A 144,179-nucleotide genomic window follows, 5' to 3' on the forward strand; every position below is an offset into this window, starting at 1 on the left:
TAGGATTTTCGGGGGTCTTGGGGGATCGGGTTCACCACAGGGGTGGTGTTCACCACAGGGTGGGGGGTATGGGGCTGGGGGGCGCCACAGGATTTATCGCCTGGAGTGACAAAATGGCTAGAGACGCCCCTGGTCAACCCGCAAAGCAGTCTAATACTGCATCAGGCAAATATCTAAGGAGCTAAAGGCTTCTTGCAAATTAGTAAATGTCACCATGAAGAGAGCACAGGATAGCAATAATATTCAAAGACAGCCAGATACCACCGCTCAAAAAGAACATTTGGTGCCTGTCTACAGTTTACTAAAACCACATGAATAAGTCTGATTGGACAAAGCATTCTGTTGACAGATAAATATAAAAATAGAACTTTTCGGCCTGCATGAAAAGCGTTATATTTGGCCAAGACACAAATACTGCTTTCCAGCATAATAACCTTATGTCATCTGTAAAACATTATGTGGTCAAGCAAAGTATGGAGTTTATAAATACTTTTAGAACATTTTTATATGCAACCAGATTGCCCAGAGGTCTGGAGATAAAATGGATGCAGAATAAATCAGATATTAACATACTATTATTAGTACTGATTTATTTATTTTTTTTGGAAGGAAAAGGTTAAATATTACAAATACAGATTTGATAATTGTTTAGATCGCCATCTGCTGGTGTAAATGGCAAGCTATGCAAGAATGAGAACGGCCTTAGCTGCAGTGCAGAAAAGATTAAAGAGAAACACTGACCAAGAATTGAACTTTATCCCAATCAATAGCTCATACCCCTTTTGCATGAGAAATCTATTCCTTTTCACAAATAGACCATCAGGGGGTGCTGTATGACTGATATTGTGGTGAAACCCCTCCCACAAGAAACTCTTGAGTACGTACTCCTGGCAGTTTCCTGTCTGTGAACCTTGCTGCATTGTGGGAAATGGCTGTTTACAGCTGTTTCCAACTGTCAAAAAAACATGCAGCAGCTACATCACCTGCCAACAGTAAAAATGTTACCATGTAATAAATGTCAGAATGTAAATCAGGGATTTAAAAGATTTTACAATGGTCAAACACTGACTAAATCATTTATACATAATTATTGTAAAAATTAAGCCATTTTTTATTACATTATTTTTACTGGAGTTCCTCTTTAACCACTTAAGGACTGCAGTCATAAAACCCCTTAAGGACCAGACACTTTTTTCCATTCAGACCACTGCAGCTTTAACTGTTTATTGCTCGGTCATACAATCTACCACCTAAAGGAATTTTACCTCCTTTTCTTGTCACTAATACAGCTTTGTTTTGGTGCTATTTGATTGCTGCTGTGATTTTTAGTTTTTATTATATTCATCAAAAAAGACATGAATTTTGTCAAAAAAATGTTTTGTTTTGTTTTACTTTCTGTGCTGACATTTTCCAAATAAAGTAAAATTTCTATATACATATTTGTCTAAATTTATTGTGCTACATGTCTTTGATAAAAAAAAAAAACCAATAAGTGTATATTCATTGGTTTGGGTAAAAGTTATAGCGTTTACAAACTATGGTGCAAAAAGTGAATTTTCCCATTTTGAAGCATCTCTGACTTTTTTGAGCACCTGTCAGGTTTCATGAGGTGCTAGATAGTATAAATATAGCCCAAATTATCCCATTTGGGAAAGAAGACATCCCAAAGTATTCACTAAGAGGCATGGTGAGTTCATAGCAGATTTTATTTAGTTAGCGGAAAATGACACTTTGTGACAAAAAAAAATAAAATAAAATAAAAGTTTCCATTCTTGCTAACTTGTGACAAACAAAAAAGAAATCTGCCACGGACTCACCATGCCCCTCTCTGAATACTTTGGGATGTCTACTTTCCAAAATGGGGTCATTTGTGGGGTGTGTTTACTGTCCCAGCATTTTGGGGGGTGCTAAATTGTAAGCACCCCTGTAAAGCCTAAAGGTGCTCATAGGACTTTGGGCCCCTTAGCGCACCTAGGCTGCAAAAATGTGTCACATGTGGTATCGCCATACTCAGGAGAAATAGTATAATGTGTTTTGGGGTGTATTTTTACACATACCCATGCTGAATGGGAGAAATCTCTCTGTAAATGAGATTTTTTTACACACAATTATCCATTTACAGAGATATTTCTCCCACTCAGCATGGGTATGTGTAAAAATACACCCCAAAGCACATTATACTACTTCTCCTGAGTACGGCGATACCACGTGTGACACTTTTTTTGCAGCCTAGGGGCTCGATTCACAATGCGGTGCTAACCCAGTTAGAGACTTTAGGCGTGATAACCATTGCACCACGCTTGTGAAAAGCCAGTTTAGGCGTGATAAGTTTAGGTGTGAAAAGTTTAGGTGTGATAAGTTTAGGCATGCTAAGTTTAGATAAGTGTAGATAGCGTGCAAAGTCCCGCACGCAAAGCAGCGCCATTAAACTGTATGCGAAGTGCACCAGACTTTGCTAGCGCAAAACTTTTGATCAGCTGTGCACCAACGCAGTTGGTGCTTAAACTTATCATGCCTAAACTTATCACACCTAAACTTATCATGCCTAAACTTATCACACCAAAACTTATCGCACCTAAACTTATCATGCCTAAACTGAGTTTAGGCGTGATAAAGGGCTTTTCACCAGCGTGCTAACTGTTAGCACCGCTTTGTGAATCAGGCCCTAGGTGCGCTAAGGGGCCCAACGTTCTATGAGTACCTTTAGGATTTCACAGGTCATTTTGAGGTATTTGGTTTCTAGACTACTCCTCACGGTTTAGGCCCCCTAAAATGCCAGGGCAGTATAGGAACCCCACAAGTGACCCCATTTTAGAAAGAAGACACCCCAAGGTATTCCGTTAGTAGTATGGTGAGTTTATAGAAGATTTTATTTTTTGTCACAAGTTAGCGGAAATTGATTTTATTGTTTTTTTCACAAAGTGTCATTTTCCACCAACTTGTGACAAAAATAAAATCTATGAACTCACCATACACATGACGGAATACCTTTGGGTGTCTTCTTTCTAAAATGGGGTCACTTGTGGGGTTCCTATACTGCCCTGGCATTTTAGGGGTCCAAAACCATGAGGAGTAGTTTGGAAACCAAATGCCTCAAAATGACTGTTCAGGGGTATAAGCATCTGCAAATTTTGATGACAGGTGGTCTGTGAGGGGCCAAATTTTGTAAAAAACGGTCATAAGCAGGGTGGCCTCTTAGATGACAGGTTGTATTGACACTGAAGTGCAGGAAGCGCAGGAGGTTTTCAAATAGCAGCAGAGAACATGGGCATGTGATGTATTTGGTGCATAGACCAATAAGACCGCAATACATTTCTTTTGACTAGACCCATGTTAAGGAGAAGGCCCAAAAAAAAAAAGTTATGTTCGGAAACTTGGAGTGGCTTCCACCGAAAGGGCTGGGCATAGTAGCTTCTTGGATTGGCGGTTGTGTATTGTGTGGCATAACGGTTGGTCTCAGCCACAATTAAGTCGTACCAGCAGTGATCAGAAAAAACAATTCTGTCACTGCGGTGGGGCGGGAGAGGGTTTGGCCAGGTGATCAGAAGCCCGCAGGGGGCAGATTAGGGCCTGATCTGATGGATAGGAGTGCTAGGAGGAGACAGGTGGTGACAGGAGGTGATTAATGGGTGCCTCAGGGGGTGATTAGAGGGGAGAATAGATGCAATCAATGCACTGGGGAGGGGATCGGAAGGGGGTCTGAGGGTTTGGCCAAGTGATCAGGAGCTCACACGGGGCAAATTAGGGCCTGATCTGATGGGTAGGTGTGCTAGGGGGTGACAGGTGGTGATTGATGGGTGTCTCAGGGTGTGAATAGAGCGTGGAATAGATGCAAGCAATGCACTGGGGAGGTGATCGGAAGAGGGTCTGAGGGCGATCTGAGGGTGGGGGCGGGTCATTGGGTGCTTGCAAGGGGCAGATGAGGGTCTGATCTGATGGGTATTATGGGTAGCAGTGACAGGTGGTGACAGAGGATGATTGATGGGCGATCAGTGGGTGATTAGAGGGGAGAACAGATGTAAATAATGCACCGGGGAAGTAATCAGAGGGGGTCTGGGGGGCTGAGGCTGTGGGCAATCAGGGGGCGGGGGGGGGAAGGGAGATCAGTGTGCTTGGGTGCAGATCACTGGGACCACCAGGGCAAGAGGCAGCCTGTATAATACGCTTTGTATACATTACAAAGCGTATTATACGCTTCCATTGCGGCGATCGAGGGGTTAACAACCCGCTGGTGCTTCCGAACGGCCGGCGGTTTGATGTCGCAGGTGGGCGGAGCCTATTGCCGGCGGATCCCCGGCCAGCTGGAGTCCCAGGACCCGATGCCAATTGGCGTTACGTGGTCCTGGGCGTGCCACTTTGCTGCCGCACATTGGCTATGTGCGGTCGCCAAATGGTTAAACAACTCAGTAGAAGAATAGGGCCATAATAGTCATCAGATTTTTCAACATCTAAAGCGTTTGCTCTTTAAAGGTCCAAATCACTAAACTTTTTAGCGTGCATAAAGGCCCGTACCCACCTTTTCGAATTTGCGGATGATTTTCCCATAGACTGGCGATTTTTTGAGCGGTTGTTTCAGCCATCTCGTAAGGTGGGTGCAGGTGTGCAATCACCAAACATCATTTAGCATCAAACAACGATAATGACCATCAAGGTGGATTGGATCTTTAAGATACCCGATACCTCCTGTGCAAAGTACCGCGACCGCTTGACATCTCGTTTGCACCCGTCATGTGCCGTCATGTGGGGTTTCGTGTACCCGCCAGCCGGAAGATGGATCGGGGAGCGCTCGTCATCAGGGAGACGTGGCTGGATTTTTTTTCGGGAGGGGGGAGGGCTTTAGTTTTCTTCATTCTTAACTAGCAATAAAAGGGAAGGATAACAATCGTTAGCAGCAAATTACATGTGTAAATTAAATGTACAAAGTGATTAATGGAAGCTTTCTCACTGTTTAAGGACTATTGTAGCTGATCTGGGGACTACTGTAAGACCTGCACACAACATGAATTAAATAAAATAAAAAAAATCAGTAAAAATGGACATGGGGCTATGCTTTTGAGATGTAAAATCAACCTCCACACAGCTCAAAAGTAATACAAATAATAATAAAAACAGCATGACCCCTCTCTCTGAAAGTACCCCATGCCTTTCAGATAAACAGGCATGGCCATTAAAATCAAGAGTTCACATAGACCCACCTCCAGTTGAAAGGCTCCTGCTAAACCACTCTCAGTATAGAAGCACTTTTTTGTTTTTAATGATGAGAAAGGACAGAGTGTTTTTATATACCAAATATGTAAGCCCATACATTAACAAAATGCTAATTTTCTTCATTAAGACATATACTAGCTATACTGGGGCACACTGGGCACTATACTGGTGCACACTAGGCACTATACTAGCACTATACTAGCTATCCTGGGGCACACTGGGCACTATACTAGCTATCCTGGGACACACTGGGCACTATAATAGCTATCCTGGGGCACGATACTAGCTATCCTGGGGCACACTGGGCACTATACTAGCTATACTGGGGCACACTGGGCACTATACTGGTGCACACTAGGCACTATACTAGCTATCCTGGGGCACAATGGGCACTATACTAGATATCCTGGGGCACTATACTAGCTATCCTGGGGCACTATACTAGCTATCCTGGGGCACTATACTAGCTATCCTGGGGCACATGGGGCACTATACTAGCTATACTGGGGCACACTGGGCACTGTACTAGCTATACTGGGGCACACTGGGCACTATACTAGCTATCCTGGGGCACTATACTAGCTATCCTGGGGCACACTGGGCACTATACTAGCTATCCTGGGGCACATGGGGCACTATACTAGCTATACTGGGGCACACTACTAGCTATACTGGGGCACACTGGGCACTATACTAGCTATACTGGGGCACTATACCAGCTGCACCGGGGTACCTAGACTCCCTATACTGGGGCAACTGTGCTTGCTGTGCCGCCGCGAATACCAACCCCACCCCCCACCCCAGAGAAAATTTTGGACGGTTACCGGTCCCCGGGCCAAAAAAGGTTGGGGATCCCTGCTCTAATTGGTTGCCTACTCTAAACCCAACCGGTTTCACCTCCCGGCAATCTGGTCTGGTTGAAAGCAGGCAGACGATTTTCATTTCTCTTGTATTACATCTGAGTGGGAGGTGCATTTACCATATGGCTCCTAATTGGTTTGGGATCCTAGATGCGAGTAACACAACTGTTTTACTATTGTTGAAGATTTCTTAATACAATGAAATAATTTGTTGCTGTTCCACTGAGGTGTCCTCCCCTGTTACTTTAATCTTCACTCGATTGGTGTGTTCCACAGGATGTGAAGTGACAGTGGGGAAAAGTGGACACCATGCTTGCAGAAGAAGCTGTTTGTCCAAGAACTAAGGGCTCTTTCACATGAACAACTCTGCCAGCCAATGAGCACTCTCCAACCGCAAATCACTTCATGTCATGCTAAGTATGGCTGCGGCTATGCTCAGATCTTCCTCCAAACTGTCCATACTGAGCCCATCTAAAAGCCTGGCAAGTGCATTGGAGCACCTGACAGGCAATAGGTTAATCTCTTGCAGCTGCCCATATGAGATAGGTCTTTGGCTGGTCCTCAAATGGTCAACAAGACTTTATACTGCTATTCTCTCACAAGTAAGCAATAAAAATGTATAACAAATTCAGACATTTGGGCAGGAAGTTAGTTGAAGTAGTTCCAGAACGGAACAGACATTTCCGGGCAAAAACCACAGGATTACTATATGTTGGCTATATCTATAGCACGACATGAGATCTTCATTTAAACAATACTATTATCAAGGGACTTGTGGGACTTTTACTGATGGGCCCACTGCGATATGGCTGGAAGTCATTAAAATGCTGTTATTGTTCTCTTTAAAGCAATTGCAAACCATTTCTATACTCTCAGGGAAATAAAGAATGAAGTAATCTCAACAGGAATTGCAGACCTTCAAAACATATATTGTGTGGCTTTGTGGGAAGCAATCAAGACGGGAAACATCTAAGGCTGAACTCAAGGCAAAAGTACTTTACCTTTCAAATGTGACTGCTGTCTGAATTTTTAAAAGGAACAGCCATAGCCCCAGGATTGTTTTGTAAAAGTGAGTGTATAGAGCAGCTTTGCTTCTCAGCAATGGGGATTAGTTAAAAATTAAAAAACAAAGAAGAACCCCAGCTCGCATACATACCAACTTGGTAAAAATTGGCTGCTGCTGTCACTGGAGCTGTGAGTCTGGAGAAAGAGAAACGAGAGCTCCTATAGTTCATACAGCTTTCTATACTTCGAAACACATACATTATGCGCAGCAGCACATTCAGTACAGTGACCAGATTTTTGTAGGCTCAACCTGGGGGGGGGTGGAGGGGGTGGTGCGGCGCGCCGAAAAATGCGGTGGCTGCGCGCCGCGCCGAAAAATGGCCGTGGCCATGACATTCTATGGGCGGAGCTAACGTAATGATGTAACAGCTAGGCATAAGAAAGCAGTGTTTACGCCATGATGTGGTCAAAAGAGGATTCGCATCATGGGTGTGCAGAAACTGTGTGATGCTATTTAATAGTATACCGTAACCCCAAAACAGCAAACATAGCCAACTATGACCATTAAATAATAAATGCAGCAACAGTTACCCCAGATACCACAAAATAAACACAATGGGCAACATGTCAGCACAAAATAAATGTATTGCGGGCAACATATCAGCACAAAATAAACGCAATGGGGGCAAACATGTCAGTACAAAATAAACGCAATGGGGCAACATTTCAACACAAAATAAACGCAATGGGGGCAAACATGTCAGCACAAATTAAACGCAATATGGGGCAAACATGTCAGTACAAATTAAACGCAATATGGAGCAAACATGTCAGTACAAATTAAACGCAATATGGGGCAAACATGTCAGTACATATTAAACGCAATATGGGGCAAACACGTCAGCACAAATTAAACGCAACATGTGGGCAAACATGTCAGTACAAATTAAACGCAATATGGAGCAAACATGTCAGTACATATTAAACGCAATATGGGGCAAACACGTCAGCACAAATTAAACGCAATATGGGGCAAACACGTCAGCACAAATTAAACGCACTGCGGGCAAACACGTCAGCACAAATTAAACGCAATATGTGGGCAAACACGTCAGCACAAATTAAACGCAATATGTGGGCAAAGACGTCAGCACAAATTAAACGCAATATGTGGGCAAACACGTCAGCACAAATTAAACGCAATATGTGGGCAAACATGTCAGCACAAATGAAACGCAATGTGGGCACATTTTACCTGGAAAAAAAAAGCATTTACTCACCTGACATAAGACAGGTCCCCTCACGCAGCAGGCCTCTGTTGTGTGCAGCTCCTCCGGACGATCCTCCTTCAATCTCCCGCTCTCCTCTCACAGGCAGAGCAGGGCTACGGCAAGATGGCGTCCGGAGGCGGAGCCCTGTAATGGAGACACAAATAGTCTCCAATACAGGGCTCCGCCTCCGGACGCCATCTTCCCGTAGCCCTGCTCTGCCTGTGCCTGCCGGAGCACAATGCAGGCTGCTGGAGCGGGGCTGCGGGGAATGAACTAGCGCAGTGTCTATGAGACGCTGCGGCTAGTTCATGTACGGTGACCAGAGTCCCGAGGCCGGGACGTCCCGCTGCTGAAAGCGGGATGTTTCCCGGGACCTCATGCAGCCCGGGACAGCGCCCCCCGAAGGCGGGACGCGTCCCGGGTAAAGCGGGACGTATGGTCACTGTACATTCAGTGACTACCTGTGTGTGTGAGACACTTGTGTTGCTTAGACAGCATTTCTAATTCATACTGTGTGTCCCACTGCCAGCAGCACAGCAGCAGCAGCACATTCAGTGACTACCTGTGTGTGTGACAGGGAGCTGCACATTGTACTACCCAGTACTGCATTTACCTACTACTAGTACCTGTTGTGTTTAGTTAACCCACCTCATCACTGCATGCACCTACGTTTGTGTTGAGTGAATCCACCTCGCTGCACATAATACCTTTTGTGTTCAGTGAACTCACCTCTCTGCATATAACTACCTTTTGTGGCTGGGGGGAGGAAGAGGAGTTGCGTGACGTCACTGTGGAAGAGCAAGAGGAGATGGAGAGTACGTCTGGATCCGACTTTGTGCAGATGGCCTCTTTCATGTTGTCCAGCCCGTTGAGGGACCCCCGTATCAAAAAACTCAAGGGGAATGACCTGTACTGGGTGGCCACGCTACTAGACCCTCGGCACAGGCACAAAGTGGCAGACCTGTTACCAACTCAACACAAGGCGGAAAGGATGCAGCACTGGCAGAAGAAGCTGTCAATGATGCTTTACAATGCATTTAAGGGTGATGTGACAGTACAACGCAATAAAGGTACCACTGGCAGTAATCCTCCTCCTCCTCCCCAGTCCACGCAGGCAAGGACAGGACTCTCCAGCGATCTCGGGGTGATGTCGGACATGCGGACATTCTTTAGTCCAACGCCTCGCAGTAGCCCTTCGGGAACCACCAACGCCTGGACCGGCAGGTAGCCGACTACCTGGCCTTAAGTGTGGATGTACACACTGAGACTGCGAGCAGCGACGATGAACCCTTGCTCTACTGGTTGCACATGCCTGACCTGTGGCCAGAGCTGTCCCAATTTGCCATCCAACTTCTCTCTTGCCCTGCCGCAAGCGTCCTGTCAAAAAGGACCTTCAATGCAGCTGGAGGTATTGTCACTGAGAAGAGAAGTCATGACAGTGTTCAGTACCTGACCTTTATAAAAATGAAGGAGGCATGGATCCCTGAGGGCTACCACACACAGCATCTCTGCCTGCAGGCCGCCACCACCAACAGGGTCCATGATTCTAGGCAGATTCCTAAATTTTTAAGGCCGCTGCTAGCAGCGGCCGCTATACTAATTTTTCTGGGGCGTGCACATGCCTGCCTAATTTTTCTGGCTGCACTGCAGGCGGCTGCAACAAAAAAACAAAAAGGCATGTACATGTGCCCATCCCCCTTCGTGATCATTACCTTGCCGCGGTGAAGGGGCTTGCGTATCACAATGAAGCAATAACCGCCGGCTATATGAGTGTCTCGGGTGGGGGTGGCACATCAAAGATAATAAGGTCGTTGTTTCATTGTGGTCAGACCAAATTTGATCAGCTGGACAGTCACTGTTCTGTCATTCAGCTACATCAGCCGGGCGACCATATGGGCTGAAAAGCCACCATCACCTGCACTCTCGTCATGGTGCGCACCAGTCCAGCACGGCCGTCACTACACAAACGGCTGTTTGCAGTCACTGCATACCTTTCACTGCATCTGTGACTGCACATTGTATTATACCTGGCAGTCAGTGGATAACTTGCACTTGAATGGATGGCAGAGTTGCCCTCCATAACGGATTCCCGTTAAAGGATTTAAAGTTGATTCATTACAATTAGGGCCTCAAAAAGTCCTGAGTCCTGTATTGTTATTTTTGGTCACTACCTCGGGGCGGCCATGCCTGCCTCCTGCCCTCCTTGGATGTGTAGTGGTAGCTGACTTCTAAGATGGCGCCGGCTGCGGTCGCCACGGCCACAGGGCTCTGGTCTTTTTTTCTTTTTTTTCTTTTAATTTTTCCCACCTGCTCTCAGTAACATCCGCCGTCCGCCTGAGGGAGATGCAGAGGCTCCAGGCGTGCACCGCAGGCTGGCATCGTCTGCTCTGCCGCCGAGGAGCTGACCCCAGTGCATGCTCTCTGGCACATGGCCCGTTCCTCCGTCCGCCGGGACCTGGGAGTGAGGAGGACGCGCTTTGACTCCACCGGCCCGATTTCCGCATTCCGGCAGGCTGATGAGTCGGGCCAGCCACTGCACTAGTTGCCAGGAGACCAGGACGCCGCATGAGGGGTGCACCGGAGATCGAGAGGACAGCCGGATGTCGGTGCCCTCCATTGACCCATCCGCTCACTGTGAGCACATCTGCTGCTGCAACCCCGCAGCCATACCATCCGCATCTCACCAGCGCCGCACCTTCGTCGGGGAGCTGCTCCCTCTGGGCACAGTCAGAACACCACAGAGCCGATCGGCTGAGGCGGCCGCCACCACCCACGTGGAGCTACCAGGGGACCAGGCAGGCACTGAGTCCTTCACCACCGCTGCCTGGAAGCCACCTCGGGCACATTCAGGATGCCTCCCCATCTGACCACAACAATCCAGGAGGCACATAGCTGCTGCCATAGGTAGGCCTGATCAGCGGAGCTGAGCAGCTGCCGCAATCCACGTGGAACAACCACCACCACTGGGCCCCCTCTGCCCGCAACCACCAGCATAAGGACTCTGGACCACCTCGGATCAAGCACATGGTGACTGTTTATCGGACTGTACCAGGGGCTTTTAATCTGTTCAACCAAAAGGTCCCTGCCTCTGCCTCTCTCCTCTTGCTTTGGTTCGCTTTGGTTCTCTCTCTTTCCTCATTCTCTCTTTAGCTATCCCTTCTCTCTTTATCTCTGCTTTCCACCTCCATTTTTTTCCCCCTCAGTTTCCTCTCTACTTTTCGTGGACAATCGGAGTACCTGTCTCGTTGGAGCGTGTCGCTGTGTAGCGTCCAGTGCCGAAAATGGCAGCGCTCAGATCAGCTCTCAGGCTGCTCCTCCAGTCCCACTCTTTTCTGTTCCTGCTATCAGTGTATGTTTTGCTCTGTTTGTATTACGTTAACTGTACGTTTATGCTGTAATGCTCTCTGTCTTTGCTTTTATTTTGCTTTTACTGTTTATACGTATGTACCATGCTTAACTGTATACGACCTTGCTCTGCTTAATTGTACGCACAAGCTGTAATGCTGTCCTATGTGTGCTTGTCCCATGTCTATGTATGTACCATGCTTAACTTTTCTGTTTTTCATCAACGACCCTGTATGCGCCAAAACCAATTCCGGGTACAATCCACCGTTGTACTTGGCGAAATAAATTCTGATTCTGATTCTGATTCTGATTCTGATTCTCAGGCTCCACACCAGATTCAAACCCTCATTCCCCGGCCATTATCCGGGGTCACAATGGCAGACTTGCCCGCCTCCATATGATTCTCGTGAAATTAGATCTTTCGGAATGCCAACCATAAAATAATTGCCATAACTAGTTCTCGTTAAAGGATTTAAAGTTAATTCATTTCATATACACAGCAGGGCCTCGAATGTCCTCCTGTATTGTTATTTTTGGTCACTACCTCGGGGCGGGCGTGCATGCCTGCCTGCTGCCCTCCTTGGATGTGTAGTGGTAGCCGTTTCTCAGGCTCCACACCGGATTCAAACCCTCATTCCCCGGCCATTACTCCTAGTCACAATGGCAGACTTGCCCGCCTCCATAGGATTCTCATTGTAGCGGTACTGAACAAGTACACAGCAAGTAGAAAATGTAATTTAAAAACAAAACGTAAGCTTTTTAACAATGCCATGGAAAGTTGATAAGGCAGTCACACATTACCTGACATCACTGAGTGAGGAAGAGCAATCTCGCCATGTTGCGCACAATGCGCAGTAGTCCAGCATGGCCGTCACTACACAAACAGCTGGTAACTTGCGGTGCGTTACACAGTGAGTTTGGTGTGTCAGTGTGAAGCAGTACTCTAATTACCCTACCTGATTGATGTATACACATGCAAGATGTTTTAAAGCACGTTAGGCCTGCAATTCAGCATTCAATGTGATTTCTGCCCTTAAAACGCTGCTTTGCGTTCAATCCAGATTTTTCCCCAGGACTTTTGGCATGTATCCCACTCCGCCATGCCCCCCTCCAGGTGTTAGACCCCTTGAAACATCTTTTCCATCACTTTTGTGGCCAGCATAATTTTTTCTAGTTTTCAAAGTTCGCCTCCCCATTGAAGTCTATGGCGGTTTGCGAACTTTTTCGCGAACCGAACCTTCCGCGGAGGTTCGGCCCATCACTATTCAAGATTCAAGCACTTTATTGTCATTGTGTAACACAACAAAATTACTTGAAGCATATATTGAAAAAATGCACATGGAATATTTTATTATTAAAGTGTAAAATATCAGTATTGATTATCAATATTTTACTATGGCTAAACCTAACAGTTCTCTCATACAGAACCCCCCGTCCCACCTAACCCTAACCCCCCCCCCCCCCCCCGCACAACCTACCTACCTGATGCCTAACCCACCCTCCCCTCTGCACAAACTGCTTGTCTGACTCTGAACCCTAAAGCCCACCGCACAAACTACCTACCTGACGCCTAACCCCTTCCCGCACAAACTACATCCTTATCCCACCCTTGCACAAAATACCTACCTGAACCCTAACCCCCCCTGCACAAACTGCTTGCCTGACTCCGAACCCTAAACTCCTCCACACAAACTACTTACCTGACACCTAACCCCTTCCCACACAAACTACATACCCGATGCCACCCTAAACCCCCTGCACAAACTAGCTATTTGACCCCAACTAGAGATGGCCCGAACGGTTCGCCGGCGAACGGTGCCAGGCGAACTTCCGGTGGTTCGCCTTACGTGGCATAAGGCGAACTTTCCCGGAAGTTCGGTTTGCCCCCATAGTGTGCCATTAGGATCAACTTTGACCCTCTACATCACAGTCAGCAGGCACATTGTAGCCAATCAGGCTACACTCTCTCCTGGAGCCACTCCCCCACCCCTATATAAAGGCAGGCTCCACCGGCCATTACACTCACTCATGTGCCTGCATTAATTAGAGAAGGGACAGCTGCATCAGACTCTCTCATAGGGAAAGATTAGTTAGGCTGTTGTAGGCTTGTTAGCTTGCTCCTTGCTGATTCTTATTGCTAAAATAGCACCCCACAACAGGTCTTTTGAGAGCTAATCTTGTTCTTGTGATCCCACTGTCCCACTTGTGTTGCATAAACAGCCTTGCTAATTCATACTGTGTGTGCGCCACTGCCAGCCAGGCGACTACCTGTGTGTGTGACAGGCGCACATTGAAATATCCAGTACTGCATATACCTACCTGTTGTGTTCAGTAAACCCACCTCATCACTGCATATACCTACCTGTTGTGTTCAGTGAACCCACCTCATCACTGCATATACCTACCTGTTGTGTTCAGTGAACCCACCTCATCACTGCATATACCTACCTGGTGTGTTCAGTGAGCCCACCTCATCACTGCATATACCTACCTGTTTTCAGTGAACCCACCTCATCACTGCATATACCTACCTGTTTTCAGTGAACCCACCTCATCACTGCATATACCTACCTGTTGTGTTCAGTGAACCCACCTCATCACTGCATATACCTACCTGTTGTGTTTAGTGAACCCACTTCATCACTGCATATACCTACCTGTTGTGTTCAGTGAACCCACCTCATCACTGCATATACCTACCTGGTGTGTTTAGTGAGCCCACCTCATCATTGCATATACCTACCTGTTTTCAGTGAACCCACCTCATCACTGCATATACCTACCTGTTTTCAGTGAACCCACTTCATCACTGCATATACCTACCTGTTTTCAGTGAACCCACCTCATCACTGCATATACCTACCTGTTGTGTTCAGTGAACCCACCTCATCACTGCATATACCTACCTGTTGTGTTTAGTGAACCCACTTCATCACTGCATATACCTACCTGTTGTGTTCAGTGAACCCACCTCATTACTGCATATACCTACCTGGTGTGTTTAGTGAACCCACCTCATCACTGCATATACCTACCTGTTGTGTTCAGTGAACCCACCTCATCATTGCATATACCTACCTGTTGTGTTCAGTGAACCCACCTCATCACTGCATATACCTACCTGGTGTGTTTAGTGAACCCACCTCATCACTGCATATACCTACCTGTTGTGTTCAGTGACCCCACCTCATCACTGCATATACCTACCTGTTGTGTTCAGTGAACCCACCTCATCACTGCATATACCTACCTGTTGTGTTCAGTGAACCCACCTCATCACTGCATATACTTACCTGGTGTGTTTAGTGAACCCACCTCATCACTGCATATACCTACCTGGTGTTTCAGTGAACCCACCTCATCACTGCATATACCTACCTGGTGTGTTTAGTGAACCCACCTCATCACTGCATATACCTACCTGTTGTGTTCAGTGATCCCACCTCATCACTGCATATACCTACCTGTTGTGTTCAGTGAACCCACCTCATCACTGCATATACCTACCTGTTGTGTTCAGTGCACCCACCTACTTACATGAGTGCACGCAGTGTGAGATACCACTCCGTGCATACCTGTTAACTGCACCTGTGTGACTGCACATTGTATTAGTCAAGTCAGCGCATACCTTTTACTTCATCCTTCCCTGATATGGACAAAACAGGTAGAGGAAGAGGTAGAGGCAGACCCAGAGGACGGCCACCCAGCAGGTCTGTGCGAGGTCGTGTTGATGTGATTCCATGCGGCCCTGGCCCAATGTACAGTGCTCAGAAGAAGGCACGTGCCATCAACTCCCAAGATTGTCAGGACGTGGTTGACTATTTAACACAGAACACCTCATCTTCCGCAGCCACCAGCGCTACTACAAGCACCACATCCACTGCATTTGACACTTTTCAGGAGTTATTTGGTGGTCACCGATTTACAGCCACTACTGCAACAACAAGATGAAGGCGCTAAGCAAGTTACACCACCTCATATGTCTGAGTTAGGCGACACTATGGACGTAACGTGTGAGGAGGAGGAGGATGAAGTACCTGCTGTTGGTGCAGTTTTGGAGGTGTCTGAGGCAAGCGGAGCTGGGCAGGATGATGATGATGACGATTATACGAATGAATATGTTCCCAAAAGAGGAGATGACCAAGGGGACAGTTCAGAGGGGGAGTCAGAGAGGAGAAGGAGGAGACAAGTTCCTGAAAGAAGCAGGGGGAGCTCGTCGTCAGAAACAGCTGGTGGCAGTGTCCGGCGCCATGCATCACTACCTATGGACAGCCAGCCAACGTCAGCTGCTGAGGCCACCATAGTGCCATCACCCCAGGGGGGCTCAGCGGTTTGGAAATTTTAGTGCGTCTGCCTCAGATCATAGCAATGCCATCTGTTCTCTCTGCCTTCAAAAATTGAGCCGTGGAAAGGCCAACACTCACGTAGGGACAAGTGCCTTACGAAGGCACCTGGAGAAAAGGCACAAACTGCAATGGGAAGAGCACCTGAGCAAAAGCAGCACACAAAAGAAAAGCCACCCTCCTTCTCCTCCTCCTCCTTCAGGTGCAGCATCTTCAGCCGCTTTCTCCCTTGCACCTTCACAGCCACTCTCCTCCACTCCGCCTCTGACCTTAAGCGGTTCCTGCTCCTCTGCTCACAGCAGCCAGGTGTCCGTGAAGGAAATCTTTGAGCGGAAGAAGCCAATTTCTGCTAGTCACCCCCTTGCCCGGCGTCTGACAGCTGGCGTGTCGGAATGGTTAGCTCGCCAGCTGTTACCATACAAGCTGGTGGACTCTGAGGCCTTCCGTAAATTTGTGGCCATTGGGACACCGCAGTGGAAGATGCCAGGCCGCAATTATTTCTCTAAAAAGGCGATACCCAAACTGCACCATGAAGTGGAGAGGCAAGTGGTGTCCTCTCTGGCACACAGCGTTGGGTCAAGGGTCCAACTGACCATGGATGCCTGGTCTGCCAAGCACGGTCAGGGCTGCTACATTACTTACACAGCCCACTGGGTCAACCTGGTGACCGATGGCAAGCAGGAAGTACGTGGCTGTGCAGCGGACCAACTTGTGACACCTCCACTGCTTGCAGGTAGGCCTCCTGCCACCTCCTCTCCACCTGCTACATCCTCTTCACTGTCGTCATCCTCCTCCTCCTTGGCTGGTGCCGTGATCTCCTCGCCAGCTACACAGCCCATCTCCCCAGGGCCTATGCTTCATGCGAGGTACGACGGTATCACGCCATCTTAGACATGTTTTGCCTCAAAGCGGAGAGTCACACTGGAGCAGCTCTCCTGACTGCTCTTAAAGAGGTGGATCAGTGGCTGACCCCGCACCAGCTGGAGACCGGCAACGTGGTGTGTGACAACGGCAGCAATCTCCTTTCCGCGTTGAATTTGGGAAAGCTGACATATGTACCTTGCATGGCATATGTGCTGAATCTAGTCATTCAAAGATTTGTGTCAAAGTATTCAGGCTTAGAGGACGTCCTGAAGCAGGCCAGGAAGTTGTGTGGGAATTTCAGGCGGTCTTACACGGCCATGGCACGCTTTGCGGACATTCAGCGAAGAAACAACTTGCCGCTAAGACGCTTGATATGTGATAGCCCAACTTGCTGTAATTCGACCCTGGTCATGTTCTCTCGCCTGCTAGAACAGGAGGAAGCCGTCACCCAGTACCTGTACAATTACAGTAAAAGGACACAATCTGGGAAGATGGGGATGTCGTGGCCCAACAACTGGACACTGATGCGAAATGCATGCAGGCTTATGCGGCCGTTTGGGGAGGTGACCAACCTGGTGAGTCGCAGTGAAGGCACCATCAGCGGCTTGATCCCGTACGCTTACTTTCTGGAGGGTGCCGTGCGTATAATGGTGGATCAAGCTGTGGAGGAGCGTGAAGAGGAACAGTTACGGCAGGAACAGTTGTGGAAACAATTTACATCAGAACCAGATGTTTCCTCAACACTTGCGGCAGCACAGAGGGGGGAGGAGGAGGAAGAGTCGTGTGGGGGAAGAAAAGTCAGACTCGGATAATAAGGAAGGTGTTTCTGTGGAGGAGGAGGAGGCAGCGGCAGAAGAACAACTGCTGCAGGCATCGCAGGGGGCTTGTGCTGCTCAACGTTCCCATGGTATTGTTCGTGGCTGGGGGGAGGAGGACGACTTACCTGACATCACTGAGGAAGAGCAAAAGGAGATGGAGAGTATATCTGGATCCAACTTTGTGCAGATGGCGTCTTTCATGCTGTCCAGCCTGTTGAGGGAGCCCCGTATAAAAAAAAAACCTCAAGGGGAATGAGCTGTACTGGGTGGCCACGCTACTAGACCCTCGGTATAGGCACAAAGTGGCGGACATGTTACCAACTCACCAGAAGGCAGAAAGGATGCAGCACATGCAGAACAAGCTGGCAACTATGCTTTACAATGCGTTTAAGGGTGATGTCACAGCACAACGCAATAAAAGTACCACTGCCAGTAATCCTTCTCCCATGTCCACGCAGGCAAGGACAGGACGCTCCAGCGATCTCATGGTGATGTCGGACATGCGGACATTCTTTAGTCAAACGCCTCGCCTTAGCCCTTCCGGATCCACCCTCCACCAACGCCTGGACCGACTACCTGGCCTTAAGTGTGGATGTTGACACTGTGAGCAGCGATGAACCCTTGGACTACTGGGTGTGCAGGCTTGACCTGTGGCCAGAGCTGTCCCAATTTGCCATCCAACTTCTGTCTTGCCCTGCCTCAAGCGTCCTGTCAGAAAGGACCTTCAGCGCAGCTGGAGGCATTGTCATTGAGAAGAGAAGTCGCCTAAGTCAAAAAAGTGTTCAGCACCTCACCTTCATCAAAATGAATGAGGCATGGGTCCCGGAGGGCTACTGCCCGCCCGAAGACTAAGTCAGTCCCCACACACAGCATCTCTGCCTGCACGCCGCTTGCCTTCTCCGCTACCACCAACAAGGTCCAGGACTCCAGGCGGATTCCTGAATTTTGAAGGCTGCTGCTAGCAGCGGCCGCTATACTAATTTTTCTGGTGCGTGTACATGCCTGCCTAACTTTTCTGCCTACAGTGCAGCTGCAACAACAAAACAAAAGGCATGTACATGTGCCCATTCCCCTTCGTGATCATTACCTTGCCGCGGTGAAGGTGCTTGCATCATCACAATCAAGCAATGAACGCCGGCTATATGAGTGTCTCGGGGGTGGCACACCAAAGATAATAAGGTCATTGCTTCATTGTGGACAGACCAAATTTGATCAGCTGGACAGTCTCTGTTGTTCTATCATTGAGCTACCACAGCCCGGCGACCATATGGGCTTGAAAACCGCCACGGCCTGCACCCTTGCCATGGTGCGCACCACTCCAGCATGGCCGTCACTACGCAAACATCTGTTTGCAGTGCGTTACACAGTGAGATTGGTGTGTCAGTGGGTAGCAGTACTCTAATTACACTCCCTGGTTGATGTATACACATGCAAGATGTTTTTAGGCACTTTAGGCCTGCAATATAGCATTCAATGTGATTTCTGCCCTTAAAACGCTGCTTTGCGTCAAATCCAGTTTTTTCCCCGGGACTTTTGGTGTCTATCCCACTCATCCATGCAAAAACTCAGATGTTAGACCCTTTGAAACATCTTTTCCATCACTTTTGTGGCCAGCATAAGTGTTTCTAGTTTTCAAAGTTCGCCTCCCCATTGAAGTCTATTGCGGTTCGCGAAAGTTTGCGCGAACCAAACATTTCGCGAACCAAAAATCGGAGGTTCCGGCCATCTCTAACCCCAACCCTCCTTGCACAAATTAACTACCTGAAGCCTAAAACCTCCCCGCACAAACTACCTACATGACGCCTAACCCTAAACCCCCCCCCCCACACACACACACAAACTACCTATCTGACACCTAATCCCTTCTGTACAAACTACCTACCTGACGCGTAACCATAAACCCCCCACACAAACTACCTACCTGACACCTAATCCTAACCTCCACCACAAAAACGACCTGAAGCCTAACCCTTACCCCCACACACACACAAACTAATTACCTGACCCCTAACCCAACCCCCCTCCCCCACAAAAATGACACCTAACCCTAAACCTCCTTGCACAAACTACCATAAATCCCCCCGCACAAACTACCTACGTGATGGCTAACCCTAACCCCCTTTGCCAATTACAGCAAGAAAATAAGACGCAATATCTCGGGTGCTGCCTATTGAAGTATCAACATTAAGGTATAATTTGGTTGCCTACAGTGCCTGATAAATAGTGGGCATTTATCGGGCCCCAAATTACCCCACAATGCCGATATTTCAATAGGCTCCTATGTCGGTGCCCAAACTTCTGGCTCTGGCAGGCGTCCAAATTGCCTGCGAAAAATCCTCAGGGCTGACACAAAGGAGTTCTAAAAGCAGGCAAACAAGCCACATGAAAAGCATTTTGGGATGTTCATTAGGTACTTCAGTATAATTTGTTTCTATGGATGTTGGATATTTAATTTGTGCGGATCTTGGGGGAACAGATACACATAAAACCTTGGACTCTCTCTATACATACTGTACACTTTTAATACAAATGACTATAGCAGGCTACCAAGGTGAAGAGGTCACTCTGGTAGCCACAACCTCTTCCAGTCAATGCAATCTTAACGGGTGCCTTTGATTTACTGTTTGTAATTCGGCGTTTCGGTCTGACGGGAAATAGTTCAGAGCTCCCGCCTTTAATTATTTTATCATGAATCTAATTTTTATTTCTCTCTCTTTCTCCATCTCGACAAAAAGTAACAAAAGGTCAAAGCACTCCTCACACCCATCAACGCCACATCATCGTCTCGGGATTAAACAATTCTCCGCAGGAACACATCAACCGCCATCATTTACAATGTCAAGAGGCCCGCCTGAGCCGGAGCTCAATCTGTGATTATCTTCCTTTTATCTGAAATCCACCTCAAGACTGATGAGGCTGAAGGCGAACCTGTCAGAATCCGGGAAAATGTATGCATATGACAGAAAAATAAAACATAATTAAAAGGTTGCTTTCCGCTGAGGGTCAACACCGTCAGAAATGAATTATACAACGTTGCCCATAGCCGCACAGGAGGGCTCCATAAATAACCTACGGTGCATGGCGGGAGTCAGTTTTAGAGCTTCTCCATCTGGGGAAATTTCCCTTTACTTCCTATTATGCCTTCTGGGATAGGAAGCGAGTGTTTCCACTAATGGTGTTTACCTTTAAATTGCAACTGCACCTACATTTGAAAATGTTTAAAGAGAACCGGAACTGAAAATAAAAAAGGCAAAATAACCATATACAGGTCATACTTGCTTCCCGTGTAATCTACTCCTCAATCTCTTTCTCCTCTCCTGCGTCCCATTTGTCCACTGTGATCAATGGAATTCTACATCATTTTAAAATGGCCATTACCCCATAAAAGCTTCCTGGTCTGCACACTCTTAAACTGTAATATCATCCACTTGAGCCATAGGAAAACATGGACATTAATTGCACATTCAGTTGTAACTCACAGCTGCTGATCTATAACCGGTATATTTCAGTTCTGACAAAATATTAACAGAACTGGAAGGGATCACTGTAAGAAGTAAATGGTGAGCTTCTGAAAGGAACTGACTGTGAGGTTAGCATGTAATATTCATTTACAGCTACGTCATGTGTTTATTTTAAATAATTTTACTCACTGCAGGTTCTCTTTAATTCTAAAAGCGCATACTCACACATAGCTATAAATCATTAGCCCCCAAGCAAAGCTTTGATGAAGCCCCCAATGTTCCCACACTTTCTCTTGCCAACCCCTGGTGACCCACACGGCCTGGGAGGCCCCATCTTGCAGGGGTTATAAAACAAGTGTGGACATCGTAATCTTCACACCCATAACAAGTGTAGCTACAAAAACACCTGATCTGAAGGATGGACCCAAAAAGCAGAAAACCGAGAGCCCAATATAGTGTAGTATGCATTGGAAAGGAGGAGTAAATATGAAACGTAAGTGTTATACTTACAAACCAGGGTTACCACTAAGGCAACCACTATAGAGAATCGGATCAGTGAATAATGGCGCACAGCGCCTATTCATAAATATGGCGCCGCATTAAAAAGATACGCTTATCGCTATTTATCGTTAGTACTGCATAATAATGGCGCACAGGGGAAAAAAAGAAAAACGGCACACACTAACGTTATTTATCAAGAGTGGCACACAATAATGTTATTTATCAATAGTGCTGTTCATTTGCCAAACAGCAGACGTTATTGCCCACAGTAACGTTATTTATCAATAGCGCCCTACATAAGCCAAACTGCAGACGTTATTTAACTGCAAAACGGTGAATAGATTTAATGCAACACTGTCAAGGTTAGGGTTCGGCACCACCAGGGGGGATCTTAGGGTTAAGCACCGTCAGGGGGGTCTTAGGGTTAGGCACCACCAGGGGGGGGGGGGTGGTTAGCGTCAAGCACCACCAGGGGGGTCTTAGGGTTAGGCACCACCAGGGGGGTCTTAGGGTTAGGCACCACCAAGGGGGGTTTAGGGGTTAGGGATAGGTACAGAGAGGGTTCTGTGTGTTAACGCTAAATAACAATAAGGCTTTAACGTTAAATAACAATAAGGCTGTAACGTTAAATAGCGATAAGCGGCAAACGGATTAGCGGCAACACCGTGCGCCATTATTCGCAGGCGCCATTTTCAGATGGAGCCATAGAGGCAGGTGGGGAGTATAAGCCTGACCCCACTCAGGACTAAGATGTCGCTCTCTGTGAATAAAAGAAGAAGAGGGTGTAACACCCTTCCACAAGGGTGGATATCTTGATTCATAGAGATGTACAGAGGCGCCAAAAGCATAAAATATGCTAAAACGTTTAAAACGGTCGGGAGGCGGTGGTGGACCAGCCAATCCAAAACAGACACAATGCTGTCGATAAAAGTAGAAATTATTTATTTACATACTCCTAGAACAAATGACAACGCGTTTCGCGGGAAAAATCCGGCTTCTTCAGGCAATATACAACAGGAGTATCACACAGCTAGGGGTCCAATATACGCTTGGCACCTCTGACAGAGGTAGAGGCACCGCTTTGCTGAACGCACAGCGCACAAACCACGCCGATATGAACCTTCTCATAGAGATTCATTGCATAAGCGTTTTGTGGGCGATTTTAAAAATCGCCTGCACTTGATAAAAGGCCGAAAACGCCCCTATTGTGAATAAGCCCTGACTTCTGGCAATGAGTCTGCAATTTTAAACAACAACTGTTGTGAGAAGAGTATAGAGGCTGCCTTATTTATTTCCTCTTAAACAATCCCAGTTGTCTGGCAAAAAAATAAATTTTAATATGGCAGCCTCCATATCCCTCTCACTTCAGGTGTCCATTAAGGACCATGTTTGGATAAAATCAATGTTGTGCCTCATGGGAGACTTTAAGTATGAATTATATGTAGGTTTCTTTCATAAAGGAATAAATATGGCAACCTCCATATCCCTCTCGCTTCAGCTGTGCTTCAGTTGTCCTTTTACCCAAGCTTGAAGTTAGGAATCTAGCTTCAGGTTTGATACTTACCTACGGAGAGGGAAGGCTCTGGATCAACTAGAGCCTTTCCTGTGAGCTCTCTTTGTCCCAGCCTGCCCCCATTAAAAATTTGTGCCAGGCTGTGTCTTCGGCCCTCCTCAGTCAGACTTCGGAAATGCTCGGGTCGCCGGGTACTTCCAAAGATGAGCAGCTCCATGCTCCCAGTTTGGAGCCACTAGTCTTTGGAGGTACTTGCGGACTCATGTTCTTTTGAAGGCTGCTAGAGGAGAACCAAAGAGAAGACTTATTCAACCTGCAGGTCGAATACTTTCACTGGGGGAAAGCGGGTGAACAAAGACATGGAGAGAGGACTAGGAAGGCTCTATGGGATACATTGCCCTCCCTCTCCATAGGCATTTCGCCTTTTTAAGCCCTTGCTTCAGGGTAACTGTAAAAATATGTCTATAGCTGTGCTCACCTATAGCTCTACACCTATCCATGCAGATTCCCCTGAAGTTTGCCGACTTCCTGACCAGGAATTGGGGTCTTGATATCATATGTTTTGCAAATTATAATCTTACGGAAGAGGGTTGCCAGTATGGTGGTTGATACAAGCTCTTGCCCACCTCTTGTGCATAAATTATGAATGAAGAAGAAAGTAAACTGTGCAGATTTAAGAAACAAATGTAAAAACTATTTTCATGTTTTCATGCTCCACCCTTGCCACTTCCTCTGTCACCGTCCCTTTTGTCACCACTTTCAGCCACATGTTTTCCATTCTAATGCTGTAAAATGTAGTCTGGCCACCAGAACTCTTCTCACTCTGAGAATCAGGCACGTGCAGAGGGGGGTGCTCTGGGTGCCCAGGCACCCCCCTTTTTAAAATCAGTAAAAAAAGGCCCCTCTGATCGCGCAAAATAAGCCCCGCCCCCTACCGCGGTAAGCCCCTCCCACCCGCGAGAAGCTCCGCCTCCTCCTGGGGCACTTTCAGGTGAAGAGGTCTGGATAGGAATCCTAGTGTGGCATACTGACCTCACCCTCCACCTAGGACCCATACTGACCTCTACCTCCCCAAGCACCCATAGTGACTTCTTCCTCACCCACAGGGACCTCTCCATCCACCTAGCACCCACAGTGACTTCTCCCTCCCCAGCACCCACAGTGACCTCTCCATCCACCTAGCACCCACAGTGACCTCTCCCTCCACCTAGCACCCACAGTGACCTCTCCCTCCACCTAGCACCCACAGTGACCTCTCCCTCCACCTAGCACCCACAGTGACCTCTCCCTGCACCTAGCACCTACAGTGACCTCTCCCTCCACCAGCACCCACAGTGACCTCTCCCTCCCACAGTGACCTCTCCCTGCCACAGTGACCTCTCCCTCCACCTAGCACCCACAGTGACATCTCCTTCCCCAGCACCCACAGTGACCTCTCCCTCCACCTAGCACCCACAGTGACCTCTCCCTCCACCTAGCACCCACAGTGACATCTCCTTCCCCAGCACCCACAGTGACCTCTCCCTCCACCTAGCACCCACAGTGACCTCTCCCTCCACCTAGCACCCACAGTGACCTCTCCCTCCACCTAGCACCCACAGTGACCTCTCCCTGCACCTAGCACCCACAGTGACCTCTCCCTCCACCAGCACCCACAGTGACCTCTCCCTCCCACAGTGACCTCTCCCTGCCACAGTGACCTCTCCCTCCACCTAGCACCCACAGTGACATTTCCTTCCCCAGCACCCACAGTGACCTCTCCCTCCACCTAGCACCCACAGTGACCTCTCCCTCCACCTAGCACCCACAGTGACCTCTCCCTCCACCAGCACCCACAGTGACCTCTCCCTCCCACAGTGACCTCTCCCTCCGCCTAGCACCCACAGTGACCTCTCCCTGCGCCTAGCACCCACAGTGACCTCTCCCTCCACCAGCACCCACAGTGACCTCTGCCTCCACCTAGCACCCACAGTGACCTCTCCCTCCACCTAGCACCCACAGTGACCTCTCCCTGCACCTAGCACCCACAGTGACCTCTCCCTCCACCAGCACCCACAGTGACCTCTCCCTCCCACAGTGACCTCTCCCTGCCACAGTGACCTCTCCCTCCACCTAGCACCCACAGTGACATTTCCTTCCCCAGCACCCACAGTGACCTCTCCCTCCACCTAGCACCCACAGTGACCTCTCCCTCCACCTAGCACCCACAGTGACCTCTCCCTCCACCAGCACCCACAGTGACCTCTCCCTCCCACAGTGACCTCTCCCTCCGCCTAGCACCCACAGTGACCTCTCCCTGCGCCTAGCACCCACAGTGACCTCTCCCTCCACCAGCACCCACAGTGACCTCTCCCTCCACCAGCACCCACAGTGACCTCTGCCTCCACCTAGCACCCACAGTGACCTCTCCCTGCGCCTAGCACCCACAGTGACCTCTCCCTCCACCAGCACCCACAGTGACCTCTCCATCCACCTAGCACCCACAGTGACCTCTCCCTCCACCAGCACCCACAGTGACCACTCCCTCCCACAGTGACCTCTCCATCCACCTAGCACCCACAGTGACCTCTCCTTCCACCTAGCACCCACAGTGACCTCTCCCTCCCCCAGCACCCTCAGTGACCTATCCCTCCCACAGTGACCTCTCCCTCCACCTAGCACCCACAGTGACCTCTTCCTCCACCTAGCACCCACAGTGACCTCTCCCTGCACCTAGCACCCACAGTGACCTCTCCCTCCACCAGCACCCACAGTGACCTCTCCCTCCCACAGTGACCTCTCCCTCCCACAGTGACCTCTCCCTCCACCTAGCACCCACAGTGACCTCTCCCTCCACCTAGCACCCACAGTGACCTCTCCCTCCACCTAGCACCCACAGTGACCTCTCCCTCCACCAGCACCCACAGTGACCTCTCCCTCCCACAGTGACCTCTCCCTCCACCTAGCACCCACATTGACCTCTCCCTGCGCCTAGCACCCACAGTGACCTCTCCCTCCACCAGCACCCACAGTGACCTCTGCCTCCACCTAGCACCCACAGTGACCTCTCCCTGCGTCTAGCACCCACAGTGACCTCTCCCTCCACCAGCACCCACAGTGACCTCTCCATCCACCTAGCACCCACAGTGACCTCTCCCTCCACCAGCACCCACAGTGACCACTCCCTCCCACAGTGACCTCTCCATCCACCTAGCACCCACAAAGATCTGTCCCTCCCCCAGCACCCACAGTGACCTCTCCCTCCCACAGTGACCTCTCCCTCCACCTAGCACCCACAGTGACCTCTCCCTCCCACAGTGACCTCTCCCTTCACCTACCACCCACAATCACCTCTCCCTCCCCAGCTCTAGCAGTGATCCTGCCTACCCCAGCACCCACACTGACCTATCCTTCCCCCAGCACCCACAGTGGTCTTTCCCTCCCCCAGAGGCTACCCTCCTGTCCCCTGCAGCACTTACAGGGACCTCCCATCCCAAAAGCAGCGCCCACACTGATCTCTCCCAACACACAGCATCCACAACTACTCCCTCCTCCAATAACTACAATGACCTCTCCCAGCACCCACAGTGACCTCCCCTTCCTCCAGCACTCATACTGACCTCTTCCTTCCACAGAACCCACAGTGACCTACCCTTCCACCAGCACCCACACTGACCTCTACCTCCCCCAGCAACCACACTGACCTCTACCTCTCCTAGCAGCAACTATGCTATTCATAGCAGTACCCACAGTGACCGCCCACTCCCTGCACCCACCGCAATCCCACCAATATTCAGCACCCACATTACACTCAACCAGTAACCCCCACTATAGCAAGCACCCAGTACTTGCACCAAGCAACTTTCACCCAATACTTATATCCGACCTCCATATGGCACTTAGTACTTGCATCATTCACCCTATAGCTGGCACCCAGTACTCACACCCACTTGGCACAGTACTTGCACATTATCTGAACTCACATAAACCAGTACTAGCACCCAAAGTACCTGCACTCAGAATCCACATGACACACAATGCCCACCCATAGCTAGCACCTAGTGCAGGCAATGCACCAAGTATTCGCACCAATGTACCTGCACCCAACACCCACATGTTTCATCTGCAGTAGTTCCAGTTGCACTAAGCCTCCACTTGGTGCCCAGCACAAACACCAAACACTCACATATGACATCCAGTACTTGCACCCAGAACTCACAAGGGCTTGAGTAACTGCAATCAACACCTACATGATGCTTGACACCAACCCCTACAGCCAGAATGCACATGACACCCTGTGCCAGCACCCAGATCCCACATGGCACCCAGCTTCTGCATTTAGCACCCACATGACAACAAATACCCCACTAGCCAGCACCCATTACCCAGATGTTACCATGTACTTGCTCCCAGTACCCACTTGGCACTCAATATTTGCACCTAAGACCCACATGACACCCTATAACCCCCATAATCAACACCCACATGGCACAGTACTCACACAGCACAAAGTTCCAAAGCCATTATATGCACCTAGTACCCATCCATGGCCAGCACTCAAATAGCAACCAGTACCCACCCTTGGTCTGAACCCATATGAGACTCAGTACTCTCCCATGGCACACATCCAGACCACACATGGCACTACCTACACTCATGTCCAACACTCACATGGCTCCCTGTATCAATTAGCACTCACATGGCACCCACTATTGTTTATCGCCTTCTGCTACTCATTCAGCACCCAATATAGCATAGCATCCACTGCAAATAAACACCCAATACAAACTGGACCTTGGTACCCACAGCAGCTTGACACGGACTGTACTTTGGCACATCGGCACCCACTGCAAATTAGCACAAACTGGACCTTTGCGTCTTACCACCCACTGCATCTGTGCACCCACTGCACCTTGGCACTTACTGCAGTTTTGCATCTACTAATGCTTAGCAACCACTGCATATTGGCAACCACTGCTTCTTTGCCTGAAAAGAAGCCTGGGTCCTGATCTAGAGGGACAGAGGTCCCAGTAATGAAAGGTGAATCCATGCCTACATCAGGCTCCACTGTGCCCACTCTAATAGTGCGCACCTATGACTGCTGATTTGAGGGTGGTGGCACCAAAGAAGTTGGTTGGAAGAAGACACAAAGTCTGCCTGATACTTCTATAAAGGTGTGTGTGTGTGTGTGTGTGTGTGTGTGTGTGTGTGTGTGTGTGTGTGTGTGTGTGTGTGTGTGTGTGTGTGTGTGTGTGTGTGTGTGTGTGTGTGTGTGTGTGTGTGTGTGTGTGTGTGTGTGTGTGTGTGTGTGTGTGTGTGTGTGTGTGTGTGTTGGTGGTGGTGGTGGTGGTGGTGGTGGTGGTGGTGGTGGTGGTGGGGGGGGGTTAAGACTGCCTAGTGCTTTCTGGAGAAGGGGTATTACATACACAATTTAGCACGATTTATCGATTAGGGCCCCTTTTTAAAATTTAAGCACCCCCCCTTGAGAATCCTCTGCACGGCCCTGCTGAGAATGACATGGTCACTTCTGAGAAGGTGTGCAACTAAAAGCAGTAGGGTTCCCAGAGAAATTTTAATGGGGCCCTGCTACAGTCACAACCAGTTCTTTCCCCTAATGACCCCACAGCCAAGGGCATATACTGTAGAAAAGAAAACACCGGCACAACGTTTTGGGCCAATGTGCCCTTTCTCAAGTGCCCAGTGCAATAGAGGGAAAATTCCATTAAATACAAAAGAGTAATGAAAACACGCCCCCTTGGGGAGGGCACAGACTTACTACATAGTTAACCCATGAATAACATTTCAAGAGCAGCAATAGTAAAAAAAAAAAAAAAAAAAGTCACAAAAAGCATTTGCATGAGAATTCATGATTTTAACCATGACGTTTAAGAATCCCCAGCTCGTCAATCCACAATGCCTCATGTCATAGTAAAACGTTGGTGCAATCCACACCCTCAGCTACCTTCTCACATTCGAGAATGCACCATCGAATCTGGCTCATGTGATGGCCCATCTCTCAAAAATGTTTTACCAGTGGTTGTCCAACTACTTTCTTGGTGCCTGGTTTAACCTCTGGGTTTCTAGCACGGTCCGAATGTTACTTCTATGTTTGTTGAGTCTCATGGCCTATGTAGCCCAGAACGCAAGAACATTTGATAAGATAGATCACGTTGTATTAGTTGCATGTAAACAAATTGTGAATGGCGTATGGGACACCTGTGCAAGGGTGTGTGATTTCTGCACCAGTGATGGCAGTTAAGACATGGGCAAGTACCATAATGCGGGGGACTCCGGAACCCTGGTCTGGTCCACCCCACGCCTGCCCTGCCCAGCCTGTCTCTCAAACGCTTACCTTTCCAAAACACGAATTCCGGGCAGTCATAGTGTATGGATGATAGCTGCGGGTCCGCTTGGACAACAGGCCAAAACTTCAAAATGGCTTTCTTAAACATATAGGATTCCCTGCAAAAAGTAGGAAAAAAAAGCAATGGTGAGAAACTGTTATAAACTGAACAGAGGCGCCAAAAGGATAAAAACAATATTTAAAATATTAAAATTGCTTAGGAGGCAGTGGTGGACTTACCTCCTTCAAGCAGACACAAAAAAACTGTGTAGTTCAACAAAAGTAAATTTATTGGTACACTCCAGGGTTTTGTTTACAACGCGTTTCGCAGGTCTATAACCGCTTCATCAGGTAGTAGAGGTAGGAGTACACAGCACAATGTCAGGATCACACCTGGCGCCAGGCGTGACAAAGGCGCCAGGTGTGATCCTGACATTGTGCTGTGTACTCCTACCTCTACTACCTGATGAATCGGGTATAGACCTGCGAAACGCGTAAACAAAACCCTGGAGTGTACCAATAAATTTACTTTTGTTGAACTACACTGTTTTTTTGTGTCTGCTTGAAGGAGGTAAGTCCACCACTGCCTCCTAAGCAATTTTAATATTTTAAATATTGTTTTTATCCTTTTGGCGCCTCTGTTCAGTTTATAACATAACATATATCCACCCTTGGTGGAGGGGGATACCCCTTCTTCTTCATATCTACAGAGTCACCAAGGACAAGCCCTGTAGGTACAAGTTATGCAAGCATAGGTTCCTTGCAAATAGTTACATAGGTTTAAAATACACAAAGGAGGGGATCATCAAACTCTGTGTCCCCTGATAAAGTCCTAAAAATGATGTGTGCATAAGTCTCTGAGAATAGTGGAGGTCTTTGCTTATCCCCCAGCGCTTCCCATATGTGTATAAGGAGCACTGGTGTAGCTATTCCACCAACAAAGAGACAAAAAAAGGACAATACCTAGATAAGGCACATGTGGAGGAATGGTGTCGAGGGGGAGTGGATATACAGCCCACCCCTCAACCACCTCTTGTCAGGTCCTCTCAGGTGTGCCTGCTGGATAGGACGACACGCATAGACATACAGTGCAGGTGCTATATACAAAGTGCTGTATAATGGTTCCCTAACATGTTTCACCTCACGGCTTTTTCAAAGAGTGCTATACATATATACAGTAGTCATATCAAAACGTGCACCCCCCACCAAGTCACAGCATGCCCCCCATAGATCTGCTCTGCATCTGCTCAAGGGTTTGTTTAGTCTTAAGCTCATCCCATCCAGTCATGAAATCAACCTCGTCTGTGTGGGAATGAGGTTTGATTAAATTGCGGAGACCTCGTACTGTGATTTTTTTCTTTTAATGCACCACTCACTAGTCGTAATGTTGGTTACCATGCCAACACACCAACAGGATGTGAGGTCACATACCAGAAGTGATGCGGCGCCATGCTTTGTATATACGTATGTGTACATACATGATGCAGGTAACACTGCCTATTATGCCTTTTTTATGTGGCTCAGCAGTTTGAACATGGGAATTAGCATACCCTAATCAATTATGGGCGGTGCACACACCCAGATTGACTCCACCCTTCCTTATCCCTCCAGTATATAAATCAATGCCTGACATGGCAACTCAGCTCTGACTTGGGCTATCTATATGGGGGGCATGCTGTGACTTGGTGGGGGGTGCACGTTTTGATATGACTACTGTATATATGTATAGCACTCTTTGAAAAAGCAGTGAGGTGAAACAGGTTAGGGAACCATTATACAGCACTTTGTATATAGCACCTGCACTGTATGTCTATGCGTGTCGTCCTATCCAGCAGGCACACCTGAGAGGACCTGACAAGAGGTGGTTGAGGGGTGGGCTGTATATCCACTCCCCCTCGACACCATTCCTCCACATGTGCCTTATCTAGGTATTGTCCTTTTTGTGTCTCTTTGTTGGTGGAATAGCTACACCAGTGCTCCTTATACACATATGGGAAGCGCTGGGGGATAAGCAAAGACCTCCACTATTCTCAGAGACTTATGCACACATCATTTTTAGGACTTTATCAGAGGACACAGAGTTTGATGATCCCCTCCTTTGTGTATTTTAAACCTATGTAACTATTTGCAAGGAACCTATGCTTGCATAACTTGTACCTATAGGGCTTGTCCTTGGTGACCCAGTGTATATATTTATTTCCCTGGTACATCACTCGGATAGTGTCTGATCATATCTACAGAGAGCACCTTCTTAATCCTGAGTGGGGACAGGTCAATCTCCCCACCTGCTTATACAGTGGTTGCCTGGAGGTAACCCTGGTTTGTGAGTATACATTTTTACTCCTGCTTATTTACCATTTGCCTTGACTTACTACACTATATTGGGCTCTCGGTTCTCCCCTTTTTGTATATAATGGTGAGAAACTGCTTAGCATCATCCTTAGGTTTGATTACCCACAAATCATTTCTATGTAATTTTCGCACCTCCTATCCAAGCCTCTTGCATTCATCCACATCATACCCTCTTTTAGGAAGTCATGCATTAGCAGGTCAGCCTGTTTTTGCTACAGTGCATCGTTCGACGTAATCCGTCGGACCCTTTTATATTGTGCCTTTGGTAGACCTTTGATAAGGGTTCTGAGATGCAAGCTCCCTGCTTGTAGGAAGTTGATCGTTTTAGTGGTCTTACAATACAGATCCGTAACAAAAAACATCTCCTCTTCGATCACACTGACATCTAAGTAATTAATGCTCGCGGGATCATATTACATCTTGAACTTCCAGGTGGGGTGTTGAACTTCAGTTTGCTGTCCGTGAACCTCATTGCATTGTGGGATATAACGTCTTTTTCCAACTGCCAACTTGCCAAGCAAGCAGCATCTCCCTCTGTACATAGAACGCTCAGTAATGAACATTCCATACATATCAATTGACAGAACTAAATCCAGTAGAAGTTCAGGTCAGCACACCAGCTTCAAACTACAAATGTTTCTGTTTATTGCTTCATCAGCACATACACATAACAATTGTTTTGGGGCCACTGAGAGTCCCCTTCTTCAGAAGAAGGGGACCCTCCATGGCCCCAAAACAATTGTCATGTATATGTGCTGATGAAGCAATAAACAGAAACATTTGCAGTTTGAAGCTGGCGTGCTGACCTGAACTTCTACTGGATTTCCTATATGCTGGGTGATTTGGCTTGGCACCACAGGTTATGAACCCACCACTTGGGTAAGGTGTGCCACTTCTACAATCCTTTTGCAGTTCAGTTGACATAAATAAAGTTGTCACCAACAGTGATACATTTCTGAATGTAAATGTGCGGTGTAACAGCCGCTTAGTAATGCGGCTTATCACACTGCATAACACCACCTATACGACATTGACCTATCAGTGGTAGGTTGTGATGAAATGGGGTTTGGTATGGTTTCTCTGTGTGCTTCACTGTAGCTGAAGTGACGCGTCCATAAGGTGCAGGGCTACTTTTTGGTTTCATTGCTCTCCTGTCATACAAATAATGCAACGCAATATCCCGCTGTGAACCTAGCCTAATAGTTCTCTGTTGTCCAGAAATGGATTTAGATGAAATGGGGCTCAAGGCAAGATAGCAGATTTTAACCACTGCTGATAATCACCTGGCTTTTTTAGTAAGATTTGGTGGGTGGCCTGGGGCTATCATCCACCAGGCCCCTAGACAACTGCCTAGGATTGCCTTGTGGAGGATCTGGCTCTGCTGTTATCAGCTGGACTGTTCACATGGATGGCTCACTGAAATCCTCTCCAGTATTTGACTTCAGCCCACACGACACAGCTGGACTGCAGTCCGCATTGCACATTCAGGAGTAGACTGTATTGTCTCATCAGTTCAGTGCCGTACTTACATCTCTATTAGTATTCCTAGAAAGCAGCTATTGACCCGCAAATAATAAGCCGGCGAGTGAACAACCTAATCAGGAGGAGAAGCTACTGAACAGCATCTTTCTAATCAGCCGGTGATTTCACAACTGGCTGGAAAGCCATGCTCACTCAGATGTACCTTCTAAGAAAAGCATTAACTGTGATCTCTTTCCTGCCCTATTCAGGATGTGCTGCCACCAGCAACACAAAGGCACAAACGGCCTCATTCAGATAGATCTTTTATTTATTTACATGTGCAGGGAGCCGTGTCATTTTTTTTAATACTTCTTCAGAACCATTTTCATAGCAGTGGAAATTAGTGTTTCACCAGAAAAGTTGGGCAGCACAGTGGCGTAGTCACTGTCATGAAACAAACTTATGTGGGGGGCCCCCTGCCCTCCCACCACTGCCAATAACCCCCCGCCACACAATAGTCCGCACTCCCACCGCCACTTCCCCACCAAGACCCCCCCCACCATTGAGAGCTCCCCCCTTCCTCACCAATAGACACTACCCCCCCCCTCCACACACACACACACACTATTGAGAGCTCCCCCCCTTCCCCACCAATAGACACTACCCCACTAATCCCCGTTGCCCCTGCACATTAGCTGCATACATACTTGTCACTGTGGGAAGCAGCTACAACATCCATGCAGTCTTCAACCTTGCTGTATGCCGGCGCCACCGCCAGCGGTAGATACATACATCAGAGGGTCATCAGGTCGGTGGTCGGCTGTATACCGGCGCCACCGCCAGCGGTAGACACATACATCAGAGGGTCATCAGGTCGGTGGTCGGCTGTATACCGGCGCCACCGCCAGCGGTAGATACATACATCAGAGGGTCATCAGGTCGGTGGTCGGCTGTATGCCGGCACCACCGCCAGTGGTAGACACAAACATCAGAGGGTCATCAGGTCGGTAGTCGGCTGTATGCCGGCGCCACCGCCAGCAGTAGACACATACATCAGAGGGTCATCAGGTCGGTGGAGAGGATCATAAGGAGATCCCTCAGCTCTCTTGCCCTCCTACAGAACAAAAGGCTGCGATCTAGGGCCATGAGGAATCGGAAACGACCCCCCACACCCAGGCCACCACTACTTTAGTCTGCTTCCATTGGCTAGGAGGCTTCGGACCATCTCCACAAGGACCACTAGACACAGAAACTCTTTCTTCCCCTTGGCTGTCAGCTTACCAAATTCCCTCCACATATTTCCATCAGCGCACCCCCCACCCACGAGCTGTGGCCCAGGCTGTGTCATGGCCAACCAGTTAACTGGGCAACAAGGATAATTGATAGGCCATTTTAATGTTACATTGTAACTGTTATACATTATGTAAACTGCTGCTCCTGTTCTATGTTATGTCTTCCTCTTGAGCTGTATGTAATGTGCCAAACCCCATTCCAGGCATGACCCAGTCATGCTTGGCGAAATTAATGATTCTGATGAAAGCACTGATCACCACCCAGATTAACCCTTTATAAATATGGCAGCTTTAAAGAGTTGATCGTCATTTTTCTATAAATACCCGGTAGGTCCCTCCCTTAAAGTACACCTGAAGTGAGAGGAATATGGAGGCTGCCATATTTATTTCCATTTAAACAATACCAGTTGCCTGGCTATCCTGCTGATCCCCTGGCTCTAATACTTTTAGCCATAGACCCTGAACAAGCATGCAGCATATCTGATCTAATAAGATTACCTGCATGCTTGTTTCTGGTGTGATTCAGACACTTCTGCAGCCAAATAGACCAGCAGTGCTGCCAGGCAACTGGTATTTTTCAAAAGGAAATAAATATGACAGCCTCCATATCCCTCTTGTTACAGTTGTCCTTTGAGTGAAATTCTACTTATGTTTGATACTGAAGTGGTGTGAGCGAAAGATGAATTACTTAAAGCAATTTTTGTCTTTTATATGACATTTATCACAGCTGACACACTTGTGGTTACAAACGCTCTCATTTAGTAGCAATATATTGCAACCAGAAGGCGCAATCGGGAAGCTAAACAGCTTTGCCATTTGTCTAAAAGAGCCCTGAGGAAAGCCACCTTACCATCTATACCTGTAATATTCAGGGCTGAACTGATGTCATTGCCTTTTTCTCAGCAATAGTTTTATTTTAACCACTTTGCTTTTAGAGGTTGTTTTCACCGAATGTACCAGAGCAACTGTGACATTTAGTTATGTCCTTTATAATTTAGCAATCGCTATATCAAGATTTATAACACCTGAGTGATATCATGTATTTTGTTTTTTTCAGGGGAAAAGTGGCCTTTCAGTGCAATTTTGTTTAAAAAAAATAATTATATTTCCTATGCGTATTAAAGGGAGGAAAAAAAAAATACACATTCTAATTTTTTTAAAAAGTGTGTTTTATCTCTATCTACTTTGCCCTCTTCCAATAATAGTGCCCTCTATATTGTGTCACCTCATATTGTCATTATATATAGGGCCATATACTGTATATAGCGTCATTATATGATGATGATGCTATCCATTCAGTCGTATCCGACTCTTGGTGATTCTATGGGTTAGCTCTCTCTCCATGCTGTCCGATCTTGTACCATTTCTGCCAGTTGCCTTAAAGAGGAACTACAGTGAAAATAATGTAATAAAAAAGTGCTTCATTTTTACAATAATTATGTATACATGATTTAGTCAGTGTTTGCCCATTGTAAAATCTTTTAAATCCCTGATTTACATTCTGACATTTTTACTGTTGGCAGGTGATGTAGCTGCTGCATGTTTTTTGGCAGTTGGAAACATCTGTAAACAGCTATTTCCCACAATGCAACAATGTTCACAGACAGGAAACTGCCAGGGGTACCATGGTACTCAGTTTCTTGTGGGAGGGGTTTCACCACAATATCAGCCATACAGCGCCCCCTGATGGTCCGTTTGTGAAAAGGAATAGATTTCTCATGTAAAAGGGGGTATCAGCTACTGATTGTGATAAAGTTCAATTCTTGGTTGGAGTTTCTCTTTAAGCTCAATTCTGTGGCAGCTTTGATGGTGTCAAGCCAACGCATTCTCTGGTGGCCTTGTCGCCTTTTGCCACTGATCAGTCCTAGCATTAGGTCTTTTTCTAAGGAATTTGATCGCATCACATGGCCAAAATATGTGAGTCTGGTGATCTTGCCTTCTAGTGATATGTCTGGTTTTATACGTTCCAATACTTCTTTGTTCTTCATCCTTGCTGTCCATGGAATGCAAGCAACCGTCGCCAGCACCACAATTCGAAGGAGTCAATTTTTCTTCTATCTGCTTTTCTTAGGGTCCAATTTTCGCAGCCGTGCATGGTTATGGGGAGAATGATGGCATGAACCAGTCTACATTTAGTCGTAATGCTAAGATCTTTGCTTTTCCATAATTGGTGCATGCTTACCATTGCATTTCTGCCAAGGGTTATCTGACGTTTTATTTCATGACTACAATCACCATTTTGATCGATCTGAGAGCCGAGGAAGGTGAATTTCTGCACACACTCAATCTTTTCATTGTCAACTGCGATCTTGATCTTGTCATATATAGGAGCACCTATATCTGGCTAACCTGTACTGGGGACACCTATACCAGTGACCCTATACTGGGGACACTTGTACCTGGTGAACCTATACTGGGGCACCTATAGCTGGCTAACCTATACCTGGCGGACCTATACTGTAGCACCTATAGCTAAATAACCTATACTGGGGAAACCTATACTGGGTCACCTGTAGCTGGCTAACCTATACTAGGGCACCTATATATTCGACTAACCTATACTGGGGCACCCATAGCTGGCTAACCTATACTGGGGCACCTGTACCTGGCTAACCTATACTGGGGCACCTGTACCTGGCTAATCTATACTGGGGAACCTATAGCTGGCTAACCTATACTGGGGCATCTGTAGCTGGGTAACTTTTTTTTTCAGATAAGTTTTTTATTGTAGCTGGGTAACTTATACTAGCAAGTAACCTGTCTATTAACCCTCCTGGAGGTCTATTAGAAACCGCCAGGGGGCAGTGCAGCAGTGTTTTTGAATTTTTTTTTTTTTGTTAAATCATGAAGCGAGCCTAGGGCTCGCTACATGATAGCCACTGTGCAGCGGCATCCCCCCACCCGCTTTGATAGCCTCCGGCGATCTTTGATCAGGAAATCCCGTTCAAAGAACGGGATTTCCTGGAGAGCTTCCCCCGTCATCTACGTCGTGACGTCAAAGGGAGTCCCGATCCACCCCTCAGCGCTGCCTGGCACTGATTGGCCAGGCAGCGCATGGGGTCTGGGGGGGGGGGGGGGCACGGTGCGGCGATCGGCGCCGAATCAGCGCAGAGCAGCGGCGATCGGACTTACCGCCAGGAAGGTTAACCAGAGGAGGGAGGAGGAACACAATGAAGAGACCAGGCAGAGAACTTATTCTGACAAACGGTCGTAGACTGCTCTCTTCCGTGTTGGGCTGGCTTCGGGAGTCCTCAGAAGCACTCTGGCTCCCGAAAGACGGGCCACTCGTACAGCACACGCGCGAGTGCCTTCTCGCACATTCGCGTGTGTTTAGTACAAAGCTGCTGGTCTTCAGGAGCCCCGAGTGCTTCTCAAGACTTCTGAAGTCTCCTGCAGACTTCAGAATCCGAAGATTCAATTTCAAATAGAGGAGCCTGCGGGGGAACAAGGACACCAGGAGGAGAACGGGAAGGCTCTATGAGACCCAGAGCCTTCCCCCTCCTTAGGCAAGTTTCTGTTTTGTTTGTTTTTTTAAATTTTGCTTCAGAATCACCAGCGTAACAATAGGGGATACAACCCCTGCCCCTGCGGGGGGGGGTGGCCCGGGGCCCCGTAGGGCCCGCTCAGGGACTTTTTGAGGGGCAGAAGGGGTCGCAACATAAGAGGAGAGCGTGGCTGCACATCCGCGGGGAGGGGGGACATTCCCCCCTCACCTCGGGCTCTCCTCTCAGCGCTCCCCTCCTGCAATCATTGGTGGCAGTGGGCGGGCGGCGGCAGGCTGGACACATACCTCCATCGCGCCGGAGGTTCAGATCAGAAAGTGCTTCATGTTACTTCCTGTGTAAACCATCACTAATGATTGCGGGAGGGGAGCGCTGAGAGGAGAGCCCGAGGTGAGGGGGGGGGGGATGTCCCCCTTCCCCGCCGATGTACGGCCACACTCTCCTCTTATGTTGTAACCCCTAGTGCCCCTCAAAAAGTCCCTGAGTGGCCCGGGGGGGGGGGGGGGGGGATTTTTTTTTGCAGGAGGGCCCGGAGATTTCTAGTTACGCCCCTGTTCAGAATCACTTTGAATTTTAGTTCAGGGAGTTTAATCCCAAGAGAGAATATGCCCAGAGAGAATGATCACATGTATGTGTTAGCATGCACTCTGGGCTCAATGGCAGCTCTAGACTTATCTTAACACCATTTTTACTTAAATTATGACTGTAATGAATAGCAGAGATGCTGCCGCGCGGTCTGGCGGCGGGGCGGCTGTCTCCACGTTCAGACCGGCGGTTTCCGCACAGCAACATGTGTCTGGTTTGTCTGGACCTTCTAGTGCACACAGATGGAGAGCTACGCGTGCGTGCGCCAGGCGACAGGACATTTATACCAGCAGACGGGGAATCAGCTGATCAGGCCGATCAGCTGATCCCAGCTGGACTCTGGATTGGCTGAGTGGCTCGGGCGGAGCTGCACAGCACTGCAACTATATTTAGATCTTGCTGGTCAGTCTCAGGTTGTCTGCCGTTGCGAATACTTATGTGTGAGCACTCAGACCTCAGTCAGATCCCACAGTGTGTTAGAACCAGGAGGACCTGGGAATTCACACTTAGCCAGATTACGCTATTGTTATACGCTGTGTTATATCTTAGACCAGTTCCAGGGTGTTGAGACCAAGGACCTCACACCCAAGCTTAGGATTACTGTGTCATTGCTGTGTTATATCTTAGACCAGTTCCAGGGTGTTGAGACCAAGGACCTCACACCCAAGCTTAGGATTACTGTGTCATTGCTGTGTTATATCTTTGACCAGTTCCAGGGTGTTGAGACCAAGGACCTCACACCCAAGCTTTGGATTACTGTGTCATTGCTGTGTTATATCTTTGACCAGTTCCAGGGTGTTGAGACCAAGGACCTCACACCCAAGCTTCGGATTACTGTGTCATTGCTGTGTTATACCTTACACCAGTTCCAGGGTGTTGAGACCAAGGACCTCACACCTAAGCATAGGAAACTGTGTTATTCCTTAGACTAGTTCCTGGGTGTCGAGACCAAGGACCTCACACCCCAGACTAGGATTGTGCTTTATATCTGTTACGACCCTTCTGGCTGTCACTCATCCCTTGAGTGTCTGGCTGTACTACCCGTGTCTGGCTGTACTACCCGTGACACTATTCCACCAAGTGTCAGTTAGCTTCAGGGACCTCCTGCTCCTCAGAGAGTCCTTCCTGCAGTACAGCCAGGGGCCTTAATTCCTTAGGAGTCCCTTGACTGCAGTACAGTCTGATTACCAGGTTATCAGGGAATCACTGGCTGCCAGAATATCTCTATCCCCTCTATTAAGGAGATAGTCTCTGCACAGCCCAGGGTCACCTGCTCCTCAGGTGGTCTCTGGCCTGAGCTGCCTGTGTCTCCCGCCTCTCGGGAGATAGCCTACAGTTACACCAAACACTTACGCTTCATTAGGTGTCTAGAGGTTAGTCATACTTGTATTATTGGTGATTCTGCAGATCATCCATAATCAAGTATACATCTGTGTTATTGATGATTCTGCAGATCATCAATGATCAGATTCTCTCTGTGTGCTGACACCAATCGTTACAATGACGTTTGGATAAATACGGTATGATTGTCCTCAACAAGTTAAAGCCCATCTAAACTGTCTAAAGCTTTTTGCACTCCCTCCTTCTGCCCCCCACTAAGGATGGCCCTGCTTCACCCAATACTCACCAGGGACCTTAAAATTCTAGCAACAATATCACAAGTTGATGGTGTTTCCACCTGGTCTGCCTCACATTTTTAGAAGGGGCATAACACTCATCCCAATCACCAGATCTTTTTGCAACTGATTCAGAGGCGGGCTTATAGTTTGTGAGGCCTGGAGCGAGTGTCATATGCGGGGTCTAGAGCCATAAGGGTAGGCCATTTACCATACCACCATGCTCACGGGCTTGTCCACTTCTAATATAGTACGCCTTATTATTGTTCAAAAACAATTACATTTGTCAAAGGCCAATAAGCCAACCAATAAACTGGAGATGGTACGAAGCTGGCTGGGGAGCTAGGGATGGGTTCTAGGCTAGCTGGGGTGCTGCGGATGGGTACCAGGCTGGCTGGGGATGGGTGCTGGGCTGAATGGAGGGCTGGGGAGCTCCCCATGCCTTTTCTGCACCACCACCAGGGGATAGGGTAATATGTGTTGTGTTTGTTGGCCTGACTTTGCTGGCTGACTTGGATTCTGTTGGTGGCATTGTAGAGTCTTTACCTGTTTAGCAAATTCCAAAATAAGATGCTCCTGAAACCTGTGAAAGGTTGATTATACGCATGTGCTATGCATATGACGTAAATCAGCGGGTCAGCACCTGGACATAACGCTACAAGGAAGAATGGGGCTCTCAGTGCGAGTGCAGTGGGCATGACTGCAGGGCCCCGTTCAGGTGCCGGGCCTGGGGTGATCACCCCACATGCCCCCCAACGTCGCCTCTGACTGATTAAAGGAGAGGTCTAGCAGTTACCACTAGGAAGTTTATAGGTAATATATTTGCAGAGGCGTAACTTCAGGGGAGCGCCCCTCCAACTGCAGGTGGGCTTAGAGCTGTAAGGGGGCCCCAATTACTACTTCACTACCTTTGATAAAGGGATCCATCTTTCAGATCAGGTGCTTTTGTGGCTACACTTGTTATGTGATTATGATGTCCACACTTATTTCATGACCCTTGCGAGATGTGTCCCCAGGTTGAGAGGGTCACAAGGGGCTGGCAAAAAGACTGTAAACATTGGGGGACCCATCAAAGTTTTGCTGGGAGGCCCCATTATTTATAGTTAGGTTCCCTGTATGTTTGGCTTTGAGGGACTTTTCTACACAGATTAATACAGGCTCCGCTCTGAGAACTGCCCATTGACAGGACGACATCTGTGCCTGCACTATTGCCTTAACCATCTTCCTAACAGAAATACATCATCACTCTAGAATAACATGGCCAGACGGCAGGGACAGTATGTATAGGAAATGTGGAAAAGCAAAAATACGGCGGCATCAATTCCAAATCCATCAGCCGTGTGTCAGTGTCAGTTTGATCTGCGGTTGGCAGTCCCGGCGCTTTTCTGCTAGAAGTTACTTTGTGCTCTGGAAAGAGACTCTTGATAAAATGTCAGTCTGACTGAAGCTCTCAATACACTCAGATGCGGCGAATGATTCTCCAGCGAACCAAACATAATGCTTTTTTTCCCCGCCAAGTGCTTTCTCGTCTAATGTCTCTCTTAAAGCTTTGGGCTCAGGTAGAAAAGTTAGTTGTGCCTTTTTTGTTTTTCTGTAAAGTCTAATCGTTACCGTTAGTGATCTTTCCCACCAAAAAATGGGTGCCGTTTCTGTTAGATACACCGTGGAGGGTTGATGATTTATAGGCACATAAAAACTGCAGCAAGCTGAATTAGGGTTTGACGTTATTAGGGCCGGATTTCTGGAAAGGCCACAGAGGCCCAGGCTCTGGGCAGCAGAAACCCAAGGGGGCACCTGAACATAAAAGAGGAGTTGCTACATAGGAATGAAGAGGCTGAAAATTGGGAGCAACACAAGGAAAGGGGGAGACAAATGCCCAAGGGAGCTGTTCATGTTAGAGAGAGGCTACTGTACATGGATGTTCTACTGGAAGAGAGGGTTGCACGTGGAATGGTAGGAGCCCTGCTGCACAAGAAAGGGGAGCCACAACGTACTTGGCCTAGGGGCACAAAAAGTATAAATCCGGCCTTGGCCATTATTGTCCACAATGTGTAGAGCTGAAGGGCATTTTTATTTTACCACAACCAAAGTGCCATTCTCTGGGAGGGAGGCAACCCAAAGTATATGTGAAATGATATAAAAAATTTTAACCAGCTCCTGACCGCCTAATGGGCGGTGGCAGCGTGGCTGCCTGGAGACTGCCTACCGCCAATTTGTGTCAAAGTGTCCAAAACAAACAGAGATGGACCGGCACTAGATGACAGATGGCTCAGGGGGTATAGGTGTACACGCTGTGCCTCCAGATAAGCTTAACCAGTAGGGACAAATAAGGAGAGAAGATCCGGGCACCAGCTCTGCAGTAGAAACACCTTTTATTGCATCCCCAGCGTCCCCATACACACAGTGAAAGAAAGCCTGACAGCCGTTTCGCGGGCTTTAAAGGCCCGCTTCTTCAGAGGCTATAACACACACAGTACAACAGAACACTTCACTTAAATACAGTATCATTAGTAAGCTTACCGCTATGGCGTCCTACCCCATTGCCGAGCATGCGCCAAAGAGCGCCGCCCCGAGCCGCCGGATCGGACGGGGTATGTGGCCACGCCCCCTTTCGGGGACATCATTCCGGGAAAACCCGATAGGCCAGCAGCACCTACATGACTGCTTACGACATCCCCCAGTCTTCCGTCCGCGGTATCCATGGGGAGGAGATGTAAGCGTCCTGTTACCAGGACAACCCCTTGCCAACCTGCGGCAGACTAGAAACAAAACACAAAGAAGGAAAGAAAAAGACAAAGCATTAAGAACAGCATACATAAATACAGTATTATATAGTATTATATAGTATACAATTAAAAACAAGCAAGGCACTCAAATATTACCCCTCACACCACTCCGTATCCAGATTGCCCACCAGCCCAAAAGGGGCAAAGGAGTAAAGAAGCTACCTTTAATTATGGACCAACTCCCGGTCAACAAAACATTAAAGAGGTGCACGGATACAAAAAGTGGGGGAGGGGTAGAAAGAACAGACCCAAAATAAAAACCAGCATTGTAAAATTCATACTAATAAAACAGAAGGGGGGAACATATCAATGTTTCTCCAGGAAACACTAGAATTCATTGTGCTCGTTGAGGCCCAGACCTCCACAAGCCTCTGTGAGAAAGATCAGTCTTGCTTCTTCCTGCCTCAAAAGTTGTTCCCGGTTTCCTCCCCTATGGTGGATTGGAACCGACTTTAACCCACAGAATCTGAGGCAATCTGCATTTCCTCCATGATGTTCCCTCACATGAGCAATCAGTCTACTTGCCCCCTTTCCAGTTGTTATTGATCTATAATGCTCTTGAAACCGTGTATTAATAGCTCTAGTGGTTTCCCCAATATAAAATCTCTTACATGGACAGAAGATTGCATAAACCATAAATGTTGAGCTGCAATGCACAAAGTCTCTGATGTTAATTCTCCATCCTCCCAGCTCAATGGATTTACAGGGAAAAAATTGATGACAATGGTTACAGTTTAAACACTTAAAATTACCAGGCGGTCTCGCCTGTGTGAGTCAGTTAGGTTCCTTTTGAGTTTTAAATTCACTACTGGTCACCCAGTCCCCGATTGTACGTGCCCGGCGAAATGTGATCAGGGGACGTTCACTTATTTTAGGTCCCAATTTAGGGCAGAGTTTCAAAGCATTCCAGTTTTTGGTAAGTGCCCCCTTAATTGTATGGGCCATAGGGGAATAGTCAAAGATGAACGGGACAGTAGATTTCCTTTCTTTTCTTGGTTGCTCAGAGCCCAAGGTTCTCTTCCTAGCCCTTTTAAACAAGGTCTCCCTTTTCCTATTATCTGCTTTAGTAAAGGATTCTATAAGGAGGGGACGCAGATATCCCCTCTTCAAGAACCTCAGGCCCAGCTCCCTGCTTTGTTCCAGGAAATCTTCCCTCTTACTGTTATTTCTCTTCAGGCGTAAAAATTGACCATAGGGAATCCCATCTAACACATGGCAAGGATGAAAGCTTGAGTAGGCCAGGAGTGAATTGGTGGCTGTGTCTTTGCGGTATCCCCTAGTTAACAGTTTGTTCCCCTCAACATAGAGTAACAAATCCAAGAATCCAAGAAAACTAAAGAGGACCAACCCCCCCCCCCCCCCCCAAAAAAAAAAATTCAGACCCTTTTTCAGGAGTGAGTCGCACCCCTCAGGTAACGTGACCCCCGAAATGTTAATAATTTGTAATTCATCCTCACCACTATGTGTAGTCACTTCTTCCTCCAGTATTTCCGACCAGATGTCCCCTGTTGCCATTTCACCCTTTTCGCCGGGGGTCTGGAGGGACTTCCTTCGTCCCCTCCTTGTCCTTCGTCTAAAGGGACCTCTACACATGTTTTCGGGTTCCTTAGTTTCACAGGTGCTTGCTTTGGAGTAATGGGTTTTTCAGGGCTTGCGTCAGAGCCCGAATCGGTCGTCCAGTAGCCTCCTAATTTCCACCTTCGTCGTCTCGACTTAGGCAGAACTCCGGTTTGACTTCCTATCTGCCCCCACTCAAAGATGTGACCTCTGCAAAAATCTTCTTCGTCCCACTTGAATTTCCGTAACTTACGTTCCTTGATACTATCCTGGAGTGGACCTAGACGTTTATCAATTTTAGTAGTAATATCCGTGTACTGGGTGGCCGAGGTAAGCTGGCTCAGCTCCTTCTTACAATCATTTAACTCCACAGAAATCTTATTGTACTCCACCTCACTACGGTCCAGGACATTTTGCCAGGCACGTACAATCGGGGACTGGGTGACCAGTAGTGAATTTAAAACTGAAAAGGAACCTAACTGGCTCACACAGGCGAGACCGCCTGGTAATTTTAAGTGTTTAAACTGTAACCATTGTCATCAATTTTTTCCCTGTAAATTCATTGAGCTGGGAGGATGGAGAATTAACATCAGAGACTTTGTGCATTGCAGCTCAACATTTATGGTTTATGCAATCTTCTGTCCATGTAAGAGATTTTATATTGGGGAAACCACTAGAGCTATTAATACACGGTTTCAAGAGCATTATAGATCAATAACAACTGGAAAGGGGGCAAGTAGACTGATTGCTCATGTGAGGGAACATCATGGAGGAAATGCAGATTGCCTCAGATTCTGTGGGTTAAAGTCGGTTCCAATCCCCCATAGGGGAGGAAACCGGGAACAACTTTTGAGGCAGGAAGAAGCAAGACTGATCTTTCTCACAGAGGCTTGTGGAGGTCTGGGCCTCAACAAACGCAATGAATTCTAGTGTTTCCTGGAGAAACATTGATATGTTCCCTCTTCTGTTTTATTAGTATGAATTTTACAATGCTGGTTGTTATTTTGGGTCTGTTCTTTCTACCCCTCCCCCACTTTTTGTATCCGTGTGCCCCTTTAAAGTGAACCTCCGGACTAAAAATCGACTTGGCAGCACTGAAAAGGCTTGGTGTTTCTTTAACAGTTTCACAGCATCAGAATTTTGTTTCTATTATCCAAGCCTCATTTTTAGCTGCACAGAAGAAAACTGCCCGGGCTTTTTTCCCCTGATGCTGTGCAAAGCATGATGGGATTTCTGATGTTGTTGCTCTCGTTCTGCTGTTTTGGTGCAAATTTTTTTTTCTACATTTTGAATTTGACATTTGAAGCCTAACGTGTGCAGCTGGGAGGGGTGATCAGGACACAGGACAGTTGGAACTGTGTCTCCTGCTCCTTGTCACCTCCTTTCAACCAAAAAGATGGCTGCCCCCATGACAAAGATGGCAGCCCCCATAAATCACAAACATTTTCCTGTTCTTTTAAAACAGGGTGGGTAAAAAATATTGGAAAAGGAAGCAAAAGATAGGAGGAGCGCTCCGTAGTGCGATACCGTTTAATAAAATGAAAACTGCGCAATAAAAGATACACTTACTAGATGTGTATGAACAGTAGGCATTTAAAATTGGCATATAGCCCAGAATAAAAAGGACATCCCCTCTTGGAAGCGAAACCTGAAGCTGCAGTGGCCAGCGGCAGCAAGGATCCAGATGGTAAATGGATGACAGGTGTCCCTTCGGGGTGACTGTGTGCAGGTTACGTCAAGACGCGTTTCGGCGTGTCCACGCCTTCGTCAGTTAACGTACCTGCATGCACACTATGCTCCTATTTATAACAGGAGTCAAGGGAATGGCTTCCCAGAGCAAATTGAGGTTAACGAGGGTGAGAGGGTAGGGGGCGGGGTTGCAAAGTACTGCAAACAAAAACCCTATATTTTCCAGCCTCCTGACAGAAGCTGAACTCTAAATCACCAGGGCATAAAGCCCTGACGGCAAATAACTGATTGATTCAACCGCAACAGTATGAAGTGTTGCAAGAAAAAAAAACAAAAAAAAAAACAAACGGTGGCCCCAGCATCCCTGTAGAGGCAACGGGGGCGGGTCAACAGCGCTGATGGCAGTGGGTTGCAAAGTGCAGCAAACAAAAACCCTATATTTTCCAGCCTCCTGACGGAAGCTCAACTCTAAATCACCAGGGCATAAAGCCCTGACGGCAAATAACTGATTGATTCAACTGCAACAGTATGAAGTGTTGCAAGAAAAAAAAAAAAAAAAAACGTGGCCCCAGCATCCCTGTAGATGGGAAAAGCTGGAGCTGGAAACCTCTGCTTCCCTGGTGGCATGTTGACTCTCCAGGTGTGCTGGAGGGGAGGAAGGCGAGGGACATGACTGGTGGCCCCCAAGTGCAGGAATATTTACCTCACGGGCAGGGGCGTGGTCAGTAGCGCAAGTGGCAACAGAGGGCGTGGCCAGCGGTGCACACATATGGTAGCCTTGGCCTTCCAATAGAGACAAGGGAGGGGGGTGTGGCCGACAACCCAAATGACAGCGGGGGGCGTGGCCAGCGGCGCCTGTATATACAAGTACATGCCTCGGCATCTCTGTTGGCATGGGTATATTCTGTATGGGCTGAAAGGGGAGAGATGCAGAGCCCTGCCCGGGGGGCTGTGGCGCTGGATGTCATAAATGCAATTTTGGGCAGCACTGAGAGTGCTGCACATGAAACCCAGCAGCAAGACTGTATAGAAAACGCTGGCCACCGCAACAACAATGAGTCTTATGTACAATGCAATAAACAAATTGAATAAATGTTTATTGCATTGTACATAAGACTCATTGTTGTTGCGGTGGCCAGCGTTTTCTATACAGTCTTGCTGCTGGGTTTCATGTGCAGCACTCTCAGTGCTGCACAAAATTGCATTTATGACATCCAGCGCCACAGCCCCCCGGGCAGGGCTCTGCATCTCTCCCCTTTCAGCCCATACAGAATATACCCATGCCAACAGAGATGCCGAGGCATGTACTTGTATATACAGGCGCCGCTGGCCACGCCCCCCGCTGTCATTTGGGTTGTCGGCCACACCCCCCTCCCTTGTCTCTATTGGAAGGCCAAGGCTACCATATGTGTGCACCGCTGGCCACGCCCTCTGTTGCCACTTGCGCTACTGACCACGCCCCTGCCCGTGAGGTAAATATTCCTGCACTTGGGGGCCACCAGTCATGTCCCTCGCCTTCCTCCCCTCCAGCACACCTGGAGAGTCAACATGCCACCAGGGAAGCCGAGGTTTCCAGCTCCAGCTTTTCCCATCTACAGGGATGCTGGGGCCACGGTTTTTTTTTGTTTTTTTCCCCATCTACAGGGATGCTGGGGCCACGTTTTTTTTTTTTGTTTTTTTTTCTTGCAACACTTCATACTGTTGCAGTTGAATCAATCAGTTATTTGCCGTCAGGGCTTTATGCCCTGGTGATTTAGAGTTGAGCTTCCGTCAGGAGGCTGGAAAATATAGGGTTTTTGTTTGCAGTACTTTGCAACCCCGCCCCCTACCCTCTCACCCTCGTTAACCTCAATTTGCTCTGGGAAGCCATTCCCTTGACTCCTGTTATAAATAGGAGCATAGTGTGCATGCAGGTACGTTAACTGACGAAGGCGTGGACACGCCGAAACGCGTCTTGACGTAACCTGCACACAGTCACCCCGAAGGGACACCTGTCATCCATTTACCATCTGGATCCTTGCTGCCGCTGGCCACTGCAGCTTCAGGTTTCACTTCCAAGAGGGGATGTCCTTTTTATTCTGGGCTATATGCCAATTTTAAATGCCTACTGTTCATACACATCTAGTAAGTGTATCTTTTATTGCGCAGCTTTCATTTTATTAAACGGTATCACACTACGGAGCGCTCCTCCTGTCTTTTGCTTCCTTTTCCAGTAGTCCGCTCACAGCCGAGTGTTTGAGGAGCTGCCAGTGTGTGATCAGTCTGCGGTCCACTTTGACCTCTCACCTGCGTTAGCGCAAGATTGCAAATCTTTTCTTTTAAAAAATTATATTACCCATCTATTCTAATTAACATAACTAATGTAACTTAATGACAGTATGTTTGTTTAGGCTGAAGTTCCCCTTTAATGTTTTGTTGACTGGGAGTTGGTCCATAATTAAAGGTAGCTTCTTTACTCCTTTGCCCCTTTTGGGCTGGTGGGCAATCTGGATACGGAGTGGTGTGAGGGGTAATATTTGAGTGCCTTGCTTGTTTTTAATTGTATACTATATAATACTATATAATACTGTATTTATGTATGCTGTTCTTAATGCTTTGTCTTTTTCTTTCCTTCTTTGTGTTTTTGTTTCTAGGCTGCCGCAGGTTGGCAAGGAGTTGTCCTGGTAACAGGACGCTTACCGGTACATCTCCTACCCATGGATACCGCGGACGGAAGACTGGGGGATGTCGTAAGCAGTCACGTAGATGCTGCTGGCCTATCGGGTTTTCCCGGAATGACGTCCCCGAAAGGGGGCATGGCCACATACCCCGTCCGGTCCGGCGGCTCGCGGCGGCGCTCTTTGGCGCACGCTCGGCAATTGGGTAGGACGCCATAATGGTAAGCTTACTAATGATACTGTATTTAAGTGAAGTGTTCTGTTGTACTGTGTGTGTTATAGCCTCTGAAGAAGCGGGCCTTTGAAGCCCGCGAAATGGCTGTCAGGCTTTCTTTCACTGTGTGTATGGGGAAGCTGGGGATGCAATAAAAGGTGTTTCTACTGCAGAGCTGGTGCCTTGTGTCAAAGTGTGGTGGGCGGGATTAGCAGGGAACGTGCTCTCGCACGCGTGCGCGTTCCCTGCCAAGACAGAGAGCGGGGATCCGTGATCAGCCTGTCAGCTGTGATTGGAGCTGGCAGGCCTTTAGAAATGGGAAAAAACAAATACATAAGTATACAGGGGACAGCCCTGTCACTTAACTGTCTCTCTGATTGGCTCCCAATCTAATCCCTCCTATAGGCTGATGCCTATGAGAGTGTAATGTAGTGTATGGATCGCAGTCTAGGGCCAATTTAGGGGAGGCTGGGGATTGTAAAATAAATAAAATAGGTATTTTTATTACAAAAAATAAATAAATTACACTTTAACCCTTTCGGGTCCGGCCGCCTAAGCCCTCTTAAGGACCAGGCGTTTTTGCTGAAAGGGGTGGGGGGCGCGTTTTGGGGGTTAGGGCAGCCGGATCCCTGCAGGGTCTTGTTGGGCAGTGTCCTCTCATGGTGGCCAGGTGTCCCCCCTTCATGCAGACCCCTTCACTCACCTTCCAGGCTCCAGCGACGAACCGCAGCGGACCCCTCTGTTCCGGCCGGCATCTGTGCTACTACTGCCGCTAAGTTCCGGGTCGTGGCTTGAGGACGTCATCAATCCGGGACCCAGCGCTGACGTCAGAAGGAGCAGAGATGCCGGCAAGGGCGGTGGGGAGTGCCGATCGTCGCGGGAACAGCAGGGAGGTGAGTGGATGCTCTTCTTTCCCCCCTACCGCCGCAGCTGTCAAATTGATCACTACGATCCGCTGGTGAGCGTAGTGATCACATGATCAGCAGCCATACGGGATGGCTTCTGATCACTGAGGGGAGATGTCAGTTGTCATACGACAGCTTAATCTCCTCTCTCAGGTGTGCACGATCTCGTCGGGACAGTTCTTTAGCACGGACGTTGAATCAACGTCCAGTCAGGGCGGCAGCACCACCTGCTGGACGTAGATTCAACCTACGTCGGTCCTCAAAAGGTTAATTTAAAAAAATTGCAGCAGCAATCAGAGACCACCAAAAGAAAGCTCTATTAGTGACAAGGAAAGGAGGTAAAATGCATTTGGGTGCTAAGTTGTATGACCGAGCAATAAATTGTTAAAGTGGCGAAGTGTGGAATTGCAAAAAAATCACCTGGTCACCAGGGGGGTGTAAACCACTGGTCCTCAAGAGGTTAAAAGGCAAGAAAGAAAGAAAGAAAGAAAGAAAGAAAGAAAGAAAGAAAGGAAAAAAAAAAAACGTACCCCAGAACAGATACTGATATAGAATACAAAAATAATTAAAAAATACTGGACAATGCATATCGTGGGCATCCACCCACTTCCTCAGGTTAATAAAACAGTGTATCAAGTAAGAATTGGCTCGGGGCGCCTAATTTCCTTTGATGCAATATTTCTTTATCATTTCTGCAGTTATTAAATCTTTCCTCCCTTCCATTTTTTTCGTTTTGTTTTAGTTACCGCCGCTCTGTTTCTTTCTGTAACAAATTTGTGATCCGTTTAGCCAGACAGTGATTAATTTACGTCCTTGATTAAAAGCCAACTAGGAGAGCTTGTTCTGGCGGCCTCGTTTATCAACATCAATCAGGACAGCTGAAGAACAACTCTGGCCTAAACAGAAACTTCTCAATAGCATTTCACTGAAGATCTTTGCATGATCTGCTAAATAGATTTAGCAGGCCGTAAACTGTGTGATTTTTTTTTTTCATTAATATATTATTTGTACCTGTACAGATTCACTGATCAAAACAATTTGACATTTGCCAGCCCTACTTAAAGTACACTTGTAACTTTCAATCATTAAAAAAAACCTGGTATGTCGGGAGGGGGAAGAATCTGGATCCAAATGAGGCTAGGGCTCCAGCGGAAATAGAGCAGACACGGTCAGGCTCAGCTATTTACGCTGGAGCCCAAGTGGAAAGCCACTAGCGCGTGCCTGCCGAGGCAGGCCATTGTATTGTTATTGTAGTGCTGCTACTGCGCATGCACACAGTACTGACAAGTGGACGTTTCAGTGCTGCCAGTGCGCGATCCCCTCTGCTGAGGAGGACTAGGAAAGCCTCTTTAGGAGCCAGAGGCTTCCTCCTCCCGAGTAAGTACACCCTAGTGGCAGTTTTTTTTACTTCAGGTACACTTTAAAGCTCGTCACCTTCCCAGATTTTCAATGGTTAAAGTGTACCTGAGGCTACTTAAAATCAAAAAAAAAACCACAGAGGATTGTTCCCTTCTGAAGGTAACTATGTATGCATTTAAGACTTTTTTCTTTAACATGTGTTTATGTTTTTTTAGCTACTGGGGAGGGGAGTTAAAAAGGTTTTAATAAATATTACATTTATTTATTTTTTTCTAATTCATTCACAGGCACTTGGATTGGTTTACATTCCCCTTCACCAATTGCTGACATATTAATTCTGCCATGTACGAGCGGCGGGAGCTCACACCTGCGCGCACACCCGCCGCCCGCAACAACACTGGACAGGTATACACGTCCAGATTGATTCACTGTGACACATACTGAATGTGTATACATTTCCAGATAGATTTAATTTGTGGTTAAGAAGGTAAATCAGGGTGAGGTACGATTTTACAACGGGCAAACACTGACTAAATATATAAATAAAATATTTTAAAAACCAGCAGGGGTATAACTACAGATCATTCTCCCCCAGCATGATCTGGGGGGGGGGGGGCATTTTTTTTTTAAATGTTACTTTTTTCTTTAACATTTGTTTATGTTTGTTAGCTACAGTGGAGGAGCGTTAAGGTTTTAATAGATATTAAATGTATTATTCTTCTCTGCTTTTCTGCTTTCGTTGGCTTTTTGGCCACTAGATAGCGCAACTATATTTGTTACTTTCATTCTTATGAATTAACCTGTCTCACGATTCAATTGTATTTACTGGGTATATACGTGTCTCTATCTGTCCCTCACAGGGGCTCGCAAGATGATCCCTAATAGGGCGAAGCTAATTATCTTATCCATGTTTTTAGGATGTTGAAGTAAACTGGAATGCCCATAGGAAACCCACGCAGGCCCAGCGTTGCAAGGCAAGAGTGCTATGCACTATACCACCATTCATTCGGTTATGTACAGTAAAGTAAATTCTCCTACCCTAACCATTATTCTAATTTAGAAGAATGCAGGTTAGATGAATAATGATCCAGGGAATAAGTTCTAAGGTTGGAGAATTTGTGTTTGGTTTAGAAGAATAGTCATTTGATTGGTCCAGTGCCTATTGTCCAGCGCCATACAATGTGCATTCAATTTGCATGCAAGCCAGAAAGAATTAGTATGTTATTGACCATCGCTGATTAGTATCATTTTACAGCTTACTAAAATGAGAGCTCTGTTGATTGCTGAATCAACTTGCCCCCAATCCATGTAATAACCATTAAAAATGCAACCTTTTATATTAATGGGTAACCCAGTTAAGTCTTTAACCTCTTTGGCAGTCAGGCTCGGGGTGGAAAAAAAAGCCAGGAGCTGTAATCCCAAGCCTGACTCGTGTAGCCCCCAAGAGGCCTATGCAGAGACAGTGCAGTGCGGTGGAGTTTTAACTCACCTTCCCCCGGGATCCAGACACTGGCAGCTATTCTTCTTCCAGTCCTTGGAGACTCTGGATCCCAGGGGTGAGATTGCAGTTTGTCGTCACGATGACAGGCAGCAATCTCACTATAGGGGTAGAGCGCCACCCACAGGACAGAGGGAGAATTGCAGCGCTGGATCCCAGGAAGGTGAGTAAGTGCAAGGGCTGCTGCAGATATCACGGTGGTATGATTTTTTTCCTGCTTTAATGCTAGGTACACACGGTGATATTTTCCTGCCAGATCGATTATTTCCAATATGTCTGATCTGATTTCTGATCGATTTTTCCATTCCCTTCTATGGAAAATTGATCAGAAATCAGACCGTCATGCTGGAAATAATCGATCCATTACGCAGGCTGGCATGAGAGTCGTGCGCATGCACGGTTCTCTAAGATTGATCCGCGCATGAGCAAGACTATCACGATAGCCGGCTTTATGTCGCGTAGCCGGGTGGCATAATGGCGCTATACACAGAAGCGGTAAGCAGACCCAGACCTGAGGACTTCAGGCCGAAGTTGTTCTGTAACCGGAGCCGGGACCAGGGAAGGAGCCAGGAGGAGGCTGGGGGACCTCGTGGCCTACAGTGGGCTGGAGGAAGCTCCAGTTAGGTGTAAATTTTCTTTTTATCACCTGCTCAGGGTCCCTTTAAAAAACTCTCAGTAAAATAGAGTATAAAACGTTCATTGTTTTATTACCAGAAGAGAACTCATAATCCAGGATTTATGAAAATTTTCATAAAGCAAAAATAATTGATCCTTGCCTCCACATTGCTGTAGATTATAATTACTTATAGATCTGTGCATTCTATTTAGCAAGTTTTTATCTTGATTGTTTTGCAAATATAACTTTTGTGCAAATCTTACAAAAGAAAGAATGCAAAGAAATAAGAAGTTAAAAAAGCAATTATTCCTATTCTAGCAGAACTGGAGTTCCAAAACAATGACACACTAACACTAGGGACCCCAAATTAATGACATATTCACACTTGGGGGTCACAGAACAATGACGCTCTGACACCAGGGGACCCCAAATCAATTACACTGACATTTGGGCAATCTCAGAATAATGACACACTTACACCTGGGGATGCCAAAACAATGACAAACTGACACCTGGTGGCCCTAAAACAATGACACACTGATACTTGGGGATTCCAGAGTTATGACACACTGACATTTTGGGTACACATAAAAATGGCACATTAACGCCCTTCGGACCCCCAAAAAATGGCACGCACACTGGCACAAAGGAAGGGGGGGGGGGGCTGGTGTGTCACAGGATAATAGCATGCTGACACCTGAGGATCCTAGAGCAATAACACACTGACACGGGGGAGGGGGGTGTCACAGGATAATAGCATGCTGACACCCGAGGATCCGAGAGCAATAACACACTGACACGGGGGAGGTAGGGTGTCACAGGATAATAGCATGCTGACACCTGAGGATCCGAGAATAACAACACACTGACACTGGGGGGGGGGGGGGTCACAGGATAATAGCATGCTGAGTGGCGTCCCTACCATTGGGCGCAAGGGGGGGGGTTTGTTTTTTTTACAGGTTTATTTTCTGGTGAATGCTCCCCACATAACGATTATTTTCTGGTGAATGCTCCCCACATAACTATTATTTTCTGCTGAATGCTGCCCACATAACGATTATTTTCTGGTGAATGCTCCCCACATAGCGAGTATTTTCTGGTGAATGCTCCCCACATAACGATAATTTTCAGGTGAATGCTGCCCACATAACGTTAATTTTCTGGTAAATGCTGCCCACATAACGATTATTTTCTGGTGAAATGCTGCCCACATAACGATTTCTGGTGAAATGCTGCTCTCTTTACGATTATTTTTGGGTGAAATGTTGCCCACTTTACGATTAATTTCTGGTGAAATGCTGCCCACTTTACGATTCATTTCTGGTGAAATGCTGCCCACTTTACAATTCATTTCTGGTGAAATGCTGCCCACTTTACAATTCATTTCTGGTGAAATACTGCCCACTTTACAATTCATTTCTGGTGAATGCTCCCCACATAGCGAGTATTTTCTGGTGAATGCTCCCCACATAACGATTATTTTCTGGTGAAATGCTGCCCACATAACGATTTCTGGTGAAATGCTGCTCTCTTTACGATTATTTTTGGGTGAAATGTTGCCCACTTTACGATTAATTTCTGGTGAAATGCTGCCCACTTTACAATTAATTTCTGGTGAAATGCTGCCCACTTTACAATTCATTTTTGGTGAAATGCTGCCCACTTTACAATTCATTTTTGGTGAAATGCTGCCCACTTTACAATTCATTTCTGGTGAAATACTGCCCACTTTACAATTCATTTCTGGTGAAATGTCAGCAAAAGCTCGGTATACAGAGGCGCCAGAGTAGAGTAAAACGTTTTAAAAACCGTTTAAAAGTAGAGGGGGATGTTAGGGTGGACTTACCTCCCTCTTACAAAAAAGAAAACTCACTCGAGTCTCGATAAAACAGAATTGACAAATAATTTATTCAACTCCACAAATGCAACGCGTTTTGCGGGCGTGACCCCGCTTCCTCAGGCAAAAATGGGAGCACAACTCAGTGGGTCAAGCAGTAGGTTTGAGGCGCATTTAAAGTGGTTGCCTATAGGTAACCCGTGTTTGTGAGTATATACACATAAAATTGTATTGAACTCTTCATTTTACCTGACAATACTGCACCATATTGGGCTCTCGATTCTCTTCTTGTTTTTAAGCATACTGGTGAAATGTGGCTCTCTTTACAATTATTTCATGGTGAAATGCTGCTCTCTTTACGATTATTTTATGGTGAAATGCTGCTCTCTTTACGATTATTTTATGGTGAAATGCTGCCCACTTTACAATTATTTTCTGGTGAAATGCTGCCCACTTTACGATCAATTTCTGGTGAAATGCTGCCCACTTTACGATTATTTTCTGGTGAAATGTTGCCCACTTTACGATTTTCTGGTGAAATACTGCCCACTTTACGATTATTTTCTGGTGAAATGCTGCCCACTTCACGATTTCTGGTGAAATGCTGCCCACTTTACTATACAGGGAGCACCTATACCTGGCATTACCCACCGTGGCACGCTTAGTATGCCACACTCGCTCCTTTTTTTGGGGGGGGTGTCTTATAATAACCAGCACCGGGTGTCAAATGCCCTAGGTATGCCACTGCGACACCTGAGGATCCTAGAGCAATAACACACTGACACTGGGGGGGGGGGGGGGGTGTCACAGGATAATAGCATGCTGACACCTGAGGATCCTTGAGCAATAGCGCACTGACACTGGAGGGGAGGGGGGGGGGGAAAATCACAGGGTAATGGCATGCTGACACTTGGGAATTTCAGAAAATTTACAGTGACACCTGAGGACCCAGAACAATACGAGACCTCATTCATCAAATATAGTTAAACTGAGCTGTATTCCCACATGTAATGTATCTCAATATCTCATTCTTCAGTTAGTGAATTATTTATTAAAAGCCATTAGTGAAGTGAGGTATAATCACCAGCAGTAACTTCTGTTACAAATGACTCCGTAATTTGTGTTAAATAAATAGTGTGGGGCAAAGTCAATTACATTGCCTCAGATTGGAGTATCCCTTACACACCTTAGCAGTGTGTGCCTTTCCTGTCTTACCTGCTGCCCTCCGGCCCCCCACTGATGGCTGGCCAGGATTAGGGAAAACTGCACCTATGGCAAACACTGAAATCAGCCCCCCGGGAAGGGTGGGGTGTGCACCTTCCAATTATTTTAACATGCAGCCTTGGCTGAATTGGTTGTGTTCAAGTTGAAGTGAAGTGTGGCCTGTAAGAATGGACTATTCAAAAGGTCACCCTATAAATATCCTCCAAATAATGGTTAGGCAGCTTGTGTCCCCAAAAGATGTAACCAGGCAGCTGAATGTCCCCCAGACAAAAAACTAGAATCTGTATGGAGAGCACAAAGGATGCTATGGAGTAGCACCCACAGTAAGAGGCACATATGGCACATGCTATACTTGTACACCTGTATATACGCCTCAGCTGGCCAGATAACATTTAAAAGGAGCGGCTGTTAATTGTTGTTGCAAGATGTTGCTTATTATATAGTAGGATAGTGGTAATGTTACCAATATTCTACTATCGCTTTCTCTAACTTATACATTAGCGCCCACTGTAGCCGAAGCCCCAGGCACCCAAACTAACACCCTGCTGCTTGACTATACTATAACCATGTGCCCATTCTGTATAACGAACCGCTAGTGCCGATTGGCACACTGCTATAGTATACCCTAATGCCTATTACCGAAGCATCACCGCTAGAGCCGAGTGATGCACGGCTATTCTGTAACCAAGTACCCATTATTAAAAATGGGCCACTAGCCAGAGTTCCTGCTCCTCCGGGCACCCAAATTACACACTCTGCAACGTCAAAGCCGCCAACTGCATTGCAGCCTAGGATAATGCCCAAATCACCAGACACACCTTGTGTCCAATTTACCTTTGCTGGTCAGTTCTATAGTGCTGATATATAACATTCTCAATAGCATATGATGAAGTGTATTGTAGATTTTGGTTAAAGGAAACCAGAGATGAGATTAAGTTGTATGCATATGTGGGGCTTCCTCCAGCCCCATGCGCACGGATTGCTCCCACGCAGGCTCGTACTGAGCCGGCAGGGCTTCGGAGGTTTACCCGGTGGGCCTTTTAACAACTGTGTGATGTCACCTGTCACATGACGTTGTGGCCCCCTCTCTCTGCTCTCCGCCTGCAGCCACATGGGGGCCCTACAAATTCAATTTCTTGAAGGGCCCTTTAAGAATGCTTCCCAGTTCCCACCTGCACAATCTGTATGTATATTTCAGACATAGCATCCCCCGTCTTTCCGGCTGCAGAGCGGCAAGTTGACAATCTCTCATCCAGCAAGCAGATCTGTACAGCAGACATCCCGCTTTAGCCAGGACGTGCCCCGGATTCGGGGTCCCCTGTCCCAGGCTGTACTATGTCCCAGGAAACGTCCCGCTTTTAGCCACAGGACGTCCTGGCCTCGGGACTCTGGCCACCGTCCGACTGCATTTAACTGGCCATGGGGTCTAATAGACGTTGTGCCCGTTCATAGCCCGCAGCCCCGCTCCAGCCTGCATAGTCTTCCGGCAGGCAGAGCAGGACTACGGGAAGATGGCGTCCGAAGCCCTGTACTGGAGACTATTTGTGTCTCCAGTACAGGGCTTCGGGCGCCATCTTCCCGTAGCCCTGCTATTCCATTCAGCGCGGGAGATATGCAGGAGGATCGTCTGGGGAGCTGCACACCAGAGGCCGGCCGGGTGAGGGGACTTCTGTCAGGTGAGTAAATTCTTTTTTTTGCAGGTGAAATGCTGCCCACATTGTGTTTATTTTCTGCTGAAATGTTGCCCACTACTGTACTAATATTTCCTGCTGAAATGTTGCCCACATTGCGTTTATTTTCTGGTGTCTGGGGTAACTGTTGCTGCATTTATCATTTAATGGTCATAGTTGGCTATATTTGCTGCTTTGGGGTTAGGGCTAGAGATGGCTCGAACCTCTGATTTTCAGTTCGCGAACCGCAAACGCAAATTTCCGCAAAAGTTCAGTTCGCGCAAACTTTTGGGAACCACAATAGACTTCAATGGGCGCGAACTTTGAAAACTAGAAACACTTATGCTAGCTAAAAAAGTGATGGAAAAGATGTTTCAAGGGGTCTAACACCTGGAAGGGGGCATGGATGAGTGGGATAGACGCCAAAAGTCGGGGAAAAATCTGGATTTGAAAGCAGCGTTTTATGGGCAGAAATCACATTGAATGCTAAATTGCAGGCCTAAAGTGCTTTAAAACATCTTGCATGTGTATACATCAATCAGGGAGTGTAATTAGAGTACTGCTTCACACTGACACACCAAACTCACTGTGTAACGCACCGCAAACAGCTGTTTGTGTAGTGACGGCTGTGCTGGACTGGTGCGCACCATGGCCAGAGTGTAGGTCGTGGCGATTTTCAAGCCCATATGGTCGCCGGGCTGTGGTAGCTCAATGATAGAACAACAGTGACTATCCCAGCTGATCAAATTTGGTCTGTCCACAATCAAACAACGACCTTATTATATTGGGTCATTGGGTGTGCCCCCCCTCCCGAGACACTCATATAGCCGTCGGTCATTGCTTTATTTTGATGCGCAAGCCCCTCCACCGCGGCAAGGTAATGATCATGAAGGGGAATTGGCACATGTACATGCCTTTTGTTTTGTTGTTGCAGCTGCAGTGCAGCCAGAAAAATTAGGCAGGCATGTACACGTAGCGGCCTTACAAATTCAGGAATCCACCTTGAGTCCTGGACCCGGTTGGTGGTGGCGGAGAAGGCAGTCAAGCGGCCTGTGGGCAGAGGTGTTGTGTGGGGAGCGACTTAGTCTTGGGGCAGGCAGTCACATGGCGTGCAGGCAGAGATGCTGTGTGTGGGGACTGACTTAGTCTTGGGGCAGGCAGTAACCCTCCGGGATCCATGCCTCATTCATTTTGATAAAGGTGAGGTACTGAACACTTTTGTGACTTAGGCGACTTCTCTTCTCAGTGACAATGCCTCCAGCTGCACTGAAGGTCTTTTCTGACAGGACGCTTGAGGCAGGGCAAGACAGAAGTTGGATGGCAAATTGTGACAGCTCTGGCCACAGGTCAAGCCTGTGCACCCAGTAGTCCAAGGGTTCATCGCTGCTCACAGTGTCTACATCCACACTTAAGGCCAGGTAGTCGGCTACCTGATGGGCCAGGCGTTAATGGAGGTTGGATCCGGAAGGGCTAAGGCGAGGTGTTGGACTAAAGAATGTCTGCATGTCCGACATCACCATGAGATCGCTGGAGCGTCCTGTCCTTGCCTACGTGGACATGGTAGAAGGATTACTGGCAGTGGTACCTTAATTGAGTTGTGCTGTGACATCACCCTTAAATGCATTGTAAAGCATAGTTGCCAGCTTGTTCTGCATGTGCTGCATCCTTTCCGCCTTCAGGTGAGTTGGTAACATGTCCACCACTTTGTGCCTATACCGAGGGTCTAGTAGCGTGGCCACCCAGTACAGCTAATTCCCCTTGAGTTTTTTTATACTGTATACGGGGGTCCCTCAACAGGCTGGACAGCATGAAAGACGCCATCTGCACAAAGTTGGATTCAGACATACTATCCATCTCCTCTTGCTCTTCCTCGGTGACGTCAGGTAAGTCCTCCTCCTCCCCCCAGCCACGAACAATACCACGGGAACGTTGAGCAGCACAAGCCCCCTGTGATGCCTGCTGCAGTTCTTCTGCCGCCGCCTCCTCCTCCTCCTTCAAAGAAACACCTTCCTCATCATCCGAGTCTGACTCCTCTTCCCCACACGACTCCTCCTCCTCTTCCTCCTCCGAAATCTGTTCTGCCGCAAGTGTTGAGGAAACATCTGGTTCTGATGAGAATTAATCCCACAACGCTTCCTCCCTTAACTGTTCCAGTTCATGCTCCTCCACAGCTTGATCCACCACTCTACGCATGGCACGCTCCAGGAAGTAAGCGTACGGGATCAAGTTGCTGATAAGGCCTTCACTGCGACTCACCAGGTTGGTCACCTCCTCAAACGGCTGCATGGGCCTGTGTGCATTTCGCATGAGTGTCCAGGAGTTTTCCAGAACATCCCCATCTCCCTAGATTGTGCCCTTCTATTGTAGTTGTAGAGGTACTGGGTGATGTCTTTCTCCTGTTCTAGCAGGCGAGAGAACATAAGGAGGGTCGAATTCCAGCAAGTCGGGTTATCGCAAATCAGGCGTCTCACCGGCAACTTGTTTCTCCGCTGAATGTCCGCAAAGCATGCCATGGCCGCGTAAGACTGCTTGAAATGACCACACAACTTCCTGGCCTGCTTCAGGATGTCCTCTAAGCCGGGGTTCTTTGACACAAATCTTTGAATGACTAGATTCTGCACATGTGCAATGCAGGGTACATGTGTCAGCTTTCCCAAATTCAAAGCGGAAATGAGATTGCTGCCGTTGTCACACACCACGTTGCCGATCTCCAGCTGGTGCGGGGTCAGCCACTGATCCACCTGTTTGTTAAGAGCAGCCAGGAAAGCTGCTCCAGTGTGACTCTCCGCTTTGAGGCAAGACATGTCTAAGATGGCGTGACACCGTCGTACCTGGCATGCAGCATAGGCCCTGGGGAGCTGGGGCTGTGTAGCTGGAGAGGAGATCGCAGCATCAGTAGAGTTGAACTGCCTTGTTTTCCGCATTTAAAAGACATTTTCGCCCTTGAAACTTAAAAATCGATTTTCTCAAAAACTATAAGGTCTTTTTGAAAAAAAAATGTTTCCTCTTATTCCCACTGATCCCCTTAATATACCCTGGGAATTTGGTGTTCCTAAACTTTAAGCAGGCTTTGCTATTAACCGTTAAAGTCGGCGGGTTTTTAAATGTATACATTTTTACTTTGAAACTTTAACATCGATTTTCTCAAAAACTATAAGGTCTTTTTGAAAAAAAAAATTTTCCTCTTATTCCTTCTGATCTCCTTAATATATTCTCCAAATTTGAGGCTCTTAGCATTTAAGGGGGCTTTGCTATTAACCCTTAAAGTCGGCGGCTTTTTTATATTATACGGAGCGTTACGGTTTAACGCGAAATTACGGTAGCGTTTAATGCGAAATTACGGCATGAACAAATACCCATTGTAATGCGAAAATTACGCTTACGCGAAATTTCGCGAAATCCTTCTTCATTACGATTATGTACTTACGGCCATAATCGTAATTACACTAATTACGCGAAATTTCGCGAAATCGTAATTACGTCATTACGCTCATCTCTAGAACATGGCATCGGACACTGCCACCAGCTGTTTCTGATGACGAGTTCCCCTTGCTTGTTTCAGGAACTCATCTCCTCCTCCTACTCCTCTGACTTCCCCTCTGAACTGTCCCCCTGTTCATCTCCTCTATTGGGAACATACGTGGCATCCGTATCATCATCATCATCATCATCGTCATCATAATCATCCTGCCCAGCTTCGTTTGCCTCAGACACTTCCAAAACTGCAGCAACAGCAGGTACTTCATCCTCCTCCTCCTCACACGTTACGTCCATAGTGTCGCCTAACTCAGACATATGAGGTGGTGTAACTTGCTTAGCGCCTTCATCTGGTTGTAACAATAAAGGTTGTGCATCTGTGATTTCCCCACCAAATAACTCCTGCGAACTGTCAAATGGTACGGATGTGGTCCTAGTAGTAGCGCTGGTGGCTGCGGAAGATGAGGTATTCTGTTTTAAATAGTCAACCACGTCCTGACAGTCTTGGGAGTTGATGGGACGTGCCTTCTTCTGAGCACTGTACTTTGATCCAGGGCCGCACAAAATCACATCGGCACGACCTTGCACAGACCTGCCGGGTGGCCTTCCTCTGGGTCTGCCTCTACCTGTTTTGTCCGTTTTGTCCATATCGATGGATGAAGTTAAAGGTATGCACTGACTTGACTAATACAATGTGCAGTTAACAGGTATGCATAGAGTGGTATATCACACTGCGTGCACTCACGTAGTTAGGTGGGTGCACTGAACACAACAGGTAGGTATATGCAGTGATGGGTATTACAAATGTGCACCTGTCACACACACGTACCATGAACAGGTACAGTGACTGGTGGTATTAAGGGAGGAGCCACATGCGGAACTGAAAGGAGTAGAAGCAGAGGGACCTGGCGGCGTGGTGGAGCGAGGGAAGCCCTGGATTAACAACTTAACGGCGGTCAGCCCGGGAGGCCACACGGGGTGGAGCCCGTTCCCATACTCCACAGGTTTACCATCTGCTTGGAATATGTGAGTGGAACCTTTTAATAAACCATACGTTTTTACATGATATCTGTGCAATGATAGATTCTGTTTATGTTGAGGTGTATATGTGACCCAAGAAGGAGATAAGGAGAGATCTGTGAGTGGTGTCAGCCACAGGGTATGGGGAGCCTGATAAGTACCCCACAAGCGGATTAAGGCCACTGTGACTAATGGCCCATCGCAGCTGGTGAGTGTGGATCTTTTAGGGTGTCCTTGGTGGTGGCTACAATCTATACAAAAGGATGCATGGTCGCAGCGCTGGTCTGGCATAGAAATGGTATTAAATATCACTGCGTGCGCTCACATAGGTGTGTGGGTGCACTGAATTGAACAACAGGTAGTAGGTATATGCAGGGATGAGTATCACAATGCGCAGCTGGCACAGTAGTAATTATACCACCAAGGTGCCAACTTCGACTGACTGACAGGGCTATATATAATGCATAATATATATATATATTCGGAAATGTAAAATTTCCGATTCCGCGGTAATTCCGCATTCCGCCATTGCCAAATACCGATTCCGCTTTCCGCTACCAATTTCCGCATTCCGATGCGGAATTTCCGCCGGAAATCGCGGAAATTCCGCCCGAATTTAACATCAATTTTCTCAAAAACTATAAGGTCTTTTTGAAAACTTTTTTTTGCATCTTGTTCAGAAGATTCTGATTTACGGGGGCTTTGCTATTAACCGTTAAAGTCGGCAGATTTTTACTGTAATGTAAATGCAGAAAATAGGCAGAAGCAGATTTTCTGCATTTTACATTACAGTAAAAATCCACCGACTTTATCGGTTAATAGCAAAGCCCCCTTAAGTCCTAGAAACACCAAATTGTCAGGGGTTATTAAACTGGATCTTGTGAACAAGATGCAAAAAAAAGTTTTCAAAAAGACCTTATAGTTTTTGATAAAATCAATGTTAAAGTCGGGCGGAATTTCCGTGATTTCCGGCGGAAATTTCCGCGATTTCCGGCGGAAATCCACCTAACGCACTTGCATTACCGATTTCCGCATTCCGATGCAGAAATGCAATTTCCGATCGGAATTTCGGAAATTGCATTTCCGCGGAATCCGAATGAGCATCCCTATATATCACAAGAACAAGATTAGCTCTCAAAAGAGCTGTTGAGGGGTGCTTTTTTAGCAATAACAATCAGCCAGGAGCAAGCTAACAAGCCTACAAAAGCCTAACTAAGCTTTCCCTATGAGAGTCTGCAGCAGCTATCCCTTCTCTAATTACTGCAGGCACACGAGTGAGTCCAATGCCTGATGCTGCCTGCCTTTTATAAGGGGGGAGGGAGTGGGGCTCCAGGAGGGAGTGTAGCCTAATTGGCTGCAATGTGCCTGCTGACTGTGATGTAGAGGGTCAAAGTTGACCCTTATGATACACTATGGGGGGAACCGAACTTCTGGAAAAGTTTGCAGTTCTCCGCGATTGGAACCGTTCGGACCATCTCTAGTTACGGTATACTAATAAATAGCATCATACAGTTTCTGCACACCCATGATGCGAATCCTCGTTTCACCACATCATGGCAGAAACATTGCTTTCTTATGCCTCGCTGTTACATCATTATGTTAGTTCCGTCCATACAATGTCATGGCCATGCCCATTATATATGAAATATATGAAAATTGTTCTACAAAGGTCTTGTACAACAAACAATCACTTTACAGCATGTTTACATCACATTACCACAGCTGGGGTGTGGACTGGGAAAGGGGATGGTCTACTGAGCAATTTCAGTTTCTAAACAGTTCTCAGTCCCTTGCAATCAAGTCCAAGCTATATTGCTCAGCAAAACCTTTGGGGAACTCGTGACACTTCTTCATGGCACTGTATAGTTGCACAGTTCGTTGGTTGATCCCAAAAAGGATATTCACTTTGCTCAAAGATCTCTTAGACTCTTTACTCTTGATAATCTACCACAAACCCACTTTACACACCTCTTTGGACAGGGCCTGCCAAAATAAACAAAATAAAATATAAAAAAAAAGGATTAGGAAAACAAAAGAAAATAAAATAAAAGATAAAGTGATCAATGCACCCAGCTGGGTATGTGTGTTCTGCCTCAGAGCCATGGGCTGGGTGGGTCCTAAATTGAAATTTCTCTGGTGGGCCCCAAGGGTCCCAGTCCGACCCTGCTCCCACGCTGCCGTCCTCAGTCTTCCCCCTCTTTGGTACCGGGTCCCGTAACTTCAGCCAGTCGCATCTAGTCTGTGCAAGAGAAATGCGCCCTCTACGTAAGCCCCAAGTATATATAACATTTTTAGGTAATCTCGTCTCGAGTACACTTTAAGGGAGTGATCACACTTAAAGAGTCTGAAGCGAGAATAAATCTCTCTTCAGACCTCATAGATAGCAGGGGCATGTGTGCCCCTGCTAAAACGCCGCTATCCCGCGGCTTAACGGAGGTCCCTTCACCCCCAAATCCCCTCCCCCGAGCGCTTCCGCATTGGGGCAGGGCTAACCGCCGCAGCCCTGCCTCCCGCGCGTCTACCAGACGCGTACCTCCGCCTCTCCCCCGCCCCTCTCAGTCTTCCTTCACTGAGAGGGGCAGGGGAGAGGCGGCGATGCGCGTCTGATAGACGCGCTGAGAGGCAGGGCTGCAGCCGTTAGCCCTGCCTCCAGGAAGAGAAAATCTACGACCAAGTTGACGACCAAGTTTTGCGGGGGTGGGTTTGGGGGTGAAGGGACCCTCGTTTAGCCGCGCGATAGCGGCGTTTTAGCAGGGGCACACATGCCCCTGCTAACTATGAGCTCTGAAGCGAGATTTATTCTCGCTTCAGAGTCTCTTTAAGTCTGTGGGAAACACAGATAATTACTCGCAAACATTTTCTCGCATGATAAATGCGTTTGTCTGCGTGTGAACGCAGACATTATTATTACCATAGCCAGTGAATTTCAATGAGGGTTCACATGCATTGTGCACAAAAGTAGTGCAGGTTGTATCTTTTTTTATTTTTTATTTTAACACCATACAGAATCCCACCTGGCTCCTGAAAATACAGTGGCCCCATATAAAAGCATTACCTGCACTTTTGCATTCTTTTTCACATTGCGGCAAAATGCCAGTGATTTCAATAAGTGTGACCCCTTCCTCCCGAGACTAGGTCCATACTGTTTTCCATGTGACTTGGCTGCAGGCATAGCCATAAAGTCATAGCTCCCAACTGTCCCTCTTTTATATATTTCTCTACTAAAAATGTGTTTGGTTGACTCTAATCTTTATTCCCATCCTTTAGATTGATACATTACTAATTTTAAAATGTTAATATGAAGGAAAATGAACCAGGATAGAAAAGGACAAGTGTAATTTGAATTATAAAACAACATTTTTTTAATGAAACCTTTATAGTATGCGTGACTAGGGGTGTGTCTGGGGTGTGGTTAGGGGTGTGTCAGGGGCGTGGCTTAAGTGTCCCTCTTTCTCATCTCAAAAAGTTGGGAGGTATGATAAAGTGGTTGTATAACCCTCCATCAGCCATTGCTTTAGCTTTTACTTAGTGTCAAAGATGTAGAGATCGAGTCCATTCATTATAAAAAAAAAAAAAAAAAACAGATCGCCCTGCCCCTGCAGAAACTACAGGCTCGCACAGATTACTAGTCCATTCCGTCTCTGAGTTGTAGCAACTCGGGTAGACACTTAAAGAGACACTGAAGTGAAAAAAAAAATAATGAATTGGTTGTGTAGTACGTATAATTACTAGAACATTAGTAGCAAAGAAAATATTCTCATATTTTTATTTTCAGTTATATAGTGTTTTCTATAACATTGCACCATTGTCTAATATTTGCAGTTTACGCACTACTCATCATTCTAAATGATTGTACAGAGCAGGCTAGTGAACTTTTGACCTGTCCTCTGCAGAGAAAAAGAAAATAGTGACTGACAGTTGAGATAACAAGATTCAGGAGAGATCAGATACGCTCATTTGCATAGATAACAAATGGAGTTTCTTAAGAGACTCTGAAGCGAGTCTAAAGGTAGCCATACACTGGTCGATTTGCCATCAGATTTGACTAACAGATAGATCCCTCTCTGATCGAATCTGATCAGAGAGGGATCGTATGGCTACCTTTACAGCAAACAGATTGTGAACCGATTTCAGCCTGAAACCATTCACAATCTGTTGTGGTGGTGGTGCTGCCGCCGCTCCCCCCGCCCACATGCCCGCATACATTACCTGCTCCGCCGGCGCGACTCCAGTCCCCAGGTCTCCGCTGTCTTCTCCGCTCTGGTCTCCAGGTTCGGCATGCTTTACTTCTTCCTGCCCAGCAGGAAGTTTAAACAGTAGAGCGCCCTCTACTGTTTAAACTTCCTGCCGGGCAGGAGGAACTGAAGCATGGCGGAGACCAGCGCGGACACGGAGCAGCGGTGACCGGGGGTAGTCGCGCCGGCGGAGCAGGTAATGTATTGCCGCTCTATTGCGTCGGTCGTCGGGCACTCGAACGCCGCTAGCGATGCGCTCCCTACCAGCGGACGATCGACGGAAATTTTCCGCACGGAGCGAAATGGATCGAAATTCGGCGTGTAGCGTGAATGATTGGCAGCAGATTCGATCCCAGTGATCGAATCTGCTGTCGAAACGGCGGCAAATCGGGCCAGTGTATGGCCAGCTTTAATCCCCTTTTTGAACTTGTGTTTATGTTAAGCAGTATAATCCCTGCTAAACTGCGGCTATCCCGTGGCAAAACGAGGGGTTTATACCCCCCAAATCCCCCCTGCAAAATACACTACTTTCTTGGTTGTGGATTTTGCTGCTCATGGAGGCAGAGCTATGAGCTGCTGCTCTGCCTCCATGCGTGTCAATCGCCGCGCGGATCTCCGCCTCTCCCCCACCCCCCTCTGTAAAGGAAGACTGAGAGGGGCGGGGAGAGGCGACCATCAGCCAGGATTGGCGCGGTAAAAGGCAGAGCTACAGCCATTAGCTCTGCCTCTGTGAGGAAGCGCTCCCCGGACCCATCAGAGGGGATTTGGGGGGTATAAACCCCTTGTTTTCCCCTTCCTACGTAGGGCAAAATAGGGCATGCACACTCCCCTGGCCAGCTGCTGACACCCCCCCTCCCTCCAGCCCGGAAGTTGCCGGATCTCTGACCCTGGGGTGGTAGCAGAGAGAGAGAAAAGGGAGCGTGTGCACAGCGGGGAAGGGGAGACTTCTTCCCCCTTCTTCCCTCACCTTTGGAGCTCCCCCTCTCTCTCGCTCTCCCCTTTAGAAATCAGTGGAGTGGGCGGCAGCGGCGGGACACTTACTCTATTACCCAGCGCGAGTAAAAAGGCAGAGGCAGGCCACCTGGCAGGTTTGCTCGAGGTCGTGCTGTCGTGATTTTGTGCGGCCCTCGACCAAAGTACAGTGTTCAGAAGAAGGCACGTGCCATCAACCCCCAGTATTGTCAGGACGTAGTTGACTATTTCACACAGAACACCATCTTTCTCAGATTCTGCACGGAAGCGTGACATATCTTCCTCCTCCTGCTCTGATTCTGGCACCCCACTTAACACTCAGTCGGCCGCCACCACCAAAGTGCCATCACCCCAGGGCTCAGCGGTGTGGACATTTTTTTGTGTGTCTGCCTCAGATGAGAGAAATGCCATCTGTACTCTCTGCCACCGAAAATTGAGCCGTGGAAAGACAAAGACCCGCGTAGGGACAACTACCTTACGAAGGCACATGATTACAAAGCACAAACTGCAATGGGATGACCACCTGAGGAAAAGCAGTACACAAAAGCAAAGCCACACACCGCAGTGGAAGATACCAGGCCGCAATTTTTTTCTCAAAAAAGGGGATACCTAAACTGTACCGTGATGTTCAAAGGCAAGTGGTGACATCTCTGGCACACAGCGTTGGGTCAAGGGTCCATCTGACCAACGGATGCCTGGTCTGCAAAGCACGCTCAGGCCTGCCCGAAGACTAAGTCAGCCCCCACACACAGCATCTCTGGCTGCTGGCCATGTGACTGCCTGCTCCAAGACTAAGTCGCTCCCCACACAGCATATCTGCCTGCAGGCCGCTTGACTGACTTCTCCGCCACCACCAACAGGGTCCAGGACTCCAGGTGGATTCCTGAATTTTTGAGTCTGCTATAATACTTTTTCTGGTGCGTGTACATGCCTGCCTAATTTTTCTGGCTGATCATTACCTTGCCGCGGTGAAGGGGCTTGCGTATCACAATAAAGCAATGACCGACGGCTATATGAGTGCGTGGGGGACGGGGGGACGGGACACCCACGATAATAAGGTCGTTGCTTCATTGTGGACAGACCAAATTTGATCAGCTGGACAGTCACTGTTCTGTCATTCAGCTACCTCAGCCCAGCGACCAGATGGGCTGGAAAGCAGCCATCACCTACACTCTTGTCATGGTGCGCACCAGTCCAGCACAGCTGTAGTCCCCCCAGTTTAGGTAGGCAGGCCGCAGGCGCAGGTCACAGGTTTCCCACAGTGCAGGAAGGGGGGCAGTGGGCACACCGAGCAGCGGGGAGGGGGGAAGCCCCCCTCCCTCACCTAGGGGCTCCCCCTTCCGTGCTGCCCCTTCCGCACTCCCCCTCCCTCCAAAATTGCAGCCAGCAGCAGCCAGCGGGGAATAGCTTCCCGGCATGATGACATCAGAGGAGATCCATCTCTCTGCAAGCCGCTGGCTGGTCTCCATCTCCTGCAATGCACTGACCAATCACGCTCTCGCAGTACTTCCTGTGAGAGCGTGATTGGTCAGTCAGTGTATTGCAGGAGACGTCACGGAGACCAGCCATTTCCCCCCTTCCGGCACTGTGCCGGCTCTGGGGCCCCCTGGGGCCCCCAGGAGGTGGGGCCCACCGATGGAATCATCGGCAGTTCGGTGGGTCAGTCCGAGACTGCAGAGTACCCTGTAAGTAGACACTGGAAAAAAAGGGTCCTGCGAAAGTAGGAAATATTCGCACCGGATAGCGGCGGGAATTTGGTGCACCTCCATAGGCACCCATTGAAAGAGCACTATTGAGGGGAAATCTGGGTGCAAATAGTGGCCAAGTGCCTGATGTCTATCGGGCACCTAAATTACCCTTTAATACCGCTATTTAAATGGGCTCCTATAGCGGCACCCAAGAAATAACAGTTTTGGGGGCGGGGGTTGCAATGATTGGTGGGGGGGTGGCGATTGGAGGCGTGGAAGTAGTTAAGGTTATGGCGCAGGAGGGAGGTGATTGAGGTCTGTCGTGGGAGGGGGGTGATTAAGGTTAGGCATGTGGGGGTGGTTAAGGTTAGGCGTCAGGGAGGTAGTTTGTGCAGAAGGGCCCGTTAGGGTCAGGGATCAGGTAGTGTCTTTGTGTGTGTGTGTGGGGGAGTGGGGGGTGTCATGCATCAGGAAGGGTGTCTTGTGTGTCTGGGGGGCTACTACTAAAGGTGCGTACACACCTTTGATGGATGTCGCCTTTGAGAGACATTGCTGGACCCTGCTGCACACACACCTCAGCTGTGTAGCTGACAACATGCTGTGTTGCTACAAGTGGGGAAGGGGGACAACGAGGGAGGACGAGCAGCACGAGCATAACGTCATGTGAAGGGCAGGGTAATGATGTGACGTGATTGGCAGGGGATAAGAGTCGCTGTGGGTGACTGAGTAGATCCGCCACGAAAACTGCATGCGGATTGGGGTCGGGAGCTGTCATACACATGCGTGATTATCGGCTGAGGCGGTTGTTATCGGCCATCTCAGCCGACTCTCTGGCGTGTGTACGGGCCTTAACTCAGAGAATCTCTAACACACATTGGGGTTGATTCACAAAGGTTACTTATTTTTCACCTTAACTGTACGGAGTGCTAATGCATGGGATAAACAAGTAAAGAGAGATAATTCATGAGATAAATAGATAAGGAGAGCAAAACCATGAGTCATGTCAAATAAGGAGAGCTAATCCATAAGTTATGTCAAATAAGGAGAGCTAAACCATGAGTTATGTCAAATAAGGAGAGCTAAACCATGAGTTATGTCAAATAAGGAGAGCTAAACCTTGAGTTAAGTTAGCTAAGGAGAGGTAAATCATAAGTCAAGTCATTTGAGTAGAGAAAAAAATTGTTAAATAAAGTGAGATAATTTAAAAGAAAAAGCTTTGTGAATAAGGCCCATTGTCAGGCCTGGATTTACCTCACAGGAGCCTATAGGCACAGATGTCCTGGCACCTCCATGAACCTACAAACCCCCACCAAACTGCAGCGCAACTGTGTTGGTTGTCCCAGCTGTCACCTCTCCCTTACTTCCCTTGCCCATCATAGGTACCTGCATGTGCCTCTTAGCATTAGCCTGCCACAAGAACCCTCAATATTAAGTAGCTAGAGGTGCCCCCTAGTATTAGGTAGCTAGAAGAACCTCCGTATTACCTTGAGTAGCTAGAGATGCCTCTTACTGAAGAAAAATCTTGTCAGTGGAATGCCAAGAGCAGGGTGAGTAACTTCTCATTTACACTCTCATCAGGACTGAGGTGCCTTTCCACCATCAGGTGCCTGTAGGCAAGTGCCTACAGTGCCTTATGGTAAATCCAGCTCTGCCCATTGTCATTAGTTAGGTGATTTGTGCACATATTGTAGGTGCTCTACTCATCAGGAAGAGTGAATATGTTCCATCCTGACCACACTGTCTTATAGTAAGGCATATTATAAGCCCTATTTACTAGTTCTTCAAGGTTTTTAACTCTGGTTACTCTGTGGAACCATTGTTTTACTGTAGTGATAGTTTTTGTTTTCCAAAAGAAGCCAAGTATCTGTGCCATTGAAAAATGAAAAAGGCCCTGGGCTATGATTGAGAACCGTGCGGGGCGAAACAGGTCAGCTTGGTGATCATTTTTATCTGATTGGGATATGTCCTGAATAAATTTGGACTGAGGAGACAGCGTGGACCCTTTTTTTTTTATATCTTTCTCGCTGTATCCGGGCTGGGCAGCCCTTGTTCCAGCACCGTCTCCCTTGTGAGTGGAGCGGTATCCTCTTTGCTTATCTTTGGTATCTGTGCCCTTGCTGTGTTAAGTAGAGGGGGGAACATCTGGTATTGTGAATTAGAAAAACATCTGGACCAAAGAGGATGTTTGGACCTGAGATCAATTGAGTGAAGGGGCCATATGCAATTCACTTTTTCACCTGAGTTTTCTCCTAGGAGATCATTTTTCATCTTCAATTTCACATAATTTTTTAGCACTTTGCAATGGAAAAAATACCAAAAAGTAGGTCAAAAATTACTATAAAAATTATTTTGAGTATAAGTTAGCTTGTTGGGGGCTTAAAAGGGCTTATATTTTAAGTTGTAAAAATATCACCTTGGTGAAAACTCAGGTGAAAAAGTGAATTGCATATGGTCCAAGGTGTCAACTTTTCTCCATTCCAGTAAGTTTTCAACTTAGGACAAGACCACATTATGTGTAAGAATGAACCATCACATCTCCAAAACCTATTTGGTGTGTCGGGACAGATTCTATGTAAAAAGTCTGGGGTTCTACACAAGAGAGTTTGGAATCTAAACTTCTGTTTTTGTGACCGGGAGCGGATTTGTGTGTGTTTAGGAAGATGTTGTCCCATTGCAGGTTGGAAATATCTTTGTCTAGAGACCAGTTCTAATTTTGTTTGATGACCTAGAGTGCCGCCTACAGTTGTGCAATTTAAAAGAACGATTGCCCAGGCCAACAAATGTGGTTTCGGTTTTGAGGGCTTGACTTCATCTGAGGTGACAGGAAGGAGAATTTCAAAGGCAACTGCATGTCAAAGGAGGTGACGTAGATACCAAATACAAACTATAGAGGGTCATCAGATCAGCAGAGAGGATTATCAGGAGACCCTCCACTACACCAGACTGTGCTCCAGAACTTTGAGCATTGACCGCTTATTCAGTTGGCTACCATCATCAGGCCACAGGTTTCAGGCTATCTCTACCATAACTTTAAGGCATAGGAACTCCTTTTTCCCGAACTCCTTCCATGCCCTCTCACATCCACCCCTCTCACCTCCCCTCCCCTCCCCGGTTGCAGCCGCCGGACCAGTCAGACTGTCTAGTGCAGTGATCTGCAAACTTGGCTCTCCAGTTGTTAAGGAACTATAAGTCCCACAATGCATTTGCCTTTATGAATACTGACTGTGGCTGTCAGACTACCGTAATGCATTGTGGGACTTGTAGTTCCTTGACAGCTGGAGAGCCAAGTTTGCAGATCACTGATCTAGTGCAACGCTGCCTTTGGGATGTACTTTGACACTACTGTTTATTGTGCTTGTAGTACTATTCCTACTTCTACTCTGAGCCATGTATGTATCTTGTTGACACTGCAGTTCACTCTGTCTTTATTGTACATTATTCCTACTTCCACTCTGAGCCATGTACGTAACAAACCCAATTCCGGGCATGACCCAGTCATGCTTGGCAAATACAATTATTCTGATTTAATTTAATTAATTATTTAATTAATTGCTGCAACAAATCATTCTGATTTTTTTCTACTTCTACTTTTCATAAAATAATAATAATAAATAAATACATTAAAATGTACAAACAAGTAATAAAACGCTGTTCACAGTTGGAGAGGATATTTCTTTGTACATTCCTTGCATTTCCACTGTTAAGACATTTAAAGGAATACTATCGATACCCAAGTGCTCTAAAATGACAGTGTGCAAATAATGTCTAAGTAGCTGTGTAAACATTTTCCTACTTTTCATGTTAAATATCAGAGGCAAAAGCTGTAATTTATTGAGGGTAGGATTTAGCTATATTGGGACAAATCAATTGCAGAAGGGGTGTCTGCTTCAATGCACAGCCAGAGTTGCATATCAGACTACAGGAAGCAAATATCAAACATATCAAACTCTGAAAGCAAAAACAGTATGAAAAGCTGTGACAATTAGTTACATTTCCTCTGCTCTCTTCAGAAACACAGGACACAGGAGCTGCAGCTGTTGGGAGCTCTCTTCTCTGTCACACACAGAGCTACACATAGAGTTAACTGATCAAGTGTGAGGGGAATTTCCCCTCTCCTCATGGCTCAGTCAGCCATCAGTTTTGGCGTCAGTAAAGTTTGAATGTATTTTGATAACAGTAAACAAAGAAGTTGCTACTAAAATGTATACACCAGTACTTAGCAGCAGTTCCCAAACAATTCCTGTGTCAAATGAACAAAATATGTGAATCAATAGTATTCCTTTAAATGATGTATTTTTTAGAACTCTGGGGTACGGTCCTTGTAGCTGGTGAGGATGCTTGCTGACAACAATATTGACGTTTCCCGAATAGATAAAAATTCCAGCTTTCTAGGAATGTATGGCAGCATTTTCTGAAGCACCATGTCCGGTCTGTTCATCCCTTAAAATACTGAGCGCCATGTTCCTATCTAGCTCGAGCACATTGGGGATTAGGCCCGTCTGGTCTGCCATCAGTGCCGCACAGCTCTGTTTGTTGTTTTGCCTCTCCTTGGCGGGGAGAGGATAATAAAATGTTGGCTGAAAGAGAACACAAACTAGCAGGTGGCATTTTTCCTCCTGCTCTTCCACATTTCTACGCCTGCAAATTACTCATCGCTCGTTAGAAACCGCATGGCACCATCATAACAAACGCACGCTAATGGGGGTCAAGGCCAGCAAAAACGTGGGAGTCCTTGACAGCTCCATCTGCTTGTTATACTTCTTTTGAGAGTCTTTATGAAGAGTTCTCTGCAAGGGAATTTCCTTGGGGAGAAACAGGGGGACAATGATGACTGCGACACATCTGCAGCATAACTACGGAGGAGCAAGTTGTTTACCAGTAAAACACTAATAGGAAGCTATTTCATATCAGGCCAATGGCCACTTCACAATGGAGCAAAAGCTTTTGTTTAAACAGGGACCATAGAACATTAATTACAGCACAGAGATCTGGTGTGATCATGCACATACCAATACTGTCTTGGTCATTAAAGCAGACCTGAGCCCAGAACTTTCTCTCGCCTCTAAAAGATAAGCAACATCATAATAACCTTTAATCTGCCTGGTGTGTTGAATCCCGCGGTTTTTTTTCGCCCAATTTTTTTAATTTTTATCATGCAGCTAGCCTAGCGCTAGCTACATGATTCCTCCCTCCCTGCTCCCTCCCCTCCCACCCTTCCGATCGCCGCAGGTGTGAAGACCCATCCGGAAATCCCGTTCAGAACGGGATTTCCTTTAGGGCTTCCCCCCGTCGCCATGGTGACGAACGGAGTGCCATCATCGATGTTGTGACGTCACAGGGAGTCCCGATCCACCCCATAGCGCAGACTGGCGGTTATTGGCCAGGCTGCACAAGAGGTCTGCGGGGGGGCCCACTTTCGCGGCGGGTAGCGGCGCATCGGCAGTGAGCGGCGGCGATCAGGTAAGACACGCAGCTAGCAAAGTGCTAGCTGCGTGTTTAAAAAAAATGTATCCAAATCGGCCCGCCAGGGCCCGAGCAATCCACCGCAGCGTTACTGGTAACGCCCAGGTGGTTAAAGATATTTCATTGTTACAGCTAATACAAATCCTATAATAAATATGCAGTGCGTCTACTACCTGCTTTCATGGAAGCACACATAGGGTTAACATCCCGTCTTTACAAATTAGCTGCTTTGCCAAGGACTGACGAGAGTCCCGAGATGACACAGCTGAGAGATTGTGCACAGATGAGGGGGAATTAGACAGGCTAAACTCTGTAAATACATACAGGGTGCATTTCTCTAGGTTTACCTTCTGTCCTGCGCAAGAGTTCAGGTCCATTTTGGGGCATATTTCCACTACACACAGATTCTGGATGCAGAAAAACTGACTCCAATGATTGCCTATGGGCCTGTGTCCACTAAACGCCATTTTTCAGATGCAGAAAAATTATGGATGGCATATTACAATGAATGCATTGATGGAAACAGGCACATAGGCACTCATTGGAGTCAGTTTTTCTGCATTCAGAATCTGATGCAGAAATCTGCAACATGTCAACCATAATTTTTCTGCATCAGAAAAATTAAGTTTCGTGGAGACAGGCCCTTAATGATATGATTTATTGTACACATCTAAATAGACATGCCAACCACAGCATTTTATAGAAAACACTGAACTACTAAATCATGGGCTAGAATGGACGATATGATAAAATACAGCTACAAATAGGCTGTTAACCCTCATCATACAACATATTTCCCATGCAAATCTTACCAACCAAGGTCCGAATAGACCCCATGCAGAACAGCTTTTTAATGTGAGAAACATATGATTTATGGTTGAGAAAACAAAACTGAAGTTATAAGGTCGAACATTTCTGGAGTAATAAAGGGCAAACGCTTCTCCAACTGAAGAACAGGTGACAGCACTTGTAATTCCAGGCTGCTGTCTGCTTATGTCCTTGACCTGCGTCTATATTTGGTGCATCTTCCGCAAGCTCATCTTGAGCATGTTCTTGTGCATTGGAAGAACCGGGATCGGGTTCGCCTTGATCCATTCCACGTCCCCTGGCACGCCCCAGTCTATGCCCTCAGCCACGTGTACCACGAATACTAATTATTCCTATATCAGAAGAAGGTCGTTTAGAGATATCACTGGTTGGATGCTCAGCGGTTGGTTGACCGGATTCTGTGTCACTATGAGTAGACTGTTCTGAGATGCGGTCATATTTAACACTAGAGTCAGAATCTTGCAAATCTAAGTCATCGTTGTCCTCCCAAATTGACTTCATGACCTCTTCAGCACATTATCTAGCATATGTCTTGCCTTTTTACATTGTTACCACATAAAAATTGAGAAAACCTAGTAGTTATACATCATTTCTCATGCAATAAAATGCCAAATATTTTGGGGTCCCAAAATAGCTGTGGTTGGCACAATAACATACAAAATAAGAAAAGAACATTTGATTTGGACTGATCGTTGGTGAGGTTACAAATTCCAAAAACGAGGGCTTTTATAGGACTACTGTAGGGGGTTGGGAGAAAATGAGTTGAACTTACCCGGGGCTTATAATGGCAAACATCCTGTGCCCGCGCAGCCACTCACCAATGCTCCGGGCCCTACCTCCGGTGCAGTGGCATAGCTATGGAGCAATGGGCCCCGATGCGAGTTTTACATTGGGCCCCACCAAGCACTCTATACGTAACACTTAATACGGCGCAACAAAACCCACCAAGGTCATCCACAGTATTAGAGGTGCCAGAAGGGTATGGGGAACAGTTTGTTAATGATTACTACTATTCAAAGCATCTATAGAAGTGATTATTACCACCACAGGACCAATAAACAGCTAATACTTTAGTTGAGGAAGGGCCCCTCTGGCACAAGGGCCCCGATGTGGTGGCTATGTCTGCAACCCCTATTGCTACGCCACTGCTCCGGTTCACTTCTGGAAATTACGACTTTAAAGTCTGAAAACCACTGCGCCTGCGCAGTCGTGCCCTCCCTCCCGCTGATGTCACCAGGAGTGCATTGCGCAGGCCCAGTATGGTCTGGGCCTGCGCAATACCCTCCTGGTGACGTCAGCTGGAGCGAGGACACAGAAACGCAGGCACAGTGGTTTTCCTACTTTAAAGTTGGAAATTCCATAAGTGAACCAGAGGCGGAGACCGGAGCATCGGTGAGTGGCTGCGCGGGCACAGGATGTCTGCGGGTGAACATTAGAAGCCCCGGGTAAGTTCAACTCATTTTCCCCCGACCCCTCTACAGTAGTCATTTAATAACTTCCAGTGTTTTAACTTCTGTGTAGGGACCCCAGGCGGTAAGATGAAGGTTAAAGTGAACCTCCGGACTAAAAATCTACTCAGCAGAACTGAAAAGGCTTGGTGTTTCTTTAACAGTTTCACAGCATTAGAACTTTGTTTTTCTTACCAAAGCATCATTTTTAGCTGCATTTTTACCTAAGCTCCACCCATCAAAGAAAAAAAGCCCGGGCTTTTTTCCCTGATGCTGTGCAGAGCATGATGGGATTTCCTATGTTGTTATTCACGTTGCCTAGCAACTGGAGAGGTGCTCTGGGCACAGGACAGTTGGAACAGTTGTCTCATGCTCCCTGTCACCTCCTTTCAACCAAAAAGATGGCTGCCATCATGAAATCAAACATTTGCCTGTTCTTTTAAAACAGTGTGGGTAAGAGATTATATTACCTATCTATTTTAATTAACATAACTAATGTAACTTAATGACAGTATGTTTGTTTAGGCTGGAGTTCCTCTTTAAGGTTAGCAGGGTAGGGGCAGTTAAAGTTAGCCATGGAGGTGGTTAAGGTTAGGCGTCCGGGTGGAGGTAGTTAAGGTTAGGTATCATAGAGGGAGGGTTCTGTGTAAGAATAAGCTTAGGTTTTGCTGTAGTAAAATTTCAGTACATTGTAACGATCGGTGTCAGCACGCAGAGAGAATCTGATTATTGGTGATCTGCAGTATCATCAAGAATACAGATATATACCTGATTATTGATGATCTGCAGAATCACCGATAATACAGATATATTGCTAACCTCTGGACACCTGAAGCGTGTAAGTGTTTGGTGTAACAGTAGGAATTGAACCACTGGGGTAGCAGGTGGTCCAATAAGTAGAGACAGACTCTACTGCAGTCAAGGGCTCCAGGAGGAGGATGCCCTGACTGATTTAGCAGCAGTGCCCCTTCTGAGGAGCAGGGGGCCCTGCAGGAAGACTGAGCACCCAAGGGGTAGGTGACAGCCAGAAAGGACGGGCAAGCCGGGTCGGCAACACACAGACAGATAAAGTACAAAGACAGGAAGCTGATTCAGTATCCAAGGCAAGCAGGGTTTGGTAACGGAATATCAGAAGTGCAAGGTACCGAATCAGAGATCAGAGGAGTAGTCAGGAAAGCAATAAGTCATAACAGATATCAAACAATGCCTAGTCTGGGTGTGAGGTCCGAGGTCTCTACACCCTGGAACTAGTCTGATGTATAACAGAATGATAACACAAGTTCCCTAGTCTGGGTGTGAGGTCTGTGGTCTCTACACCCTGGAACTGGTCTAAGGAATAACACAGATGATACACAGTATTCCTAGTCTGGGGTGTGAGGTCCGTGGTCTCTACACCCTGGAACTGGTCTAAGGAATAACACAGATGATACACAGTATTCCTAGTCTGGGGTGTGAGGTCCGTGGTCTCTACACCCTGGAACTGGTCTAAGGAATAACACAGATGATACACAGTATTCCTAGTCTGGGGCGTGAGGTCCGTGGTCTCTATACCCTGGAACTGGTCTAAGGAAACACAGATGATACACAGTAAACTGGCTAAGTGTGGATTCCCAGGTCCACCTGGTTCCGCCACACTGAAGGATCTGACTAAGGTCTGAGTGCTAACACAGTTATTCGCAACGCCAGACAACCAGCAACTGAACAGCAAGAGATATATATAGTGAAGCGCTCCCCAGCGCCGCCCAGCTCCCATCAACCAATCATCTGCTAAGCTGGGATCAGCTGACCGCCTCGATCAGCTGACCCTTCTCCTACTGGCAAAAAGAGCCTGTCTTGCGGCGCGCGCGTAGCTTTCCATCTGTGTGCACTACTGGGTCCAGACAAACCAGACGCATGTTGCTGCGGGGAAACCGCCGCTCTGTGCGCGGACACCGCCGCCTCACTGTCAGAACGCACGGCGGCTTCTCCGCAATCCGTCACATACATATTTGCATATTTTACTAACGCAAAATTCCACTCAAAAATAGTAAAAAATTGGTAAAATACTGATATTCAACTATGGACTATTTCCAGGTGCCCAAATTTCACGGCACTTCTATTTTATACACGCCTGTGTTGCACACAGCACAGAAGTGGGGAAGGGGGTTTGGAGAGCATGCAGTGCATCGGTCCATTAAGAGGTCTTTAAAAAAGCAATTCGAACAGGATTCTTTAACCTGCTGGGCGGTCTGGACGAGCTCAGCTCGTCCAGTACCGCCGGAGCCTGCCGCTCAGGCCCTGCTGGGCCGATTTGGCTCAAATAAAAAGCAGCACACGCAGCCGGCACTTTGCCAGCCGCGTGTGCTGCCTGATCGCCGCCGCTCTGCGGCGATCCGCCGCGAGCAGCGGCGAAAGAGGGTCCCCCCAGCCGCCTGAGCCCAGCGTAGCCGGAACAAAAAGTTCCGGCCAGCGCTAAGGGCTGGATCGGAGGCGGCTGACGTCAGGACGTCGGCTGACGTCGATGACGTCACTCCGCTCGTCGCTATGGCGACGATGTAAGCAAAACAAGGAAGGCCGCTCATTGCGGCCTTCCTTGTTTATTCTGGGCGCCGGAGGCGATCGGAAGAACGCCTCCGGAGCGCCCTCTAGTGGGCTTTCATGCAGCCAACTTTCAGTTGGCTGCATGAAATAGTTTTTTTTTTATTAAAAAAAAACCCTCCCGCAGCCTGCCTGGCGATCTTAATAGAACGCCAGGCAGGTTAAAAAAAACATTCACAATATATTCCAGTCACAAGTATATACGATTTTGGCCTGACGTGCGTTTCACAGCTCATAGACCCGCTTTATCAGAGGCTGATAATATAGCAGTCAACATGCTCTGAAAATGGATGTGTTAATTATATAAACTGTGCCAAGAAGAAAGGGAACTGGAATAAGTGATGTGGCGCAAAATTCAAAAGTTGGCATCTGTTGGATACCAATTCCTGTATTTAGCCAGGTAAACTCATTAGGAAAGCAATACTAGGTGGCAACCACAATAAGTCATCTCATCTGTCACATGGTGGACCATGATGCCATCCCAGATACAATGCAACTTTGTGTAGCTGCAGTGTCTAAAGGCCAATCTACACGATATGATTCTATTTACGATCCAATTAAATCCGACATGTCCGATCGGGATTCGATTCAATTCGATTTGCCATTGTTTTGCAATGGCAAATCGAACTGAATCTAAATCGAATCCTGATTTGACATGTCGCATTTAATCGTATCGTAAATAGAATCGTAATTGAATCGTAAATAGAATCGTATCGTGTAGATTGGGCTTTAGGGAATAAAATAGGCAATATGAATGTAAAGTGTCTTCAGTTTTACTGAACAGTCTAGCAGCACAGCTACAGTACATTCTAAAGCAAATCACACTTAAAGAAACACTTGCAGACTACCTATTAGACCATCTTCTACCATTTTTTTCTTTCTTGTAGTTGATAGATACAAGGGGATAAAAATTCAATGTATAGGGGGCGGAGCGCAACATGGCCGCGTGAGGTTGTGTTTTTCCTGAGCTCCCGGCCACATGCTAGAAAAGCCTGAATTTCAAGCCCCGTTCGATCACCCTTGATACCCAGATGTGGTATGGCAAGCAAGAGAAGGCATAGAACAGCAAAAAAGGATCCCTCGGCAGCCTCCAAGTCGTCTAAGGACACTCTAGACCGCTTCCTTACCCCACGAGCAACGAGAAGCTCTTCTTCAAAGATGGCCGACACTTCCGTGGCGGGCCCTTCTCCAACTAGCTCGCCGGGATCCTCGGTGAGCAATCATGCCCTGGAAGAGCTCTGGACCTTCTTAAAAGGGATGCCGACCAAAGATGATATGCAGCAGCAGACGGAGCGCATAGTCTGCTCCACAAAGGCCGAAATAGCAGTGCTGCGCGCGGACATCGCTTCCACTACGCAGAGAGTCTCAGGCCTAGAGGCTGAACTAAACACCTTGAAAGCGGAGGTCTCGAGACTCAGCGCGGACAGAGACCGCCAGGCGCTGCTTCAGAGCGACATGAGAGCACAAATTGAAGACCTCCAAAACCGCAGCCGTCGTAACAACATACGGGTGCGGGGCCTGCCGGAGGCCACCAGGACGGAGGATCTCCAGCCCTCTTTACAGGCCATATTCAATGGCCTTCTCAACAGGCCGGTAGGCTCTGCCATTAAGATGGATCGGGCTCATCGGGCGTTGCGCCCGCTTCCACGGAACTCAGAGCCTCCGAGGGATGTGATCTGCAGAATACATGATTACGCCCTGAAGGATCGCATTATGGCTGCGGCGCGATCCTCGGGCTCGGGGGATTTTGATGGGGCTACCCTGACAATCTATCAAGATCTGGCACCCTTCACCCTGGCGCAGAGGCGCGCTTTGAAGCCTGTCCTGTCAGCTCTACAACGCGCTGGAGCGACTTATAACTGGGGCTTCCCCTTTCAACTTCATGCTCGCCTGGGATCTAAATCAGCAGCATTGAGACACCCCAGAGAGCTGCCGGAATTTTTCAACACCCTGGGAATTCAATCGGTGGCGGCCCCCAAGTGGAAGCCTGATGATCGGGAGTTTGCTCTCCCCCAGCGGGTACGCCGACCACGAAACACGCAAGCTGACCAAAACGTTTCTTCACACCCTGACCAGAATGCACCTGAGTGAGTACTATATTACTGGCCCCCTCTCGCTGTCCCATGCGGGCATATGGCCCCGTCCTCTCTCGGTACATCCACACCCATCCCGTATAACATTCGGTTGAATGACCTGGCAGGCCCTCCCCACACACTATACCACCCGGTGCTGACTTCACATGTCCCCAGAGCCAGGTGCAACTTTGGGCTCTCTCCCCTCGCCACACGTGGAGAAATTTTCCAGACACTCGTGCTTGGACCTTAATGGATATCGCACTATATTGATGCGCACCAGGTTTGAACATGATCGCACACACAGCCAGCTCACCTAACATGGGATATTACTTTCTGTAATTGGAACCTTGGAACTTATATCTACTGCTAAATTGCAAATGTCTAACTATCCTGATACCGATTTTAGAAAGCCTTAGAGCATAGCGAAGCACTATAATATTTCCAATATGATTACAGTGTAATTGCATTTAATCTTATCCCATATTGGGCGAAATATGATAATCCTCTAGTGCTGGGTTAATACTACCTTATTTTGGGTCCACTATGGGATCAAACAGGGGAGAATTAATATTTCCATTTAACTGGGCAGGGGAGGGGGGGTCTGGGGTAGTGCGCACTCTGCCATTACAATCTTATGTGTATTTCTGGGGGATGTGGGGGAGGCGGTTCCCTGCGTGCGCGGGCGGGGGGAGGGATGAGGGCTAACTTACTGTGGTTTAACATATTCTTGGGGTGCTTATGCTGGGTCCAGGGGGGCCCCCGTGTGGCGAGGGCCGGATACATAATCTTATGCCCTGAGGGACCGCCGGTGAGGGATGCGGAGGTTACCATTAGATTTACTAAAAATCCACATTTGTGAGAACTCGTGTCTGTCCCGGTGCTCCCGCCTTACATTATTTAGAGCGCTGGTTGTGTCTGGGGCTTGCCGCTCGGGGGACTCTCGCTTCTTTCTTAACTGGTTTTCATATATGCTGGGAGTTCAAATTTGGGGTTTCATTCACTAAAGGTTAATATTGTTGATAATAATGTGGCTGGGAGGGGCAGGAATCGCTCTCCGAGGAGGTTCGTTTCCTTCCCCTTCCCCTCTTTGGGCTGTCACACGTGACACCCTCTCTCTCTTACTGATGGAGAGGACTAGCCCGGTGTGGGTGGTGGCCCCTGGGGAGGCCTCCCTCCTCAGGTGCCACACCATGGAGCTGGTGCTCCACTTACTGTTGTTCTTGTGTCTTGTTTTGTTTAGTGAATTGCCTGTCTTTTCTCTAAGGCCGGTCCTTTTGTCGGGATCCACGGACTCATTATGGCACACCTTCTCCATCCATCAATATGGCTACACTTAAGGTACAGACGCTCAACGTCAGGGGACTTAATATTCCTGAGAAACGCTCCTCCCTGCTTTCAGAATTGCACCGAAACAGGGTACATGTCGCTCTCCTGCAGGAGACGCATTTTAGGGGAGAGGATCATCCGCGATTGGGGGATAGACGATACTCCCAGGTTTTCCATAGTACATCAAGAGATACAAAAACTAAGGGCGTGTCCATTTTACTTTCCAGCAGGGTGGGTTTGGCCCGGGTGCAGCAGAGCTCAGACTTAGAGGGCAGGTATATCTTGGTGAAGGGTTTACTGAATAACCGCATGATAACGTTTGGCTCGTTTTACGCTCCAAACACTGGTCAGCAGACTTTTTTGGAGCGGTTTCTCCAGGAATTAGACTCCTTCGCTGAGGGGGACTTGGTCGTGGGAGGGGATCTTAACGTGGCGCTGGATCCCGCGCTGGATACATCCTCAGGCAGAGCTGCACTTCCCTACAGGATAGCTAATAAATGCAAGATGGCCCTTCGTTCTAGGCAATTAGTTGATCTGTGGAGGATCTGTAATCCATCTGATCGAGACTACACCTTCTACTCTGGCCCACATGGGGTATACTCCCGTATTGACTATATCTTTGTCTCACATAACCTATTATCAGTTGCCTCAAATGTCCGTATAACCACGTGTCCCATCTCAGATCACTCACCAGTAGAAGCTTCACTACATATTTTGGAGGGTAGACAGGGTCCATCTTCCTGGCGGTTAAATACTTCCCTCTTGAGTGACCAAACAGTGGCTCCTAAAATTGAAAGAGCCCTGAGATCCTACTTCGAAACCAACACTACTGACGGGATTTCCCCAATGTCGGTTTGGGCAGCACACAAGTGCGTAATCAGAGGAGTGCTCATGCAAGAGGGCAGCAGAATTAAACGGGAGAGAAATGAGGCAATTGACAAATCACTTCAAACAATACACAAACTAGAACTCATACATAAAGGTACCTTAGCGAGAGCTGACCTCGAGCCCCTTACAGCAGAACGAGAGAAACTGAAATCATTATTTTATAAAGCACGATTCTCAGCTGAGCGCTGTAAGCGTCATTACTATGAATATGGCAACAAATGTAGCCGCTTACTAGCTCGAGCCCTCAAAACGCAGCAGACATCAAATTATATACCTAGCATACAGGGTGCCAATACAGCAATACATCACAGGTCTCTTTCAATAGCTCGTATATTCCGCGACTACTATAAATCCCTCTACAATCTGCCTGGGGATGCGTCTGGGGGGACCAGGGACACACTATCCTGTAGGATTAAGAAATATATAAGGGAGTCGGGCATGCCCACATTATCTGAATCAGATATAAAAGATCTTGAGGAGCCGCTCACCCTGGATGAGCTGAGTCTGGCTATCACTCAGTCTCCCTCAGGAAAAGCACCAGGGCCAGATGGCTTTAGCTTGGATTACTATAAGAAATTCTTGGGAATCCTCCACCCGTCTTTACTAAAAGCATTAAACTCTCTAGCGGACCTAGAGTCCCCCACTTCCTTTCCGAAAGACATGCTCATGTCCCACATAACAGTACTTCACAAACAGGGAAAAGACCCTAACCTCTGTCCTAGCTACCGCCCTATATCCCTACTCAATTTACACTTGAAACTGTTCGCAAAAATGTTAGCTAACAGACTGTCCCCTATGATGTCCCAACTGGTTGTTTTTGACCAGGTGGGCTTCATTCCTTCAAGAGAGGCCCGAGACAATACAATTAGAACCTTGGCAGTGATTCACCGGGCACGGTCGGAGGCCTCCCCAATGATGCTATTGTCTACGGACGCGGAGAAGGCCTTCGACCGTGTCCACTGGGAATTCATCAAAAATACTTTAAGTCATGTGGGGTTGTCCCAAAATATGCTCTCTCGTATCATGGCACTTTACTCTGCCCCTTCGGCCAGAGTGAAGGTTAATGGAGAACTCTCGGACCCGTTCGATATTTCAAATGGGACGAGGCAGGGGTGCCCCCTTTCACCATTTATATTCGCCCTGTCATTAGAGCCATTGCTCCGTAAAATTAGAGCCAACCCAGATATCAAGGGAATTAGGTAGGGATGAGCGTAATGACCTAATTACGAATTTCCGAAATTTCGCGAAATTACTACAATTACGATTTTAGCAGTAATCGAAATTTCGTAATTTTTGCAAATTACGCAAATTTTCGTAATTACGAAATTTAGTATTTTAAAGTTTGCAAAGGTTTCTATCCCTCTAGATGCCTTCGTAATCGAAATTTCACTCCCGTAATGACGAATTTCGTGTCTCCAACCGAAATTTTACTGTTTCAGGTTTGTAAGGGTTTCTATCCCTCTAGATGCCTAAAATGAATAGCACAGCCAGCCTCCTCCTCCTCCTCCTCCTCCTCCTCCTCCTCCTCCTCCTCCTCCTCCTCCTCCTCCTCCTCCTCCTCCTCCTCCTCCTCCTCCTCTCTCTCTCTCTCTCTCTCTCTCTCTCTCTCTCTCTCTCTCTCTCTCTCTCTCTCTCTCTCTCTCTCTCTCTCTCTCTCTCTCTCTCTCTCTCTCTCTCTCTCTCCAGAGATCTGTAGTATTTCAAAACCATACTCACATTCATGACATGTCCAGGGATCAAACCCAGGCCAACCACATGGAAGACAGCTATGCTCACCACCATACCACCAAACACACACTAAATAGACTGCTAACCTAAATCTTACTTGTAGACAGTCATATGAGACACATGCTGGGTGCAGGGCTTTGTGATTGGACCATGCGATAGAGTGAGGTGCAAAAATGAAATCATGCCTAGCAGAGGATGGTTTCACAGTGCTAAATGCTAGGCTGGCTGTGGTGCAATTGGTTAGTGTGTCTGGCTGGTAACAGCAAGGTTACAGGTTCAATTCCATCCAGGCATGTCTTTTCCTTTTGCGTTCAACAGTTGTCCAAACAGAGCCAACAGAGCCCCAGATAGCCATGTAGAGTTAGGTCACAGCTAGCCTGGCTGTGGTGCAATTGGTTAGTGTGTCTGGCTGGTAACAGCAAGGTTACAGGTTCAATTCCATCCAGGCATGTCTTTTCCTTTTGCGTTCAACAGTTGTCCAAACAGAGCCAACAGAGCCCCAGATAGCCATGTAGAGTTAGGTCACAGCTAGCCTGGCTGTGGTGCAATTGGTTAGTGTGTCTGGCTGGTAACAGCAAGGTTACAGGTTCGATTCCATCCAGGCATGTCTTTTCCTTTTGAGTTCAACAGTTGTCCAAACACCGAGCACAAAGTTTTGCATGCGTAAAGTTTTACGCACGCAAAATACCCCATGGGGTTCAATGGCGCAGCGCGCGCACGCAAAAGGAAAAGACATGCCTGGATGGAATCAAACCTTGCTGTTACCAGCCAGACACACTAACCAATTGCACCACAGCCAGGCTAGCTGTGACCTAACTCTACATGGCTATCTGGGGCTCTGTTGGCTCTGTTTGGACAACTGTTGAACGCAAAAGGAAAAGACATGCCTGGATGGAATCGAACCTGTAACCTTGCTGTTACCAGCCAGACGCACTAACCAATTGCACCACAGCCAGGCTAGCAGTGACCTAACTCTACATGGCTATCTGGGGCTCTGTTGACTCTGTTTGGACAACTGTTGAACGCAAAAGGAAAAGACATGCCTGGATGGAATCGAACCTGTAACCTTGCTGTTACTAGCCAGACGCACTAACCAATTGCACCACAGCCAGGCTAGCTGTGACCTAACTCTACATGGCTATCTGGGGCTCTGTTGGCTCTGTTTGGACAACTGTTGAACGCAAAAGGAAAAGACATGCCTGGATGGAATCGAACCTGTAACCTTGCTGTTACCAGCCAGACGCACTAACCAATTGCACCACAGCCAGGCTAGCAGTGACCTAACTCTACATGGCTATCTGGGGCTCTGTTGACTCTGTTTGGACAACTGTTGAACGCAAAAGGAAAAGACATGCCTGGATGGAATCGAACCTGTAACCTTGCTGTTACCAGCCAGACACACTAACCAATTGCACCTCAGCCAGCCTAGCATTTAGCACTGTGAAACCATCCTCTGCTAGGCATGATTTCATTTTTGCACCTCACTCTATCGCATGGTCCAATCACAAAGCCCTGCACCCAGCATGTGTCTCATATGACTGTCTACAAGTAAGATTTAGGTTAGCAGTCTATTTAGTGTGTGTTTGGTGGTATGGTGGTGAGCATAGCTGTCTTCCATGTGGTTGGCCTGGGTTTGATCCCTGGACATGTCATGAATGTGAGTATGGTTTTGAAATACTATAGATCTCTGGAGAGAGAGAGAGAGAGAGAGAGAGAGAGAGAGAGAGAGAGAGAGAGAGAGAGAGAGAGAGAGAGAGAGAGAGAGAGAGAGAGAGAGAGAGAGAGAGAGAGAGAGGGAGGGAGGGAGGGAGAGGGAGAGAGGGAGGGAGAGGAGGAGGAGGAGGAGGAGGAGGAGGAGGAGGAGGCTGGCTGGCTGTGCATTTTAGGCATCTAGAGGGATAGAAACCCTTACAAACCTGAAACAGTAAAATTTCGGTTGGAGACACGAAATTCGTAATTACGGGAGTGATTTCGATTACGAAATTGTAAATTACGATTTGAAAATTAATTACGAAATTACGAATTTGGGTCGTAATGTTAAATTTCGCATTCGTAATAAAAGCAGTTCGAAATTTCGAAAATTTCGGCTCATCTCTAGAATTAGGTTCCCGTCAGCAGAGCACAAAATAGCTGCCTACGCGGATGATATGCTCTTTTATATCACGAGCCCCCATATTACTATCCCTAATCTCCTAAAAGAATTCGCTGATTATGGCCATTTAGCTAATTTAAAAATCAACTACGATAAATGTGAGGCCCTGGATGTGGGTTTAAAAGCGGGTGTAAAATCAAATCTGCAAGCCAATTATGCGTTTAAGTGGGCACCCAAAGCAATCACCTATCTAGGAACCAAAATCCCGAGCTCCTTACCTGAGATTTTCAAACTTAACTATGCCTCATTACTTGCCACAATTCGCTCAGACCTACAAAGATGGGACGTGGCGAAGTTCTCCTGGTTCGGACGGGTCAATATAATTAAAATGAATGTTTTGCCCCGATTCTTGTATATCTTTCAAGCCCTACCGATCTCTGTACCTATCTCCTTCTTTCGAGAGATCCGCAAATGTTTCCAGAAATTTATCTGGAGAGGTAAGCCACCTAGAATAAAATACGCCTTAACCACTCTCCCTAAAGAACAAGGTGGCATGGCGGTGCCAAATCTACAGCTGTATCACTCAGCAGCACTAATGATGCGAGTGGTGGACTGGCATCGCCATGACCAAGTAAAACAATGGGTTGGAATGGAGGGGGACCTTGTTTGCCATTCCCTGCCCGGCCTCCCCTGGGTGAGGAGGGGCGCTGCTGCACCTGGGTCAACGTATCCCTTGGTTATGGACACTATAAGATCGTTCATTAAAATTAATAGGTCTCAGCTTTCACCTTGGCCATCCCCAATGATGCCACTCTTAGATAATCCTGGGTTCCCATCTGGCATGAACCGTTCAGCATATCAACAATGGAGAGGTGCCCGCCCCTTGCGGGCATATCACTTACTAGAGGGGAGCTCTTGGCTGGGCATAGCCGAGTTAGAGACCAAACTACAATTATCCTCACTGGATCCCTGGTCTCTGATTCAATTTAAACATTACTTACTCAGTCTGGGAAATAGACAATGCTTCACTCGAAATCTTACGCCATTTGAGCTACTTTGCGATGGGGAGGGCTGTGTCACTAAGGGGATCTCTCAAATATATGCTACGCTTATCACAAATCCCTCATTAACTATTTCTTTAAGATCCAAGTGGGAGACCTCCTTAGATCAAACTTTTTCAGACACTCAATGGCGTAAGATTCTTATTCTGGCCCACAAATGCTCTACTTCAGCTAGAATCCAGGAATCAGGCTACAAAATTTTAACGCAGTGGTACCGCACACCAGAAAGGTTACATCAAATATTCCCTGAGTCCAGTTCCTTATGCTGGAGATGCGGGACACATACGGGAACCCTGATACACATATTTTGGAGCTGCCCAGCCCTTGGCCCATTCTGGGATGCCATAAAGACCATTATCACGCAGGTAACTGGGGTCGAGGCCTCCGAAGACCCTGCCTATTATCTGCTGCATAACACACCGAGAACACTTGGGAAATATAAGAAATCCCTTTCCAAACATTTGATTAATGCGGCCCGCATAATTATCGCCAGACATTGGAAGTCACCCCAGGCCCCTTCAATAGCTGAATGGCTGCTCGAGATTAAAGCAACCGAACGCATGGAGGACCTATCACACACAATCTATTCAAAAAACGAACAGTTCTTGAAAACATGGAGACCTTGGTTTGAATTTACTGAATCTGATGAATATAAAAATAGAATGGGGAATTAACACACACCCCATCCCACTACCCTGGCATAGTGTGAGCGTCTTGTTTTATATAAGATATGATGGAGACTCTTTGAAACCAAAAATTTTATACAGGCATCTGTGATTTCCTGTACATCTGGGGCCGGCCGGACCTTCTCTCTCTTTCTCTTCTTTTCTTCTTACTGTGTTTTTGTTGTCTTCTGTCCTGTCTTGTATTGTCTTTTGCTCTGAACCAGCTCTAACAGGGAAATAAACGTACCTGGACAGCTTGAACCGAGATATCTTAGGTGGGTGGATCCTGAGTGTATGTTCCCTTTGGGCCTCAGGTGCACCAGAAATATTGAAACCTAAGTGGAACCCTTTCCAGTTTACTAAATCATACACATGGGGGCAGCCATGTGTTATAGAGAAGCGATGTTATTGCTAATTTCTCATTGTCATTTAAAATAGAATACCTGTCTTAGCTGAAATGTTTTAGATATATTCACTGTGCCCTGTTATTATTGGCATGGTGACGCTGGTTGGTCACCTGGTCATTGTAAAACATGTGAATTTCGGGCGCGATGTGAAGCGCTTTGTGTATTTTTTTTTGTTATTATTGTTAAACAAAAACTTTTTTCAAAAATAAAAATCTTTAAAAAAAATTTCAATGTATAAAAGTTGTGAGCAGTATAGACAGGATACAGGCTGCCAGGGAAAATCTTCATGGCCAAATCCTGTGCATGGTCTGTGTAAAGTAAGCCATAACCAGGGGCGTTGCTAGGATCCTATGAGATACTTTTGGGCACTCCAGCCAGGAAATGGGTGTGGCCATGCACCAGAATGTGGGTGTGGTCATGGATGGAGTTAAATTTACAGAGGACCGTTGTGTGAGTGTGTTTTTGTTTTGGGGGGGGGGGGGGGGTTATAAGGTTCAACATACATGAACTTTAATCCATTATTTTAAAAAAAATGTTTTCAATCATCACATACCTGCCAACTTTTTGAGATGAGAAAGAGGGACACTTTTAGACACACCCCCACCACTCCCCTAATCACACCGCAACCACACCCCTAATCAATGATGCCAGAAAGAATTCTGAAGTAAAATACACAGTGTTGTCATTCAGACCACAGTGATCCTCTTTATCATCAGTAGTTCTCCTTTGTTTTAATATTTGAAAATAAGAAATATATCAATTTAAATTACATTTTTCTCCTGAGTTACCTCCTAGGACATATTTTCAAAACTTCCAGTAAAATGCCTTTTAAATCACCAGCAAACACGAATATGCTAAGAATAATTTTAATAGAACTTTTTCACCTACTTTTTGGTACTTTTTCAGTTGCAAAGTGCAGAAAAGCTGTTTAAAGAGGAACTCCAGTGAACATTTTTACTGTTGGCAGGTGATCTAGCTGCTGCATGTTTTTTGGCAGTTGGAAACAGCTGTAAACAGCTATTTCCCACAATGCAGCAAGGTTCAAAGACAGGAAACTGCCAAGAGTATGTACTTTTCTTGTTTCTTGTGGGAGGGGATTCACCACAATATCAGTCATACAGCGTCCCCTGATGGTCTGTTAGTAAAAAGGAATAGATTTCTCATGTAAAAGAGAGTATCAGCTACTGATTGGGATAAAGCTCAATTATTGGTCGAAGTTTCTCTTTAAAATAAAAGATGAAAAATTATCTCCTAAGAAAAAACTCAGGAGAAAAAGTGAATTGCATATGGGACTTTGAGTCTATTAAACAAATTATTTAGTAGAAAAATACATATTTACATAAATCTGTACAGGAGTCCTAAAAGAGGGACAAATGAGGAAGAAAGAGGGACAAAAGGATTTAGCTCCCAAAGAGGGACTGTCCCTCTGAAAAAGGGACAGTTGGAAGCTACTGCAAGTCATCATCATAATGATGATTTAATCATAAGTTTAAAGGTCAAGTTCACGTACATTATAAATGTTTTGTGTAAAGTCAAAATTGTCTAAAAAGTAAATAAATAAATAAAATAAACCATCTGTTTATAGAATCTTTAGCAGCTGATGGCTGGCTGCTCAGAACTGGTCTCAAACCCTCCACTATAGAGTCATATAGAGGTGATTGCTCTTGCAGCTGAAGCCATGCCTCCCTCAAAGAGATTTGTTAGGCCCGGTTCACTCTGGAGTAAAAAATGGTCCATTTTAATGGTGAACGGATACTTTGTTGATCAATATGATCCGTTCATATTGCTCTGTTCGAAAGGATCCGTTCGGGCCGTGTCGCCCAAAGCAAGTTGGGGAGGCTGCAATTTTTCCCGATCAAAGCACCTCTCGCATTGACTTGACGGAATGGAGGGTCACTAATGGAAAACTGATACCTTTAAAAAACGGATTCCGTTCCGTGGATCAGATTTCACACGGATGTGTGAGCCGGATCCAATACATGTATTATTATCATTATTGTGTTTGTATATAGTGGCAACTACTGACATCTTCTGAAACACTTTACATAGTGTATATAGTCATGTCTAACTGTTGCTCACAATCTATTCCAGACCATAGTCAGTCACTGTCTTATGTTCCTATCATAGTCTAAGGCCAATTATTAGGGGGTACCAATTGACCTATCTGTTGGTTTTTGGACTGAGTGAGGAACCCAGAGTACCTGGAAGAAACCTACGCAAACACAGGAGGAATATGCTCCATACAGAAAATGTCCTGGCTCAGATTTGTACCAGAGACCCTAGCACAAGGCGAGAGTGCTGTCCTCTATACCACCATGTCGTCTGTGCCATATAAAAAAACAACAAAAGGAAGGAGAACTGGAGAGAGTGCCAGTCAGTCACAGTTACAACTTAGCCTTCATGCTGAGTTTCGATGAGGTGATGAAACTTGGACTTTGAAGGCCCTTTTACACTTACTGCATTGCATCGCGTTACACTTTTCTACCACAGCTCGTCACAATGGCCATTACAGTCAACGGAACATGTGATGCAATGAAAGTGCTCCGAGTAACGCAGAAGCTGCAGTGTGCAACTTCCACTGTAATCCTGGAAGAAGCAGGGCAGGTTCTAGACTTTTTTGCTACCTGAAGCAAACTTGTGAGGATCCGCCCCCACCCCCCAATGAAAACACTGATATATATATATATATATATATATATATATATATATATATATATATATATATATATATATATATATATATATAGTGCCGGTTCTAGACTTTTTGCTGCAAACTTGTGAGGGCCTGAGCCCACTAACGCAGTTGTGCGCAGTTGTGTCCGCTTTTCTGCAACACTTCTACGTTATCCATGTTGAAAAGTGGATACAACTGCGCACAACTGCGTTAGTTGGCTCAGGCCCTTAGGATGTGCCCCCATCACCAGAAGAACTGTGCAGGGAGACCAGAGGGCAGAACAGCATATAGAACAGAAAAGTGCATATTTAATTAAAGGGGAGTGCCAGCATACACTGACTCATCAGGCAAGCTCTGTGCCCCGTGAGTCAGACAGAAGCAGCAGACCAGAGGAGGAAACTGGAAAAGAGTAGCTGAGTGTAGAGCTGATGCTGCCCCCTACAGTCTGCTGCCTTGAATCACGTGATTAAAGCAGAATGAAACCCAGCATTTCTTCTTTGCTCTAAAACATTATTTACAGCATATTCTATACTACCATCATTTTTTTTTTACTAGAAGAGCATTCAAAGGGTTAAACACAGGACTTAAAAGCTCCCTGCTGGGAAAACTGGACGCATCCAAACTGGAGATAATGTGATCTTGTACTTAATTGTATTAAGTGAGGAAAGTAAACAAACACTTCTCTGACACTGCAGACTCTCTGGAACACAGACAGACACTCAGAAAGCATTTCTGCTTCTTTTTCAAGATGAAAAAGAACAGTTATGAATAAAATGCAAAGTCAGCTCTCAGAGCAAAAAAGTGTACTTTGGGAACTTGTAATTTCTAAATGAATAATACCACTTATACACAAATAGAGATGGCATGAACCGCAATAGACTTCAATGGGGAGGCGAACTTTGAAAACTAGAAACATTTATGCTGGCCACAAAAGTGATGGAAAAGATGTTTCAAGGGGTCTAACATCTGAGTATTTGCATGGATGAGTGGGATGGATGCCAAAAGTCCCGGGGTAAAATCTGGATTTGACGCAAAGCAGCGTTTGCTAAATTGCAGGCCTAAAGTGCTTTAAGACATCTTGCATGTGCATACATCAATCAGGGAGTGTAGTTAGAGTAGTGCTTCACACTGACACACAAATTCACTGTGTAATGCACCGCAAACAGCTGTTTGTGTTGTGACGGCCGTGCTGGACTGGTGCGCACCACGATGAGAGTGCAGGTGATGGCAGCTTTCCAGCCCATATGGTCGCTGGGCTGAGGTAGCTGAATGACATGACAGTGACTGTCCAGCTGATCAAATTTGGTCTGTCTACAATGAAGCAACGACCATATCATGGGTGTGGGTTGGGTGCGGTCATTGCTTCATCGTAATACACAAGCCCCTTCACCGCGGCAAGGTAATTATCATGAAGGAGAATTGACACATGTACATGCCTTTTGTTTTTTTTTTGTTGCAGCTGCAGTGCAGCCAGAAAAATTAAGCAGGCATGTACACGCACCAGAAAAATTATTATAGCGGCCTCTGCTAAGTTAACAGTGGCCTTACAAATTCAGGAATCCACCTGGAGTCCTGGACCCTGTTGGTGGTGGCGGAGAAGGCAGTCAACTGGCCTGCGGGCAGAGATGCTGTGTGGGGAGCGACAGTCTTGGGGCAGGCAGTCACACGGCGTGCAGGCAGAGATGCTGTGTGTGGGGACTGACTTAGTCTTCGGGCAGGCCTGAGCGTGCTTTGCAGACCAGGCTTCCGTGGTCAGATGGACCCTTGACCCAACGCTGTGTGCCAGAGAGGTCACCACTTGCCTTTCGACATCACGGTACAGTTTAGGTATCGCCTTTTTTGAGAAAAAATTGCGGCCTGGTATCTTCCACTGCGGGGTGTGGCTTTGCTTTTGTGTGCTGCTTTTCCGAGGTGGTCATCCCATTGCAGTTTGTCCTTTGTAATCATGTGCCTTCGTAAGGTAGTTGTCCCTACGCAGGTCTTGGTCTTTCCACGGCTCAATTTTCGGTGGAGTACAGATGGCATTTCTCTCATCTGAGGCAGACACAAAAAAATGTCCACACCGCTGAGCCCTGGGGTAATGGCACTTTGGTGGTGGCAGCCGACTGAGTGTTAAGTGGGGTGCCAGAATCAGAGCAGGAGGAGGAAGATATGTCACGCTTTCGTGCGGAAGCTTAGAAAGATGAGGTGTTCTGTGTTAAATAGTCAAGTACGTCCTGACAATATTGGGGGTTGATGGCACGTGCCTTCTTCTGAACACTGTACTTTGGTCGAGGGCCGCACAAATCATGACAGCGCGACCTCGAACAGACCTGCCAGGTGGCCTGCCTCTGTCTTTTGTTTTGTCCATATTGGGGGCGATGAAGTGAAAGGTATGCACTAACTTGACTAATACAATGTGCAGTCACACAGGTGCAGTTAACAGGTATGCACGGAGTGGTATATCACACTGCGTGCACTCACGTAGGTAGGTGGGTGCACTGAACACAACAGGTAGGTATATGCAGTGATGGGTATTACAAATGTGCACCTGTCACACACACGTACCGTGAACAGGTGCAGTGACTGGTGATATTAAATATCATACTGCGTGCGCTCACGTAGGTATGTGGGTGCACTGAACACAACAGGTAGGTATATGCAGTGATGGGTATTACAATGTGCCCGTCACACACAGACAGGTACAGTGACACTGAGTGCGCTCACGTAGGTAGGTGGGTGCACTGTGAGCAACAGGTAGGTATATGCAGTGATGGGTATTATAATGTGCACCTGTCACACATAGACAGGTACTGGAGAGGCACTAGGGAGGTGGGTGCACTGAAGTGAACAACAGGTAAGTATCTGCAGTGATGGGTATTATAATGTGCACCTGGCACAGTAGTAATTATACCATTAAAGGGATACTTAAGTCAAAAATAAAAAATGAGTTTTACTCACCTGGGGCATCCCTCAGCCCCCTGAAGTTGTATGGTGCCCTCGCAGCCTCGCTCCGATCCTCCTGACCCCACCGGCAGCTACTTACGGGTTCGGCGACAGCCGCCAACAGGCTGGGAACGCGAGTGATTCTCCGCGTTCCCAGCCGCTATATCACCCTCTATGCTGCTATAGCGTATAACATATACGCTATAACAGCAAAGAGGGTGATATAGCGGCAGGGAACGCAGAGAATCACTCGTGTTCCCAGCCTGTCGGCGGCTGTCGCCGAGCCCGGAAGTAGCTGCTGGCGGGGACAGGAGGATCGGAGCGAGGCTGCGAGGGCACCGGACAGCTTCAGGGGGCTGAGGGATGCCCCAGGTGAGTAAAAATCATTTTTTTATTTTTGACTTAAGTATCCCTTTAAGGGGCCAAAGGTCAGCTGCGACTGACTGACAGGGCTGTATATAATGCAAGTGGGCCACACAAAAAAACAAAAACAAGATTAGCTCTCAAAAGAGCTATTGAGGGGTGCTTTTTTAGCAATAAGAATCCGCAAGGAGACAGCTAACAAGCCTACAAGAGCCCAACTAAGCTTTCCCTATAGGTCTCTGCACACCAGCTCTCCCTTCTCTAATTACTGCAGGCACACGAGTGAGTGAAAAGCCTGACGCTGCCTGCCTTTTATAAGGGGGGGGGGGGGGGGAGTGGCTCCAGGAGGGAGTGTAGCCTGATTGGCTACAATGTGCCTGCTGACTGATGTAGAGGGTCAAAGTTGACCCTCATGCACTATGGGGGCGAATCGAACTTCCAGAAAAGTTTGCGGTTCTCAGCGAATGCGAAGCACGGAAGTTCGCCGGGAACCATTCAAGCCATCTCTATACACAAAAGCAAATGTGATGCTTTTTTTCTTGGATCGCACAGTGTGACAAGGTCTCTTAGAAAAAAAAATCTCATATACTTTACCTACATTATACAAGAAGAAAAGGACAAAGAGGCAGCAACATCTGGGAATCCGTCCATAAACCTCTGTGATAAAGTTTTCTATGTTTCTTGCAACGTCCAGGGCTCCCCTGGAGGAAACGGTTTTGTTCTTAGCAAGGAAAGGCACATCTCCTATAGGGCTCCAGTGACAATTGGATGAAAGAATCTCTCAGTAGGTGTGATTTTCATAACACAATCTACATATCTCTGTCATCCCCGCCGCGGTGCGTACTGTGCATCTGTAGTGCTAATATCACTGCTCAGTGATCACAGCGGCTCGGGCTCCGCACCGTCCCGTCCCCTCCAATCCGCGAGCAATGAAAACATTTTATGGCAAAGAAGCCTGTGAACTTCAGACGTCGTGCCACATCAAACGGCCTCATGAGTGACGCACAAGACGTCGGACAGCATATGGACCTGGCAGGTGAAGAAAGGCGAGAGGATTGTTCCAGCTGTCAGGGGATTCAAGTACAACACGCCCCGATGACAGCAACAATTACAGTTGTGTCATCTCACCTGCTAACGCACCTCAGCGCCCGCAGTGATAACAGACGTCAAGCTGCTGAGGTTTATCTGCAGGAACATACTATGGAGATGCGACGAGTTTGTAAACGTTAACCTGTCTGTCGGTACAGATGTCTTCACTCCCCAAATCTTATTCAACTTAAAAGAAACCTATCGTTCAAGGGATATGGGAGCTGCCAACTTTATTCCCTTTAACAAAAGCTACTTGCTTGGATTCTTTTTATCTGGCTTAAAAAGTACCACCGGTAAAAAAGACAGCCTGTCTTAAAGTGTACCAGAGACGAAAATGATTTAAGCATTCATACTTATCTGGGGCTTCCTTCAGCCCCCTTTAGGCTGTCGGCTCCCTTGCCATCCTTTATGGGGCGCTGCCGATCTGCAAGTGTGTGTTGGGGATGGGGAGACAGCAGGATGCTACATACCCCCACTGATACCAATACCCTATATGGGGTGGTAACCTTTGGCTACCTATCCTGGGGGTGGCTATGTATACTGTGGGGACATCTTGACTACCTATATAAGGGTAGCTATCTATACTGAGGGGAGGTTGGCTACTTACCTACGCTGGAGGACTACCTATTTTTTTGGTAGGAGAGGGGCACCTTTGGCTTACTATTATAAATGGTAAAAGGATGTGGGGGAGGGGGCACAAACTATGTGCCGCTTGGGGCCACAAAAACCTTAGCAGCACCCTTGGAGCCTACTGGCAGTGATGATCGTAATCAGAAAATTAAGATTACGCAACATTTCGCATAAATGTTGGCATTTACGCTTATACGTCATGATTTGTAAATGCAATTGATTTCGTATAGTGATTCGTAATTTCGCATAAAATTGTGTAATTTTCGCGTAATTTCGTGCCGACTTTGGCAGTGAATAGCAAATCTCCCATACAAAGTAGTGACACCACAATTGCTCCATATGTTAAGGAGAATAATGGGTACAAGTCAAAAGAATAATTTTCCAAAAAGACCTTGTAGTTTTTGAGAAAATCGATTTTTAAAATGTTAAGAAAAAATGGTTTTTAAACTTAAAAAAATGACAGTTTAAAAACCCTTTTTGGTTGCATATTTAAAACCGATTTTCTCAAAAACTGCAATGTCTTTTTGAAAAAATCTTTTTTGACTTGTACTCAGTATTCTCCTTAACCACTTCAGGGTTGAGATTTTTTTTACATCTGAGCAACTTTCACCTCCCATTCATTTGCCAATAACTTTATCACTACTCATCACAATGAATTGATCTATATCTTGTTTTTCCCGCCACCAATTAGGCTTTCTGTGGGTGATACATTTTGCTGAGAATTAATTTATTCTAAATTCATTTTAACAGGAATATTAAGAAAGAAATGGAAAAAAGCATTATTGCTCAGCTTTTGGCCATTATAGTTTGAAATTAATACATGCTACCATAATTAAAACCTATGTACTTTATTTACCAATTTCTCTCGCTTATTATACCATTTAAATGATGTCCCTATCACAATGTATGGCGCCGATATTTAATTTGGAAATAAAGGTGCATTTTTTCAATTTGCGTCCATCACTATTCAGAAGCCCATAATTTAATAAATCATACTGATATACTTCTTTGACATGAATATTTAAAAAGTTCAGACCCCTAGGTAACTATTTATGTTTGGGTTTTTTTATTATTGTAATTTTTTATTTTATTTTTTATTAAAACTTGTATGTGGGTATTTTTTTGTGTGGGAGGTAAACAGGGGATTTTAAATGTGTAAAAAAGTATTTGTTTAATAAAATGTGGTTTGAGGTGTAGTTTTACTATTTGGCCACAAAAGGGCCACAGTCAAAAAGTCCTGGGAGTGATCGATCTCGCTCTTAGGAAGAAGAAAGAAGACCAGAGCTCAGAAAAGCCGCAGCGTCTGAAGAGACGCTGTCGGCTTTTCTCTGGGGGGGTCCGATCAATGAAAGGGATCTATAATCCCTTTCATTGATCGCTGGGATAACGGCCGGCGGCGGGAGTGCACACAGGGGGGCCCGCGGGAGTGCGCGCAGCCTAACTGGACGAAAATTTTCGTCCAGTTAGGCTGAAGTGGTTAACATATGTAGCAATTTTGGTAGCAATAGAATGTACGGGGGCTTTGCCATTAACCGCTAAAGCCGGCACAAAATGTCGCAAAATTGTGCGAAAATTACACAAAAAAATAAGGGAAATTTTGAAATATTACTATTGCATACAAAATGAATTACGATTCACCCCGAAATTTCGCATTACGATGCATAAATGCAAATTTCGATGTGAAATTTTTGCCCACCACTGTCTACTGCTCATCTCCATTCTCCTGTAGCAACAAAAGACTGAAGCTCAAAAAGATTCCCTTCTAATCAATATTAAAATGACTTTCCTACGGAGTGTCTGCATCATTCTTCCTTCACTGGACCAGAGTTTTCCAGGCAATGTTCCAGCCGCTAGCGCCCTGACACTAATTAATGGCTACTGCGCACATAAGTTGGAAAACCGAACAGTAAATATCTAGTGGATTCAAATGAGAGCTCCTTTTTGGACAAGTGGCAGCAGACACCCTTCGGATAGCTCAGCATCCCGTGAAGTGAATACGCTCACTCGTGGAACACTAATTGCCGGGTTGCCAGCATAATGCATTGTGTGAAGAGCTTGGCCCTGTGCCCGGATAAAGCTCCCGCCGCTAGGCACAAGCTGAAGGTCCCGAGGCGCTGATTGCTAATTAGGTGGCAGCGTTTAACCCCTATCTGGGAGATGAGTGCTCTGTGTCCTGCATCTGGCTCGACACAGTTACTCCGGACCCGGAGGGAATAGAAGAGTTTCAAAGGTCTGAGATCATTGTAACGGAAAACTCAGAGCTTTCAGCATGACGACACTGTTTTTATGTACAGTGCATCAGACTGGAAGAGGGGAGCAGGGGCATAACTAGAAGAGATCAGCCTCTGCTCAGAGGCCCCAGGGGTATTTCAGGGGAGCCCAGAGCTGTGGGGGCCCCCCAACTACAAACCATCACTTCCTTCGATACAGGATAAATTACTTCATATCAGGTCCTTTTGTGGCTACACTTCTTATCAGTGTTTATGGCCCTTGTAAGATGGTCACCAAGCCAGTGAAAAGCAAAAAGTGGAGGAAAAGAGATCATGTGAACATTTGGAAGGACCCATCAAAATTTTGCTGGGGGGGGGGGGGGGGGGGGTGCATGAATTGTAGTTATGCCACTGGAGGGGAGTTTTCAGTAAGGCACTGGATTAGTGCAGGTGCTAAAAATGAGTAATGGAAACTGCTAGTTGGTGCAGCTAACCAGGGCTGGTTCAGACAGACTTTTGAACCATTGGTGGTGACGTCTACCGAGCAGAAAAGCATTTGGCAACCTTTGGCGGCACTTCACATTCTATGGTTGTTGTGTCATGTTTTGACCCCCACAGAGGGGCGCAAAAGCATGCAGCATCCAGGATGAAATGAGATGAAGGGATCAAGCGCTGAGTTTGAGCATGTGATGGGAAATAACAGTACCAACATTTAAAAAGAAATGTCCACTCAATTGAACGGACAGCAGTTCAGCAACAAACGCATTTAACGCCTTCGTGAACTGAGCCTTACGCCTTTCTCCGGCAGCGAGTGAAACAAAGCAGGAGATTTGGGCGCAGCCCGCGCCACCATAGGCTGTAATAGGAATTACGGCGATAGCTGCGCTTAGTGAGTAATTTGGGAGCCGTCAAAAGACTGAGCTCAAATTACTTTTAAAACACTGTAATTTGCCCCCCAGCAATAGCTGTAAGCTGAACTACATCATTCCCCACTATCCACATCGGCCTGGAGGGGGGAATAGTAATTAACATCGCCAGGACTTGTGCGTGAGCAGGGTAAGCCGTATATCGGTTTTATCCTGTGCCCAAGTCTTTCGGCAGCAGATTCATAGGTATGCCCTTCAGATGCCTGTATAAAAGATGCCTAAATATATTGAAAGACATACTCTTAAACTTTAAACTTAAACAGTGGATGGATGAGGATGTGTATGGGGAGCTTGCAAGATGAGACAGGTACAAAGGGTGACACGATTTTGGCACCGCCATAGGCGATTACAGCGATACCCGTGCTCAGTGAATATTTGATTGCCGAAACCCAAATGATGATAACAATAGAGTTGGGCCGAACGGTTCGCCTGCGAACGGTTCCATGCGAACTTCAGTGGTTCGCGTTCGCGTCCCGCAGGCGAACCTTTGCGGAAGTTCGGTTCGCCCCATAATGCACATGGAGGGTCAACTTTGACCCTCTACATCACAGTCAGCAGGCCCAGTGTAGCCAATTAGGCTACACTAGCCCCTGGAGCCCCACCCCCCCTTATATAAGGCAGGCAGCGGCGGCCATTACGGTCACTCGTGTGCTGCCTGCGTTAGTGAGAGTAGGGCGAGCTGCTGCAGACTGTCTCTCAGGGAAAGATTAGTTAGGCTTAACTTGTTCCTGTCTGGCTGCATACCTGTTCTGTGAACCCACCACTGCATACCTGTGCTGTGAACCCACCACTGCATACCTGTGCTGTGAACCCACCACTGCATACCTGTGCTGTGAACCCACCACTGCATACCTGTGCTGTGAACCCACCACTGCATACCTGTTCAGTGAACCTGCCACTGCATACCTGTTCTGTTCAGTGGACCCGCCACTGTATACCTGTTCATTGAACCCACCACTGCATATCTGTGCTGTGAACCCACCACTGCATACCTGTTCTGTGAACCCACCACTGCATACCTGTGCTGTGAACCCACCACTGCATACCTGTTCAGTGAACCTGCCACTGCATACCTGTTTTGTTCAGTGGACCCGCCATTGTATACCTGTTCATTGAACCCACCACTGCATACCTGTGCTGTGAACCCACCACTGCATACCTGTTCTGTGAACCCACCACTGCATACCTGTTCAGTGAACCCGCCACTGCATACCTGTTCTGTTCAGTGGACCCGCCACTGTATACCTGTTCAGTGAACCCGCCACTGCATACCTGTTCTGTTCAGTGGACCCGCCACTGTATACCTGTTCAGTGAACCCGCCACTGCATACCTGTTGTGTTCAGTGAACCTGCCACTGCATACCTGTTCTGTGAACCCGCCACTGTATACCTGTTCTGTTTAGTGAACCCGCCACTGTATACCTGTTCTGTTTAGTGAACCCGCCACTGCATACCTGTTCTGTTCAGTGAACCCGCCACTGCATACCTGTTCAGTGAACCCGCCACTGCATACCTGTTCTGTTCAGTGGACCCGCCACTGTATACCTGTTCAGTGAACCCGCCACTGCATACCTGTTGTGTTCAGTGAACCTGCCACTGCATACCTGTTCTGTGAACCTGCCACTGTATACCTGTTCTGTTTAGTGAACCCGCCACTGTATACCTGTTCTGTTTAGTGAACCCGCCACTGCATACCTGTTCTGTTCAGTGGACCCGCCACTGTATACCTGTTCAGTGAACCCGCCACTGCATACCTGTTGTGTTCAGTGAACCTGCCACTGCATACCTGTTCTGTGAACCCGCCACTGTATACCTGTTCTGTTTAGTGAACCCGCCACTGTATACCTGTTCTGTTTAGTGAACCCGCCACTGCATACCTGTTCTGTTCAGTGGACCCGCCACTGTATACCTGTTCAGTGAACCCGCCACTGCATACCTGTTGTGTTCAGTGAACCTGCCACTGCATACCTGTTCTGTGAACCCGCCACTGTATACCTGTTCTGTTCAGTGAACCCACCGCATCAGTGCGCATACCTGTGCAGTTAAGTGAACCCACCTACCTACGTGAGTGCACGCAGTGTGATATACCACTCCGTGCATACCCGATATGGACAAAACAGGTAGAGGAAGAGGTAGTGCCAGAGCCAGAGGAAGGCCACCCGGCAGATCTGTGCGAGGTCGTGTAAATGTAATTTCGTGTGGACCTGGCCCACAGTACAGTGCTCGGAAGAAGGCACGTCCCATCACCTCCCAAGATTGTCAGGACGTGGTTGAGTATTTAGCGACACAGAACACCTCATCTTGCTCAGCCACCAGCGCTACTACTAGCACCACTTCCGCTGCATTTGACACTTCGCAAGAATTATTTAGTGTTGAAATCACTGATGCACAGCCATTGTTGTTACAGCCAGATGAATTTTCACCAGCTCATATATTTGAGTTACCCGGCAACACTATGGATGTAACGTGTAAGGAGGATGAAGGACCTACTGATGGTGCATGTTTGGATTTGTCTGAGGCAAGCGAAGCTGGGCAGGATGATTACGATGATGACGATGATAGGGATCCTCTGTATGTTCCCAATAGAGGAGATGAAGAGGGGGACAGTTCAGAGGGGGAGTCAGAGAGTAGTAGGAGGAGAGAAGTTGCTGAAAGAAGCTGGGGCAGCTCTTCGTCAGAAACAGCTGGTGGCAGAGTCCGGCACCATGTATCGCCACCTATGTACAGCCAGCCAACTTGCCCTTCAGCATCAGCTGCTGAGGTGACGGTCCCCATAGTGCCCACATCCCAGGGTGGCTCAGCGGTGTGGAAATTTTTTAATGTGTGTGCCTCAGATCGGACCAAAGCCATCTGTTCGCTCTGCCAACAAAAATTGAGCCGTGGAAAGGCCAACACTCACGTAGGGACAAGTGCCTTACGAAGGCACCTGGAGAAAAGGCACAAACAGCAATGGGATGGCCACCTGAGCAAAAGCAGCAGCAGCACACAAAAGCAAAGCCACCCTCCTTCTCCTCTTCCTCCTCCATCAGGTGCATTATCTGCTTCTGCCGCTTTCTCCCTTCCACCTTCACAGGCACCCTCCTCCACTCCACCTCTGCCCTTGAGCGGTTCCTGCTCCTCTGCCCACAGCAGCAGTCAGGTGTCCGTGAAGGAAATGTTTGAGCGGAAGAAGCCAATTTCGGCCAGTCACCCCCTTGCCCAGCGTCTGACAGCTGGCGTGGCGGAACTGTTAGCTCGGCAGCTGTTACCATACCGGCTGGTGGACTCTGAGGCCTTCCGTAAATTTGTGGCCATCGGAACACCGCAGTGGAAGATGCCAGGCCGCACTTATTTTTCGAGAAAGGCCATACCCCAACTGCACCGTGAAGTTGAGAGGCAAGTGGTGTCATCTCTTGCGAAGAGCGTTGGGTCAAGGGTACACCTGACCACGGATGCCTGGTCTGCCAAGCACGGGCAGGGCCGCTACATTACCTACACAGCCCACTGGGTGAACCTGGTGGTGAACGATGGCAAGCAGGGCGCAGCGGACCAAATTGTGACACCTCCACGGCTTGCAGGCAGGCCTCCTGCCACCTCCTCTCCTCCTGCTACATGCTCTTCGCTGTCCTCCTCCTCCTTGGCTGAGTGGCAGTTCTCCTCTCCAGCTACACAGCCCCAGCTCCGCAGGGCCTATGCTGCATGCCAGGTACGACGCTGTCACGCCATCTTAGACATGTCTTGTCTCAAAGCGGAGAGTCACACTGGAGCAGCTCTCCTGGCTGCTCTTAAGAAACAGGTGGATGAGTGGCTGACCCCGCACCACCTGGAGATAGGCAACGTGGTGTGCGACAACGGCAGCAATCTGCTTGCCGCTTTGCATATGGGGAAGCTGACACACATACCCTGCATGGCACATGTCATGAATCTAGTGGTTCAAAGATTTGTGGCAAAGTACCCTGGCTTAGCGAATGTCCTGAAGCAGGCCAGGAAGTTCTGTGGGCATTTGAGGTGGTCTTACACAGCCATGGCACGCTTTGCGGAAATTCAGCGCAAAAACAACATGCCGGTGAGACGCCTCATTTGCGATAGCCCGACTCGCTGGAACTCGACCCTGCTCATGTTCTCCCGCCTGCTAGAACAGAAGAAAGCCGTGACCCACTACCTCTACAACTACAGTAGAATGAAACAGTCTGGGAAGATGGGGATGTTCTGGCCCGACAACTGGACACTGATGGAAAATGCATGCAGGCTCATGCGGCCGTTTGAGGAGGTGACCAACCTGGTGAGCCGCAGTGAGGGCACCATCAGCGACTTAATTCCCTACGCTTACTTCTTAGAGCGTGCTGTGCGTAGAGTGGCGGATGAAGCTGTGAATGAGCGTGACCAGGAACCGTTACGGCAGGAACAGGCATGGGACCAATTTTCATCAGACCCAGCTGTTTCCTCAACACCTGCGGCAGCACAGAGGGGGGAGGAGGAGGAAGAAGAGAAGTCGTGTGCAGAAGACGAGTCAGACTCAGAGGATGATGAGCAAGGTGTTTCTTTGGGGGAGGAGGAGGAGGAGGAGGGGACAGCGGCAGGAGAACAACCTCAGCAGGCATCGCAAGGGGCTTGTGCTGCTCAACCTTCCCGTGGTATTGTTCGCGGCTGGGGGGAGGAGGTTGACTTACCTGACGTCACTGAGGAAGAGCAAGAGGAGATGGAGGGTACTGGATCCGACTTTGTGCAGATGTCGTCTTTTATGCTGTCCTGCCTGTTGAGGGACCCCCGTATAAAAAACCTCAAGGGGAATGAGCTGTACTGGGTGGCCACACTACTAGACCCTCGGTACAGGCACAAAGTGGCAGACCTGTTACCAACTCACCGGAAGGTGGAAAGGATGCAGCACATGCAGAACCAGCTGTCAACTATGCTTTACAATGCCTTTAAGGGTGATGTGACGGCACAACGCCAGCAAGGTACCACTGCCACTAATCCTCCTCCCGTGTCCACGCAGTCAAAGACAGGACGCTCCAGCGATCTCATGGTGATGTCGGACATGCGGACGTTCTTTAGTCCAACGCCTCGCCGTAGCCCTTCCGGATCCACCCTCCACCAACGCCTGGAACGGCAGGTAGCCGACTACCTGGCCTTAAGTGTGGATGTAGACACTGCTGTGAACAGCGATGAGGAACCCTTGAACTACTGGGTGCGCAGGCTTGACCTGTGGCCAGAGCTGTCCCAATTTGCCATCCAACTTCTCTCCTGCCCTGCCGCAAGCGTCCTGTCATAAAGGACCTTCAGCGCAGCTGGAGGCATTGTCACAGAGAAGAGAAGTCGCCTAAGTCACAAAAGTGTTAAGTACCTCACCTTTATCAAAATGAATGAGGCATGGATCCCGGAGGGCTGCTGCCCACCCCAAGACTAAGTCAGTCCCCGCACACACAGCATCTCTGCCTGCATGTCATTCAGCTACATCAGCCAGGCGACCATATGGGCTGTAAAGCCACCAAAACCTGCACTCTCGCCATGGTGCGCACCAGTCCAGCACGGCCGTCACTACACAAACAGCTGTTTGCGGTGCGTTACACGGTGAGTTTGGTGTGTCAGTGTGAAGCAGTACCTTAATTACACTACCTGATTGATGTATACACATGCAAGATGTTTGAAAGCACTTTAGGCCTGTCATTTAGCATTCAATGTGATTTCTGCCCTTAAAACGCTGCTTTGCGTCAAATCCAGATTTTTCCCCAGGACTTTTGGCATGTATCCCACTCCGCCATGCCCCCCTCCAGGTGTTAGACCCCTTGAAACATCTTTTCCATCACTTTTGTGGCCAGCATAATTTTTTTTTTTTTTTCAAAGTTCGCATCCCCATTGAAGTCTATTGCGGTTCGCGAACTTTAACGCGAACCGAACCTTCCGCGGAAGTTCGCGAACCAGGTTCGCGAACCTAAAATCGGAGGTTCGGCCCAACTCTAGATAACAACAGCGCAATTCGGAGTGCAGCAATATCTAGAAGCCAAGTTACGTCTTACCCCCACTGTAAGGCGCCTTGGAGGGCGAATAGTAATTCACACCGCTGGGAAATTTGCCACAACATGGTGAGCCATTTTTTGGCTTTACCCTGCGCCCTTTTTATATGCATGCTTGCAAAAAGCCAAGAAAGTTTCTAATTCCTTTTTTTTAATTTTTTTTATTTTAACCACCTAATGACAAGCTGACTAGAACCTCTTAATGGCTCCAGGACAATTTTAAAGTCAGACAGTGCTGCTGCCCCTGTGCAGGTGCACGTGCATTCCTGTGAGCGTGCGCGTGCATTCCTGTGAGCGTGCGCGTGCATTCCTGTGAGCGTGCGCGTGCATTCCTGTGAGCGTGCATTCCTGTGAGCGTGCACGTGCATTCCTGTGAGCGTGCACGTGCATTCCTGTGAGCGAGCACGTGAACATAGTGCAGCAAAAAAAAAAAAACACACCATTCAAAAAATACACCTTTATTTCCAAACCCTACATTGTCACCATACTTTGTACTAGGGACATAATTAAAATCTTGTGATAACCAGGACAAATAGGCAGATAAAATGTGTGGGTTTTGTGCACAGTAACAGTGTTTATATTAAAAATATAGGGGATGAAATTGGAGAAATAGGCTATCATACATAAAGCATTGCCGCATGCGGAAATGCTGAAAACAGCTTACTTTACCGACCACATAGCAAAATGTGTATTCATAAAAGATGTTTCCGCATGAAAAGCCGACATTCCCGAGCAGAGCGATAAATTACCGCCTTTTGCGGTGATTATCTTACAAAATGTAACAAAATGTCAATTCATAAAGATTAACGCAAGCAGTATGCGGACGGGGAATACCGCTCCCTCGGCAGTAACGATAAGCATGCGGAATACATGTAAGTGAATGGGACAGACCTCCCACGCAGCAGCAGAGAGAGCAGCGCACGGAGGGACTCAGACAGCTTCTGTTACGCCAGCCTACCGACAGCCTTTTTCAGGAAATCACCACACTTGTATCGCAACTGGCAACATTTTTATGAATGACCACCCACAAGTCTAAAATACCGAAAGCGGTATTTTCCCGCATGGATTTTTGATACCGGTCACACTTTTATGAATGATAGCCATAGTGCATTTTTTCATTTTTTCCTCGTTTTTCCCTTTAAAATGCATAGAAAATAAAGTAATTACTGAAAACAAATATCAACCCCAAAAAAACCAATTGGTGGTGAAAAAAACAAGATATAGATCATTTCATTGTGATTAGTAGTGATTAAGCTATTGGCAAATGAAAAGGATGAGCACTGAAAGGTGAAAATTGGTCTTGTCCGTTAGGGTAAAAATCGCTTTGGGGTGAAGTGGGTAAAGAGACTCTGTAATGAAAAAAGTTCCCCTGGGGGGTACTCACCTCGGTAGGGGGAAGCCTCTGCATCCTATCGACTTGCACTCGCGCAGTAGAGCGGACCCGACTGGAATTGGCTATTTCCGCCTATTTCTAAACCGAGGGCTGCTACTACAACTGCGCTGGAGCCGGGAGGTTAATATTTACATGCCTGTTGATCAGTGGGCTGCAGTAAGACCGTGGGACACAGGACAACGGGGGAAGCCTCGATAGGATCCAGAGGCCAGTGGCGTAGCAATCGGTATAGCAACCATAGCCGTTGCTATAGGGCCCGCGGCAGCCCTACGTCACAGGGGGTCCGCAGCTGAGAGAGGACTTTTTTTTAAAAAAATATAATTATAATAATGCTGGCCCGGCCCCCCCCCCCCCGATAATTATACTGCTGGCCCAGCCCCCCTCGTCGCTAAGTGCGGCTGGTGAGGAGGGGGACTACTGACGGGTGGCGCGCATTGATTTATTCCCTGGCGGCCAACCTGACAATGACTCTATAGTTCTGGCCAGCCAGGGAAGAAGGAGGAGCGACGTCACGACGGCTACGTGCAGCTCGCAGAGAGGGAGCGGACCACGGACTGACCGAGACGTTGGCTGCCTGAGTGCTGCGCCTGCGACCCTGCGACTGGAGCCGGAGGAGCGTGCCTTGGAGGCCTGGACTGGACCCGAGGAGCGACCCGACCTCATGCAGTGGCCGCAGAGTGACAGCAGGAGCGGGGCGAGCTGCAGGATTGTGTAAGTATGTAGTGTCATGTGGACTTAACGGAGTGGGGGGGGGGGGGGGGGGGGGTTGCTGGTAAACCACCCATATCTGGCTAACCTATAAGAGGGGCAGTAGGCACCATATTGCTAACCTACATGGGGGGGGCACAGTGGCACCCATATGGCTAACCTATATGCTGGGGGGGGCAGTGGCACCCATATCTGGCTGACCTATATGCTGGGGGGGCAGTGGCACCCATATCTGACTAATGCTGCCCACGTTGCGATTATTTTCTGGTGAAATGCTGCCCACTGTATGATTATTTTCTGCTGAAATGCTGCCCACATTGCAAATATTTTTGGTGAAATTCTGACCACATTGTGAATATTTTCTGCTGAAATTCTGCCCACTAGAGTTGGGCCGAACCTCCGATTTTCGGTTCGCGAACCGGGTTCGCGAACTTTCGCGAAAGGTTCGGTTCGCGTTAAAGTTCGCGAACCGCAATAGACTTCAATGGGGATGCGAACTTTGAAAAAAAAAAATAATTATGCTGGCCACAAGTGATGGAAAAGATGTTTCAAGGGGTCTAACACCTGGAGGGGGGGATGGCGGAGTGGGATACATGCCAAAAGTCCCCGGGAAAAATCTGGATTTGACGCAAAGCAGCGTTTTAAGGGCAGAAATCACATTGAATGTTAAATGACAGGCCTAAAGTGCTTTCAAACATCTTGCATGTGTATACATCAATCAGGTAGTGTAATTAAGGTACTGCTTCACACTGACGCACCAAACTCATCGTGTAACGCACCGCAAACAGCTGTTTGTGTAGTGACGGCCGTGCTGGACTGGTGCGCACCATGGCGAGAGTGCAGGTTTTGGTGGCTTTACAGCCCATATGGTCAGTCACCTGGCTGATGTAGCTGAATGACAGAACAGTGACTGTCCAGCTGATCAAATTTGGTCTGACCACAATGAGGCAACGACCTTATTATCGTGGGTGTGCCCCCCGAGACACTCATCTAGGCGCCGGTCATTGCTCCATTGTGATACGCAAGCCCCTTCACCACGGCAAGGTAATGATCACGAAGGGGAATGGGCGCATGTTCATGCCTTTTCTTTTGTTGTTGCAGCTGCCCGCAGTGCAGCCAGAAAAATTAGGCAGTCATGTACACGCACCCGAAAAATTATTACAGCGGCCGCTGCTAGCAGCGGCCTAAAAAATTCAGCAATCCGCCTGGAGTCCCGGACCCTGTTGGTGGTGGCGGAGAAGGTAGTGAAGCGGCCTGCAGGCAGACATGCTGTGTGGAGGGACTGGGAGCGACTTAGTCTTCTTGGGGCAGGCCAGGCAGCCAGTCACACGGCGTGCAGGCAGAGATGCTGTATGTGCGGGGACTGACTTAGTCTTGGGGCGGGCAGCAGCCCTCCGGGATCCCTGCCTCATTCATTTTTATAAAGGTGAGGTACTTAACACTTTTGTGACTTAGGCGACTTCTCTTCTCTGTGACAATGCCTCCAGCTGCGCTGAAGGTCCTTTCTGAGAGGACGCTTGCGGCAGGGCAGGAGAGAAGTTGGATGGCAAATTGGGACAGCTCTGGCCACAGGTCAAGCCTGCGCACCCAGTAGTTCAAGGGTTCCTCATCGCTGTTCACAGCAGTGTCTACATCCACACTTAAGGCCAGGTAGTCGGCTACCTGCCGTTCCAGGCGTTGGTGGAGGGTGGATCCGGAAGGGCTACGGCGAGGCGTTGGACTAAAGAACGTCCGCATGTCCGACATCACCATGAGATCGCTGGAGCGTCCTGTCTTTGACTGCGTGGACACGGGAGGAGGATTAGTGGCAGTGGTACCTTGCTGGCGTTGTGCCGTCACATCACCCTTAAAGGCATTGTAAAGCATAGTTGACAGCTGGTTCTGCATGTGCTGCATCCTTTCCACCTTCCGGTGAGTTGGTAACAGGTCCGCCACTTTGTGCCTGTACCGAGGGTCTAGTAGTGTGGCCACCCAGTACAGCTCATTCCCCTTGAGGTTTTTTATACGGGGGTCCCTCAACAGGCAGGACAGCATAAAAGACGACATCTGCACAAAGTCGGATCCAGTACCCTCCATCTCCTCTTGCTCTTCCTCAGTGACATCAGGTAAGTCAACCTCCTCCCCCCAGCCGCGAACAATACCACGGGAAGGTTGCGCAGCACAAGCCCCCTGCGACGCCTGCTGCGGTTGTTCTCCTGCCGCTGTCCCCTCCTCCTCCTCCTCCTCCCCCAAAGAAACACCTTGCTCATCATCCTCTGAGTCTGACTCATCTTCTGCACATGACCTCTCTTCTTCCTCCTCCTCCCCCCTCTGTGCTGCCGCAGGTGTTGAGGAAACAGCTGGGTCTGATGAAAATTGGTCCCATGCCTGTTCCTGCCGTAACGGTTCCTGGTCACGCTCATTCGCAGCTTCATCCGCCACTCTACGCACAGCACGCTCCAAGAAGTACGCGTAGGGAATTAAGTCGCTGATGGTGCCCTCACTGCGGCTCACCAGGTTGGTCACCTCCTCAAACGGCCGCATGAGCCTGCATGCATTTTTCATCATTGTCCAGTTGTCGGGCCAGAACATCCCCATCTTCCCAGACTGTTTCGTTCTACTCCAGTTGTAGAGGTACTGGGTGACGGCTTTCTTCTGTTCTAGCAGGCGGGAGAACATGAGGAGGGTCGAGTTCCAGCGAGTGGGGCTATCGCAAATGAGGCGTCTCACCGGCATGTTGTTTTTACGCTGAATTTCTGCAAATCGTGCCATGGCTGTGTAAGAGCGCCTCAAATGCCCACAGAACTTCCTGGCCTGCTTCAGGACATCCGCTAAGCCAGGGTACTTTGCCACAAATCTTTGAACCACCAGATTCATGACATGTGCCATGCAGGGTATGTGTGTCAGCTTCCCCATATGCAAAGCGGCAAGCAGATTGCTGCCGTTGTCGCACACCACGTTGCCTATCTCCAGGTGGTGCGGGGTCAGCCACTCATCCACCTGTTTCTTAAGAGCAGCCAGGAGAGCTGCTCCAGTGTGACTCTCCGCTTTGAGACAAGCCATGTCTAAGATGGCGTGACACCGTCGTACCTGGCATGCAGCATAGGCCCTGCGGAGCTGGGGCTGTGTAGCTGGAGAGGAGAACTGCCACTCAGCCAAGGAGGAGGAGGAGGACAGCGAAGAGCATGTAGCAGGAGGAGAGGAGGTGGCAGGAGGCCTGCCTGCAAGCCGTGGAGGTGTCACAATTTGGTCCGCCGCTTTCTGCTTGCCATCGTTCACCACCAGGTTCACCCAATGGGCTGTGTAGGTAATGTAGCGGCCCTGCCCGTGCTTGGCAGACCAGGCATCCGTGGTCAGGTGTACCCTTGACCCAACGCTCTTCGCAAGAGATGACACCACTTGCCTCTCAACTTCACGGTGCAGTTGGGGTATGGCCTTTCTGGAAAAATAAGTGCGGCCTGGCATCTTCCACTGCGGTGTTCCGATGGCCACAAATTTACGGAAGGCCTCAGAGTCCACCAGCCGGTATGGTAACAGCTGGCGAGCTAACAGTTCCGCCACGCCAGCTGTCAGACGCCGGGCAAGGGGGTGACTGGCCAAAAGTGGCTTCTTCCGCTCAAACATTTCCTTCACGGACACCTGACTGCTGCTGTGGGCAGAGGAGCAGGAACCGCTCAAGGGCAGAGGCGGAGTGGAGGAGGGTGCCTGTGAAGGTGCAAGGGAGAGAGCGGCATAAGCAGATGATGCACCTGAAGGAGGAAGAGGAGAAGGAGGGTGACTTTGCTTTTGTGTGCTGCTGCTGCTTTTGCTCAGGTGGCCATCCCATTGCTGTTTGTGCCTTTTCTGCAGGTGCCTTCGTAAGGCACTTGTCCCTACGTGAGTGTTGGCCTTTCCACGGCTCAATTTTTGTTGGCAGAGCGAACAGATGGCTTTGGTCCGATCTGAGGCACACACATTAAAAAATTTCCACACCGCTGAGCCACCCTGGGATGTGGGCACCTCAGCAGCTGATGCTGAAGGGCAAGTTGGCTGGCTGTACATAGGTGGCGAATCTGGCGATACATGGTGCCGGACTCTGCCACCAGCTGTTTCTGACGAAGAGCTGCCCCAGCTTCTTTCAGCAACTTCTATCCTCCTACTACTCTCTGACTCCCCCTCTGAACTGTCCCCCTCTTCATCTCCTCTATTGGGAACATACAGAGGATCCCTATCATCGTCATCATCGTAATCATCCTGCCCAGCTTCGCTTGCCTCAGAAAAATCCAAATGTGTAGGTCCTTCATCCTCCTTACACGTTACATCCATAGTGTTGTCGCGTAACGCAGACATATGAGCTGGTGAAAATTCATCTGGCTGTAACAATGGCTGTGCATCAGTGATTTCACCACCACTAAATAATTCTTGCGAAGTGTCAAATGCAGCGGAAGTGGTGCTAGTAGTAGCGCTGGTGGCTGAGCAAGATGAGGTGTTCTGTGTCGCTAAATACTCAACCACGTCCTGACAATCTTGGGAGGTGATGGGACGTGCCTTCTTCCGAGCACTGTACTGTGGGCCAGGTCCACACGAAATTACATTTACACGACCTCGCGCAGACCTGCCGGGTGGCCTTCCTCTGCCTCTGCCACTACCTCTTCCTCTTCCTCTACCTGTTTTGTCCATATCGGGTATGCACGGAGTGGTATATCACACTGCGTGCACTCACGTAGGTAGGTGGGTTCACTTAACTGCACAGGTATGCGCACTGATGCGGTGGGTTCACTGAACAGTACAGGTATACAGTGGCGGGTTCACTGAACACAACAGGTATGCAGTGGCGTGTTCACTAAACAGGTATACAGTGGCAGGTCCACTGAACAGAACAGGTATACAGTGGCAGGTCCACTGAACAGAACAGGTATACAGTGGCGGGTCCACTGAACAGAACAGGTATACAGTGGCGGGTTCACAGAACAGGTATGCAGTGGCAGGTTCACTGAACACAACAGGTATGCAGTGGCGTGTTCACTAAACAGGTATACAGTGGCAGGTCCACTGAACAGAACAGGTATACAGTGGCGGGTTCACAGAACAGGTATACAGTGGCGGGTCCACTGAACAGAACAGGTATACAGTGGCGGGTTCACAGAACAGGTATGCAGTGGCAGGTTCACTGAACACAACAGGTATGCAGTGGCGTGTTCACTAAACAGGTATACAGTGGCAGGTCCACTGAACAGAACAGGTATACAGTGGCGGGTTCACAGAACAGGTATACAGTGGCGGGTCCACTGAACAGAACAGGTATACAGTGGCGGGTTCACAGAACAGGTATACAGTGGCGGGTCCACTGAACAGAACAGGTATACAGTGGCGGGTTCACAGAACAGGTATACAGTGGCGGGTCCACTGAACAGAACAGGTATACAGTGGCGGGTTCACAGAACAGGTATACAGTGGCAGGATCACTGAACAGGTATGCAGTGGCAGGATCACAGTACAGGTATGCAGTGGGCTGAGGGCTCACTGAACAGAACAGGTATGCTGTGGCAGGATCACTGAACAGCTATGCAGTGGCAGGATCACAGTACAGGTATGCAGTGGGCTGAGGGCTCACTGAACAGAACAGGTATGCTGTGGCAGGATCACTGAACAGGTATGCAGTGGCAGGATCACAGTACAGGTATGCAGTGGGCTGGGGGCTCACTGAACAGAACAGGTATGCTGTGGCAGGATCACTGAACAGGTATGCAGTGGCAGGATCACAGTACAGGTATGCAGTGGGCTGAGGGCTCACTGAACAGAACAGGTATGCTGTGGCAGGATCACTGAACAGGTATGCAGTGGCAGGATCACAGTACAGGTATGCAGTGGGCTGAGGGCTCACTGAACAGAACAGGTATGCTGTGGCAGGATCACTGAACAGGTATGCAGTGGCAGGATCACAGTACAGGTATGCAGTGGGCTGAGGGCTCACTGAACAGAACAGGTATGCTGTGGCAGGATCACTGAACAGCTATGCAGTGGCAGGATCACAGTACAGGTATGCAGTGGGCTGAGGGCTCACTGAACAGAACAGGTATGCTGTGGCAGGATCACTGAACAGGTATGCAGTGGCAGGATCACAGTACAGGTATGCAGTGGGCTGAGGGCTCACTGAACAGAACAGGTATGCTGTGGCAGGATCACTGAACAGGTATGCAGTGGCAGGATCACAGTACAGGTATGCAGTGGGCTGGGGGCTCACTGAACAGAACAGGTATGCTGTGGCAGGATCACTGAACAGCTATGCAGTGGCAGGATCACAGTACAGGTATGCAGTGGGCTGAGGGCTCACTGAACAGAACAGGTATGCTGTGGCAGGATCACTGAACAGCTATGCAGTGGCAGGATCACAGTACAGGTATGCAGTGGGCTGAGGGCTCACTGAACAGAACAGGTATGCTGTGGCAGGATCACTGAACAGGTATGCAGTGGCAGGATCACAGTACAGGTATGCAGTGGGCTGAGGGCTCACTGAACAGAACAGGTATGCTGTGGCAGGATCACTGAACAGGTATGCAGTGGCAGTATCACAGTACAGGTATGCAGTGGGCTGAGGGCTCACTGAACAGAACAGGTATGCTGTGGCAGGATCACTGAACAGGTATGCAGTGGCAGGATCACAGTACAGGTATGCAGTGGGCTGAGGGCTCACTGAACAGAACAGGTATGCTGTGGCAGGATCACTGAACAGCTATGCAGTGGCAGGATCACAGTACAGGTATGCAGTGGGCTGAGGGCTCACTGAACAGAACAGGTATGCTGTGGCAGGATCACTGAACAGGTATGCAGTGGCAGGATCACAGTACAGGTATGCAGTGGGCTGAGGGCTCACTGAACAGAACAGGTATGCTGTGGCAGGATCACTGAACAGGTATGCAGTGGCAGGATCACAGTACAGGTATGCAGTGGGCTGGGGGCTCACTGAACAGAACAGGTATGCTGTGGCAGGATCACTGAACAGCTATGCAGTGGCAGGATCACAGTACAGGTATGCAGTGGGCTGAGGGCTCACTGAACAGAACAGGTATGCTGTGGCAGGATCACTGAACAGGTATGCAGTGGCAGGATCACAGTACAGGTATGCAGTGGGCTGAGGGCTCACTGAACAGAACAGGTATGCTGTGGCAGGATCACTGAACAGCTATGCAGTGGCAGGATCACAGTACAGGTATGCAGTGGGCTGAGGGCTCACTGAACAGAACAGGTATGCTGTGGCAGGATCACTGAACAGGTATGCAGTGGCAGTATCACAGTACAGGTATGCAGTGGGCTGAGGGCTCACTGAACAGAACAGGTATGCTGTGGCAGGATCACTGAACAGGTATGCAGTGGCAGGATCACAGTACAGGTATGCAGTGGGCTGAGGGCTCACTGAACAGAACAGGTATGCTGTGGCAGGATCACTGAACAGCTATGCAGTGGCAGGATCACAGTACAGGTATGCAGTGGGCTGAGGGCTCACTGAACAGAACAGGTATGCTGTGGCAGGATCACTGAACAGGTATGCAGTGGCAGGATCACAGTACAGGTATGCAGTGGGCTGAGGGCTCACTGAACAGAACAGGTATGCTGTGGCAGGATCACTGAACAGGTATGCAGTGGCAGGATCACAGTACAGGTATGCAGTGGGCTGGGGGCTCACTGAACAGAACAGGTATGCTGTGGCAGGATCACTGAACAGCTATGCAGTGGCAGGATCACAGTACAGGTATGCAGTGGGCTGAGGGCTCACTGAACAGAACAGGTATGCTGTGGCAGGATCACTGAACAGGTATGCAGTGGCAGGATCACAGTACAGGTATGCAGTGGGCTGAGGGCTCACTGAACAGAACAGGTATGCTGTGGCAGGATCACTGAACAGCTATGCAGTGGCAGGATCACAGTACAGGTATGCAGTGGGCTGAGGGCTCACTGAACAGAACAGGTATGCTGTGGCAGGATCACTGAACAGCTATGCAGTGGCAGGATCACAGTACAGGTATGCAGTGGGCTGAGGGCTCACTGAACAGAACAGGTATGCAGCCAGGAAGAAGTTAAGCCTAACTAATCTTTCCCTGAGAGACAGTCTGCAGCAGCTCGCCCTACTCTGACTAATGCAGGCACACGAGTGGCCGTAATGGCCGCCGCTGCCTGCCTTATATAAGGGGGGGTGGGGCTCCAGGGGCTAGTGTAGCCTAATTGGCTACACTGGGCCTGCTGACTGTGATGTAGAGGGTCAAAGTTGACCCTCAGGTGCATTATGGGGCGAACCGAACTTCTTCCGCAAAAGGTTCGCGTGCGGTACCCGCACGCGAACCACCTAAGTTCGCGCGAACCCCGTTCGCCGGCGAACCGTTCGGCCCAACTCTACTGCCCACATTGTGATTCTTTTCTGCTGAAATGCCCACTGTAACGATTGTGTAACTATCTCCATGGTCAGCGCACAAGATGTGCGCTGACACTGCGGAAGTTCTCCACAAGCGTGTAAAACGACAGAACCCAGCTTTGGTGCAATGCACCTGTAGAGAGAAAGTGAGCACAGAGACAGAATGTATGTGTGTCCTCCAATCTAGTCGTCACCCAGCGACGGTGAACACACACCAGCGGAAACGAAGTTGGAACGCAATCGCAAGAGTGTCGATTGCCAATGTATGTGTGTCCACCAATCTAGTTGCCACCCAGCGACGGTGAACACACACCAGCGGAAACGAAGTGGGAACGCAATCGCAAGAGTGGCGATTGCCAATAGTGACACAAGACCGAGTTAGACAGAGCACAAGTGTAGCAAGAAAGACATAGCAAATAATGATCAGAACGCCAAGGAAAATAACAAACGCTAGCTAAACGCGAACTCCGCACTCATTCGCAACAGCGAACGCGTTAAAGACACGATCACCGTGCATTAGGCGCCCAGTGATAAGCGTTCCACCCTAACTAACCAATGTACACAAACACAAAATAGCGAACGCTTGCTAAACGGTTACCTCACCGAGCCTACAGCAAGCGTTCGTACCAGACAAGACAGAGAGAAGGAGTAGCCAGCAGCAACCGCAACTCTGGCCTACACTCCCAGACAGAGCACAGAAGGAACCACCGCCACTACCGCTAGGGCGAATGCGATCCAGACAGACAAACAGATGAAGCAACCAGTAGCAACCACTGCTCTGGCTTGCCCCCCTACAGACAGAACGATTTCCTGTCGACCGCCGCTGGCGACAAGACAATCGCAACAGATAGACAGTAAGGCAAAACAGATAATACAACCTGACTACGCTATAAGGGATGCCTAGTGCAGTCCCAAGGAATTACTCTAAGATAATCTTAGCAAACAATAGCAAAGGCTGATACTCCAGGTAAGTTAGCAGGAACAAACCATCATGACCAGCAAGGAATTCTGGGAGCAAAAGGTATATTTATACTGCAAACCATCAAAGGAAGCAGCTGAGCAACCTGCATGACAATTGCATGCAAATTCCTCACTAGCAGAGCAACTCTGAAACTTGCAAAGTGAAGACAGGTCTCTTTTCCAGAGACCTGCAGCACTCAGACCTAAAGCCTAGTACACACATGCAATTTTGATTGACCAATCATTGGTCAATTTTACCACCTCCATGTAGTATGAGGGTTTACCTATACAACCTGTTCATAGAATTGAAAATCTGTTGGCCCTCATACTACATGGAGGTGGTAAAATTGACCAATGATTGGTCAATCAAAATTGCATGTGTGTACTAGGCTTAAGGAATGGTCAAACAGCTGTCTGCTTGTACAGACAGCTGAGCAGATCATTACACCCACTTTACTATTAATTTCTGGTGAAATGCTGTCCACTGTATGATTATTTTCTGCAAAAATTCTGCCCACATTGCAATTATTTTCTGGTGAAATGATGCCCACATTGCATTTTCTGGTGAAATGATGCCCACAGTGCAATTATTTTCTGGTGAAATGATGCCCACATTGCGATTATTTTCTGGTGAAATGATGCCCACTGTATGATTATTTTCTGGTGAAATGCTGCCCACTTTACGATTAATTTCTGGGGAAATGCTGCACACATTGTGATTATTTTCTGGTTAAATGATGCCCACATTGCGATTATTTTCTGGTGAAATGCTGCCCACTTTACGATTAATTTCTGGGGAAATGATGCACACATTGCCATTATTTTATGGTGAAACATTGCTGCATTACAATTATTTTATGGTGAATGTACATTATGGTATGGAGAAATGTACAATTAGGCCCCGTTCACACTTGCGGTTTTGTCAAAACCGCACCGGATGTCCGGACCGCACCGTATCCGGACCGGACCTGATCCGTACGGTTCCTATCCGGATCCGGTCCGGATCCGGTCCGTTTGCATCCGGTTTCCGTGCGGTGTGAACACGGTTGCGGTCCGGATCCGGTTTCTTAAGGAGATAACAACCTGTTATTACCTGGGGTCTGGGAGGTCAGCAGAAGGGTCTGGGGTTATTGTTGGAGATAGGTGGACGTGTGGAGACCATCCGTGGATACAGAGACTGCAGTTGGGACCATGGATCCAGGCATTTTTTACTCGTATACCTGGGAATTCTCTGTTGTTCGCCTCCTCGTTATCAGACTAATCAGACATGTTGCTGCCTAGAGCTCCAGCATGAAATCGCTGCTGCCCCACCTGAACGCTGGGCCCATGTGGTCCCCATCCAAAATGCATAGGAAGTGGGGTAGAACGTCCGGTTTTTGTAGCCAGTGTGTTGTGCGCTCTCCGGTTCTCATTGGTTTCCATTGGCCGGATGGTGCAGTCCGGCTCCGCCCCGGATACGGCTGCCGGAGGAGCCGGACTAAAAAATAGCGCATGTTGGAACGGACGCCGGAGTCCGGATCCGGTCCGGCTCCGGTCCGGCAGAACGGACGCATGTGAACGGACGCATAGGCTTTCATTGCTATTGCCGTGCGTCCGTTCCGTCCGTTCTGCAAGCGGTCCGGCTCCGGCACGGCGATTCCGGACGGCCACCGCTAATGTGAACCGGGCCTAACAGATCATTTGGAAGGGGCAGATACGTTTCAACACATTATACTGACGATCAGCACCACCTCCATCTTTAGATCTGTACAAATAGCATTGGGCAGGCTAAATTTTTCTTCCACCGTGATCCACATAGACAGCTGCTTATCAAAACCGAATTTATAAACCATTGCAAGGGACAGAATCCAATTTTACAACTACAATAAAAAAAAAAAAAAAAGACGAAAGAAACTGCATAAATCCAGCAGCAAATTGAATTTCGAGCAGGAATTTTTTGCTTTATTCACTCTTTGGCTATTAGGGAGTTGGGTAACCTCAATTCTTGGCAGAGTTGGCCCTGACTGATTGTTTTTCTTCATTATGCTGCCGAGTGAAGTTTAATTTTAAATGATTAATACGTTATCCCGGCAGATTTTATCTATCATTGCCTAAACAGGGGGACCAGGAGAATGTGTGCTTTCTACGCTGTAAGTTCTACAATCTGGTTGTCTCCATTAATCATATCATTTATTCATTGGGACTTGCTTATAACTTACTGCTTCAATCAATAATTAAAGAGACAGTGTTCTGTAAAAGTGAACAGGCTAATGGGGTGCCTATCTACTATTTTAGGGCATATTCACTGCGAAACTTGACTCATCGCCGATTTAGTAGTGGCAGTTAAGGATGCTCATTTGGATTTGTAATCAGAAATCAGCGTTTGAAACTCGAAAAACGGAAATCAGATTTCTGCAGAATTACCGCATTACCGCATCTTGGTCATTTTAGCCCAATCACAGAACTCGGAAGCAATGGACCAATCAGAGAATGCAGAGTCAACTCGGAAGTATTTGGCCAACCAGGGAATGCAAAAAATGACCAAACAAAAGACTCGTTGGAAATCTGTGGGATCGGTAATCGGTATTGACAGAAATCCCCCTTCCCCCCCAAAGCCTTGCCAGTCCCTCGGTTTCCAACAGTTGAGCTCCACTGATCAGCTGGGACCCTCCGAAACATAGCCCATCATGGGCTACTGCGCATGCACGACCCAGGGTACCTCCTTGCTCGCACTCCAATAGCCAGGAGAATAAGCAATGAGAGAGAGTGCGGCCAAGATCATGCATGCACAGTAGCTCCGGACTGGTAAGTCGGCAAACATTTGGAGGGGACCACGTGATCAATGGAGCCCAACGAGAGGAAACTGAGGTGTCACTGATACACCGTGAGGAAACACAATCGATTCGGGAAGAAACGCAATCAATCGGTTTTCTGATTGTTTCCGATTTTGATTGAATATTTGGGGACAGGAGGCGGCAATCCTCTGGGGTCTAACAAGTAACAGACCTTAGGCCAATGTTTGTGTTCAATTAAGGTATAAAAGAAGTGTAGTCCTCAGTTAGGTGTGTCTTCCATCAGAAAATTAGCATTTGGCTTGTATTGCTATAGATGCAATCTTTTGATTTGTGGTGTCTCGCTGAACATTTTTGTACCCCTTTTAAAGGACACCCGAGGCAAAAATAAACTAATGAAATAAACAATTGTATGTGTCTTCCTTCTCCTAAAAATGACTTTTTAAGGTAATCCACGGTTTTATTTTGTGTTTAAATCTACTTTAAGTTTTAACTGTTTTATTGTTTTTGCTCAATGACCCATCAATTGAAGAATGCCAGAGCTAAAAACTATTTACCCTTATCTCTTTACTGCTCTCAGAAGCCATTTTCTGCTAGGAAAGTGTTTTATAGTTGGAATTTCTTCTCAGTGAGAGTCACACCGTAGTCACTTCCTGTCTGAGTCAGGACTGAGTCAGACACTTACATACCTGATATTTAACTCTTTCAGTTTTTGGTATAGTTGGGAGTGTTCTCTTTTTTACATAAGAGAAAAAAGGAAAAAACCTCTTGATCCTTTTTTAGGGTCATCCACTTCACCCTTTCACAAACCTCATGTATGTAGAAAGGACCATAAAAAGAAAAGTTCATACAGGATCTTTTTAATAGAACCCTTTGTTAATTTTGTGTAAATAAAGTTTTTGATATTTAACTCTTTCAGGCAGAGAAAGAAAAAAAGGAACACAGCATGGTTGTGTGCTAGGCACTGTACATACACATGTCTATCTCATGTCACATGTCACCTCGGGTATCCTTAAATATTTTTCAGTTTAAGTTCCCTTTTAACCATTTATGCCGGCGGGCGTAAGCTTCATGTCCGCAGCGGCAGCTGCTACAGATGCAGCAATGCGCTAATCACGTCTCTGCAGTTTGCTGTGCTGTGTGGGCGATCCTGCGGGCAGATGCCCATGATTGCGATGTTGCACAGCAACAGGGGGGGATTGGCTGCAAGGAGCAAAAGTCCCCCGCGCCAATCCGTACATTTCCGTCAAGAATAAACACTGTTTTTGTTCATAAAACGTGTTTATTCTTAAATAGAGCCGCCGCTCTGCCTTCTGCCGGTGATTTCCGCCACTTTCCACCACGTTAGATTTATGAATGGGAACAACGTTTCCATTCATTTATCTCCCTGCAGGCCACCAGTGATGCAGGCTTCCATTGAAGCCTGCGTCACTTCCATAGTTACAATGTGGCAACATGTTGTTTCCTATGTAGCGTACTTGTACGTTACATAGGGTTTTGCTCAGCGGGGACATCTTGTGAGCAAATAGAAAGATTACATCTACTGACTTGAGGGAATTAAAAAAAATATGAATGTCAAGAGGGCATATTATTATAAATGTATGGGCTAAAAATTAGTAATGGAGGTAAAACTGAAAAAGTGTACCTTTATTTCCAAATAAAATATTGTCACTCACCATACATTATACTAGGGATATAATTTTAACGTTACAATTACCAGGACAAATGGGCAAATAAAATGTGTGGATTTTAATTACAGTAGCATGTGGTATTTTAAAACTATAATGGCCAAAAACTGAGAAATATTTTTTTTAAAATTATTATTATTTCTTAATTATTCCCGTTAAAATGCATTTGAAATGAAATAATTCTTAACACAATGTACCACCCAAGGAAAGCCTAATTGGTGGTGGAAAAAACAAGGTATTGATCATTTCTTTAACAATGTATTGAGAAAGTTATTGGGGAATGAAAGGGAGGAGCGCTGAAATCGGAAAATTCCTCTTGTCCATAAGGTGAAAAATACCCGCAGGCTGAAATGGTTAATAGAACAATTAGAGAACCCCTGCAACAATTACACAACAACACTTGACAATTCCACACTTTCATGTGAAGATGTAGAACATGTCACTAATACATTTCATTAGCAAAAGGAGATTTTTAGTGCTTCAGTTACCGAGGGTTCATCACAGCACATTATTCATTGAATGTACTATGCTTCTAGGTAGACTTTACAAGCAGCTTTAAGGCCTCTTTCCCACCAACACGTTGCATTTTAGACGACGTTAAGGTCGCATAAGGTGCCCCTAACGCAAACCCCTGGTGGTGTTGGAGGAGGACGCCAGAGTGAGCCGCGTTAGGCAGCTCTTTGTGTGCACTGCGCAGTACAGACTGTGGAGACCACGTGATCGTTCCCATCACGTGGTCTCCGTGGTGCCGATTGGCTGGCGGACCACATGATGCGGAGCATCACGTGGTCCCATCAGCCGATCAGCGGTCGCTGATTGGGAGACAACACTGCGAGTGCAGTGAATATTAAGTAGCCATGTGCCTGGCTACATTAGCGGACTCTCCCCACCTCCTCTCCGGCAGCATATATATAAAAAAATAATTACTGAGCATGTGCACACAGTCTAACGCGGCTAAAGCCGCATATAACGCACTGCATGCTGCACTTCCCCAGAACGTGCAGCGTTACCCTGTAACGCAACGTGGGCACTGTGAACAGCCCATTGATTTTACATTACTGTGCGTTGGGCTGCGTTACATGCTGCTCTAACGTGCGCCTGTAACGTCTTACTGTGAAAGCAGCCTTAATGTATTGGATAACAAACCTGCTCCCTCAAAGGGTTCCGGCAACTTGGCAATGAGCGTCTCACTCAGTCAGTCCATCTCCTCAGCCTATTTCTTCACATAAGGAAAGTGGGAGCTTGTCAGAGGCGTATAATACGGATCATTGAGTTCTCCTGTTTGTTGACATTAAGAGCATACCCTCTATCAGGAGTCTGCTGCATAAATTAATACCCAACGTTACTCCACCATGAAGAACATTCCTCTGCGGTGCCCTGTGGAATAAGAAAAGTGTAGGAGATCAAAACATTTTCCATCACACATAGCACTTTGTTTACATATACTATTCAAGCAGAATCCAGTTTTCAATAAAACATTCTATTCATGCCAGAGAAGAATCATATAAAGAAGAGCATAAAGACTATGATGCGGTAGGTTGTGTTCTCTTATTTTATAGTGCCAATACAACCCCTCTTCCCTTTTCCCCTAGCAAACCCAAACTTAATCGCACAAAAATAACCACTATCCCCAAGCAAACCCCTAAACTCCCCTCCCTTTCTCGCCAACCAATCCTCTACTTAATGCTGGGAATACATGGTATGTTTTTGAGCCATTAAGATGGCTCGTTTGATAATTTCCGACATGTCTGATCTTTCGCCAGATCGATTCCGCGCTCGATTTCGCATAGGGAACAATGGGAAAGGATAAGCAAAACGAGCAGAAGATAAGCGAATTGACCGCGAAAATCGATTGGGCGTGAAATTGAGTGCGAAAAACGTACCGTGTATTCCCAGCATATCACTAACCCCCCTCCCTTACTCCCAATCCAATCTCTTACCTAAATGCCTAACACCACCTCCCCCTCCCCCTCTCGCTCTCCCTAACCAATCCCCTACCTAAACGCCTAATACTAACTCCCCTCTCCCTCTCCCTAACCAATCCCCTACCTAAATGTCTAATACTAACCCCCCTCTTCTTCTCCCTAACCAATCCCCTACCTAAATGCCTTATACTAACCCTCCCTCCCCTTCTCCCTAACCAATCCCCTACCTAAACGCCTAATACTACCCCCCTCCCTTTCTTCGTTAGTAATGTAAAAATGAACTGATAATCTAAATTGGGGTTACTGAATAAAAAAATTAAAAAAAAAATCTTACCATCCATTCTACTGGAATTGAGCCTTATAAAGCCAATTAAAGTGGACCTGAACTCTTGCACAGGACAGAAGGAAAACAGAGAAATGCACCCTGTTTGTATTTAGAGAGTTTAGCCTGTCTAAAGGTACCCATACACTTATAGATTTGCTGCAGATTTGACCATCAGATAGATTCCTGTCAGTTGCCTGTCAGGTCAAATCTGACAGGAATCTTTCTTCAGCATGAAATTATTGAAAATCCATCGGAATGCATTGCTGCATTATTCAATCCAATGCATTGCTATGGGCCATCGATCTGCGGCCAGCAGCCAATCGACATAGATTTTGGTCACAAATGGATTAGTCGATCGATCATGCTGCCTGCTGCATCGATTTTTAGCCAATTCGATCAGATCTGTCAAATCAGCCGTATATCGATGGCAGAAATTGACCAGTATATGGGTACCTTAGTTCCCCCTTATCTTTGACTAAGTACAAGTTGTAATTTGATCCCTTTGCTGCCTAAGCTGCCTGCCATGGCAGAGCAGCTAATTGGTAAACACAGGATGTTAACAATAGGTCTGCTTCCAATGAAAGCAGGAAGTAGTAGGTACACTGCAGATTACCGTAATTGCAGGATTTGTATCAGCTGCAAGCCTGCAACAAGGAAATGTTTTTCTTTGAGGCAGGGGTCACACTTGTCTTTCAGTTTTCTACACTTGTCAGAAAACTGAAAGACAAGTGTGACCCCAGCCTTACAGCAGCTAATGTAATTTATAAGGAAACCTGACACATTGTGCAAGATGTGAGTTTTTGTGTGTTACCTAGCTCATTGATTAACATGCCTTCTCAGTTGAAATCAGTTTGTCTGTGCAAAAACTGCGCACAAAAGCAGACAAGTTAAAGGTTATTATGCTTTTGCGTATTTTATAGAGCAGACAGGAAGTTATGAGTTCAGGTCCGCTTTAAACTACACATTGGTGGGCTTCCAGGATCATGAAACAGGAATTTATAGAGTCAAATAAACCTCCTTGGCGGTAACCCCGTGCTGGACACGGGGTAAGCCGCGCAGGAGGATTTCTCAGGCCCCACTGGGCTGATTTGCATAAATGTTTTTTTATACACGCAGCTAGCACTTTGCTAGCTGCGTGTTACTTAGGATCGCCGCCACTCCGCGCCGATTCGCCGCTACCTGCCGCGCCAGAGGGTGTACCCCCCCCCCCCCCCGAGACCCGTGCGCTGGCTGGCCAATCAGTGGCAGGCAGCGCTGGGCGGTGGATCGGGACTCCCTCTGACGTCACAACGTCGATGACGTCATCGCGCCCGTCGCCATGGCGACAGGGAAGCCCTCATGGAAATCCCGTTCATACGCGTCGGGCATATGCGTCGGCGGCGATCGGTGAGTATGGGGGGACGCCGCAGGGAGGGGGGGGGGAAGCATGTAGCTAGCGCTAGGCTAGCTACAGGCTAAAAAAATAAATGTTAAAAAAAAAAAAAAAAGGTTATCAAAAAAAAAAAAACCTCCGCCATCAAACCGCCAGGGAGGTTAACGGCCAAAGGTGGGGATATCATTTTCAGGAATCAAAATTTCTAAGGACGGAAGCTGCCCTTACACTCAGGGATATCTGAGGCTACAGTCTGCAATCATTTAACACTATATCTAAAAATAGGAGGTAATTTAGGAAGACTGCATGAAGGCGTACAGAGGAAACCCAAGAAGTAAACAGGCAGCTTCTTGTTAGTAGTAGAATCCGCAGGGTTTCCATTTGACTATGGTTTATGCAAGCATGTATTCAGATAAGAACAGCAGGCGTTGTTTCCAAACCTTCCTGGCTCACATTATGACCGGTGGAGCCGCAGAGGTGCCAAATAACATGCAGCAGTCCGAACCTAGATCAAGTAGCTAAAGTAGACCTCGTTTCAGAAAAAAAAAAAAAGGTATATTGTAAATTATGACTGCAGCCTGAAACCATATGAGTTCAAATTTACAATAATCCAAATCCTGAACAGAAAAGAAAGTAGCAGGAAAAAGGGGGCGCCAGCTGAAGGTGGACGAAAAGGGCGCCGCCATAGACTTTAATGCAATTATCATTAATACGGCGAAAAAAGGCGACACAATAAATATCGTTAACTACAGTAGAACATTAGAGTTTTTTAAGTAGGTTATCGTTTTAGAAGCTTGCAACATTATAGTTTTTGTCATTATTTCGTTTGTATGTACAGATTTTAAGTTTTCAAAGATGATATCGTTTTTATGTGTAAAAGGGTGTTTCTGCAGAGGGAGTGGTTAGGGTTATGCACTACCCAGGCGGCAGTTAGTTTAGGCAACACCAGAGAGCGTGGTTAGGCATCACCAGGAGGGGTGATTAGCGCTAGGAAACACCAGGGGGGGGGGGGTTATGGTTAGGCACTTACGAGGAGGTTAGGCACCATGGGGGGGGGGGTTAGGGTTAGGCACCAGGAGAGTGGTTAGTTGTAGGCACCACCAGGGGAGGGGTCTGTGAGAGACAGGCATGGTCGGAATAGCCGATTTCCGTTTCCGGCACAATTCCGAAATATAGAAATTCCGTTACCGTTTCATTCCGACGGTATACCGAGGCAGTTCTGCGGAATTCCGTCGGAAAAATTTTAAAATCTCTCTCTCTCTCTCTCTCTCTCTCTCTCTCTCTCTCTCTCTCTCTCTCTCTCTCTCTATGATGGAGATTTTTTTGGACGGAATTCATAATTTAGCGGAATTTTCCGACCATTCCTAGTGAGAGAGTAGGGTTGGGTTAAGCTGTATTGTTGAATTACGTAACAATATTTAATGTTAATATCTTTTCGTTATTATTTCTCATCTGTTTTTACAACGGTATTTATCGTTAACCAAGGTTGACAATGATGTTTATCGTTATCAGATTTCGTTATCCACCAGCACCATTTTGTTACCCAGCCGGGCCCTTTTTTCATGCATGCAGAAAGAATAGTTATTCAGTTTGTATAGCTGCTTCCAGTTCACACAATGGTGTTGATACACTAAAATAGCTCGAGTAACCTCCTGTTTGCGTGCCTTAATTGAGTTTGCAAGCCACACGTGCTAGTGGCCGCGTCACGTGCATAATCAACCCCAGTGAAAGGAGTGCACGCTATGCTGCTGTAATGCAGCATAGCAAGCGCTAGTAACTTTACGCCGGCTCCACTACTTCCGCCCTGAGCCCCTTTGGGTCCACTCAAGTTAAAGGACGTGATCCCCGCACTCTGATTGGCCCAATAGGCTGCCTGTTACAGGAGGTTACTTGCGCCATTTCTCTTAGTGAATCAACCCCTATGGCCCATATGCAATGAACTTTATCTCCTGAATTTTCTCCTATGAGTTAATTTTTTCATGTAGTCTTTAAGATAACTCTTCAGAAGTTTGTAATTGAAAAAGTACCAAAAAGCAGGTTATTCTGAGTATTTTCTTGATTCCTGGTGGTTTAACTGCTTCCGTACCACTGTATCGTATATCTACGCCCCTGTAGACACTTCAGCACCGCGTACATCAAAAAAAGGGCGTCGGGGAAAAAAGGGTGCGTGGTGTAAACGATAAGCAGTATTATCGTTTATAAAAATATTGTGTAGAATTTCGTTTACAAATAGTGTTTTAACAATTTATAAATCATTAAATAATGTGTATGAAATCGGCAATTCTTAAAACATTAATGTTCCCGGTTTCTAAACTGAAACTTATAATTACGTTTGTTAAAAAAACAATAATATTTGTTTAAACATTATAATTATATATTGTTATGAATAATCTTGATTTATCGTTTATTATTATAATAAAATGTGAAAATATTGTTTGTAACAATGATATCAATATAAGTACATTCATAATAACTGTTGATTAGTATTATTAAAATTGTAGTAAAACTATACCTAACCCTACTCTCACACAGAACCCTCCCTGTACCTATCCCTAACCCCTAGACCCACTGGTGGTGCCTAAACCCAAGACCCCCCTGGTGGTGCCTAAACCTAAGACCCCCCTGGTGGTGCCTAAACCTAAGACCCCCCTGGTGGTGCCTAAACCTAAGACCCCCCCCCCTGGTGGTGCCTAAACCTAAGATCCCCTGGTGGTGCCTAAACCTAAGACCCCCCTGGTGGAGCCTAAACCTAAGACCCCCCTGGTGGTGCCTAAACCTAAGACCCCCTATGGATAATGTTTTACAAACATTAATAAATAAAAAATGTAAATAAAAAAATTTAAATCTTTTTTTTGGGTGTATAATAATGTTTTAGAAATGTTTTACAAATAGTGATTGTAAAAAATATATTGCAATTTACGTTAGGTACTGATCGCTTTATTTTGTGAATAATGTTTTACAAACAGTAAGGGTTAAAATGTTAAATAATGTTTTAATTAAATAGGATAAATATGTTTATTATTTTTATAAACGGTATTCATCACGGGCTCATTTTGTAAAGTTAAATCATCACAAGCACAGTTATAAAACATTAAAAATCTCCGGGCGCCGTTTGTAAAACGTTAATAATCTCTGGCGCCCTTTTTTCCCTGTTTGGCGCCCATTAAACGATATTTATAATGGGAGTGAATGGGGCGCCCTTTTTGTCCACTTGTCTCATGCGCCCAAATCTCCTGCTTCCCACCAGCCCTATAGTATAAAGAAACATAAAAATGGAAAAATATACCTTGAGGCTGGGTGCACACATAACATAACGTGAAAGGCTGTGTTTTATGTCATGTTTTATGCTAATGTTGTGCGCGGGTTTTTTGTTTTTGGTTTTTTTTTGCATTTTTGCTGTGTTTTTGGTGCATTTGCATTTTTTAATGCAGATGTGTTTTTCAACTGTTTTGCGTGCGTTTTAATGAGTTTGCGGTTCGCATATGTAAAACTCATATGCGTTTTTATATTTACCTTTATGCAAATCACTAGGAAGTTGACGGGAAGCAGAAATACAACAGAAATCTTTATTTATTTTTTAAAAGCCTAAAAACACTTACAAAATGCAATACATTGCTTTTCCATTGACTTTCATTATGTGCGTTATTGATGTGTTCATGCATAATATGCAACAAAACTAGCAATTTTAAAAATGCCAAAGTACAAACGCATACCCATGCGTTTTTTATGTGGCCCATTGAGTAACATTGGTGTATAAAACGCAGCATTTTACGCAACACTAGCGTTTCTGCTATGTGTGCACCTAGCCTTATTGCCAAATAAAATATCGTCACCATACATTGTACTAGGAACATAATTCAAATGTTGTAATAACCAGGAAAAAAAGGGTAAATAAAAACGTGTGGGTTTTATCTACCGGAGAACATTTTGTTTTAGAACTATAACGGCTAAAAACTGAAAAGAAAAAAAAAGGTTTCCTTTTTTTCTCCTTATTCCCTTTAAAATGCATATAAAATAAAATAATTTTTAGCAAAAAGTACTGACCAAAAAAAAAAAAAACACCATAAAAAAACAATATATACAATAGACCATTTTGGTGTGATAAGTAGCAATATATTTATTGGCAAATGAATGGGAGGAGCGTGATGTATGAAAATTGCTCTGGTAACCTGTGGTGGGAAGTGGTTGACAAATTGTGAAAATATCAACTAGGAGAGAAGTCATGAGAAAAAGTGAATTGCGTATGGATCTATGACCCTTATTCAATTCACTTTTTCTCCAAAGTTTTCTCTTAGGTGATGTTTTCACACCTTATCAATAAAATGCCTTTTAAGCCACCAGCAAGCCAAAAAAAAAATATTTAGAATAATTTTGACCGTACTTTTTCACCTACTTTTTGGTACTTTTTCAATTGCACCACAGACAGAACAAACTGGCTGGCACACTGGGCATACAATTCACACCAAATGTATTGGTATTAGCGTTAGTGCATGAAATGCAGCTGAGACAAACTGGCAACATGTATTAGCATTTACGGTACAGTTCCTTATTTATCAAACTCTATGCACATCAGTTGCATCCCCTGGATGCATTGAGTCGCCGGGTATCTCACCACCCACAGCGTGCGCCGCACTCCTTGGCTTCTAGTTGGGACGAGACGGCATCTTACACCTTTTCAGGCGCACCGTTGTTCCCTCACTTCCGCCCTCTTTCACCGACGTCACTATCTCCCGGCATGCGTATCTGCGGTCGCTAAGCGACCGCTATGCGTACATGTCAAGGGAGGCATTGCGCACTGTGGCCATCTTGTAGCCTGATTTTAGAAGGCACTCCTTACAAATAAAAATAGAAAAACTGCCTCCATCCAGTCCTACTAGCAGAAATGAAAAGGATAAAGGGAAGGGACCACATACCAAGACTGGAAAAGATTATCATAACTTCTTATAAAACTATAGTATTTTTATACATTCATATTGCTACTTAATTGTTTCAAATTCACATTAACACTATAAACTAAGTTCATTGTTTCATTTACTAAACACACCAAGCAGAACATCAAAAAAGACAAGTGAAAAAAGATATGTTAGTATCCCTACTTTTTTATGGTAAACTCAATCTGACCACAACTTTTTAATCAGCCATAGTTTTAATTGTATCCAAAGGCTATGATGGCCATATAGTGGAGAAGGGGAAAAGGGAAAGGAAGGAAGGGAAAAGGAAAAGGGGGGGGGGGGGGGGAGGAAGGAGGGAAGGAAGGAGGAGGGAAGGAAGGAGAAGAGGTAGGGGACAAAAGGCGATCCACTGTAAGGGGAATCAAATCACAAAAAACATGTAAAGTCATTGCGCTCATTAAACCCTAATGGGCCTAGAGCCTCTGTAATACTAATCAACCAAGCCTCTTTCTGTAGTAGAATTTTCTCTCTATCCCCTCCACGTTTAGGACTGGGCACATGTAGCAAACCTATCCCTTTCATTTCTGACATCTTCCCACTATGACTTTCTCTCATATGTTCGATCACCTGAGGACACCCCACTCCTGTGGATACTGACTTTACATGTTCTCAGATTCTCCTCAAACTCCTTGTCGTCATTCCTATATAATACCGATTGCAATCACAAAGGATAGCATACACTACGAACTAGGTTCTACAGGTAATTAGACTTAATTTTCCACTCAATGGGGCCTAGCTGGAAAGTTTCTCCTCTGGCAATATTCGGACAGGCCACACAGTGGCCACATAGTCTAGAACCTCTAAACCGCATGATATCTAACCAAGTACCTGAACTATTGCTAAGAAATTCACTATGTGTGATGCGACTAACTATAGTTTCACACTGTCTAAATGTAATTAACATTTTTCTTTTCACTAATCTCTCGATCGTCTTTTAGTATGGGCCAATGCCTCTGTATGATCTCTTATCTTTTTCGACATTGGGTTATAGTCAAATACAAATGAGAACATTTCCTTCTGCTTTTTCCTTGTCTTATAAAACAAAAGAAGAAAACAGGGCACCGAGAGCCCAATAGTGCAATATAGTTTTAACAAAAAAAATCTGTCTAGATAGTTCGTGCAGAATTATACTCACAAAAAAGGGTCACCAGCAGGCAACCACTTGAAAGGCAGGTGGGGAGAGGCGCTCATTCAATATTTGGATTAGATACAGCTTTTTTGAACTCCTGTATAGCCTGAGGAAGCGGTGCTGTGGCCCGCGAAACGCGTTGCATCTTTCGGAGTTACACTGTTTAATAAATGCATTCTACTCTACCTCAGAGTCTTGTTGTCCACTGCTAGAGGGAGGTAAGTCTACCTTACCTTCCCTCTTTTTACTGTTTTTAAGTAATAGTGTTTTTACTCTTTTTGGCGCCTCTGTTCTATCTGCGTTTGATACATTTCCTTGTCTTATAATTGAGCAATCCTGCTCTGTCCAATTTTCTGACTTTTTCAAAACCCGAATGGATATGGTTTTCTTTAGATCCTCTCGCCAGGAGGAGTCTCTTCTTTAGGTCTAGGGCTTGCTCTACATACTTGTCATATTCGGAGTTATTTCTACGTAGCCGCACAAATTGGCTAGAAGGTATAGCCTCTATTATGTAGCTGGGGTGATAACTATCACCATGTAGAACAGAGTTCGTAGCTGTAGGTTTTCGATAGCCCTCTGTGATAATCCTTCCATTTTCCGTCACCAATATCAAGTCAAGAAAAATGCATTCCATCACCTCCTCACTCACTTGTGAAACTTAAATCAAACTCATTCTTTTGTAAATATACAACGAATTCTTCAAATTTCTCCCTGGTCGATCCCCAAGCGACCAATATGTCATCCACATACCTCTTCCACACTGCCAGGTATTGTCTAAATGGATTCCTTGAACCGTAAATGTATTCATCTCCCCATAGGGATAGGTACAGGTTTGCGAGGACAGGGGCCACTGGTGTCCCCATAGCTGTCCCCGTAACCTGTTTAAACCATTCTCCCCCACACTTAAAGGCATTGGCGTTTTCAATTGCATTGTGCTGTAAAGTTATTATTTAAAAAAAAACGTGAAACATTGTCTCCTAGAAGAAAAAATGAATTGAATAAGGTCCAATCTGTCTTGTACAAAGAACTGGTAAGTAGCTGACGTTTAATCATCTCAGAGCAAGGTTAATGTGACTAAAACATAGTTGGCTAAATGGCAAATTCTCCCCGATTTGTGCATAATGCTGACATCCCTGTAAAGATGGCAACTCCCATCCCCCCTGATGTTAACACCACGAACCCTCTGCGAGCACTTAGCGATACCATCTCACGGTGGAAACTGGAGGACTTCAACAACGCAAACTTGGGACAGGAGCTGACTCGCTATAAGCAATACATTACATGCCCTACCCTGGACCACCAATGTTATGTGGGTTCAAGAACTTGCACAAGGCTGTTCAAGGAGCTGCTCTAGGGAACTCTGATCACAACATTATCCACTTGATCTCCTTTTACAGAAGGCTCCTTGAGACCACACCAAGTCCACCATCAGGACCACCAGAAGATGGCTGGATGAGGCTAAGCTGGAGCTACAGGCAGGGCCGGATTTACCTTAAGGCACGTGCCTACAGGCGTCTTATGTAGCAGAGGTGACTTCCCTCCCTTCCCAAATGTACCCACTCTTAGCAGAGCCGGAGGGCGTTGTCACCACCCGGAACCAGTCCGTCAGCCACAGTCACACAGTTAGGGGCGGAGATCCAAGGCTTAATCTGTGCCTCCCATGAAAGTGAGAGTAGCATGGTAGGCGGTGTGGGTGTTGCACCCTCCCTGCACCTCACCAGCTGCAGCACAGATCAGCTGTGCACTCTGACCACACACACACGGCCATTTGCCACCTGCTCTTCTCATCTTGGTAGGGGATAGATTTGAGGCAATGTAATGTGGTGACTTTGTTGTGTGTTTATCATGTGTAGTGCCATCCCCAATTGTGTGTAGCCTGCTTTGTAAGGTAACAAGGGTCAGATATATAATGAATTTAATAAAAAAAAATATATATAATTCAAAGAGGGGGCCTGCTCAGCAAAATCTTGGATAAGGCCTATGCTATTATACCACTGCTGAGTTCATGTTCATTTAGCTCTTAATGTGATATAAGAACATAAGGGCAGGGATTGTGGGTGTTGCCTGTGCTGAGGGGGTTCTAGAATCTCTGTGCCTACAATCTCCTGAAGTGTAAATCTGGCTCTGGCTACAGGCATGCTTTGACTGCACTGACTGATCAGCCCTTGAGGCAACCTCCCAGGAGGAGTGGACATAAAACATCAGCTTCTGCGAGAAGTTATGCATCCCTAAGAACAAGCCCTGCTTCAACAGCAAGTTGTGACGGCTGCGGGAACTAAAGGAGGAGGCACACAAGTCCAGTACCCGAGAGCAGTTCAGGGAAGCTAGAAACTCCCTGAACCGAGAACTTAGAGCTGCAAAAAGGGCCTACTCTGACGAGCTGGGCCTACTCAGGAGAAAAAGTTACTTGATATGGGCCAAGGTGATGTTTGCTACCTAAAATACTACAAATGCATAAAGATGCCTTTTATAGAGGCAAATTGCGCAAAATTTTTTTTTTTTTTTGCTGAAGCCAGGTAAAGACTCCACAAGGTTTGCATCCCTCAGATTGATTTCACTTTTACAACGGATGTAAAAATCCTCTCTAAAGTTTTAGAAGTGTTTCTGTCATAACTATGTTAATCCATCCCCATCAGACACGGTTTATCCCTGCAAAATCTGCAGTAATGAATATCAGAGGAGTCTTTTCAAACATGCAAATCCCTGCAGATAATCCAGGAAATAGAGCTTTGTGATCTCTTGACATTGGCAAAGCCTCTGACAGTGCAGAGTGGGGATATTGGCGGACAGTATTGCAGGAATGGGATTTAGGAGTTTATTCATGAAGGCAGATCAAATTTTTATGAAAACCCTAAAAACTGGAATTAGAGCTAACAGGCAGATCCTGTGGGTATTTGAACTGAGGAGAGGAATAAGACTGGAGTTTCCTTTGTGACTCCTGCTATTTGCCTTTCGTGATAAAAGTGTAAGAGGCTCTGGAAATTCAAGGTTTTAAAGTAAAATGAAACTTCATGTTGGCTAAAAAAAAATTAAATCATCCAATAAGCAATTACTTATTTAGTTTACCTATCGGGTTTTTAGTGTTCACTGATGAGCTGTTTGTAAAGGGCTCAAGGCTGCTACCAGCTATAAGCCCCCTTCTCATCATGCTACTCCTAGCACTGCTGTAGGTTTGCGAACCAGGCGGCACTAGAGGGGCACTTGATGACATCCACCCACCCCTCTGATGTTTCTCTAAGCCCGGGCTCACCCCCTCCAAGTGTGTGTGAGGCCGATGTCCAACGTCACCTGGCTTCATTGAACTCCAGGAAAGTCTCACCGGCCTGCCTAAAAATGTGTTTGCAGCAGCTTATCTTTACTTCAATCATTTAAAGTCCCTACAGGAGGGCAAAGTTCCTGACTGCTTCAAGAGTTCCCCATCATCCCTGTCCCCAAAAAGCAGGGCATCTCCAACCTCAACAACTACAGCCTTGTGGCCCATACTACTGTTATTATGAAAAACTTGGAAAGAGTGCTCCCGTCCAACCTTAAACACTCCACGTTGTCCCATTGGACCCATTCCAGTTCGCGTATAGAACAAACAGGTCCACTGATGATACCATCAACATTGCTAGGAGCTCATCAGCGATCACCTGGATAAACCTGACCCCTACACCAGAATCCTCCTACTGGAATTTAGCTCGGCCTTTAATACAATCTGCCCCCGCATTCTTAAAAACAACCTTGCAATCCTGGAAGTCCAACTGATCCCATGCCTATGGAACATATAATTCCTGAGCAACAGATCTCAAGTCATCAAGCTGGGTAAGATCTCCTCTCAATCAAGGGTCAGCAGCACAGGTGCTTTATAAGGATGAGTCCTGTCATTGATCATGTTTGCACTCTACACTAGTACTTGCAGATCCACAGCAGATTCAGTCAAGGTCATCAAATTTGCTGACGACACCACTATTCTTGGCATTGTAACCAAGGACTATGTAATGTCCACCGGTGCACGCCAGGGGCGGAATGCCGAGACCCGAGCTGCGGCTCCTGCTTCCGGGTCTCGGCAAGCCACTGACGTCACTGGAGCACAGGAGACTTCTCAAACCTCATTGATCAGGCAGAGGACGCGCTCTCAGTATGCGCTCCGCTGATGTAAACAGTAGCCACGTGTTGCTTGCGTGTCAGCTGAAAAGCTGACACGCTGATCTGTAATTGGTTTATGTTCAATTCTGCTTTGTGTTGATTGGTTAGCTCTAGTATTTAAAAACTTAGTGAGCGCCCCCAGTCATTGCCTGTGATAGCATTAGCTGTGGCTTGTTGCTGGGTATGCGCTCTCTTCCTGATTGTTTCCGTTTGCCGACTATTGCCTTGTATCCTGACCACGCTAACCTCTATTTTGATTCCTATTGCCGACTACTGCCTGATACCTGGGCTTCGCTTGCTGGCTGCCTGGATTGACCTCTGCTTGGACACGGACTTGCAAGAACGCTGCCTGTATGGACCTCGGATTCCCTTGACTACGATATCTCTGGAAAGTACATCTGGACTCCCTTGTCACTCTGGAACATCGGTCTCTGCAGTCATATGACTCATTCGTCTGGATTGCCTCACCCCCTAGGCCTCAGGTGATTACATGTATACTTGAGAATACTGTGCCCATTGCATTGCTAAGTTATTGGGTTATGTTGGTGGATTACTATCTGTCAGTCTGTATGCTACATCTACCTACAGGGTATATTGTAGTATTGTGTTAGGCGTTCTCGCAGGTGTTACAGGCTGGGCTATAGGTCAGTCATATGGGCATACAGCCTGACCTATAGTCATTGACCAGACAAGCCTGACAGACGACAGACAAGCAGGCATAAACTCAGCAGGTTGACAGAATAATGTCGCTGGTGCAGGGCGAACAGGCTGGTCCAGAACACGGCCAAAACGGTCGAGATGATCATCGACTTTTTGAAGCATGACCCCACCTCCAATCTACATTGATGGCACGGAGGTCGAAAGGGTATCCTTTGTTCGTCTCCTAGGGACATACATCTGCAATGACCTGAACTGGAAGGAAAACACTGCCTCTAGAGAGGAAGGCCCAGCAAAGACTTTTTCCTTTGCCAACTGAGAAAGTTCGGTATGACCCAGGAGCTCCTGTCTAGCTTCTACTCAGCCACCATAGAATCCGTCCTCTGCTCATCCATCTTGGTCTGGTATGCTGGCTTCTCAAACAGCAACAGATACAAGCTACGAAGGGTCATCAGGTCAGCAGTGTGAATCATCCCTCCCCTCCCTCCCCCATTTGACAATACAACTCCAGACTGTGCTCCAGGGCGCAGAGGATTGCCAGTGATCCCTCGCATCCAGGCCACTGTTTTTTCAGTTGGCTCTCATCTTGTAGGAGGTTTTGGTCCATCTCCACAAGGACCGCTAAGCATAGAAACTCTTCCCCTCTGCTGTCAACCTTTGGAACTCTAACCAGTGGCTCCTCACGCCCCACTCCCTCAGGGTCTACAGCCATGGGTGAATTATTCTCCCGATAGACTGCTATTGTATTTCCTGTGTCATAATCTTGGTAATGCTGCTGGTAATGCTGCTTATTGTTCTATTGTTCCTCTATGTTATATTCTTGCTAAGCTGCTGTTATTATTGTCTTCTGTTTTCATGGTTGACTATGTATTGTTACTGGTGGCTGGATGGTATAATGGTTAAGGGCTCTGTCTCTGACACAGGAGACCTGGGTTAAAATCTCAGCTCTGCCTGTTCAGTAAGCCAGCACCTATTCAGTAAGGGGCCTTAGGCAAGTCTCCCTAACACTGCTACCGCCTATAGAGCGCGTCCTAGTGGCTGCAGCTCTGGCGCTTTGAGTACGCCAGGAGAAAAGCGTGATATAAATGTTATTTGTCTTGTCTTATTTCTTACCGTTCTGAGTTTTTCAAGTGCCAAACCCAAGTCTAGGCACGACCCAGTCATGCTTAGTGAATAAATCTTCTGAAATGCGATATGAAAAATATAATATTTCTCCTGGTTTCCACCTTTACTGGTTTTTTTTTCTAACTCCCCATTGAAGACTCAAATTGTCTGATTCAGGCAAAATTTTATTGCATATGCCACAAAACAACGCAACGCATTTCGCAGGTATTTCACCTGCTTCTTCAGGCAATTAACAGGCGTTACTGACTACAAGCTGTTAGCAGGGATAGGCATGCCTCTGTTTTAACCTACTACCCATAATGTCTCTCAAAAGCATAGAGTAGGTGGGCGAGGTCATAAGATCCGTTACGTGTTCATAGTGAAAGACTGTCTGGGACCTCGTTTAAAGGGGCACTAAGGCAAAAAATTGTAACATTTAAAATATGTGCAAACATACACAAATAAGTAGTACATTTTTTCCAGATTAAAATGAGCCATAAATTACTTTTCTACTATGTTGCTGTCACTTACAGTAGGTAGTAGAAATCTGACTGAAGTGACAGGTTTTGGACTAGTTCATCTCTTTCTAGGGGATTCTCAGGGATTTATTTATTTTCAAAAGCACTTCGTGAATGGCGGTTGCTCTGTTCAACTGCCATTTACTGTGTAGCGAGCAGGGAAGCTGGCCAGCATCATTGTTTAAATCCTTTTTAGGGAATATCTTTATAAAGAATAAAAGCCTTGCTGAGAATCCCCTATGAAGAGATGGACTAGCCCAAAACCTGTCGCTTCTGTCAGATTTCTACTACCTACTGTAAGTGACAGCAACATAGGAGAAAAGTAATTTATGGCTCATTTTACTCTGGAAAAAATTTACTTATTTATGTTTGCACATATTTTACATTTTACAATTTTTTGCCATAGTGCCCCTTTAAGCTGCTCTCTGATTACCTCCCGTGGGTGGTGATAGGATAGGAAGAGGAATTTGGTCAGTGACAGTTCATAGACTACTGTTCAAGTGGACCTGAACTTCCTCTCTGCAACAGCATAATAACCTTTAAAGAAAAACATTTGTTGCAGCTGATACAAATCTTGCAATAAGTCTACAGTGTGTCCACTTCCTGTTTTCATGGAAGCAGACATAGGGCTAACGTCCTATGTTTACAAATTAGCTACTCTGCCGAAGCAGGCAGCTGACACGTGAGAGATCAAATTAAAGTTGTGATTAGTCACAAATGAGGGTGAATGAAGACAGGCTAAACTCTTTACATACATGATACATACAGGGTTCAGGCTCACTTTCAATCTAACCAAGCTGCCTTTGACATTGACACAGGGAGTCAATTTTACAAGCCATCAAATGCCAGGAAGTAAAGAATGCGAGAGAGCAGAGGCGTAGCTATGGGTGGGCAAGGGGGGTATATATCCCCTGGCGCAGCACTGTGAGGGCCCTCAGCACAACCGCAGCACCCCCACATACGTGAGAGGGTTTGCTGGCTGCCCAAAGTACCCCTGCTTCTCTCCTTTCCTCTGCAGGAGTGCAGAAGCATTGATAGCAGCAGAAAAAGTGGCGCACATCTGGTCTATCTAAAGGGGGGCACACCTGGCTATCTATAGGGAGCATATCTGGCTAAGGGGGGCAAATTTGGCTATATAAAGGGGATGGGGGACATCTGGCTATCAAATGAGGGGGAAGGGTGACAATCTAAACAACATTTGACTCCTCCCATGACCACATTTTGATGCGTGGCCACCCCAATTTGTCCAGAGGGGGCGCAAAAACTGTCTGTCCCCGGGTGCTGAAAACCTTAGCTACGCCTCTGCTAGAAAGGTTTTTGCGCAATAGAAAAAAAAAAGAGGGTGTGGAGTGCTCTATACGGTATACATCCACATGTGAGATAATTGCTGGAACTGGACACATTAGATCACATGCAGAGATGGAGGAATAAGGGGATACATGTGATCGCTCATCTGCTTCATAATGATGTACTGGAGATACTTTGAAGGGTAAAGAATAGTATGTTATATCATCATGTTCAATCAAGGCATCCCATGAAAGTGCAGCAAAGGACATGTCACTGGAAGCTGCCTGCAACCCCCTATCTTTATCATAATTCTTTATCTCTGACAGCTATGCATTGCCTTTCTCAACATTTCTAGAAAACTTACTATTAACAGATGGGCTGAGAATGTATGTTCCATATCAGAGATGTGGTCAGATACATGGCAGGCAGTCCCTGCAGTCTAACCGAATGCCTCTGAAGCAGAGCCGGGACAGGGTCCTCCAGCACCCAAGGCTGAGACACCAAAGTGCTCCCCTCCATCCCTCCCACCCCAGCCGTCACACACGGATTGCTATTAGACTAAGAGGTGCCACAGGGCCCACAACCTCCCAAACACCTTCATCTCTAGTTATCTGGCTTGCAGGCACTGCTATGTATCCCCTTTTCTTATTTCTTTCTGCTTCAAACACAATTAGGAATGACAGCTGAATGAATTGTGCACCCCCTCCTACACTGCGCCCTGAGGCTGGAGCCTCTCCAGCCTATGCCTCGGCCCGGCCCTGCTCTGAAGATTAAACACAACTCAGTAGAATATGAAGAACATATTTAACCCCTGAGGGGCTTTGCCCTTTGGAGAAAATCTGATTTGTAGCAGATGCAATTGAGAGCATGGAGATTTTCTACAGTCTATACAATATATTTGCTCTAGAGAAGCCCAAAGCTGTTAGCTTAGCAGTGTGGTTCAGGGCCAGTGCACACCAAAAAGCGCTAGCGTAAAAGCAAATGCTTAGCGCTTTTTGAAGTGATATTTTAAAGGGAATTCTAGGCATGCGCCCAGCGATTTTCTAAGCATGCCTAGCGATTTTTGGAGCGTTTTGGTGTGCCTTTTTTTTATATTTTGGTACAGTAGAGCTGGAACTGAACAGCTTCTGTAACAAAAACGCTTGGAGAATCGCTCTGTTCTAGCGCTTTTCCACACTTTCCTATACTTAACATTGAGGCTTAATCGCCTCAGAAATCAGCAGAAAACCTGCAGGACCCACATTTGCGTTTGGGAAAAAAAAGCACATTGCTCTGCAGTGCTCCATCCCAATCAAAGTATCAAGATTGGATACTTACCCGGGGCTTCCTCCAGCCCCATGAGCAGCGATAAGTCTACAGGGACAAGATTTTTCAGGGCCCAACCTGGGCAGCGCCGAGGCAAAAAATGGGCATGGCCATGACTTAGGCAGGGCTAATTAACCACTTGAGGACCGTGGGCTTTACCCCCCTTAAGGACCAGGCACTTTTTTCCATTCAGACCACTGCAGTTTTCACGGTTTATTGCTCGCTCATACAACCTACCACCTAAATGAATTTTGGCTCCTTTTCTTGTCACTAATAAAGCTTTCTTTTGGTGCTATTTGATTGCTGCTGCGATTTTTACTTTTTATTATATTCATCAAAAAAGACATGAATTTTGTCAAAAAAAAATGATTTTTTTAACTTTCTGTGCTGACATTTTTCAAATAAAGTAAAATTTCTGTATACATGCAGCGCGAAAAATGTGGACAAACATGTTTTTGATTAAAAAAACCTATTCAGCCTATATTTATTGGTTTGGGTAAAAGTTATAGCGTTCACAAACTATGGTGCAAAAAGTGAATTTTCCCATTTTCAAGCATCTCTGACTTTTCTGACCCCCTGTCATGTTTCATGAGGGGCTAGAATTCCAGGATAGTATAAATACCCCCCAAATGACCCCATTTTGGAAAGAAGACATCACAATGTATTTACTGAGAGGCATAGTGAGTTCATAGAAGATATTTTTTGTCACAAGTTAGCGGAAAATGACAGTTTGTGACAAGAAAAAAAAAGTTTCCATTTCTGCTAACTTGTGACAAAAAAATAATTAAATCTGCCATGGACTCACTATGCCCCTCTCTGAATACCTTGAAGTGTCTATTTTCCAAAATGGGGTCATTTGTGGGGTGTGTTTACTGTCCTGGCATTTTGGGGGGTGCTAATTTGTAAGCACCCCTGTAAAGCCTAAAGGTGCTCATTGGACTTTGGGCCCCTTAGCGCAGTTAGGCTGCAAAAAAGTGCCACACATGTGGTATCGCCGTACTCAGGAGAAGTAGTATAATGTGTTTTGGGGTGTATTTTTACACATACCCATGCTAGGTGGGAGAAATATCTCTGTAAATGACAATTTTTGATTTTTTTTTTTACACACAATTGTCCATTTACAGAGATATTTCTCCCACTCAGCATGGGTATGTGTAAAAATACACCCCAAAACACATTATACTACTTCTCCTGAGTACGGCGATACCACATGTGTGGCACTTTTTTGCACCCTAACTGCGCTAAGGGGCCCAAAGTCCAATGAGTACCTTTAGGATTTCACAGGTCATTTTTGTTTCAAGACTACTCCTCACGGTTTAGGGCCCCTAAAATGCCAGGGCAGTATAGGAACCCCACTAATGACCCCATTTTAGAAAGAAGACACCCCAAGGTATTCCGTTAGGAGTATGGCGAGTTCATAGAATATTTTATTTTTTGTCGCAAGTTAGCAGAAATTGATTTTAATTGTTTTTTTTTCACAAAGTGTCATTTTCCGCTAATTTGTGACAAAAAATAAAATCTTCTATGAACTCACCATACTCCTAACGGAATACCTTGGGGTGTCTTCTTTCTAGAATGGGGTCATTTGTGGGGTTCCTATACTGCGCTGGCATTTTAGGGGCCCTAAACCGTGAGGAGTAGTCTTGAAACCAAATGTCGCAAGATGACCTGTGAAATCCTAAAGGTACTCATTGGACTTTGGGCCCCTTAGCATACTTAGGGTGTAAAAAAGTGCCACACATGTGGTACCGCCGTACTCAGGAGAAGTAGTATAATGTGTTTTGGGGTGTATTTTTACACATACCCATGCTGAGTGGGAGAAATATCTCTGTAAATGACAATTGTTTGATTTTTTTTTTTTTACACACAATTGTCCATTTACAGAGAGATTTCTCCCACCCAGCATGGGTATGTGTAAAAATACACCCCAAAACACATTATACTACTTTTCCTGAGTACGGCGGTACCACATGTGTGACACTTCTTTGCAGCCTAGGTGCGCTAAGGGGCCCAACGTCCTATTCACAGGTCATTTTGAGGCATTTGTTTTCTAGACTACTCCTCACGGTTTAGGGCCCCTAAAATGCCAGGGCAGTATAGGAACCCCACAAGTGACCCCCTTTTAGAAAGAACAATAGAAAAGTTATGGGGTAGTGAGCCCCTCAATAAGCGATCTGGCCACCCGACAATCACTCGGCTGCTCCCATATCAGTCACTGAAGAAAACATGTAAAGAAAGGAGAGGAGCGCTCTGAGTTTTCCAACAATGTAATTCAAATAACACTAGGAAAGGTCTCACCTAGTATTGGTGTGGCTGGTACTCCGTACTCAGCCGTGGTTCGCATGCGTCCCTCTTAGGCAGCCGGGGACCAGGCTCTCCGTGGCAGGTGGAGCGGAAGAGAAACGGAGATGACGTCACTGGTTCCAAGCCTCCTTGCGCCGGTTACTATGGGAGCAAGGACGTTTGCTCAAACACACGCTAGGAAGCGTGGTGAGCGGCG

This window comes from Hyperolius riggenbachi, chromosome 10, assembly GCF_040937935.1.
Source record: "Hyperolius riggenbachi isolate aHypRig1 chromosome 10, aHypRig1.pri, whole genome shotgun sequence".
In the NCBI taxonomy this organism is placed as follows: domain Eukaryota; kingdom Metazoa; phylum Chordata; class Amphibia; order Anura; family Hyperoliidae; genus Hyperolius; species Hyperolius riggenbachi.